Below are 144,179 nucleotides of genomic sequence, written 5' to 3'. Positions count from 1 at the left end.
GACTGCTGTCCAGAAGGCCACTATTGACATCCTCAAGCAAGAGGGTAAGACACAGAAAGAAATTTCTGAACAAATAGGCTGTTCCCAGAGTGCTGTATCAAGGCACCTCAGTGGGAAGTCTGTGGGAAGGAAAAAGTGTGGCAGAAAACGCTGCACAACGAGAAGAGGTGACCGGACCCTGAGGAAGATTGTGGAGAAGGGCCGATTCCAGACCTTGGGGGACCTGCGGAAGCAGTGGACTGAGTCTGGAGTAGAAACATCCAGAGCCACCGTGCACAGGCGTGTGCAGGAAATGGGCTACAGGTGCCGCATTCCCCAGGTCAAGCCACTTTTGAACCAGAAACAGCGGCAGAAGCGCCTGACCTGGGCTACAGAGAAGCAGCACTGGACTGTTGCTCAGTGGTCCAAAGTACTTTTTTCGGATGAAAGCAAATTCTGCATGTCATTCGGAAATCAAGGTGCCAGAGTCTGGAGGTAGACTGGGGAGAAGGAAATGCCAAAATGCCAGAAGTCCAGTGTCAAGTACCCACAGTCAGTGATGGTCTGGGGTGCCGTGTCAGCTGCTGGTGTTGGTCCATTGTGTTTTATCAAGGGCAGGGTCAATGCAGCTAGCTATCAGGAGATTTTGGAGCACTTCATGCTTCCATCTGCTGAAAAGCTTTATGGAGATGAAGATTTCATTTTTCAGCACGACCTGGCACCTGCTCACAGTGCCAAAACCACTGGTAAATGGTTTACTGACCATGGTATCACTGTGCTCAATTGGCCTGCCAACTCTCCTGACCTGAACCCCATAGAGAATCTGTGGGATATTGTGAAGAGAACGTTGAGAGACTCAAGACCCAACACTCTGGATGAGCTAAAGGCCGCTATCGAAGCATCCTGGGCCTCCATAAGACCTCAGCAGTGCCACAGGCTGATTGCCTCCATGCCACGCCGCATTGAAGCAGTCATTTCTGCCAAAGGATTCTCGACCACGTATTGAGTGCATAACTGTACATGATTATTTGAAGGTTGACGTTTTTTGTATTAAAAACACTTTTCTTTTATTGGTCGGATGAAATATGCTAATTTTGTGAGATAGGAATTTTGGGTTTTCATGAGCTGTATGCCAAAATCATCTGTATTAAGACAATAAAAGACCTGAAATATTTCAGTTAGTGTGCAATGAATCTAAAATATATGAATGTTAAATTTTCATCATTACATTATGGAAAATAATGAACTTTATCACAATATGCTAATATTTTGAGAAGGACCTGTATTAGAGATTTGACTCAAGAAGACTTACTAATTCTCTGACTGTTGGATGTTGTGTAAGAAAACCGTAGAAAGTCTAAAACTAATTTGTGCTCTCTGTGAATTCCATAACTTAATTGCTGTTTCTTGTTACTTATTCTATTACATCATATTACTTATTACTGAAGTAAAGGACTTTACTAAATCATGGTTTTCACAATTATGAAGAAAACTCAATGTTTTTGCACTCAAACAAGTCACAAGTTCAAGAAATATGAATGTTATTTGAAACCTTTACATTTTTCGTGTTACTTAAAAATTACATCCAAATTCTTTTGATCACTGTTATGTTTTCTTTCAATGACAAAACATACTATACTAGATGAACATTAAGTTACTTGTTACAGTAATGTTTTATCATCAGGTTTACTCCCTGCAAACTGCGTTTAGATTATATTTGTATGTTGAACAGGCTAGAGCAACATCACCTCCCACCTGAGTTTATAGTCAAATTTTGTAGTCTGTGTGCAAAAACATTGCATGCTCCTTCCAACCCTGAAACCACAAATTAACTTAAATTATTTTATTTAAAGTGTTCTTTCTTGCTGTTATTTAATAGTAAACCAATTGAATTGTTACTTTAGATGCTTTCTAAAGCACAAAGGATCAAGCTTATGTCTCAACCCCAAGCAACTACAGTTATTAGTTACCACTCTTGAACACAGAAAAGCGACTAGTAGAGGTTATTACTCAAAAAATCATGACATATTTCAGATATTTTTAGAATAATTGTCTTAAATTATGTATGTTCCAATGTTTTGTGTCTGATCTGGCTTTCAGTCAACACTGTCAGTTTGGAAAATGGATGTGGACGACCCTGTTGTGGTGAAGAAAGTTTCCTGTGTTACATAACTATTGACAAGAAAGACGATTGTCAACCACAAGTGCAACAAATGTGCAAATAGCTTACATTTACAGCACACATCGATAAATATTAAAGGAGAAAAGGTTTTATCCATAATAAACCAGTTGTTGCTTTGAAAGCAATGATGAATACGAATTTACTGTCCAGCCGGAGGTAAATATTAACATGTACAGGAAAGTATTTCACTTAAATATTTAAACACAGCTTGGGTTTTGCCTCTGAAATAATGTACATTTATGTTGTCAGTCCTTAATAATTGCACAATTACTTTACAAATGGTAACAAGCCAAATGTCATGTAATATGTTACATTTTGAGCAGCAAATTATTGAGTTAGTGTAATGAGTTTTCATCAGCTAAAAAATAAGAATTCGACATACCTTTTTTGGATTTAATCAGTTTTATTTATTTTATTATTCCTTCTGCCTTATAAAGCATTTTGCAAAGCACTGTAAAAGTTTAGACAGATTTCTTTTACAAGTTGTAATTTGTTTATCTAATTAATTAATACCTATGTTTGTGTTTAAATCATGGACACACACTTTTTTTAAAGATTTAGCTTAAAACAGGTTTTTGTATTGCTATTTATTGCTGTGGCTGCTACCCCACACAGTGACTTGTGGCCATTCAAATACCTTCACACGATATTCTGCACTCCTCAATTACTGCTGTTCTGTTTGTAACTGTGATGAAACTTTAATGAATTTTTAATCTAAACTAGTGGGTGCTTTTTTGAAAACCACAGTCTTTGACTTTGGTTATTTGTTTGTTTCGCATAGCAAAAGTGTCTATATAGATGTATGCGTATATATATTCGACATGTTATGCATTACGCTGCATTTTTATGTGGTTAATAGCAATTGTGCAGCAAGATGATCTCTAGATGGATGGATGGATGGATTATTGATTGTACATTCAATGCATTTACTCATTATTAATTGTAAAATCATCTCTTATCTGCTGAGTTTTTTGTAACTATTTGACTGTGGTTGCCAATGATCCACTGATGTAAACTACAAGCCATTTCATTTTGATGAAGATACTGTCTGATGTGTCACAACACATAAGTCACCAGAATATACAATGTCAGAACACATCAATTCTATGTTTTTGTTGCATCATTGTATTTTTTTTAAACTGTACTCTGTTAATTCCTCTTCATATAAAATATCCATTAGGTGAACGACAGCTCACTTTGTATACAGGTCCTTCTCAAAATATTAGTATATTGTGATAAAGTTCATTATTTTCCATAATGTCATGATGAAAATTTAACATTCATATATTTTAGATTCATTGCACACTAACTGAAATATTTCAGGTCTTTTATTGTCTTAATACGGATGATTTTGGCATACAGCTCATGAAAACCCAAAATTCCTATATCACAAAATTAGCATTTCATTAAAAGGGTCTCTAAACGAGCTCTGAACTTAATCATCTGAATCAACGAGTTAACTCTAAACACCTGCAAAAGATTCCTGAGGCCTTTAAAACTCCCAGCCTGGTTCATCACTCAAAACCCCAATCATGGGTAAGACTGCCGACCTGACTGCTGTCCAGAAGGCCACTATTGACACCCTCAAGCAAGAGGGTAAGACACAGAAAGAAATTTCTGAACAAATAGGCTGTTCCCAGAGTGCTGTATCAAGGCACCTCAGTGGGAAGTCTGTGGGAAGGAAAAAGTGTGGCAGAAAACGCTGCACAACGAGAAGAGGTGACCGGACCCTGAGGAAGATTGTGGAGAAGGGCCGATTCCAGACCTTGGGGGACCTGCGGAAGCAGTGGACTGAGTCTGGAGTAGAAACATCCAGAGCCACCGTGCACAGGCGTGTGCAGGAAATGGGCTACAGGTGCCGCATTCCCCAGGTCAAGCCACTTTTGAACCAGAAACAGTGGCAGAAGCGCCTGACCTGGGCTACAGAGAAGCAGCACTGGACTGTTGCTCAGTGGTCCAAAGTACTTTTTTCAGATGAAAGCAAATTCTGCATGTCATTGTGAAATCAAGGTGCCAGAGTCTGGAGGAAGACTGGGGAGAAGGAAATGTCAAAATGCCAGAAGTCCAGTGTCAAGTACCCACAGTCAGTGATGGTCTGGGGTGCCGTGTCAGCTGCTGGTGTTGGTCCACTGTGTTTTATCAAGGGCAGGGTCAATGCAGCTAGCTATCAGGAGATTTTGAAGCACTTCATGCTTCCATCTGCTGAAAAGCTTTATGGAGATGAAGATTTCATTTTTCAGCACGTCCTGGCACCTGCTCACAGTGCCAAAACCACTGGTAAATGGTTTACTGACCATGGTATCACTGTGCTCAATTGGCCTGCCAACTCTCCTGACCTGAACCCCATAGAGAATCTGTGGGATATTGTGAAGAGAACGTTGAGAGACTCAAGACCCAACACTCTGGATGAGCTAAAGGCCGCTATTGAAGCATCCTGGGCCTCCATAAGACCTCAGCAGTGCCACAGGCTGATTGCCTCCATGCCACGCCGCATTGAAGCAGTCATTTCTGCAAAAGGATTCCCGACCAAGTATTGAGTGCATAACTGTACATGATTATTTGAAGGTTGACGTTTTTTGTATTAAAAACACTTTTCTTTTATTGGTCGGATGAAATACGCTAATTTTGTGAGATAGGAATTTTGGGTTTTCATGAGCTGTATCATCCGTATTAAGACAATAAAAGACCTGAAATATTTCAGTTAGTGTGCAATGAATCTAAAATATATGAATGTTAAATTTTCATCATGACATTATGGAAAATAATTAACTTTATCACAATATGCTAATATTTTGAGAAGGACCTGTATGTTTGACATGTAATGCATTAAACTGGAAACATATTTGCAGGTTGCATGGTGCTGGCAGTTGTTTATAGCTTATTGTTGTTGTTCATTAGTTTGTTTTCACTGATGATGTGAACACAACCTCCTTGATTTTTTTTAACATAAAAAAAAGACGACATTGAAATTAGTATTAAAAATTAAATGGTTTCAGTTATTTTATGAAAATGAGACAAAATACATATATTTTACAAAAACTACACAAAAAATAAACCATTGATTTAAATTTGATTATACACCAGAGGGTAACCAGCCCAAAAAAGGTGAAGATTATTTTTTCTTTTTTTTTTTTTATAAACAAAACAGCGTTTATCTCAATAAGCAATCAACAAACATTTTTATAAACATTTCAAAATGGTATATTGGATTTTAATCTGCAGTATAAATATTTTTTGGAGAATGGTTTAATGGCAGGATTCATTATTTGAATTTTACACTTATATAATGTGTCCAACTTTATGGTTTTGTTTTGCAAATGTTATGTATTAGACAATTCTTTGCAGTTATATAAAAAAAACAAACAAAAAAAAACACATTCTTAAGTTTTCTATCATACCGTGTTTGATTTCCACTTTTAAGCAGGTAATTTCAACCATTACACAAATTATGGTTAGAAATGGTCTATCAATATGATTCTTAAACTTTTAGCCTAAAGCTGAAAAAGATTCTTTCACCACAAAATGCAACAAAATACAACCACAACTTTATCATTTTCTCCTGTTATATTAACTGACTGATTATGTTCCATTTCTCACAAACTCTATTTGTGGATAAGATTCTCATACAAAAACCTTTGCCTGTCCAGTTGGTCATTTTATAGACGTTATCAGTGTATTATTAATGTAGGGGTCATTGGTATAGTAATTGTTTTCTCTATCTGTCAGTTACTGGATGTTTTTGTCACAGAGAATATTAATATGGTAGTCATAGTACACTGTGGCAAAGCCCAAAGCAAAAACTTCCTTCACACTGGCTGTAATAATGCTATTAAACATAAACCTTAAGTTAGAATTTTTAACATATCTAAAAAATATTTTTCATATGTGAAACAAACATTAACAATAAAAAAAGGTAAAAAATGTCATGAATAAAGATCAATTCAAGTATTTTAAGCTGGAAGAAACAATAACGGTTTGGTTTTTTGATTTTCCTTAGATAGAAAAACGTTTTAGCAAATTTAAATAAATAACTGAATCTGGCTGCACTGTTCAATGGTTAGGATTAATTGGAATGTATGTACCTGACTTTTGTGAAGTGCCTTGAGACGACATGTGTTGTGAATTGGCGCTATATAAATAAACTGAATTGAACTGAATTGAATTGGCAGGAGGTTTGTGACACAGAGCTCATCACTGTGGCCGTTATTCGACACTGTGTCCCTGCACAAAAAACCCACTCTGTACACTGGCTGGAATACTCTGAATATTTAACTTTTGCCTTTTTGTTTAAAGCATTGTAACATTTCTTTTTTTATTGTTCGGATCAATATTTACATATATATCAAAAAGACCAACAAAACAAATGATGCAGTAAAATCAGTTAATATTATCTGTACTATACTATACTATCTTTATTATTGAATCCAAATAAACCAGTAGTATTTTGGTGAGTTCAACATAATTTACATTGCCAGTTGTGCTTGCCTAGTAGTTATCACATTGTGATTTAAAAAGACACACGTGATCAATTTGGGAGTCAAGAAGCACTTTTGCTTTGCAGGGAAAAGACTCTGGCATAAGTATTGCTATGATCTTTATGTGCCTGCATTGGTTTTCTCTTGGTACTCTTTCGTTAGCCCACAGGGTTGGTAGGGGGAGTGTAAGCATTTGGGGTTATTAGGGTTAAGGTTGATCTCGAGTTCCAGTGATGGAGTGGAAGCCAGCAGGAACCCAACTGATCTTCAGTATCATCACTGACATGGAGCACTGCTAATTAACAGATAAGTTTCCTAACAGGCATCTTGGTGTTTGGTTTGAAAGTGAGGTAAATTTTGAGCAGAACAGCATAAGGGAATCTGTCACCCAAGCTAATACAGGATAAGGCTGCTAGACTTCAAACCAGATTAACCAGATTTAAGAAGTGGGATCATATTACCACACTTTTAGCATAATTTCTCTGGATCTGACCATGTTTTAACACTAGAACTCCAAGGGCCGTCAATTTGAGGGTTTTGAAAGTTTGACATGCCATAACTCTGGCAACCGCCACTCTCGATCGCAGTGTGAGAAGGAGATTGTTGGCATCCTACAAATGGCTTCTAGAAGGATATTTTCTGCTCAAGAGGCATTAGAAATGTTTCAAAAATTAGATGATTGTGATTCTGGGGTCGAGAGGGATTCTGACAGCTCTGTGGCACATTATTTCAAGGTAGTAAAAGACTAGCCTATGTAACGATTTTATCATTTTAGGCTATAGTTTATGGATTAGTAAACTAATAATATATAAACTACAGCAACAGTGCCCCAATCAGCGCAGGTTCAGAGACAGGGAGGCGAGCCAGGTGCCCAGTGCCCAGCTATAAACCCAGCATTCCAGCTCACTGGCAGGAGAGAAACTACAAAACAAGGTAATAATAATGGAAAAAGAAATAAACAATAAGTTGTGTAATAAGTTGGGTCATAGTAGCCCAGTAACAACAATCTATTCTGCGCTTTACAGCGTTTTCATCACATGACGAGCGCACACCTGGGAAGGAGGAGAAAATAGGAAAGGATGGCACTGTGTGGACTGAGGTAGGGGAGGAAGAAAGTAGAGGGAGGTGTCAGAGCCAGAACGTGTTGACATTGCACCAGATCCAAGATGCCCAGACCACGTTCCTCTGCTTGGTGGATGCCAAAATGCTTTTCCACGTTCAGGGCTGCAGGGTGGCTGAGGCCCGCAGAGTTTTAGGAGATGATTCCTCCTCGGACATGAGTGTGGATGAGCTGAAGGCATTTTTAGCACTAGTTTATGTCCGCAAAGTGAAAGGGGTCGTAGCATGGAGCTGTCCAGCTTTTGGTCAGATTAGTAAAGCTTTTTTTTTAAATGTACCCACTACTCTGCATTACTTTTCAGTACTATTTATAAATAATAATAAAACTTAATAGGTTTTGATCAAATACTATTATTAATTCTTGTCAAAACCATAATTTTATAGCGTGCAAGAAAACCTTTAGCATGGCCCTGGTAATGCGATCATCACTACCATCGCATCCAGAATGCTCGCCGTCAAATTGACGGGCTTGGGAGTTCTAGAAGTGTTGGAATTCTGGGAGTACTAGTGTTTAAAACCATTTTAAGATTATATTATTATCATGACATCTAAACCTTTCGCTTGCCTTGGGCCTAGTTGTATGTCTGATTTTGTAACTTCACATGACCTCAAGACTTCCTTGAGACTGAAAACTATAAGGAGGTGAGAACACATGGTTGTGAGGGCCCACATAGGCTCTGGAATCAACTGGAATCATTATTTTAACTGGGGAACTTTTTGAAATTCTTTTTTTGAGTTGACTGGGTTTGTTTTATTTATATGTTGATGATGTGTTTTTTGAAAATATTGAATGCTGTTTTAAGTTCTTGTGGTCTGTGTTTTATGTTCCGCTGCTCTGTAGATAGGGTTAGGGGGTTCTTCCTGTGGGTTCTCTCCAGGTACTCCAGCTTCCTCCCACAGTCCAAAAATATGACTGTTAGGATTATTGGTTTTTCTAAATTGCATTTAGGTATGAGTGTGTGCGTGCATAGTTGTTTGTCTTGAATGTCTCTGTGTTGCCCTGCGATAGACTGGCGACCTGTGCAGGGTATACTCGCTTCTTGCCCAACGACCGCTGGAGATAAGCATCTGAACCCCCAAGGACAACCCGCAAGGACAAATGGGTATAGATGATGTTTGGATGGATGGATGATTGTAATAATCATTGCCCACACAAAACATTTACTTTTTATTAACAGTAAAATTATCTTGTCTCTTTAGCGAGCTGTTAATACCACTGATTCACGGTTGCCTCCTCAGTGGCAGAATGCTCAGTTATAAAAAATTATATCATGAAAAATGTATGTCTCAACACATATTTCAAAAGACAGTGTTTTGTTAAGCCTTAAGCGTTTTTATTCTTTAAATGTTCTTAATCCAGACCTTCAATAAACTCTGTTCACACATATTTTTAAAATATTTTCTGTTGAACATTGAACAATCAAACAGACGTTTCAGTTTTTGAATGCAGATGTTTTTGTATTGCCATTTGACATTGCTATGGCATGGCATCATAATAGATATGCAAAACTTGACTTTGCTTATGAAAAAATCAAGAAGAAATTACCAGGATCTGACATGGAGACTCTGAATACCTGAGGGTGAATCCATAAATTGAAATTACATAAATGATGGTGTGGATGTTAGAAAACTAAGATCAGGTGTTGGGAGGAAGAATAAGCTTGGTTTACAAAAGAAACTGACTGAAAACAATGCAAGGCAACAATAAATTAAACAAAATCAAAATGAACTGTTAAGAAAACTGAAAGACTGTGACATTACAAACAAAGCATGAAAAAGAAACATACTAATGGATGTTTCATATGATAATAATCAGCTTATCTTCTTTTTCAGCCGACGGAGGTTTTTGTCACAGCATGTGTCACTGTGGCTGCTATAGTATGCACTGCGGTTAAGCCCCTTACAAAAACCTCTCTCCACACACTCTGTTCTTTCTTATAATGGCCTTGTTGTTACTTTACATTCCATTACAACAAAAAGTTTTCTATTTCTATCTTTATTTTGATTAATATTATTTTTTGCAATGATTCTCAAAACAAAATACAAATTTAAATATACAGGTTCCACACCAATAGATTAATCACAGGCTTTTTGATTGGATTTTGTATGGCTGTTTCACACAGTGCAAAAACGTTGCCCACTTTTCACAGCATTTTATGTTCAGTATTATGCACTTAAATATCATTTTGTGGTATATTTTGTTCATTTTATAATGATTAAGTGCCAATGGAGTTTTTATTTTTTTTATGTTAAAATTTAATTAGTGACATTTAAACCTATTTAGGTTCTAGATTCTATTTTCTGACTATAAATTCACCTTTGGGACATATATTTTTACAATTTTACCAATGATATATAAACTTCAGGATTCAACTGCATGTTATTACAGTGTAACCAGCAGCTCAACATTACATAACATTACATGTAATTGGTTGTTATTATTTTTACTGTATATATATATATATTAAAGTGGAAAAACACACTACAGGCTGATCCAACTTTGATGTCATGTCCTTAAAACAAGTCAAAATGAGGCTCACTATTGTGTGTGGCCTCAGAGAATTTAAGTGCACCCTTTCATCAAACATTTTGACAGGTGGGCGGGACTTCCGGTGAGGGCAGGACTTCCGGTGGGGGCCATGTGGTTGCCATGTGGGCAGGGGGGTGTGTCCAAGGGGCGTAACAGTGGATGTTGATTGGTTGTCGTCATTAGGGGCGATACCTTAAATGAGTCAATTAAAACACAGGGGTGTGTTTAAGGGTGTTACGGGGAAGGCCTTAAATGAGCCAATTAAAACACACAGGGGTGTGTTTAAGGGTGTTATTAATAATCTGTATGTTTTTTCAGGCGTTAATACATCTAAAAAAAAAAAAAAAAAAAAAAAGACATGCATCCTTTTATATTTTTAAAGGTATAATCAACTTAATGTTGACCTATCACATGAAATCCTAATAAAGGAACTGTGTAACCTGACAGAATTGTAAGTTAATTTTGCTTTACAGCAGGACCTATTTGTTGAATATATGAGCCAGTCTAAATCCGTTCAAAATAGAAAAGACCTAAAAAAAAAGTAAATAAAAAAAAAAAATTGTGCTTCACTACATCGATGGAACGAGAAAAACCTTCAGCTTCTGCGTCAACATACTGGAAAAGCAGCTGAAATAGGTAAGACGAATATGAGATTAACAGAAAAAAAAAAGAACTTCAGTATACTGTTTCCAAGTTACAAATTGACTCTAGCAATGATGTGTTTGTTTTTGAATCATGAGAGACTCCATTTTAGGAAAAAAAAAAAGGAATGATAATTTTAGTTACCTGTAGCTTTTCTAAAAAACATTTTACTTTTTCATCTTAGAGTTACAGGGTTACAACTGTTAGGGGCGATGTCAGGAAGGGGCAGTTACGTCTGTTTCTTAGATAACATATCACCTTTGAACTCAAGAAGGGTTTTGTAAAGGAACTGTGTAACCTGACAGAATTGTAAGTTAATTTTGCTTTACAGCAGGACCTATTTGTTGAATATATGAGCCAGTCTAAATCCGTTCAAAATAGAAAAGACCTAAAAAAAAGTAAAAAAAAAAAAAAAATTGTGCTTCACTACATCGATGGAACGAGAAAAACCTTCAGCTTCTGCGTCAACATACTGGAAAAGCAGCTGAAATAGGTAAGACGAATATGAGATTAACAGAAAAAAAAAAGAACATCAGTATACTGTTTCCAAGTTACAAATTGACTCTAGCAATGATGTGTTTGTTTTTGAATCATGAGAGACTCCATTTTAGGAAAAAAAAAAAAGGAATGATAATTTTAGTTACCTGTAGCTTTTCTAAAAAACATTTTACTTTTTCATCTTAGAGTTACAGGGTTACAACTGTTAGGGGCGATGTCAGGAAGGGGCAGTTACGTCTGTTCATTAGATAACCATATCACCTTTGAACTCAAGAAGGGTTTTGGTCTTAAAAACATAGTCTTTGCAGTTGAGATAACACTGTCATGTTCTGGTATAAATACTGTGTGTAAATGTTGGGGCTCTGTTTCATTGGTTAACCTCAGTGTCAGGGTCTTCAAATGCTGAATGTCTTTGAACCATAACACTTGTTACATTGAAAAATACCAGTACTGACAAGAAAAAATGTCGGTAAATATTTCAGGAAACCCGGAAATTGTGGCTTCTTCTTCTGATAATTCACAAAAGCACAATGACATCTTAAAACGTAAGTAAGTAAGTAAGTATCATTAAATGCATGTGAATGTTCTCAAATTTTGTTTATATATATTGTTTATATATATATATATATATATATATATATATATATTTGTTTCTTTGTCATAGAACCCACCGCTGATGACCTTGATGATTTCATCTTGACACAATCAGATTATGGTAAGTAAATGTTAAATGCAATAAAATATATATATATATATATATATATATATTATAGTTAACCCTTGACAATGTTTCAATTTATAGATTTGATGAGATAGGTAAACCCGAATGATCAAGTTGGAGGGTTCAGCGGCTGGAATCGACAGTCAAAATTGAGAAGGCGAATTATTTCCAAACAAGAAAAACTCGCAACAACTGAACTTTCTTTTAACACAGAAATTACGACAGATTCTTTGAATACCCCCCCGTCAATTATCATCATTTCCCCTGAAGACACACCGGATAAGTTACCGGCACCACCAGAAAGTAAGTAAGTCCTAAGAACTATCTATTTTTTCTTTGAGAGTGAATGTATTTTAAACCTCAGATAAAAAACTGTTTACAGATTCGACTGAGAGCTCTGTGGAAGACATAGTTGTCGAGCAGGAGCAAGGTAAGGAAATAAAAATTAAATAAAAACAATATATATATATATATATATATATATATGTATTTTAAGCATAGTTCAATAAAATGTCATATAAACCTGTTTACAGATACATCCAAAGATGCCACATTGAATCCGCCCACCAGAAGGTCGCTTTTCAAAGATCAAGACAGCTTTCAGCAGAACGGCACCGTTTCAGTCCAACAAGAAGTGAAATCTGGAGGTTTTACCGCAAAGAATCGGAGTAAGATTAAAAAAAAAACTTGTGTATTTTAAAAACTATTTTCGTTTTATTTATGAACGCTGTGCTGCGCAGCGTAAGATAACTTTTATTGTCTTCTGTTTTTACAGAATATTTAACCCCGGCCAAAAGACAGCGACTCTTTGCGCTACAAAGCAGAGCAACGCTAGTGAGTGGTTTAATGAACGGTACGTTTTAATTCATACATACATACTGAATTAATTTGAATTCCCCTTTTTTTTTTTTTTTCAGCTTTAATGTGATTATTTCATTATTACATATTTTTATTTATTTATTTTTTGTTCATTCTCCATACAGAGGTAACGTTGATGGTAGGACAGATTGGATACAGAAACGGACAACACAGGAAGACAGTCTCTACAGCCTCACGGGATCTTCGTAATAAGGCCTCATCGTTAACGCTTCTGGCAGCATGTCAGATTCTGTTAAAGAAGCATTTTGGTGACATCAAGGTGATTTTAAACTGAACTGATCACTGTGTTTTGTTTTTTTGTTTTTTCTGTAGGTTAGTTTTATTTTTATTTTGTTTCTTATGTTCATAGAAAATGGATAACCGTATCAGACTTGCCCTGGATGAAATAAGAAATTTAGTTAATGAACTTAACGAAATTCCCGTTAATGCAGAAGAAAATAGCACACCGTCTCCACACAGCATTGAGCAAAATTATCATAATCCTTCTACGTCACACTCCGCAGATCGGCACGGGGGTCATTTTAATACGGATGTAGCAGTTAGTTCTGATCAAGTAATCAGACTTGCCCTGGATGAAATAAGAAATTTAGTTAATGAACTTAACGAAATCCCCGTTAATGCATCTCCTGCTAACAGTGAAAATTTAATAAATGAACATCAGCACGGTGACGTTTTAAACGTAATCAATCAGGCTCTTTCCGATTTGAACAGCGAACCGTCTCCACACAGCAGCATTGAGGAAAATGATTCACCTGACAGTCATCGGAATCTTTCTACGTCACACGCCGCAGATCAGCACGGGGGTCATTTCAATACGGACGTAGCAGTTAGTTCTGATCAAATAGAGCGAGATCCTCCAGCTGTGGTTGAACGTGAACATTTTAATAACCATGAAATAAGGAGACCTTTTACCATACCGCCGCCCTGTCCAAGTAACGTTCCAGATTTAGCAGCATTCTATACAGACATCATGCGTATTATCATTGAATTAGCCGACGCTGCGAGATCGTTAACCAGACGTAACGACGTTGTGCAGCTGGAATTAGTGGGTGAAAATCTCAATCGTCACATCACATTTACTGTTACAGATGATGGAAATATGATCCTGCCTGCTTTCGAAAACTTCCTCGACGATTTAGTACAATCGAATGCAAATATACCTGTAGATAATAACATGGAATTTGTTCTTCAGGTTGTTAATGACCCAGCAGGAGGTTCTAAGCGTAAAGCTGCAGGAACGTTAGACTGTGAACTGTTTAATAAGAAAATGCGTCATTTGTATATTATAAACAATACCGGTAATCAGTTATGTTTTGCAATCAGCCTCGCACACGTCTCTGATCCTGAGCTCACGGATCACCGTGCTGTAGAACTGGGGAGGAGATGGCAGCATCAGGCAGGCCTCGACGAGCAAACAGCAGTTACTTTTAGTGATATTGGTAAATTTGAAACCATTCTGAAGAGAAAAATTGTAGTGTTTCACAGAACCACGGGCTCTACTGCTCTGTGTAAATTTGAGACCAGTTTCCCCGATCGTTCAAACCCTCTGTTTTTGCTGTTATTTCAAGGTCATTACTATGGGATAAAAAATCTCAAAGGTTTTATGGGGTGCAGATATATTTGTAATTACTGTTACGCCAGCTATCAGAATGCCAATACACACCATTGTGAAGGTTATTGTCCAGTGTGTCGAACATATAAATGTATGCAAGAGATTAGCAATCCTGTAAGCTGTGCAGGCTGTCAAAGAATCTGTCGTAATTCTTCATGTTTCAGCAGACACAGGGAACCGCGCATCAGAAATAGTGCTGAAAGGCCTATGAGTGACTGTGAGTTGGTAAAACTGTGTAAAGTATGCAAACGGATATACGTTATTCCAATCAGTAAACCGAATAAACCACACGTGTGTAATGTAAAATGCAGTATTTGCGGTGAAAATGTACCCCCCAGCCTAGACATTACATGCGATGATCATAAGTGTTACATTCTGCCTTGCAGTGCAATTAATCAGCTTGATGATAAACTGATTTTTTATGATTTCGAATGCCTCGTCAATGAGAGCGGCGTGCATACCCCCTTTCTGGTCTGTGCTAAAACGTTGAAAGGTGATGAATGGTACGCTTATGGACTGAATTGCACCCAAACATTTATCCTGCATTTCAGGAGGCCAATGTACAAAGGTTACACCTTAATAGCGCACAATGCGCGGGGGTACGATGGTTACCTGATTCTCACAGCAATGCTGCAGTTAGGCATTAAACCACATATCGTCCTGGTAGGGAGTAAAGTTCTCTGTTTAACCGACCCTGATTACAGGTTAAAATACATTGATAGCCTGTCCTTCATGTGCATGAAGCTTAGTGCCATGCCGAAAGCGTTAGGCTTTACCGATCAAAGCAAGGGTTTTTTTCCCCACCTATTTTCCTCTGAACAACATCTCCAGTATGTAGGGGCTTTTCCTCCTCCATCCTGCTACGCTGTAGAACGCATGAGTCTTCAAGAACAACAGGTGTTTAGCAGCTGGTACAGAGAAGCGAGCAAAGAGGTCTTTGACTTTAAGAAAGAAGCAATTCGTTATTGTAAAAATGACGTTGAAATTCTTTTTCAAGGATGCTTAAAATTCAGAGACGAGTTCTTTAAGGAGACAAGTGTGGATCCGTTTAAAAGTATCACAATAGCATCAGCCTGCATGAAGGTTTTTGTAACCAATTTCCTTCCTCCTCAAACCTTAGCCATTCCATCACCTCTGGACTACAGACGTAGCAGTAAAACGTTCTCCAGCGCGTCCATTCAATGGCTCGGCTGGATTGCAGACAGCAGAGCCATATTTATCGAGCATGCATTAAATAGGGGTGAAAAGAAAATCGGGCCATATTCAGTGGATGGGTATGCAGAGATTAACGGTGTCAAAGTTGCGTTTGAATTTTATGGCTGTTTTTTCCACGGCTGTAAAAAGTGTTACATGCCTCATGACAAGTGTCCGTTGAGAGGGGTCGCATTTGAACAGTTTTACGCAGCCACTGTTGAGAGAAGCAAGGTGTTACAAACTGTGTACGGCCTTCGTCTCGAAGTCATATGGGAGCATGAGTGGATTGAAATGAAAAAATCAGACCCAGGGGTGATCAGCTTTCTTGAGAAAGTTAATGCACCCGAACCGCTATCCCCCCGGGATGCGCTGTATGGTGGACGCACCTGTCCTATGAAGTTGAGGTACACAGCGGAACCGGATGAAACTGTACACTATGTGGATTACACATCTCTGTACCCTTATGTAAACGCCAACTGCGTTTTTCCCCTCGGACACCCCACCATCATTTACAAAGATTTTGATGACCCCAGCAGCTACTTCGGTATAATCAAAGCTGTGGTCTACCCACCAAGTGACCTGTTGTTCCCTGTTTTACCTTACAGAACATCCCAAGGTAAACTTGTGTTCACTCTCTGCCGCTCATGCGCTGAATTAAATAACCAGTCAGGTCCCTGCATGCATAATGATCAAGAAAGAGCTTTGATGGGAGTGTGGGTGAGTGCAGATCTCTGTAAAGCTTTGGAGTGTAGTTATCGTCTTGCTAAAATCACAGAGGTGTGGCATTTTGAAAAGAGAAGTGATACAATCTTTAAAGGTTACATTCATTGCTTTTTAAAGGGTAAGCAGGAGGCTTCAGGCTATCCGTCTGAAGCAGTGGATCAGGAGAGTAAGTCAAAGTATATAAGCGAGTACAAACTGCATCAGGGCATCCAATTAGACCCTGAGAAAATCGAGATGAATCCTGGGGGAAATTTGCGCAAAGAAGTGATCTGTCTCAGACCACAGTCATCACTAACCCTGAAGACTTTTTCAGCTTCATGTTCTCGAGTAAATACAGGGTTAACTATTTTCATTTTTTCAACCCTGAAATGTGTGTAGTGCAGTGGAACTACAGCAAACGTGTCATATATCCACCAAGTAAGACAAATAATGTGTTTATTGCAGCATTCACCACCGCTTATGCACGTTTAAAACTTCTCAGCAGCATGGAGAAGTTACAGGACAGATTGATTTATATTGACACGGACAGTTTGATTTATGTGACAAAAAGTGGTGAAACTCCTCTGGAATTGGGGAATTATCTGGGTGATCTTACTGACGAGTTAGATGGTGACAGCATTTCGGAGTTTGCATCGACAGGACCCAAGAGTTATGCATACCAGACCAAAAACCGTAAAAATGTAATGATACGTGCTAAAGGCATCACTCAGACGCATGAATGCAGCGAGAGGGTCAATTTTGACAGCATCAAAGGGCTGGTCGAGGGCTACTTACAGGGGTCAAGTGAGGGTGTCATTGAAATCCCTCAGCACACGATCAGGAGGGATAAAAAGAGATTCCGTTTGACAAACGCGACATTTCTTAAAAGGTTTCGACTGGTGTATGATAAGAGACGTCCTTTTTCTGACGGGACAACTCTGCCTTTCGGTTATTAGAGTTGAAGAAGAAATAAAATAAAAAGTCACATGGATTTACAGGAGATTGATTTTGATCCTAGATTTAGAGCCCCTTTCTCATGTATGATAGTTGGACCCAGCGGCTGCGGGAAAACTTTCTTTGTAAAAAGTATTTTACAAAACTGTAATCATGTCATGGATATTGTTCCAGAAAATATTGTATGGATTTACACATCTTTTCAACCCATGTATGCTGAATTGCAGAAGATGAATAAAAATATTACCTTTGTGGAAGGATTGCCTCATTCTTTTGAAGATGAAAACCTGTTTCCTCCTGATCAGAATCATCTGATTATTCTAGACGATGTTATTGCTCAAGCCTCAGATGATGAAAACGTGATGAAGGTCTTTACCCAGTTTCGTCACCATCGTAATATGAGTGTTATGATGTTGACTCAGAATGTTTTTCATCAGGGGAAGTTCAGTCGCACTATTAGTTTGAACTGTAATTATATGGTGTTGTTTAAGAACCCGAGAGATAAGCTGCAGCTGAATATACTGGCCCGCCAAATGTTTCCATCTCAAAAGGGTCTCTTCTTGGAGAGTTTTGAAGACGCAACGAGAGAAGCTCATGGATATTTAATCATCGATTTTACGCCTACCTGCCCAGAACATTTCAGACTGAGAACGGGGATACTTCCTCAGCAGTGGCCTGCTGTGTACGTACCCAGAACAAAGTAAGTCATCATGTCAGCGCGTATAAAAAGGAATTTACCATTATTCAGAGCTTTGTACCAGGCCTGTCCACAGAAATGTAAAGATATTCTCGCACACTGCTCTCCCGACTTTATTCAGGCTCTGTGCGAGATTGCACTGAATATCCTAAAAGGTAACATTACCCTCTCAACACCGACAATTGAAGAAACAAAGAAATATCATCAGATTGTTGGGTGATAAAAGAACCGGGATAAAAACTAAACAGTTGGCTCTCAAAAAGCAACGAGTTGGTTTTATTCTGCCCATCTTAACGGCTCTTGCACCCTTGATCGGTGATCTAGTGGGTGGAATCATCAGGAGATAATGTCTCTCAGAACATCGCAGAAGATGTTTCTCATTTCCCCTCATCAATTCAAGCGTCTGACCCAGTCAGACACGTCCATCAGACAGATGGCGGAGGAGAATTTGGATGCTGAAATGAGAGCGATATTAAACGAGCCGGGTTTGACTTCTTATGAAAAAATCAAGAGATACGATGCTCTTCTCCAGAGGTATCTGACTTTACTTAAGCAAGGTGTCAAAGAAGAAAAACAGCGGGTCAGTTTAACGCTGCAGCATGACACAGAGGTTCCTGAACATGAGCGGTCCCAAGAAAAACAAGGCCCAGGGCAGGACGAGCCCCCTAAGGATCAGGTTCTTACGGAAGTACTGAAAAGCCTTCCTAAACACAATCGTAAAAATGCCGAGTACATTTTGAAGAAATTATCCGAAAGAAGTGAGAGTTGGACTTCGCGAGGTGAATTTGTATTTAACGGAAATATTATAAAGGGGTCCCACATGATTGATTTGTTGAAAAATCTCATGCTTCCGTTTAAAAAATCTGGAGCATCACAAACCCGAGGATGGTCTGATTTTCTACACTCCATGTCAGAAGTAAACATACCTATATCTTCAGTCATTAACCCTTATGCTCGTGAAGAATATAGACGTTTCAAAACAGAGGGTACATCGATTGAAAATGGGGGTACACCCCCCAGCGTTAAGCAGAGAAGAAAAAGAAGAAGAAGGCAGATAACTCATTCTCCCTACTGGTTGAGATCTGAGCTGGAAGATCCAAAAAATGCTGATGGGAGATCAAAAAGGTCTCTTCGTAAGACGACACTACCACCCCAATGGATTACATTTTCACCATAAACCGTTATAAGAAAAATGAAACATGTAGTCTATTTCTTTTATTCAATAAAATATTTATTGATTATATTTTTCAAGTCTAACTTCGTTCTCTACTTCACACACTAACATATGATATCATTACACAAATATTAAATCATAAGAAGAAAAAAAAAACAAACAATGAAAAAAAAAATAAGACATTTTAAATTCCATAACAATCCAGAAACATCTCCAAAGAGCATGTTCCGTGAGTATAAAATGTACAACTTTGATTAATGACACATTTCTGATATTTTTTCACAAAGTTAGATACCATTAAATCATTCTTAATCACATCTCCGGTGTATTTCGACAACACTTGCTGCATTGATAATCCGCACGCTCTATGACATAGATAAAAAATGCAATGGTGACCGCACACAGTGGACAGAGTGTTTTGAAGCTGATTATTATGATACAATATTTTTGAGGATCTGTCTTCTAAAAATGTTACGATGCTTGACGGGTAGAACTCGAAATCCGGAGAGAATCCATAAGAGTCAAAAAAGCTGGATTGACCATTCTCATCCAATGTCAGAGCTAGCCAGTGTTCCCCCGGCATGTGTGAAGGATGTGTATTCACGATAAAGTAGGCCGGCCCTGGGAATTTGTCAGCTAGCAGCGGCAGCTGGTCGCACGGCCACACACCGCAAAACAAATCTCCCAGCAGATGACGCATCAGGCTCTCAATTTTATGATTATTCATGCCTGATTAGATTAATAATAATCCACCAGCACACGCCTCTTTGAATCAATTTCTAAAATAGAATCATAACAAGCGTAGATGATCAGCGTGGTGGTATGAGGCAACGGGTTTCTGAAGCGCATTTCCAATCTTAAATTCCCACTGGAAACTGGAGATAGAGCATCTGTGTCCTCACCCGGGTTAAGATTAAATGTGAATAGAGAGTATCCTTGATTAAATTCCTGACGTGATATACTCAGTGGAAGATCTTTTAGATGTCGTCCTGTAGCCGTAAACAAGTTGTAATACTCTCTCACTGAATGACCTTGGTTAAAATTTGGCTGGAAGGCTTTAGCAGGAATTTGTCACAAAGCTAAATATTCCATATCAAAATGATTAAAGTCAAACGGATTGAGATTGCGTGTTCCTGTAAAAGCGTCATGATCCAGTAACGCAATCACCACATACTTGGGAAAGATGCCTAAGAAAAGATTCTCTTGGTTGCATACCCTTGAATTTTCAGGGATGGAATATGTTTTTACATTCACACGTGAAAGTGGATACAGAGCATTTGCTTTCATTAAAGCTGAAGCGTGCCCCAGTCGTACAGCTGGAGAGACAGTAACTTTTTTGATAAAAAGAGATGCTCCTAATATCCTGAGTTTGTAAGTGGAGTCTCTTGCAGCCATGAGACAAAAGGCATCGTTGGCTCTTGTAAGTTTAATTTTAAGGTCAACAGAGTTTAAAAGAAGTCTCTCGCAGAAAAATATGTCTGCATGCAGGGGGCCTAGGAGATGTACCTCCCTGGAATTTGCCGTAAAGCCTGCTCTGCTGTTAAGACCTTGGTTAGGGCCGTTAGTTGTAACAATAGAGTTCAGAGCACCTGCAGTGTCTTTATAAAAAAGACCGGAGCTAAACTGGGTTTTTAAAGAATCCTCAGAAAAGTTTAACAATGTCTCAATCATTGCTCTATATGGATGTGTAGCGCTGGATTGTGAAATCATTCGATCTCCGAGAGTGACGTCACACTGACTGAAGATGGTGTTTAACGGGTAGTTGATGAGCCCTACAGGTGCATCATCTGGCAGGTTTGTTCCATTCTCGTTAGTAATTTTCACTCTGAGATGCAACAGCGTATCGTTGAGATCCAGATACTTTTCTCCGTCTCCCGGAATGAAAAACTCGATCGGCCCTCCATCAGTGATTGCTGATAAAGGCTGGATCTCGGTGTAAATTTTATCTTCGATCGATAGCTGCGTCATCGGGGCAGAAAATAAGTCCAACTCTGCCAGCGTGCACTCTGATGATTTGTTATGTAAAAGAGCCATTATTTAAATATATCAAAACTTGCGGATGACTTCCTTCCTCTTCATTTGTCAGCTGCGACTGATCTCCTTTTTCGCGTTTGTCGTTGTTTTTTAACCGTCCTTAAACGATCACCAGGGGGTCTTGTTCTGGGTCTTTTGGATAAAACCATAATTCCTGAACCTTCTTGACCGTCGATGTGTGTAGAACCACTCATTTTACTCACGGCTCTACCGATGACATCCGAAGCGATATTTGATGCAGCCGTTTTAAGATGGGGTTTTGCAATTGCAAATCCTTTTTTAACCAGAGGGGATACGAAGCGGAATAATTTTGAAAATAATGATCCAATTCCGCGTCCGTACATGACCGGGGCCCCATAAAACCCTGGCAGATTACCGCCTGATTGACTTACATAGTAATTGACAAAGCGATTTGGATCACGTCTCAGACTTAGATGTGCCATGTTCTCTCTTGCCTGCTTGATGCAGTGTTGAATGACCAGCGTAATATGAATGATAACCAATCAATCTTAGAGGTTATATACATATCTCTGGAATAGTTTATACAAATAAAATTTATCTCAGGCTACGTTGTGATATCACCGGTCTGAAGTGTAGTCTTATGACGGTCTTTCCATAGACGAAATTTACAGGAACGTTTTGGTCCGATTTAATTTCTATATTGATATTTTCAATATGTCTTCTGGAGACTGGAAGGTAGTGGGCGGGGTTAAACGTCTGAGTAATCATATCACTGAATGTGCCTTGTACTTTGACGGTCCGCAGTAAAGGTGCAAAAGTGTCGCCTACTATTTGTGGGCTGACCACGTCGCTGTAACAGTATAGGTGATAGAAACCAGCCTTTATATCCGCCGGAAAAGGAGCCAGTTTTGGTTCAGAAACATGAATCCATTCCCCTGGTTTCACGCCCATCATATAAGCTAGAGTGCTGAAGAAGTGTATTTCATACGGACTATTTGCTTGAAATGCAAATCTCTTTTGAACTTTGCTGAATTTAATGCGTAAACCCGATTTCAATTTTTTGAAAAACATTTCCATCTCTGTCTCGAGTTGAACAACGCTGTTATAGTAGCCACTTCTGATCCTTTGCGTATTGATCTCCACATCACCAACCTTCCTCCATTCAAAGTAGGCATCATAATCCGGTAAATTATGCCATGTATGAGGGTATGAAATCTCGGCTAATGCAACCATCCATTGGCCTTCTAAATCAATATGTTGAGCTAAATTTACACGGAAACTTGAACTGGTATTATTTTTAAACACTTCCATGCTAGCATTAGATGGAAGAGTAACGTAAAAGCCATCATCCTCTACCTGACGGTTCATGATGCTGTGTCAACTGTGAGGTTTAGTGCAAACCTTTTTTATACGTTTCGAAGTTCATCAAACTTGATCCAACTGTTGAATTTCTCAGGCCAGTTTTTCCAGCTTACAAAAACCTGTTTGACTCCCTTGACCGTACGTCGTTTTAATATTTTTTCCACTTGATACATCTTGTCGTTAAATATTTTTACTTTTTGAAGTTCCTCAGCGTAAAAGGAACCCTCGATAGGTTCTCCATCCAAATCTTTGAGTTTGTATACAGGAGGAGAACGGGGTATCCGGTCATAGACTGTAAACACTTCATCCGTAAAACTCTGTTCGTATTTTTTGTCAAACACTCCACGGACCTTGGATATTCTGACAAGATCCCCTTGTTTAAACGTTGTCACTGAGTCCTTGCAATATCTGTTGGACTTGACATCATACAGATTCTGAAACACTTGAAAGGCATTTTCTGGGGTCACTTCCATAGGGCTCATTTTAATGCTGGAGTGGTAGGAATGGTTGTAGCTTCTAGCTAGGTTTTGCAGTACATCGACGTACCGCCGGGTATTGTTAGCTGTAAAATATCTCCACATCCTTGTTTTTAATGTGCGGTTAAATCTCTCGACCACTGAAGCTTTTGCTTCACTCGCTGTGGCAAAATGTTCAATACCGTGTTTCTCCATTAAAACTTTAAATTTCTTGTTAAAAAATTCTTTACCGGCATCAGTCTGAAGTTTTTTGGGGATCTGACTTTCTGTAAAAACTGATTCAAATGCCTTTACCACCTCAGCGGCTGTTTTCCTCTTCAAAACTCGTACATACGCCCTTTTTGAAAAGATGTCAATGACTGTTAATAAATAATTATAACCATCATTTTCCATGGCCAGAGCTTGCATGTCACAGAGATCAGCCTGGAACTGCCTCAATGGTCTGGTGACAAAAACTCTGTTTCTCGGGAACTTTATTCTTGCAGGTTTATGTAGAGTATAGGTATCTTCTCCTGATAAAAAATCTTTAACTTTTTCAACCGCAACCTTCTTTCCCGTTTCATCTTGCATAACCCTCCTCAGCCTATCTACACCCCCAAAACTTCCCGGATTTGAAGGGCTATAATATACTTTCTTCATCAGCCGTCTTCCTGCCATCTCTGCCTTATGCTCACTCTGCCGATTACTTGTTAAATAATGAGAAAAAACACACAGGAGGGTAGATTTATCCTTATTTTTTTTTTTATTTTATTTTTTTTATTTAATATAAACAAAAAAACAACCAGAAAACAAAATCAGATAAAATGCAGATGAATTCAAACACTACTAGCTTTTTAAACAACACTTTTGGGAAAGGTTACTATGTTCCTACTTTAATTGTATTTAATAGTAAAAAGAAAAAAGAAGAAAAATCATATAATGCAGATTAACTAAAGTACTGGAATACTAAAAAAAAAAAATGATACAACAACAAGTCATCAAACATGTGAGATCAGTTTGTCAGTCCATAGCACTCTGAAACAGAGTTAAGTTGTTTGAAATGTTTCTCATCGACCATGCGATCATAAACGTGCGCTATTGCACTGTGGATGCCTTGTACCGATTTCAGTTCATATAAAACCGTCTTGGCAATCGTCTTCACTCTGAAGTCATCCGCTTGTATGCTTCGAAGTACCAGAAGATTCTGAATAGCAGGAATGAGTTTGGGGGTTACGAGTCGTCGTACGATGCGTTGAAAGTTGACTTGGTAATAATCCTCCCCCAGTACCTCCAGGCAATGGTGTTGACGCTGGCTTGGGTGGTTCGTTATACATCCATAGCAGGTTTCTCTGAGATAGTTCAAAGAGGTTATGTTGAATAAATGAAGTATCGCTGTTTTCACCGTATTGATGAGGGTGGTTGAGAACCAACCGTCAATTTCGTCCTCCTGGTTACTCTCATCCTCTGCTGAAGGCTGAGGGTCCTCCATCGGTTCCAGGGTTTGTGTAGGGGCTTCGGTAGAGGGTGAGTAGCCGGTGGCTACCTCCTCCTCCACGACCACCTTCATGTCTTCAGGCAGGACATTCGCGTCTACAGACTCAGCCATGAATAGCGGTGATGGTGAGCAGAGGTCTGGAGAAAGCGGTAGATATTTCATGTTGTATCCTGTAGGTGATGCAGGACTGTAGTGGTTCTCTGAGAATGAGGATGTTGAGGTGGATGGTGAGAAGAGGTCAGGGGAAGGCGGATGATATGGTCCAATGTTGAAGCTTTCATCGTGCTCAGGAGAGAAGTGGATCTCTGCTCGGTGGTTGTAGAGATCCCTGTGTGGTGTCGGTCCACTCATTCTCATGATACGATTCTCAGTGTCTGTGAGCTTGCAGTTATCCCCCCGTATATATATCATAGGAAGGGGCGTGTCCTCAGAAGAGGGTTCGTTCTAAACGTAAAACAGGAAACGTCAGCGTTTTTTTCACTGACATGACATCGATCCAACTTCGTGACTTTTGGAAACGGTCGGAAAGACGATGTCCAATTTCACTCATCTTCTCTGCCCAAGCTTCAAACGGCAGAGCCAGCATTGTCTTGAATACGTCGCAGTCTTGATTGAAAGCCTCCAACACAAACAGATCTGAGGGACTCGTCCGGTTGTTCCTGCGTCTGCTTGCCCGAAAAGACCAGCGGCCATTTGCTGTGGTTTTTGACCCCCACACTGCGCTAAAGAGAGGTTCTCTCTCAGCTATTTCAACATCGGATGGTATATGAAACATTCTCGCCCGTTTTACAGGTCGAGGAGACAGTTCATTTTCTTCTTCTTCTTCTTCCTCCCTCTCCTGCCTTGAGACTGTTTCAGGGCTATCATTAAGGTACGGGATTGCAAGCTTTAACACAGCCCAGTCGCTGTGGGTGAGTGTACACAGAGCCAGTGATCCATTAAATACCTCATCTTGATCCAATTGATACAGGCAAAGCTCTCCTATTTCATACATGAAAATATAACCCCAGCTGCCAACCAGGCCATATGGCTCCAAAGACCATTCTTCCTGCAGAGTCTTGAACGGGGGTCTTTGTACCCTGCAGATGTAGTATGTTGATTTCTTAGGAGCATTCAATTCACGGGATGAATACTGGTAGACGGTCACTGGGGTTTCGCACAGAACTGACATACCTCTTGGCCGAACCGAGGTCTGATTTTCAACCATGGTTGTTGAAGTTGATTTTGGATCCTCATCATCGGTAGAGTATGTCACGACGGGAATTCCGATAGGTATCTCCGTTGAGGAAGTATATGATGCAGTTGCTTGTTCATCATCATCATCTTGGCACGCGTTGCGTTTCTCCTCCGCTTGACGATAAACTCTCTTAACTCTAGCCATTGTTGAACGGGTGTTCTTTTTTTCCAACGAATGCTGCATGTAAAGTGCAGAGTTTTATCTCTGTATTTAAAGTAAACACTAAGGCACGCCCTATTGTTTTCATTGGGTTATTCAAGGTTTAACGATGCTTACAAACACACCCCCTCTATTTTTAATTGGTGCTGATGCCAAACAGTTTCCGATAATACCATATTTGTCTTGTTCTATTTATAACAAACACACCCCTGTGTTTTAATTGACTCATTTAAGGTATTGCCCCTAATGACGACAACCAATCAGCATCCACTGTTACGCCCCCTTGGACACACCACCTGCTTGACCACGTGACCTCCTGCCCACATGGCGCCCATATGGCCCCCACCGGAAATCCCGCCCTCACCGGAAGTCCCACCCACCTGTCAAAAAGTTTGATGAAAGGGTGTACTTAAATTCTCTGGCCTCCATGTGCCTCTATGACCTCCCCACAACGCCTGGACATGCTCCTGATGAGACGGTGGATGGTCTCCTGAGGGATATCCTCCCAGACCTGGACTAAAGCATCCGCCAACTCCTGGACAGTCTGTGGTGCAACGTGACGTTGGTGGATGGAGCGAGACATGATGTCCCAGATGTGCTCAATCGGATTCAGGTCTGGGGAACGGGCGGGCCAGTCCATAACTTCAATGTCTTCATCTTGCAGGAACTGCTGACACACTCCAGCCACATCAGGTCTAGCATTGTCCTGCATTAGGAGCAACCCAGGGCCAACCGCACCAGCATATGGTCTCACAAGGAGTCTGAGGATCTCATCTCGGTACCTAATGGCAGTCAGGCTATCTCTGGCAAGGACATGGAGGGTGGTGCGGCCCTCCAAAGAAATGCCACCCCACACCATTACTGACCCACTGCCAAACCGGTCATGCTGAAGGATGTTGCAGGCAGCAGATCGCTCTCCACGGTGTCTCCAGACTCTGTCATGTCTGTCACATGTGCTCAGTGTGAACCTGCTTTCATCTGTGAAGAGCACAGGGCACCAGTGGTGAATTTGCCAATCCTGGTGTTATCTGGCAAATGCCAAGCGTCCTGCACGGTGTTGGGCTGTGAGCACAACCCCCATTTGTGGACGTCGGGCCCTCATACCATCCTCATGGAGTCGGTTTCTAACCGTTTGTGCAGACACATGCACATTTGTGGCCTGCTGGAAGTCATTTTGCAGGGCTCTGTCAGTGCTCCTCCTGTTCCTCCTTGCACAAAGGTGGAGGTAGCGGTCCTGCTGCTGGGTTGTTGCCCTCCTACGGCCTCCTCCACGTCTCCTGGTGTACTGGCCTGTCTCCTGGTAGAGCCTCCAGGCTCTGGACACTACACTGACAGACACAGCAAACCTTCTTGCCACAGCTCGCATTGATGTGCCATCCTGGATGAGCTGCACTACCTGAGCCACTTGTGTGGGTTGTAGAGTCCGTCTCATGCTACCACGAGTGTGAAAGCACCATCAACATTCAAAAGTGACCAAAACATCAGCCAGAAAGCAAAGGTACTGAGAAGTGGTCTGTGGTCCCCACCTGCAGAACCACTCCTTTATTGAGTGTCTTGCTAATCATCAAAGATTTCCCCCTGTTGTCTATTCCATTTGCACAACAACATGTGAAATTGATTGTCAATCAGTGTTGCTTCCTAAGTGGACAGTTTGATTTCACAGAAGTTTGATTTACTTGGAGTTATATTGTGTTGTTTAAGTGTTCCCTTTATTTTTTGAGCATTGTATATATATATATATATAGGCATTGCATCAAAGCTGTGAATGAACACATATGGAATTATGTAGCAAACAAAAACATTTAAAATTACTTTAATTATGTTTTATATTTTAGATTCCTTAAAGTAGCAGCCCTGTGCTGTAATGACTGAAATATTAACCTCTGGCTGTCTCTCAATGAATGTCTGGGAAGTTCTTTCAAGACTATTTGGAAAACCATTTCAGGTGACCACCTCATGAAGATCATCAACAGAATGCTAAGAGCGCAAAACAATAATCAAAGCAAAGAGTGGCTATTTTGAAGAATCTAAAGTATAAAAGTTATTTCACACTTTTTGTTTACTACATACTTCCATGTGTGTTCATTCACGGTTTTGTTGCTCTTGTTGGGAATCTACAATGTAAATAGTCATGAAAATAAAGAGACCCATTAAGTGAGAAAGTGTATCTAAAACTTTTGACTGGTAGTATATATATAAACAAACATCAAACCACGTCCAGTCAAACAAATGTCTACTTGACCAAGCTAAGAAAAATCAAATAACTTGAGCTACATGGGAACAAAGATAACGTTTTATTTTCTTGATCTGGAAACATGGAGACGGTTGGGTGATTTTATCATTTTTCTTTATAGGAGGGGTTTAAAATATTTCCTCTGTTTAGCTCTTGACCATTAGTGAATTAACATGTTATATTACAGCATCAATCATTTACATTCTGCTAATGTTCTAGTCCTTTAGTCCTTTACTGTTGTGTTTACACATTAAATTGAGTGACATCATGCAGCTTCACACAGTATTTGTGTTGTAATGTCCACAGAGGGACCTGCAGATGGCAGCACAAGCAAATATTTTATCTTTTAGTCCCTAACTCAACTTCACGCACAAAAACCACACAGATAATTATGAAAGGAGTTCAATGTTTTTGTACATAAAAATATAAATAATTGAACATTAAAACATAAACTGAACTCTTGGTTCACTTTGATTTGTTACAATCAAAGTGAACCAAGCAAAATGTGCATTTGTTTGGCATAACTTTCAACAGTCAGTTGTAATGACTGTTAAAATGTATGCCAAACAAACAAATGCACAAGAAAGGTAACCACCAATACTTATCATCCAAAACGTCACGGGCTGGGCAAAAAGAAGTGAAGTCATTTAGATGAGCCCCCATAGGACTGTAGTATCTGGTGTTATCAGTCTAACCTATAGCCAAAATTAACCAATCCTAATAAAAGAAAAACCTGAAAACATAACAACTGGTTCCAGTAAAAAAAAAAAAAACAACTTTAGGGAGATAAAGCAACAAAAAGGAAACTACATCGGGCCATCCTAGCAAACAACAGCTGCAAGAGAGAGTTCCTGACTCTGCTTGCATTTTTAAGTTTCTGATATCCACCCTGGTCCATCACCAGAGGAGGAAAAGCTAAAATGTACCTGAGACACAATCACCAACAGAGGGAGATAATGTGACATGTTTTAACATCCTGCCCTTTGGAAATTATTCTCTATTTGTCAATGAGTAAAAGGTCACCAAGCTTATACACAGCCTATACTCTACGTCATCAAGGCTGCAGGACAGGATATAAAGAAAGGGTATTTCTGTAAATTAGAGTTTAGCATTATTCAGGGAAACATTCACTGCTGACTATCTATGCAAATTTGGGCATTTGAGCTGCCTCCTTTATGACACATGCATACCAGCACCGGACTGTTTGACATGGTTTGGATGGTGTCTTGTTTGCACCTTCTGGTGTTTCTTAATGAATTTGTATCTGATTGTTAAAGTCTTATCAGAGGAAATTTGTCCACAGCATCAGAATTTTAAGATGTTCCGGACACCTTTTTTACATCGTTTGGACCCTGTGTTATTTCCTTTTTTGCTGTTTCAACAATTGTCTGGTTAACAGATGGTTTAATGGTTTATCATTTTGTACATGTGTAAAATCTGTGAAATAAAAACCTCACATGGCACCTTTAGAATGACCCCACAGATGAAACTATGGGATTCAAAAGCCTTAATTAACATGTTACATTATTCAAAGAATTAAACATTATTCCTCACTATTAGTCCCAAAATTTGAGATGAATTGTTACACTTGACAGTGAAGTCAGAGCCAGCCTAGGTATAAGCAAACTAAGCTGTTGCTTCAGACCTCCTTCAGGCCTGTGGCATGACGGAGCACTTGAATTCTTATCCAGATGGCGATGACTTTTATCGCCCCAGAAGGGAATTTTTATTTACAGTGGTAGTGAAACAAAAAAAAAAAAACATTAGTAGAAAAAAATTGCAAAACAATAGAAGTAGGTAGGTTAAAAGACATGTAAATGTAGACATTAAAGCAATAAGCAGGGTCAAATAAAGTGCAAACAGTTCAAATTGAAAATAAAGAACTTTACAAAATGATTGCCTTATTTGCTCATAGAATCCACACGCAACTGTACCTTTAGCATTTTTTCTAGGGAGGCTGCATCTCTATCCTGATGGAAAAAAGGAAAAATGGCTTAAAAAAAACAGTTATTGGGCCTAAAAAGGTATTAACAAAACTTTCTGAAGAACATGTCCTGTATGCTGTATGCATTGTGTATGCATTATGTATGTATGCATTATGTATGTATTTATTCATTACATGTCCGTTAAACATAATCATAAATTAATATATGTTATTTTATAGTTATAATTTATTATGCTTTAGTTTGACATCACTGTTGTAACTTTGCGTCACATATTTCCTCGGGTTTATTTGTGGTGGCATTATGTCACAGTAAACACTATTGGATCATTAGTTAATTTGGATTTTCCTTCTGTTAAAGGTAAATTTCTGGTAAATGATTTCTTTGTTAATATTTCTTTGTATATACATACCCATGTTTGTCACTTTGTTTAGATCCTGCATTTCGGACATGTGTATGGGAGGGGCCAGTCCAGGACTTACTGTTTGAAAAGTAACTTTGAGTTGCACTATATAACATTTTGAAATGACATTTTGCACACCATTTAGTTGTGTAGAAGGGGTTGTAAATTAAATTAATAATTATGTTCCTCTTTGTTTAGGCTGTATTGTTTGGTTTAACCCATTTTCTAGTGGTGCAGACTGATGAAGGTCAGATGCTCTTCTGTCCTGTATAAAACCAGTAAGATTTTGACAACTGGGAACTTCCACCAAAAAGAAGCTCAAAATTGCAATGTCTAAAGATAAAATTGATTCAGTAAGGGATGTGTAGAATAAAAACATCAGTGTTTTAAATGTTGAACGTTTTCAGCTAATTTCCCATAGCTCCCAAAGCTATATTTCCTTCATGCTCTAACCGTTTGTATTACAATTCATCCCGAACTTAATCATACCACATCCAAGAAGTTTGTTTCTGATAGTAAACGAGACAGGAAACCCTCAAAAGATCCCAAAACAATGTAGAGACAGTAAACGCAAAAAGAAGAAAAAGGAGCAAAAACATAAACAAATACAGAAAACAGAGTTGGTAATTATATATAAAAAAAACACATTTAAACTCAAACTGAGTTTTCATCAGTAGATCAAAAGGTTAAAACCCTGACCCGAAAACCAAACATAAAACTTAAAATATCAAAAAAGGACATGGTAGTGACCACCGTTCCTGCTGGTCACCTCAATTAGACATTCTTGCTGCAGACTTGATTGAAATGTTGTTTCCTATAGTAAAGATGACTTCATGGTGGACATCTACAGTCTGGAACTGAGATTTTTTTTTTTATATAGCCCCCTTGTCATTTCTCCCTAGACATTTTCAGTGGGATTAAGATCGGGGGAATATGGAGCCTGGTCATTATTTCCACCAAAGAACTCATTTGTGAAATGGAGCATTGCCCTGTTAAAATGCTCAGGCATCACTGCAGGGTCAAGAGCCCTGAGTAAAGAGGGATGCAGCATTGCCATGTAACCTGCCTCAGTTTGATGCCCCTGCAAAATCTTAAACTCTATTCCTGACTCCTCAGATCATGATAGCACCTCCTCCTCCATGGCATTTAAAAAACATCTCCATTGGGATGTTGTGGAAATGCCAGTAAAGTTGTAAACCATCAGGAATGTCATTATAACAATTTTGCCTCCTCAGGGATTTAAATTTTCTTCCACCTTTCAGTGTCATGTGTTTGGTGCTTCTGCAAAAGTCCTAACAGGCACATTTGTAGCGATGTGGCAGGAGCCTCTCGGATCCTCTGGCTCAGCACAGATGAATATTTTTTGGCTCTACCAAATTTACTTTAAAGAAATTTTAAAATGCCAAAATGAATTTGCTGCATTCGACATCAGTGGCGATGCAGTAGAACTTGCATTTTTTTCAGCTCAAAGATCCTGCCACGTTTAAAAACAGAAAGCTTTTTTTGGTTTGGGTATTAGGTGGTCATGCATTCAGCATAACAGAACATTACACCGAAGGCCAGATTTAGGCACATAATTTTGACTTTTTTAGGGAAATAGTATCAAACTTTTAATCAGCTGGAAAAACACTGTTCAAATTTTCAAATCGATTCAGTTTTATTTATATAGCGCCAATTCAAAACACATTTTTCAAAAAATATTATTTCTTTTGTTTATCTGCTGTTTCTTCTTTTGGCACTTTGAAGCTCAATTTACCACCAGATTACGCAATACTAGAGTGAAATACAAATGCTCGTAATTACTTTGTCATTATCATAATAATCTGCTATTGTTATTAGGCTAGTTAGTTAAAGAACAGAAAGGCAGTAAAGATTGCAACCAAAACTAAGTTTGCTTTATGTGCAATTGTGTGTGGATCACAAAAGATGTTTTTGGCGGTGGGTTAGTGATAGACTTTAGTGCATTTGTGTTGTTATTTTTGCTAACAGTATTTAAATAATTTCATGCCTGAAGACATTCTGATACTGACAGATGTGTACTTCTTCAAGGAAATGTATTTATAGTTCTAATGGTTTCTACAGAGTTTACACTTCAGCAGGTGTGGTCTCAGGGGTGCAAGGAGTCAGGAAGTAGCTTTTTAAAGAAAGTGTTTCAAGACCTCAGGGAACTAAAGAATGTTAAATGTATTTTGTATTATATTCAATATTACTGGATCCATGAATTGACACAGAAACAATAAAATATACTCAAAATAAATGTAATTATTGGCATTCCTTTTTTTATTAAATATTTATGTGGTTGTTATATTTTGCCCATTAAAACCCCAAAACTCCACAGTACAAGTACAGAAAGTTTTTTTTGTTTGTTTTGTGATGTTTATTATGATGATATTTTCTAATCTAATCACTGAATCACTAATCAAATAGTAAACTGAAACATTTCATGGAGAGAGAAAGCTTCAAGAAAAAAGAAACAGTCACTTTTGTAAAGATAATACAATTTTTAGGGAAAATTATTATCCAATGTAAAACTACATAAGTAAATAATACACATTTAAAGTTTTCATTTTTATGCACTGACAGTAAGAGAAAGTTTTATTGTCACGTTACTGCATAGAGCCCAATTTCTTCTCCTTTCTATACATTATTAGCACTGGTAAAATGAAGACACTACTATAGATCAGAAGGCGACGCAGTCTCGTGTTTGACCAGGACTTCAGTTAAGAGATTCATATTTTTTCTACTAAAATTTCTAAAATTGTTCAACAATATGTTTAATAAATACATTGTAGCAGGTGGGTTTCCCAAGAACTACACAATAACTAAGGAGCTATTAAATTCCAGTTTTATTTCTATGACCCTAACATTAAAGGCACTGTTTGTTGTGGCAACTTACTCTATATAACCTGACTGACATGGAATGAACATCGTCTCATCTTTTCTTCATATTGTCTACAGTTTTCTGTGAATGAAACCAATATAATAAAGACAGAGATGCCAGCAATGTTATTTACTGGGGTGTTTTTTAAGGTTAATAAACAACTACAATGCTCAATCTTTAGTTTTTTAAGGATTTTTACTTGAATGTTCAGAGCATGACCAACAGCACCAGGAGGGTCAAGCCAGACAGCGCTTATGTTCCAGAAGTACATTTTAAGTCTATCAGGCATTTTTCAGCAGATTTTGTACGGTCTTCTTTTTCCTTGTGGGGCAAGGAGTGATGATAAAATATATTTTTTTATTGATCTATATTCAAAAATTCTACCAGTGGGTTATCCTCAATAACTTGAAAGAATAATTTACTTTACATTTTCTTTTCAGAATTTTTAATTTACCGACTTTTTTTTTTTTTTTTTTTTGGCTCTTTGACAAAATGACAGACTCAATTAGTAGAACAGAAAAAAATGCAAATACACGACAGAAGACAGATGTTCTTTCCAGGAAGTTTAACTTTGGCAGTTTCAGCGAAGTTACAGCTAAGGTCCCAGAGGTACAGAAACACATTTAAATTTATGTCTGAAATTGATGTTTAGAAAACCTCAGAAACACCAACCTTTAACTGACAAAAGAGGTTCATAATAAGCAGAGATGCACTTATGAGAAAGAAAAAGCTATCTTTGCATTACAGCAACATCATCAATTAATACGCTTTAACAAAATACATTCTCTTTACAGGAAAAAATAGTGCAGAGAATGACTTCAAACATAATTTAATGGATAAGATTTATTTTAAAAATGGTTTATTTCACTACATCATTATTAATTAAAACTATTATTTTGTGAAAATACATAATTTTCAAATATTTAATACATTATAATAAGTACATAAAATACATCGAAGCTCTTGTAAATATTCTGCTGTTATTCATTTCTGCTGTGCCAGCCTGAACCTTTATTATTTCTTCATCTGGAAGTAAAAAGAGAACAAAAATATATTAATTATAGGCATTAGAAAAACAGTTCTGATAAAAGAGCGATGTGAATATTAAGCTACAAGCAACTTTGAATTTAACTCTTAAGTTTCTCCTGTTCTGTTATCTTTCCTTTCATGCCGTCATTAAAAAGGTTTTCATGAATGAAGTCAGAGAGATTATTCCTCAGGCAAGGTTGTGAATATGTGGCCATTCTATTCAGTATGAAATAAATGCAGAGAAAAGGCCTTGATGTTTACCTGAACCAGACTGAAAATCATGTTATAGGAGACAGAGAAGATGAAGAGGAAGATGAATGAGGAGGTTGTGGACCACAAGCTGTTGAAGTCATCTCCTTCATTGGCATTATCTATGCAACTTACTGCAATTGTCTCATTTAAGTCTGAGGAAAAAATGTAAGAAGAATAAATAAAAGTGCAGGTGATTAGATTTGTGTTTCTACATGTTAGATTTTTTTAAATCTCAGATTTATGTCATTTATGTTTCAGAAAACTTGTGAGTCAGAGTGATAAGAATTCCTTTTCATTTGTTTTCAGTTGTTTTCATTTATGCACACACAGAACAGGAGTCTCCATGCAACATTTATTTGAACCAGATAGCACATTCATTAAGCTCCTCACAATATGACAAGGACAAATCAACAAGATGACAAAAACAACAGGTTTATGGTGCAGCAACAATGACATCACAGAGTACAGGTTTTTACAACATAAAATTTACACAAAAACACCACAGCACATAAAATGTTAATTCACTTCTGGATGTTCACATTCACCTGACAATCTAGACACATCTCTGGGCATCATAGCTTCATCACTACCAGCAGGCCACACGTTGCAGCTGAAATGTGTTTTCTTTTCCCATTCATCCCTGGTGATGGTGTAAAAGCTTGAAACTAAGTAATCACTGTTGATCTTCTGTGCAGGCAAGGTGATACCATCAGTGAATGATCCACTCTTATTTCCAATTCTTTCTGACCAGGCGATGTAGTAATCTTGCAGCACTGAACTGGTGACCAGACACACCAGAGTGACCTTCTCATCTGGGTACCCTGAAGGAGCTAGAACTTGGATGTTGGGGTTTTTCACACCTGAAAGAGATTTGCAGTTTATTTGAGAAACGCATGTTTCAGATTAAAGTAGGAGATTTAAAATCATAATTTCTATGATGCACAACATATGAATTTTTTCTCATTAATAATTTTCAATAGATCATCCATTAAATTGAATGACATACCTCTGGTGACAGTCAGACTCTGAGTAACTGGTGTCATGTCGTGTGTTGTGGCAGAACAGCTCACTGTGTTGACTTTCTTCCATTCAGAGAGGGTTTGAGTTAGCGTGCTGGTTTTTTCTTGTGGTTGTTCTGTATCAGGAATGTTGGTGGTCACGTCTCGCCCATTAATGTTCCAAATGATTTTAATACTGGATAAAATGCTGCTATCCTGTCCAGTCACAACACATTTAAGCTCTGCTTGTTTATTGCTGAACATTGCTTTAGGACTGGGAGGGTTCAGTGTAACTGTAATATGTGCTAAATCAGAAAGGGGGGAAAAATAAAACATTTTTAGAACAAGTAAAGATAAAATTCTATACTATGTAATTACATATCAAGACTGTATTCCTAGTTTGATTTCTAATAAGCATTAACGACAGTGTACTGTACCTTTTGAAGCCTTTTTTATGTAAGTTTGTCCCTCGTGAGTCACCCCACAGGTGTAAACAGCCTTACTGTCCCAGTCTATTCGGTCGACTTTTAACATACTGACAGCCGAATAAACACTTCCACTTTTTTGGGGATCAAAACTACTGAAGCCAGTCACAGTGTTGCTGTTTTTTTTCCAACTGACTGACACTTGTTTGGGGGCAAAGTTTTCAATAGAACAGACCAAGACCTGTTTCTCTCCATGTGGCCCTGAGAGCAATGTTACATTAGGAGGAGAGGAGGCATCTAAACACAAAGAGAGAAAAAATTAGATTTACACATTTTATGTTTGCAGTTCCTCCTCTGTGAGAATATATACAATGAAGAAGAGAAAGAAAACATGTACTCAAATGAAAAATGACATACATTCCACTTGCACAGTCTTGCTTTTTTCAGAAAGAGTGAAAGAACAATTGTAAGACAAAACTCTTGATCTTGGCACACTGATCACACTGACTCCAGTAAATGTGTCGATGTTATTTTGAGAAAAAATATACTGGTCAGAATCCACTTTGGTGTTACTGGCACTGGTCCACTGGAATGTAGCACTTTTTGGAAAGAAGTCTTGGGCCAGACAGCCAAAAGTGATGTGATCCCCACTGCCAGAATTACATGGAGTTAGAGGGAACAGAACTGCAAGTTTAGGTGTCCCTATAAAATAACAGAAAGATTGAGATTTAACAGTTTTATATACAGAACTAAATATGCAATTTACAAAAACAAATCTTAAATGCTACAATGTAGATACAAACAATTATTCAGTCACTGCATTCAAGTATACATTTAGGGTCACATAATTTAGATCTCAAATAACACCACATAATATGTGCCTCTACTTATTACATTATGTCAAAGTGTTTGTTACCTTACAAATCTAGGTTTAGTATCATAATGAACATTTTAGCTCATTGTTTGATAATAATTCTCTTTGTTCTAAAATGTGTAAACAAACTGTTGAATAAATTTATAAAGAGGATCAATATTCTATTAATTTAAGAATTACCACATCACACATTACAAATTGCAAACACATTACAAACATCAATTAAACGTGGCAATGTTTTTTTTATATTTACAGAGGCTGAACTATGTAAGATCCTTTTTCAGCTGCTTGATTTATAATTTTGTCTGTACAATACCCGGGAAAACTGCAACAAAATGCAAACATAGATTTAGTTTTACACCCATTATTTTGTATATAAAACGCATGCAAATATTTTTAAAATTACTTCTTTTTTAGAGTTAGATTATTATACACAATCAACAGTATACTTTAAGTAACATTGTTCTACCATTGTTTTTTTTTTTTACATTTATGAACTTCTTGGTGACAATAGTGATGAGATCACTACTATATTGTGCAACATTTGTGTTATAGGTACATTTTTAGTAAAAGAAAGAATCACCACAACAGGAAGAATGCATTTGTTAGATAAATTGAGGGTAAACTGTGGCAGCAATTGTTTTCAGTAGCTTATCTGGTAATTTTGTCTTAGCAATATCCAGGAAGACTGTGACAAAATCCAAACATGCACCTTCTATGACTTGTTTTTCACCTTTGAATTTTTCAAATATAACAAAATTTGTATTGACAAAATTTTATACATTGTTTTCCAAATGACACAAGCTATTCCAAAGCAACAAACAATCTAAAATCTAAAACAAAATGTGTAACATTCTCCAAAATAGTTTACATTTTTGCTGTCTTTTTTTTTTCACTTTTAGGAAGGATAGATTGCATCAAATATTGCTTAGATCACATTAATAAACTTGTTCGCAAATTAAAGATGGCAAGTGTCTTCCACATCTTTAGAAATATCAAATTTCTTACAGCTTTAACACTAGATCTAAGTATTCAAAAGCACATTTTTAGGCTTCATTCTTCTGATTACCAAAAACATGAAATAACGTAATAATGTTATTTCACAAAATATCTAAACCCTTGAAAACTAATGTTGTATTGAAACCCCAGACAGAACATGTTCAGTGACTTTAATATCCATAAAACGTCTTCTAAATTATCACAGCATAGTTTTTGCAATTTTTAGAAATACTGCAGAAGTGTTGCTGGATGGCATAATTTACAAGTAATAATAATAATTCCAAATATGTAACAGATTATTATTCAGTGCATATAAATCCAATGCTCATTTGTTAATCAGGCCTCCAGTTTGTTTAAAACATTTAATCAAACAACAATCTGTAGTACTTTGTCACTTTGAAGTGTTGTTATTAGCAATGTTAAATGAACAGACATAGGCTTTCTGCTGATTTGTTCTGTCTGTATAGATTTTAGTAATGTAAACCGACAGAATTTCTCGATCAGTAAGAGTCCAAATTTCAGAAAAAGAGTTATATTAAAAAAAGCAATAGGGAACATTTGATTTAAATATGACTTACCTGAATGTACTGTGACTTCGGTCCCCTTTCCCCAGTAGTCGAAGTAGTCACAGTGCTACATCTCCACTGACTACTTGAACAAAAACCTCACGCACTAAGAAAACACTCAGCAAAACAAAGTAACATTTCCAAAAATATAAAAAGGCAATACCTGAGACATATTTATGTTATCTGAGGACTTGTTTTCCAGTAATTCCCAATTAATTCAGAGTTTACATGAAGCTGAACGTTTCAACCGTACAGTTCCTCTGACTGAAATATTAACTTAAACTAGCTTCAATATAAAATTTCGGGTGAGCTGTTAACTGATGAAAGCTAGACACCATAGAAATTGTGAATTTCAATGTGAGATGAATTAGACATTTTAATATGTCATGCATGAAGGCACTTTTTTCCATCAGGTTTTTGTGTGAGTGTATTTTACTGTGGCCCACCCACACTACAATAAACATTATAACAAAAACATCAAACACCAGAGTTCTGAAGCGTAAGAAGCATCTGTGTGCTTGAATATTTAAAAGACTGAAACAGATTAAAACCAAAATAATACTATTTAGTCCCATACACACACACACTGACACGGGAAGTCTAAACCACTCTGTAAACTTCTGCAAATACAACATGCTGCGTATGATGTCCAATACACCTGAATCAAATTGTTCAATTTCCTCATCAGCAGTTATTCAGCTCTGCAGAGGACCTGAGTTGGGCACCCCTCATCTAGGGGGTAACAAATAGGATCCAAATAGTAAATAAAGATATTCGCTGTAAACTCCAATGGTACAACTACAAGAACTACAAGACGATGAAGGAACAATTATATTTCTGTCTTCATGTCTGTGACTTTAAAATTGAAGCCACTGTTTGTTCTGGCAACTAACTAACCTGACTGACAGAGAATAAACATATTATCACCTTTTCTTTTTATTTGCGGATCTTTTCTCCACTCTCAGAATTACATGGAGTTAGTGGGAACAGAGTTGGAGAGGCTGGTGTCTGTAAAATAACAGAAAGGTTGAGGCTTAACAGTTTTATGTAAAAAGAAAGAAAGAAAGAAATATCAATTTTACAAAAACAAATCTTAAATGCTGCAACATAACAACAAACAATTATTCAATCACTGCACTCAGGTATATTTAGTGTCCTATAATTTAGATCTCATATGACATCACATTATATGTGTCTCTACTTGTTGGAAACAACTACTGCAAGGTTACTTTAAAACATTATGTCAAAGTGTTTGTTACCTTAGAAATATAGGTTATATATCATAATGAAGATTTTAGCCATTTGATTGACAATATTTGTCCTCGTAAAGTTTGTAAAGAAACAGTTGAAGAAATGAATGAAGATGATCAATAGTCTATTATTTTTAACACTACTACATTGCACATTGTGTATGATACTTTTTCAGCTGCTTGTTTTATAATTTTGTCTTTGCAATACACAGCAACACTACAACAAAATGCAAACATACACCCTCCATGGTTTTAGTTTTACACCCATGATTTTGTATATAAAACATATGCTAAATGTTTTAAATTACTTTTTTTAAAGAGTTAGACTATTATGCACAGTCAATAGTCTCAAAATAAAGTACTTTAAGTAACATCATTCTACGATTATTATTATTTTTGTTTTACATTTATTGACTTCGTGATGACAATAGTGATGAGATCACTACTATATTGTGCAACATACTTGTTATAGGTATATTTTCAGTTAAAGAAATAATCACTACAACAGGAAGAATGCATTTGTTAGATAAACTGAAGGTAAACTGTGGCAGCAATTATTTTCAGCAGCTTATCTGGTAATTTTGTCTTTGAAATATCCAGCAAGACTGTCACAAAATACAAGCATGCACCTTCTATGACTTGTTTTTCTCCTTTTTTATTTATTTGTTTGAATATAAAACAACAAAGTTTTCTACATTGTTTTCCGAATGAAATAAAGCTACTCCTAAGCAACAAACCGTCTAAAAATCCAAGATAGAATACATAGCATCCTCCACAGCTTGTTTTTTTTTTTTTTTTTCATTTGATATTTTTTTTACTATTTTTACAACTTATAAAGGCCTTACTGTCTGAGTAAGTGCTTAGAACACATTAGTTTTTCGCAAGGGAAAAATGTACACTATGGTTTATTGAAAACCACAAAATTAAATTGTTTAAGAGACATTTTTCTGATTTATTTCTGAACTATTAAACAGGCGTACTGTAATGTTGTGTCACAGAATACCTAAAGCTGTTAAACACTAATGATGATTTAAAACCTGAAATATTAAATAGTTGGGACGGGAGTTCCGAAAGAACGAGATCCCGGATACAAGCAGCTGAAATGAGCTTCCTCCGTAGGGTGGCCGGGCACTCCCTTAGAGATAGGGAGAGGAGCTCGGCCATCCGGGAGGGGCTCGGAGTAGAGCTGCTGCTCCTCCACATCGAGAGGAGCCAGTTGAGGTGGCTCGGGCATCTATACCGGATGCCTCCTGAAGCCTCCCTTGGAAAGGTGTTCCAGGCACGTCCCACTGGGAGGAGGCCCAGGGGACGGCCCAGGACATGCTGGAGGGACTATGTCTCTCAGCTGGCCCAGGAACGTCTTGGGCTCCCCCCGGAGGAGCTGGAGGAGGTGTCTGGGGAGAGGGACGTCTGGGTGTCTCTACTGAGTCTGCTGCCTTTGCGACCCGGTCCCAAAAAAGGCGGAAGATGATGAGTACGAATACGAGTACATTAAATAATATATGTATATTATATGAATAAATTACAATATACTGATCCTAATTTTACACGTTTTTCAGGTTTATTAAACAAAAATTAATAATTCTTTGGCTGAAGGTTTCACTTGCTTAAAGTTCTAGAAAACATATTCTACATCATCACAGCATTTTTTTTTAGATACAAAATAACTGCAGGAAAGCATCATTTAAGTAATAAAAACTAATATCATGTAAGAGACCACTATTCAATTCTAAAGAAATCCCTTGCTCATTTGTTGATCAGTCCCATAGTCATAACAAATCTTTCAAACAACAACCTTTATGAATTTATGCCACTTTAAAATCATGTTTTAAAGTTTTTCTGCTCTTTCATTAGGTTTTATTAAATTGTCAAAATAGCCTTACCATCAATATACTAAATAAAACAAATAATAATAAAATCAGGAATACATTTTTTTATTAAAATCTAAATAAACAGCCAAAGTAAATATTTTGTATAAAATGCGACTTACCTGAAGATACTGTGTCATTGGGGTACCACAACCCCAATAGTCAAAAAGCACCAGAGTGCTGCATCTTCACTCACAGTTTGAACAAAAACATAAAGCACTACAAAAACACCTAGTGACACTAAATAACTATAAATGTGTAGAAACCTTAAACGTTGCAGTAACTAGGACTCACACCATCTGAGTATATGTTGTCAACAAGTTAAAAGATCTATAAAGCAAGCAGTTTTAACATTACACTAATAAACTAATTGTGATAACTGATATCTAAACTTAAATCTATTCCATCATAAAATGTGTAATGTGTTATGTTACAAAAGGTGTAAACAGAGTAGTTATTTTATATTTAAATTTAAAATAACAAAAGAAAATTCCGTAGAGTATGAATTAAAGGTCTTGTTTACTTCAGGTTTTTGTATGAGTGTATTTTACTGTGGCCCCGTAACCATACACTACAATAAACCCTATGACAAAAACTTCATCACAAGGGTGCTGACGTGTAGCAATCATCTGTGTATGAATAATTGCAACGGATTAAAACACTAAATTGTAGTTATTTTGCAATAGGAACAGGTGTTTCTTTGATTTTTTTTTTATGAAGTCATTTTAAATACCTATTTTCCACCAAATAAAAAGCTTGTATTGCAATTTCAAAACATTTAAACCTATTTCATTTTTATGATGGTAATACGATTCCTCTCTAGTTTAATTTTCTTCCTTTATAAAATAATTATTCTAAAGATTGTACAGTCAATGACTGGCTTCATTGGACATTTAGCTGTAATTATATGGGAATCAATGCTTTTTACTAGTAGGATGGGGTTGGACTGTATGTAATGCCATTTAAAATTACTACATGATTGGATTGTAGTGTAATATAAATTTGACCTGTTTGAATTATGAAGTGACTTGACCGGATAGTTGTTTTTAATTTTCCCTATAGATACACTGAATAGAACTTAAATAACAGACTTAATTTGCATTTACTGTGGTGAAAAAAAGCACAGGAAACAAAACATTTGTAGTTCATTTTGAAAAGTATATTTTGAAATGTAAAATTCTTTTTTTCACACTTGGTGGCTCGGTGGCATGTACATGATGTCTGCAAAAACAAAACACCTTCAAGGAAATGTGTTTACCATTTCATTGGTCTCTGTGGAGTTTTACAGCTGCAACTATAGTTAGAGTGGTGTGTGAAAAAGAGAAAAGTGGCTGTCTGAAGACAGTGCTTAGAAATACCAAAGAAATCCAAGATTTAATAATCATCTATTCATGTTTTACTGAATTCAAGAGTTTTTTATCCTTTTATTATTATTCAAAAGAAAATTGAACAAATAGAATTTCTATAATCATTCATGATAATATATATTTACCTTTGTAGAGTAAATTTTACCAATGGTATTATTGAATAAACAAAGCAGCATAAAAACAGCAAACATGTTCATGAAGCTGCTAGATTAGCTGAATTGTTGCCAATATTGTTCGTGCACTTTCTATATCATCTCTGCAACGTAGTTACAAAACAGCTTTCTTTATCTACATGATGACACAAACTTTTCTACAAACACAGGAAGGTACAAAGTGAAAAGGGAGCAAAAAATCTGAAAAGCTCCAGGTTCTGACAAGGTTAAGGAAACAATTGGGGTTTGCATGTCTAGATCATAAAGAGATGTGGAAGTTTTTAATCCACAAGTTATGCACCGTAACATGTGGTGGAAGGATTCATGCATTTGATTGATTTATTTTAAGATTTTTTATTGTATTACATTTGTGTTGTATTAAACTTTACAAATATTATATGCTACCTACAGAATTATGCAATTTACTAATTTCTGATATTTTTCATTTGATTTGTAGAACATCATCACATCCACATTATGTTTTTCTAAAAAAATAAAAATCCTTCCTTTTTCATGCAGAGAAATGCCTGCTTGTTACACTTATTCTCCCAGTGCATCAGAAGTAACCCTTTGTGTGACTACAGACCTGGGCAAATTGTCTTCAGTGCACCAGGCCACACTGTGATGAAAACATAGTTTAATCATTTGAGATATTTTTTATTACCTTTTATTACCTAAAAATGGTTATCTGTTTACAGTAATCAGTGACAAAGACAGCATGATTTTCCTGGCAGTTTAGGCAATTTGTTTGTTTTGAGAACATATTCCAAAATTATCAGGCATACATCAGTGGAATAGAAGAAGAATTATACTTTGTGACTTTACAGTTGTTTTCTTGGTAAATCAGCAACCCAGCAGAACCCTTTCCCTGTTTCTTGTCTTTTGCCAAAATCAAGACCTGCTTATAAACTGTTGATATTTCACCCAATCAAGTGGTCACTGACAGTTGATGGTGGAATATTTAGGAATGAAGAAAATTTCACGGTTGGACTTGTTGCACAGGTGGCATTCTATCGTAGTACCACGCTGGAGTTCACTGAGTTTCTGACAGAAACTCAGTGAACTCCAGCGTTTCTGAAAGAAACTCATTCTTTCACAATTATTTGCAGATATAGTCTGCATGCCTAGGTGCATGATTCCACCTGTGGCCATAAAAGTGTTTGGAACACCTGATTTCAATTATTTGGATGGCTGAGCAAATACCTTTGGCAGTATACTGTGTACTCTATATGTCAAGTTTCTCTGCACCAAACTCACTTATCCATGTTTTATGAACCTCACTAAAAATGTGTAAAATTGTCTTAAGACCGATAAATTAATTTTAAACTCAGAGTCTCTTTGCAATGTAGTCAAACAGTTCTGCTTGCAGCTTTAATGTGTCTAAATCTGATATGATCCCATGGACTTGCTGTTTACTTTTATCTGAGGTCTGTATTCTGGTTTTTGTATTTGAAGTTATTTCTGTATGTTCTATGTTTATATCTGTTTTCTTAGTTTTTAGCTATATTTAGTTATAGTTTTAGTCATTTCAAGTTACTGTAATTATTCTAGTCTCATTAGTTCCTTAGCCACTTCATTCTGTTGATTGTCTCGCCCTGGTTCCCATGTATTAAGTTTCCTTGTGTCTGTCTGTAAGTTCCTCAGTTTATTCATCATTTACCACTGATCCACAATACATCACAAAAGCAGTATGTATGTTTTTTTGTTTTTTTTTCCAATTCATAAAGTTATAGTGTAAATCCTGATGTTAATGTTGTTATGCTACAAGTCATTTATTAACACAAATATCTTTGGGTTGTGAGGTAAAAGCATTTGTCATAACAGTATTACTGCTTTAAAATTCTTGAAATCTTTAACAAAACACTTCCTCAGGTCAAGCTCCATCAGTTAGTGTGCAGTTTCTGAAAATGTTGAACCAAACAGAGAACTGAACTTGCATAGTTTATTAAAATTCCATTTGAAGAAATGGTTTAACAACTCCGGGCAGTTTTGTTGACGGCCGGTTTGGTACCACATCAACTTTGCATTTTATTTCTCAACATATGTGGGTTTATTAATGCTATACTACTATAGATTTAGGGATGTTTCTTGGATTCGTTTTTATGTTGATAATTGTTCTTCTTAGGAATATAATTTTTGCTTTCTTCATTCTAATCTAATTTATTTAGGGTTATTTTCAGGGTCCAGTAAACCAAGGACAACAGATAAAAAGATACTTGAATTGCAACTATTTCTTAAGACAGACATATCTTTATTTACTTTGAATAATATTAGCTTAGCTACCAGTGAAAATGTAATCAACTTTATAATACCTTCTTATTTGACCTGTGCTTTATGTTTTTTCCACTTATACAGACAGTACATCAGCTAACATGATAACATGGTAAAGAGTTTGAGTTAAAGGTTTGAAAACATGTATTCTTTGGGCTACATGCATTAACAATACCAATAACTTACTGGTGTGAAAAGATGTTCAGCAGTAATTTCATTTGAAACATCCAATTCCATTGTTGTTCCCAGGTTTTTATATGGGTGTGTATCATTGTGGCCCCAACCCCCAGCCATCACGCTGAATAACTCTAGCACAAAAACATGACACTTTGTTACACTTGAGTGTACACTTGAGTTGTACACTTGTTGACAAATGTAAAAATGTTAAAAATGTAAAATATACCATCCACTTAATCCTGACAATTTTAAAAAGTCATATTGTTTCCAATAAGAATAATACAGATAATATAAAGCAGAGTTTCACATTATGAAAAGATAAACTAAAGGACATAAGTGATCTCAGCTATTAAATAAATAAATAAATAACATACTTTCCACTTGCACACTTTTTTCTTCATTTTGATGATCCACAGCACATTTAAATGACTTCCAAGAATCCCACTCAGATTTCGTTACTTTGACAGTACTGATTCTAATATATGTGTTGGTTTGTTCCACTGGTGGATATTGGTCTGAATTTATCAATGCTCCACTTGTGGCATCAGTCCACTTAATCTCCTTCATGTGTGGGTGGAAATTATTCACAAGACAGCCAACAGTTATTTCGCCTCCACTTACAGAATCACACTGAACCAAAGGAAACAAACTCGGAGTCTGTAAAATGTCTGTAAAAGAAGAAACGTTTTCACTTGACTGTTCACATTATGATAAATACAGATAATTTCTCATTGTTCCCTTATGCTCTGCTAAGCTTTTCAATGACAGAAAAAAACCTTTAGGAAAACTGAGTTTTTGATCCTGCTAAGTAAGACAACATGAAAATAATTAATAAATGAAGAATACAATAAAAAATATATTTTTACATGTGCCCTGACATCATTTTTAGCCAGTGGGTTAAACATGATTTAAGCAATAATTCTGCCCAGAAAATAAAAAACAAAAAAAAAACAAAATATATATATATATAATATATATATATATATATATATATATATATATATATATATATATCACAAATTTCTAGGTGGATATCTTTTTTTGTACCCAACATTTATTGGTCCTTCGAAGCCGGATTAATTCAATAACCTTATTTCTCTTTGCTTTAACAGTGACTCTGGGATCCGTGGGGAAAGCCTGACGTCGAGCGAAGCACCGCTGCACAGCCTCCATTAGCCGGAGTGGGTGAAAGTCTCGGTGTGTGTGAATTCACACCTGGCCAGTGGGTTATCGCCTTCCTCGGCGCGGGGTGACTCTCACAGGGTCCAAAGAGTCACCAAGAAGTCAACTCCGAGGTGAGACAGTTTTAAAATACAGTTCATAGGAAAAGTACTTAACAGTCGTTGGTAGTGCGTCGCCGGTAAGGACGCTGCATTCGGATGGTTTTATTCCACCGTGAAAGGAATAGTGACAAATTTGGTACAATCCCGCCGTGAAGGGGATTAAAGAAAACGACTGAGGATTATTCCCCTGCGAGGGAATAGAGTAAGCGCTATATAAATAAAAGAAGAAAAGTACTTAAAAGTCGTTGGTAGTGCGTCGCCGGTAAGGACGCTGCATTGGGATGGTTTTATTCCACCGTGAAAGGAATAGTGACAAATTAAGGTAGGGCCCCGCCAAGAAGGGGGCCAAATAAAACGACTAAGGGTTATTCCCCTGCGAGGGAATAGAATAAGCGCTATAAAAGTAAAAAGAACGGAGTAAATTGAGCTCATAAAATAACACCAAGTTAACTTAGAAAAATTACAAGGTACCTGAAACTAACTGTGTGACTGTGTTGTGTGTGTATGGAGGACTAAGCATTTTAATAGAATCATAGCAGGATTCTGCTAGTCTTGTGTTTTCTTTTGCCCAGATTAAAACTACGTACTGGTGACTTTGGAGATTAAGGTCGGATTTCATTCCAGAAAATTAACACCGCTGCGAATTAGTCGCAGTAGAAGGGCGTGTTAATGTCCTCTCCTTAAAGTCTCATGCCAGTGACCTTTTATCTGGGACATTTATACTACAATTAAACTAACATAAAACATAATGGGAAAGAAACAAAGTAAACTAATTGACTTAGAAGGGGAGGTAAAGTTTATGGAGAACTATGTAAAAGGAGCAGGTATGATCTGTCATAGATGGAATAAAAAATAAAAAAACATGGGTTTTTGGGCAAATTAGATTCAAAGGATGTCTTAAAATTACAAGGGGATCTAAAATTAGAAATAATGAAAACTAAAAAGAGAAAAATAACAAAGAACAATGGGGAAAGAACAGAGAAAAATCTCTGATTTAACAGAAATATGTACACGATGGCATAAAAATACGGATTTTCAGGTAACATAATTATCACTGAAATCCTAAAACTACACGGGGATCTTAAACTGGAGATTATGCATTCAAAAGATTCAAGAGACAATAAAAAACCTTGCCAGATTATAAATTCAAAGGGGACTTTTCAGTCCCTGAGTGCTCACAGTTGATAAACAGATTAAAACAAAAAGTTTAATTAAAAGAACAACAATAAGAGCAGCTTTTAACTGACATAGCCATAATACTGAGGCCTTAAGAAAAGCACAGGAAAAACTTTCAGCTTAACTGAAAACAAATAAAGGGGGGCGGACTGCCACCCATCCCAGGTTAGAATACCAAGGTAGCCCCAAATTATAAAGACTAAGAGATGGTTTTAGAGGACATGGTAAAAGAAGTTAAAATATCAGGTGACAATGTGGACAACATGGAAACTGTCCAACTGGACAACCCAGTGAACAATGACTAGAGAAGGGAGAACAGAATGTTGTTAAAGAAGTAATCTGAGAGTAAAATATTTTGTAGGCAAGCATTAGTGAGAAACAGGTGCTTTAAAAATCATTCTATGGTGTTATACTACCAACAATATCATGATAAAATGCAAAAGATTCATTTTACAGGGAAATAATTCCATATTTGGCTCAGATTGTTTGCATTCTTGATTTTTCCTCTTTGAGAGAAGTTAAATTTCAGCTCTGTGAAACGACCTTGACAAAGAGATGCAGCTGCCTGAAAACAAAGATAAAACTCCTGCAAACAGCAGAAGCCTGTCTCTGCTGAAAGGTCTGAAAAAAATTGTAACTCTACCCTGCATGTGTCAAACTCAAGATCCGCGGGCCAAAACCGGACCTCAGAGGTTTAGTGATTCTCTAGAAGTAGAGCCTTTTAATATGGTGATTGTGTGCTTGAATGTTATTTTGTCAATCAATAAGCAGTTTTGTCTACATTCTGCCACAATCTGCCTTTTGAAAATGTTTTGAATCTTGCTCTTTATGTATAAAAAAAAAAAAGAAAAGAAAAATTGGCTAAAGTCTGCAGACACAAAATGAACCTGGATTGAAGCTCTAACTAAGTTTATTTAATCTGAGATCCTCTCCAAATGCAACAGTATATGTCAGTCTACATGAGATACTAACAACTTCACCTACTGATATAATATAAAGATCTGAGTGAATATGTGAAACAAACAATGATGAAAGTTTTTCAACAGGTGATGCTCATCCAGAAGGAAGACAGTGTTCCTAGGAAATGCAGCTCATTCATTAACAATCAGTTTTTCTCCTATAGGTGGAAGTTTTGCTGACTAATCATAGGCTGGATCTATGAAACATTATGAGCACAGACCAAATGACCAAGGTTCTGACTGACTTATGAACCTCACTGACCTGACAATGATAACATGACACCCAACAGATAACACCTTTAAGGTGGACCCACTAAGACCACCTTATTGATTCTTGGTGAATAAAAAAAAAAAAGAATTGAAGTGTTCAAAACAGACCTAGTGGAAACAAAAGGGGTTATGAGGAAACAATGTGCATTTTAAGAATAATAGAAGTCAAATTATGTTCAAATTTTTGCAAAGAAAATTACTGACAGAGAAATAAGTAAGTAGTGTGTGAATGTGTGTGAATGGGAATGACTGATTTCATTGTAATGCATCTTTGAGGGACCTTAAAAGCGCTAATAAAGGTCTGATGTTCTGATGATCTTTGCCAAATTTATATCTTAATAAGGTTTCCAGAATCTTTTTCGAAAAATCATATAAAGATAGCAAAGGTTCTACCTGTATTGAAAATACTGGTAACCATAAGAAAGTTCATAGATCTGTCTTCAATTTTTCATAATTCTTTTACAAACAGGTTATTTAAACTTTCATGTGGCCAAATGTCTGTATTTGACTTTCTGTTTTTGTGAAATAAATGTCTTTCATGTTATGTAAAAAATTAGAATCCTCAACAGTACCATAATAATATTAGGTCAGTTCTCTATGGTAAAACAAAAAGATTTTAACAGATGTTTAGACTTTTTCCAGTCAGGTTCAAAATGATTGAATTAGACTCAAACTTAACATAAGATGAAATGAACCTTAACAGAATTACTGAACTGGACTGAAATAGAGAAAACGTGAGTTAATTGAAACAAACTTTAGTTACTTGAACTAAATACAAAGCTGTCTGAAACTGTATGGTGTATCTATAAAACTGGGTAAGATAAACTAAGATTATAAGATATAATAGGCCCTTCATTTTTTGTGTTCATCAGTGAGTGAGTTTTTATTTTTATTTTTAATAAGAACTAAACCAAGCATTATTTAAAATAATAGCAACTACCAAAAATAGTGATCTCATTTTTAAATGTAATAAGGACATATAAAATATAATAAAAAAGAATAATAAGATTTTGGAAAAACAGAGGCTTTAAACCTCTGCAGGAACAGCACTGACACTGTCGAAAGTGGATCCTAATACAGGAATCTGGAAGCTCACTCTAGGATGGACAGTAAAAGTCTATCCAAGGACACATTTAGATGAGGCAGAGGGACAAATACAGGGCTTAGCTGAGAGCAAAGAGAGCAACATGCATCCTGCCCTAGCTGCTGTCCCACCTGAACTGTGGTCCCAATCATCAACTGATGTAGGACTTATAAAGGGGTTCCCACCATACAAGGTTAAACTAATATCTGAAAAAAGGCTATCAGTCCACCAATACCCCTTAAAGCCAGAAGCTGAAGAAGGTACTAAGCCAGTAATACAAGATATGTTGAAGTCAGGAATATTAAGAGAAGCACCTGACGCTACATGCAAGGCATATCACACTGACATTGCTATTATTATCACAGCCAAACATAACTCTAAAAAGATGTGCCCTTTAAATCCAAGTACTCTAATACCTACTGCAGAAGATGGAAAACCACATTCTTATAAAGCAAAAGTTGAAGAAGACACCAAACCCAGACAAGACATTTCTCAAACCCTTATACCAGATCCATGTGTTGTGTTTGTAGATGGCTCAGTATCTAAAGATGAATATGGAAAGAATAGAGTTGGTTATGCAGTAACAACCATCGACAGAATAATAGAAGCTAAATCTCTACCCAATACATGCTCAGCCCAAACAGCAGAATTATATGCTGTAGTAAGAGCATGTGAATTACAAGAGGGACAAATACTTACTATATACACAGACAGCCAATACGTTTTCGGATCAGTACATCACCATGCTAAGATTTGGCAAAATAGAGGTTTTAAAACATAATCAGGGACAGAACTAACTCATTTCAACCTATTAAAGAGAAAATGTCAGATCTGCTATTTATAGACACAGATGTGCTGAAAGACGCCCAACGGTCAGCACCCAAGACAGAAATAAAGGCCTGGCTAAAGAGAGGAGCACAGAAAAAAGATGACATCTATCAGATAGAAGATAAACCAATCCTCCCAAAAAATGTATACAACACAGCGGCTACAGTGACACATTGGGAAGACCCACGTGTCAAGGGGGGAATATGTCACATCTGGTAAAGCATTAATGCTACACTATAAATGTTTCTGCTATTCAAAGAATTTTTGCAGATCATGCATAATTTGTTGCAAACACGGGGGACAAATTATTGCCTAGTTGTAATAGATGAACCTAGTGACACATTTTTTCCCCACATATGGTATCCCACAGATTATAAGGTCAGATAATGGAACTCATTTTGTAAATAAATTAATCGAACTAAGTTCTACAGCATTAGGGTTTCAGCTAAAGATTAAGGAAAACAATGGAAGAAACAGGGAGGCCATGGCCCGAATGCCTATCCCTGGTTAAATTATGGATGAGAATAACTCCAAATCAAACTGGTCTTACTCCATTTGCCACCTACTGTACATCATTGTATAACTCCACCCACTATATTCTGAGCCTGAGATCACGTGACACCAAGTTGCTGATGTGAATTTGTATTCTCAAAGAAATAGTACATGGCGGACCGTTTTCTCTGCCCTCTGACATGAATGAAATAGAGAAAGCACAACAGGAAACTTCATTAGCTGAGTGGATGAATAAAATGTTGCAGACAGAAGAAGAACAAATGTCCAGTGGTCTGCCGATAATCTCTGCTCCTATCCCACAGAACGACCTGAGGCCTGGAGACCTGGTCCTGATTAAGACACTCCACCGGAAGGATTGGAGCACTCCTTGGTGGAAAGGGCCGTTTCAAGTGCTCCTGACAACGCCCACAGCTCTGAAAATAGCAGAGAGGCCTTCCTGGACCCATAAAAGCCACTGTAAGCCAGTTTTGCCGTTACAGGAGCCAAACCAACCGACGGGGTAAGCAGAAGGAAGTCCGGGTTCAAAGGAGTTGGAGGACCCATATGGCCCAGCGTCTCAAACCGGTGAAGAAAACAGCTGATCTGCGCCCAATTATAAAATGGCTCTCTGTAACATGTGGACAGGACTGATAAGCCTGAGCTTAATTCTGGTAGCAGGACTCTTTCTCTATCTAAAGCAGGATCCACAGGAGGTGATACCGAACCAGAAGAGATGGACATCAGATGGGACCCATCTCAGACCACTGACGGAAGGACATGACACACACCCATTTCTGCAAAATTACTGGTATCGTTATGTGTATGACACAGCTAAAACTCAAAATTAAACTGATTGTTATGTGTGTTCTATAATGCCCGTGCATTCCCAAGGCCCCACCATATATGTCAAAGCTATGAACCTCACCGAGTCAAGTTGCACCATATCAATGGGCCTGATAGGATATACAAATAAAAAGTTATTTCTTATGCCAGACCAATCTTTCAGTAACCAGAGATTAAATTATAGTTGTGACCCAGAAAACTGCACTTGCGACAGAAAACAATGGCAACCTCTCAACATTACAGGGAAATCAGAACCATTCAAAGCATATGTAACAGACCCCGGAAACCATCGACACTGCATAAGACAAAATATTACAGGGAATCATACTAATTTTGTAGGGAATACTACGAAATGTAACTACTTCTACACTTACAGGAATAATCCCGGAAACGGCACATACTGGATAGAAGGGGTGGCATGGTTATGTGGTAATAACGCTTATAATGTACTTCCACCCAGTTGGTATGGTGTATGTGCCCCAGTTTTCACATCAGATCACACTGTGGTACTTAGTAAGCAGACTATAGTTATACCACATAGGAGATCAAAAAGGGAAATAGATGTTAAACCACATGACCCCATTTGGGGAACAAATGTCCCAGATGAATTTAAACTTTGGTCTAAAGATGATAAAACATTATTATCTCTCTTACCCTGATTAGGTGTGGACAAATTAATGCTGCGCGTGGAAACTTTAAGTTATCGATTTGGATTGTTTCTAAATAACTCCATAATAGTAGAAGAGGGTCAAAACACAGAAATGAGCGCTATGCGAGCCATGATAATTCAGAACTGCATGGCTTTGGATATTCTAACAGCATCAACGTGTTTGTGTTCTATTGAATAACACCTGTTGCACATATATCCCAGATAATATACACTCTGCAAACATAACGGGAGCATTAAACAACCTACGGAATCTGCAAAATGTCATGACACATGACCACCCAGATCCTAACTCTTCTTGGTTAGATTGGATGCTCACAGGGGGATGGATAAATCTGTTTAAGGTTCTCTTAGTTGCAGTAATAGCATGCATGGGCCTTCTGTGTCTCCTGTCAATATGTATTATCCCATGTTGCAAATGCATGGTACAAAGAATAGTAACTCAGTCACAGTGGCATATGCAACACTGAACCAGGTGGAAATGCACAAAAATGAAGGGGACGATTATGATGACATGTTGTAAATAAATCACATCGAAAGCCTGAGTGTACTCATACATTGTATTTCATAAAATGACCTTACAGCAGAAAATCGAAAGAAGTTGTTGCTTAAGTGAAATGAGAAAAAGTGCAATGATGACATAAACAGGGCAGATTTTTAAATTCTTTTATTTTTATGTTTTCAAATATTATTCTTTTATTTTTATGTTTTCAAATATTATTCTTTTATTTTTATGATTTCAAGTATTATTCTTTTATTTTTATGATTTCAAGTATTATTCCTTTATTTTTATGATTTCAAGTATTAATCAATATGTGTGTGCATTATTATTATTATGTTCATAACCAGTGTGTTATTATTATGTTCATAACCAGTGTGGGAAATAAAAGGTATAATCTGTGTTTGTGGCCTGCAGAATTGTTGTTGCACAAACTTGGCCTTGAGTGTGGTGAAGCAGAAAAATACTGAAGAACTGTAGGGGTGGGAGAATGATGTGAGAAGATTAACGGGCCAAGTACTCCCTTCTCATATCAGCAGAAAAGCACAGTGCAGGTGCAGGAAAAGTAAGCAGGATAATAACTTTCTAAATATGGTAGGCCGGAAAAGTTGGTACGTAACCATATGTGTGAAAAAACTGTAATCAGGGCGCTGCCCATTTTCTTGTGTGTTTTAATAAAAACAAAGAGCCCACCTAGATGCTCCGAAGTCGTCTCGGTGTGTGTTGTGATCACATGACAGAGAGCTTCCCCTGGGCCAGGTACTTGAATAACATACAGCTGTCTCCGTGTGATTTATTCTAATGTCTTGTGAATTCTTTCAGCTTATGGTGAATAAACGAACACGCTGAAGACCCCTTGGGGGGTTGCTTCAACAATACCTAGGCCACAATCTTAGCGCAGGGAGACGCACAATTGTAGAAGAAAGAAAGACTACAATATTACAAGTTCCAGAACCAGTAACAAAAAAGCAAATGATGTCCTTCCTTGGACTAACTAATTATTGTAGAAACTGGGTGCCAAATTATGCAGAAATAGTAGCTCCATTAAACAAACTAATGTATGAGGAAGAGCTGAAAATGACGTCTGAACTGAAATAGAGTGTAGAAGCTGAAGAAGCAAAAACTAGAAGTGATTTGCAGGATCACGAAATACAGGTCCTTCTCAAAATATTAGCATATTGTGATAAAGTTAATTATTTTCCATAATGTCATGATGAAAATTTAACATTCATCTATTTTAGATTCATTGCACACTAACTGAAATATTTCAGGTTTTTTATTGTCTTAATATGGATGATTGTGGCATACAGCTCATGAAAACCCAAAATTTCTATCTCACAAAATTAGCATATCATGAAAAGGGTCTCTAAACGAGCTATGAACCTAATCATCTGAATCAACGAGTTAACTCTAAACACCTGCAAAAGATTCCTGAGGCCTTTAAAACTCCCAGCCTGGTTCATCACTCAAAACCCCAATTATGGGTAAGACTGCCGACCTGACTGCTGTCCAGAAGGCAAATATTGACACCCTCAAGCAAGAGGGTAAGACACAGAAAGAAATTTCTGAACGAATAGGCTGTTCCCAGAGTGCTGTATCAAGGCACCTCAGTGGGAAGTCTGTGGGAAGGAAAAAGTGTGGCAGAAAACGCTGCACAATGAGAAGAGGTGACCGGACCCTGAGGAAGATTGTGGAGAAGGGCCGATTCCAGACCTTGGGGGACCTGTGGAAGCAGTGAACTGAGTCTGGAGTAGAAACATCCAGAGCCACCGTGCACAGGCGTGTACAGGAAATGGGCTACAGGTGCCGCATTCCCCAGGTCAAGCCACTTTTGAACCAGAAACAGCGGCAGAAGCGCCTGACCTGGGCTACAGAGAAGCAGCACTGGACTGTTGCTCAGTGGTCCAAAGTACTTTTTTCGGATGAAAGCAAATTCTGCATGTCATTCGGAAATCAAGGTGCCAGAGTCTGGAGGAAGACTGGGGAGAAGGAAATGCCAAAATGCCAGAAGTCCAGTGTCAAGTACCCACAGTCAGTGATGGTCTGGGGTGCCGTGTCAGCTGCTGGTGTTGGTCCACTGTGTTTTATCAAGGGCAGGGTCAATGCAGCTAGCTATCAGGAGATTTTGGAGCACTTCATGCTTCCATCTGCTGAAAAGCTTTATGGAGATGAAGATTTCATTTTTCAGCACGACCTGGCACCTGCTCACAGTGCCAAAACCACTGGTAAATGGTTTACTGACCATGGTATCACTGTGCTCAATTGGCCTGCCAACTCTCCTGACCTGAACCCCATAGAGAATCTGTGGGATATTGTGAAGAGAACGTTGAGAGACTCAAGACCCAACACTCTGGATGAGCTAAAGGCTGCTATCGAAGCATCCTGGGCCTCCATAAGACCTCAGCAGTGCCACAGGCTGATTGCCTCCATGCCACGCTGCATTGAAGCAGTCATTTCTGCCAAAGGATTCCCGACCAAGTATTGAGTGCATAACTGTACATGATTATTTGAAGGTTGATGTTTTTTGTATTAAAAACACTTTTCTTTTATTGGTCGGATGAAATATGCTAATTTTGTGAGATAGGAATTTTGGGTTTTCATGAGCTGTATGCAACAATCATCCGTATTAAGACAATAAAAGACCTGAAATATTTCAGTTAGTGTGCAATGAATCTAAAATATATGACTGTTAAATTTTCATCATGACATTATGGAAAATAATGAACTTTATCACAATATGCTAATTTTTTGAGAAGGACCTGTAGATGAATTTTCTAAATGGATAGAACTATTTCCAACTAAACATTACAAGCACCTCAGGGCTAACACCCTATGGAACGTTATTTGGAAGACCATACAGATTACCACAGTTAAAAAATAAGTGCAAGTTAGATGAAGAAGCTAACCTAGCTGATTATATGAGGAGTATGTTAGAAAAGCAACATAAACAAAATCAAACTAATGAGGAATGTTTTATTTCCCAGCAGGAAAACCAACTAGTGGAAACAGGAGACTGGGTGTTAACAAGGAGTGTAAAGAAGAAACATTGGTATTTCACCTAAGTGGGAGGACCCATATTAGGTATTATTAACCACTGCCACGGCAGTAAAATAGCTGAGAGATCAACCTGGATACACCTTATACATTGTAAAAAGGTCATTTTGGTTGAAAGCTCCGCCAGGGGAAGTGATTTACAGACTGATAATAGGGTGGACCCAGACATTTAGAGGCTGGAGAGACCCGAAATTCAGTGAAGAAAATTAAGACACTGGAACCACTTAGAGTCAAAATTTCAGCCAAAATGACTCTTAGATGGATGAACAATGCTTTCCGTTGCTGGGAATTTATATTTTTTCTCATATTGATTTTCTTATTTTTCTGGTACTTCTGGGAACCAGTCAAGATGAATTAGAATATGAGTCATATGAAACAAGTAGCGCTAAATCAAGGAAGGCAAGATAACCTAACTATGTGCACTAAAAAACTTCTTATACTTATGGTATTCAAGTGTGCGTGAAATCTAAAGCCATAGCTGTGGTGCTGATCCCACTCATTAGCTTGACCAAACGAGGAAGGAAAGGGCAGGATTATAGAAGTTATAAATGGTACTTAACTAATGACAGAAGAGACACCTCATGGTCCACGATGGTAGCTGATGAAGGAAACAATAGGACACCAGAATGGGGCACCACTGCTTATGCTAGTCATCAAAAGAAGTTGTTTAAGCTCCATAAAGCTGATAATGCAATCCAGGTAATAAAGCGAAGAGAGTAAAAAATAAACTTAACCAGATGACTAGTTCCAGGTTATTACTGGAGTATCAGGAACAAATAATAACTGGTTATTGATGGTAGAGCAAGCAGCTAACATGACTAAAAGAGATTGTGTTGTGTGTTTGGGTCCCAGGCTTTTGTTACAAATAATTCCAGCTTTGATACCACAACTCTGTGTGATGGAAGTAATGAATCAAACTAATCCTAATGAAATGTGTCAGCACTGGGATTCTGTTTTTCCTGTAATTACAGCAGATAAGGATAAACCAGTATTCCATAAACGGGTCACCACTGGAAACTACACATGTATAAATATGACAGAGAGAGGCAATAAATTGGGAAATCTCACTGCAGTACGGTGTACTACAAGTGTAAAAGTAAATGAGTATTTTAAACCAGTCTCTAGAGGAGACATTTGGTGGTGGTGTGGTGACAACAGGTTGGTTGATCGATTACCTTCAAATGTAACAGAACTCTGTGCTCTAGTCACTTTATTGTTACCCGTTTCAGTATATCCTATGTTAGTAGATGAAGTAACAGATGGACTATCTAGTGTTAACCACACGATTGGCGTGATAGAAAGTGCAGAGCAGTAGCTTGGCAGACTGATGGAGACTCTACATTTATAGATGCTATAGATGAAGATAAATTAACTGATCAGGTAGCTGCAAGATTTGAATCAAGTATCTGTTAGTGGTGTACAATGAACAAAAACGTAGACAGGATCAACTATATTCACTACAGTGTTCAAAAACTAGGAAATTGGACACAAAGCGGGTTTGAAACTGTCCATGACCAATTGGCTTCAATTTCCCTGATGGCATTCCAGAATAGAATTGCTTTGGACATGTTGTTAGCTGAAAAAGGAGGAGTTTGTGCTATTTTTGGAGAAAAATGTTGCACATTCATACCTAACAACACTGGTGCTGACTGATGGTTGCCTCACTAAAGCCATAGGAGGTTTGAGATCTCTAAATGGCAAAATGAAGGAGCATTCTGGAGTAGACACCTCGATGTGGGACTCCTGGCTGGATGTGTTTGGGAAGTATAACATTTTAGTATCATCAGTAATAATTTCCTTTGCAGTGTTTGCTGCAATTTTTGACATTGTGTGGATGTTGTTGTATTCCCTGCCTTTGTTCTTGTTAGGGTTTTTAATATTTTTATATTGTTTATCACTTGTGTCTGCTCTAAGTGCTTTCTTCCCCCACATGCCATAGACAAAGAGATAAGAGAGAAGGGTGAGTTATGCTATTATCAGCAACATCTAGGGACTGGCACCAATCCTCACACCTTTCTCTCTGCTTAAAATCAAGACACATGAACCCTAACCTTTCACACACACACACACACACACACACACACACACACACACACACACACACACACACACACACCCACCTTGAATGTTGTTTGAACTGTGTGTGACCAAGCATGTATAAATAAAGAGGGAGGAGTGTTAATACTTCGTAGTTTGTATTGCACAGCTACCCTTGGCTCAAGTATAACTGACTCTGTGTCGTTCCTTACCTCTGAGTTGACTAAATAATAACTATCATTGATTTGGTCCTTCGGAGCCGGATATTATAAGAACTAAATTGATTTTATCTTTCTTTGCAGTGACTGGCGGATCTCCGGGAACAGCCTGACGTCGAGTTAAGCGCTGCCGCACAGCCGCATCTAGGCCTGGTGGCTGAAAGTCCCGGTGTGTGACATTCACATCTGGCCGGTGGGTTATCGTCTTGCTCAGTGCCAGGTGATTTTGGAGGTCCGACAGAGTCACCTAGAAGTCAACTCCGAGGTGAGACAGTTTTAAAATACAGTACATGAGATAAGAGTGAGCGCTATATAAATAAAAGAAGAAAAGTACTTAAAAGTCGTTTGGTAGTGTGTCGCCGGTTAAGGACACTGCATTGGGAAGGTTTTATTTCGCCGCAAAGAAATAGTGATAAATTTGGGTAGTTATCTCGCCGTAAAGAGATTAAAAATGACTAGGCGCCGTAAAGTGAACTGGATAATTTGGTTGGTAACATTCCGCCGGAAGGGAATGAATTTAAGTGTTGAATAATAAAGAGAGCTCATAAACTAAGCTAGGTCGACCATACATATTGCTGAAGGGACATAAATATGTTAAAATACTAACGGTGTGAGTGCTGTTTTGTGTGCTTGGAAGACTAAGCATTTTGGAAGAATCTTAGTAGGATTCTGCTGGTCTTGTGTTTTCTTTTGCCCAGAATAGAAAGACGTATTGGTGATTCTTGGAGATAAAGTTTGGGTTTAATCCCAGAAAATTAACACCGCTGCAAATTAGTCGCAGTAGAAGGGTGTGTTAATGTCCTTTCCTTGAATCTCATGCCAGTGAATTTCTATTTGGGACATTTATAGTATTGTGAACTAAAATTAAACATCATGGGGAAGAAACAAAGTAAACTAATTAACTTGGAAGGAAATGTAAAATTTATGGAGAATTATGTAAAAGGAGCAGGTATGATCTGTCATAGATGGAATAAAAAACATGGTTTCTTGGGTAAACTAAATGTTAACGATATCTTAAAATTGCAAAGGGATTTAAAATTAGAAATAATGAATACCAAGAAACCAACTAAAAAGGAACAGAGAAAGGTCGAGTATAAATTCTCAGACAAATGGCTGGAACAAAGTAAGTTAAGAAACATTCAGAGGCAAGATAAGAAGGAGAAGCAGAAGGAGAAGCTGACAGCTGCAGTCTTGGTGCGCCCACATGAGGAAACAGTGATCACGAACAGAAATTTCATCCATCTGAAATAAATTTAGAGGGAGACACATTCCCTCTAGTTGAGGTAGCAAATCCAAACGTAGGTGACGCACGCTAATCACCGACAGCCGCCAACTATTCTAGCATATAGACCATGGACACAGGAAGACAGAACTGCTGCTTTAAAAGGTATCCCATCGATACAAGAAGGCGTAGAAGAATTTCTAGAAGCTATTACAGAACTCAGAGGAAGCTTCCATCTTAATGGCAGAGAGATGCTCCAGTGTTTTACCCAGCTGTTTGGCCACCGCTGGTGCAGAGTAGCAGGAGGTTTCACTGGATGCGATGATAATGGTGACATATAACACAAAATTCACTAGATTTAAGGGACGCCTTACGCTTACTCTTTGACAGAATTCGAAGAGTTTATATACAGACAGCAGATTATGGTAAAATCTCACAATGCAAACAGAAGGAGGAAGAGGACCCACAAGATTTTTTGGATAGGATGAGACGTGTTTTTAGAGCAAACTCTGCTATACCATATGATGAAGCAGAGGCAGGAGCCTATCAGCAACAGTTGAAGAGAGCCTTTTTGCAAGGCCTTAAAATTGAACTCAGACGGTATATAGATTAACACCGGGTTTATCAAAATACAGAAACTGTTACACAAGCTTTGGAATACGCGCAGCACGCTCATAAAACACAGCGAGATAGGAAGACAGATACGTTTGGAATGCAAGACAGTTTAATGGCTTTGCATCGCTCAGAGGCAAGCAGACAAAGAGGACGGAGGGGATTTAGAGGTCACAGAGGAGGAAGACGAGGAGGAGGGCCACGACACACCTACACACAGAGCAATGCGTGTCTGAGGTGTGGAAAAATAGGCCATTATGCTAGAGAATGTAGGACAATTTTAAAAAGCCCTGGCACAAGAGATGACAATTGCTGGATCTGCAATGAGCCAGGACATTTTGCGAGAGAATGTAATGAAAAGCGGGTGTATTACCCCAATTCTACCCAGAATTGACAATTACAGCCACAGCCCCCACCTCCTCCCCCACTAGCAGAGAGAAACAGTAGTGAAATGGAGGAAGTTGACATACAAGCAGCATTGGAACTCATAGCATTGAATGGGACGCAGGATTTGCCATATAAAAACATAATAATAAATGGCAAAGCATATAGCTGTTTGTGTGATACAGGGGCATGTAGAACTGTGCTAACTAAACCTCCACCCGGAGTAAAATATTCTAACATCGCAGTGCATGTTAGATCAGCAGCTGGCACATCAGAGCTACATTACCTAAGTGCACCAGTAACAATAATAGAACCTGAGACAAAACTTACTTGTCAGGCTCCTGTTCTGATAAGTCAAAAATGCCCAGTAAACCTGTTGGGAAGAGATGTTATGCAAACGTTGCATATAAATATAGTATCAACAAAAACAGGTATGAAAGCTGTAGTGGAAGAAGGGGCCCTAGTCCTGAATGAACTCTCACAGCCACATTATTACTGGTCCCTCGATCTAGGCCCCACACCAACAGCTCGATAACTACTGAGGAGAAGCAGAGAAAAACAAAGCTCCCAAGAGGCACAGTACATGCTAGATACTGAGCTCCATGTAACCATGAGATATAAAAATACTGCAGGGCCAGATCATCAGTATGATACTGTTTTTCACAGAGAAAATAATCAGACTATTACCATACAGCATCTGTATGTTGACCCCAAAACAGGGAAATCCTCCGCCTCAATCATACTGTCAGGAAAACAGCTCCAACAGTTTAAAGGCAGTACACCTCATCTGTCATTAACTAAACCTGTGGGGGGTCAGTGGAAAGAATTAGAAAACTTTATACAGTGTGCTGAAAGAGGGAGATATGAGGCATTAACAAGCTCTGACTGGAAAGTAGATCCTAACACAGGAATCTGGAAACTCACTCTAGGGTGGATAGTCAAAGTTCATCCAAAGACACATTTGGATGAGGCAAAATGACAGATACAGGGCCTAGCTGAAAGCAAAGAGAGCAACAGGCACCCTGCCTTAGCTGCTGTCCCACCTGAACTGTGGTCCCAATCATCGACTGATGTAGGACTTATAAAGGGGTTTCCACCATATAAGGTTAAATTAATATCTGAAGAACGGCCAGTAGTTCGCCAGTATCCCTTGAAACCAGAAGCTGCAGAGGGTATTAAGCCAGTAATACAGGACATGTTGAAGTCAGGAATATTAAGGGAAGCACCTGATGCTACATGCAACACACCTATCTTTCCAGTGCAGAAAGCCAGCACAGGAAAGTGGAGGATGGTTCAGGATCTTAGACCCATAAATAAAATAGTGTGACATGCGATTCCGGACATCCCAAATCCACATACATTACTGCATTCATTAACTCCAGATAAAAAATATTTCTCAGTGGTAGATCTTAGCAATGCTTTCTTTACAGTACCACTGCATGAAGAGTCACAGCATTTATTTGGTTTTCAGTTTAAAGGGAAAAAATACACTTACACCAGACTACCACAAGGCTTCAGTGAAAGCCCACATGTATATACACAAGCCTTAAGATATGAGCACCTGTGAGGTGTCTGAACATAGTCAAGTCCTGTTGTATGTAGATGATATTCTTATAGCTTCAGACACTCAACAACACTGTGAGGAAGCTACCATAACAGTTTTGAAACATCTCTACCAGACGGGGCACAAAGCCTCTAGGGATAAACTGCAGTTTTGCAAGGAGAACGTGATTTATTTGGGACATATGTTATCACAACATGGTCGTTCCCTCCTAAGTAGTAGAAAAACAGCCATACAGGAAGCCCCAAAACTGCGAACTAAACAACAAATGATGTCCTTTTTGGGACTGTGTAATTTTTGCAGAGAATGGCTACCGGACTATGCAGCCATTGTACAAACCTTGCAATCTATGATCTATGGCAAACACATGACATTAAAAGACAAAATCACATGGACTAAGGAAGGAGAAGTAGCATTCACAGAGCTAAAAAATAGCTAAAAAATCTGCTTCAAACAACAGTCACCTTAGCTATATTATAGCCAGCCTTTCACACTCTGTGTAGATGCATGTAAGGGTTATATGAAAGCTGTATTAACCCAACCATTTGGCTCCAAAAACAGGCCTTTAGCATTTTATTCTAAAAAATTGGATTCGGTGGCATCTGGATTTCCAAATTGTCTGCAGAGCTGCATCGCAGCAGCAGAAGCTGTGAAACAGACAGCTGAAATTGTGCTGTGCCACCCGCTCACACTGAAAGTTCCTCATTCAGTGTCACTTGTATTGCTACAAACTTCACTTCCTTTCTTGACTCATGCAAGGCATATTACGTTGACCTTATTGTTACTCTCACAACCAAATATAACTCTGCAAAGATGTGGTCCACTGAACCCTAGCACGCTAATTCCAACAGCAGAAGATGGGAAACCACATTCCTGCAAAACAAAGGTTGAGGAAGATACAAAACCTAGGTAAGATATCTCTCAGACACCTCTGGAAAACTCACAAATAATCTTTGTAGATGGATCAGCATCAAAAGATGAATATGGAAAAAACAGAGTTGCTTATGCAGTAACCACTGAAACTAAAATTATAGAATCACAGGCCCTGCCCCATACATGCTCAGCACAGACTGCAGAGCTGTATGCTGTTATCAGAGCGTGTGAATTATATGAAGGAAAAATCCTAACCATTTATACAGACCATTTTGCTAAAATATGGGAAAATAGAGGGTTTAAAACATCAGCTGGAACAGAATTGACACATTTTAATCTGTTAAAACGACTGCTGTTAGCTATCCAGCTACCTGCAAAGATAGCACTTTGTAAATGTAAAGCGCGTCAATCTGATGAAACCTTGGAAACGAAGGGGAACACCTTTGCTGATATTCCTGCTAAAATAGCTTCGAGGCTTCCCCTCACTTTGAAAATGTCAGATCTCTTATTTATAGATACAGATGTGCTGAAAGATTCACAACAATCTGCACCAGCTACAGAAGTTAAATCTTGGCTGAATAGAGGGGCCATAAAGAAAGATGACATTTATCATTTGGGAAATAAGCCAATATTACCAAAGAATTTATACAAGACGGCAGCCCATGCGACACACGGGGTTTCCCAATGTGTCGAGAGGGGGAATGATACACTTAGTAAATCTACATTTCCATACCATCAATTTTTCTGACTATGCAAAACACTTTTGTAGATCATGTATTATTTGCTGCAAACATAATCCACAGGGGAACATGAGACACAAAAGAGGCCAGTTCCCAGCAGCAATTCATCCCTTTCACACGATACACATGGATTTCATAGAGTTATCATGGTCAGGGGGAAAGAAATATTGTTTAGTGGTTATAGATGCATTTTCAAAGTGGGTTGAGATGTACCCTGCAAAACACTGTGATGCGCTCACAGTGGCGAAGAGTTTAGTGACACATTTCTTCCCTACATATGGTATCCCACAAATCATAAGATCAGATAATGGGACTCATTTTGTAAATAATGTAATAGAACTGTGCTCTAAAGCATTAGGGTTTCAGTTAAAAAACCATTGTTCTTACCACCCACAATCTGCTGGGCTGGTTGAACGAACAAATGGAACAATAAAAAATAGATTAAGGAAAACAATGGAAGAAACAGGGAGGCCATGGCCTGAATGTCTATCTCTGGTTAAATTATGGATGAGAATAACTCCAAATCAAACTGGTCTTACTCCATTTGAAATAGTACATGGCAGACCTTTTCCATGGCCATCAGAAATGGATGACATAGGAAAAGCACAGCAGGAAACATCATTAGCTGAATGAATGAATAATATGTTACAAACAAAAGAAGTACAGTTGTCCAGTAGTCTGCCAGTAAATTCTGCTCCGATATCACAGAACAACTTGAGGCCTGGGAACCTGGTCCTGATTAAGACACTTCACAGAAAGGACTGGAGCACGCCCTGCTGGAGAGGGCCATACCGTGTTCTCCTGACCACACCGACAGCTCTGAAAATTGCAGAGAGACCATCCTGGATCCACAAGAGCCACTGTAAGCTAATATCACTGTTACAGGAGCCAAACCAACTGACGGGGTAACAGGGGAAAGACCGGGTACAAAGGGGTTGGAACCATATGGTCCAACATCTCAAACGAAGGAGGGCGAAGAAAACAACTGACCTGTGCCCAATTTAGCATGGCTTTTTGTAACGTGTGGACAGGACTGATAAGCCTGAGCTTAATCTTGGTAGCAGGACTCTTTTTCTGTTTAAGGCAGGATCCACAGGATGCAACATCACACGAGAAGAGATGGACACCGGACGGCTCTCATCTCAGACCCCTAAAGGAAGGAGGAGGTCACCCTAGTTCTGCAAAACTACTGGTATTGTTATGTGTATGACACAGCTAAAACTCAAAATAAAACTGATTGTTATGTGTGTTCCATAATGCCCGTGCATTCCCAAGGCCCGACCATATATGTCAAAGCTATGAACCTCACCGGGACAAGTTGCGCCATATCAATGGGCCTGATAGGATATACAAATAAAAAGTTCTTTCTTATGCCAAACCAATCTTTCAGTAACCAGATATTAAATCATAGTTGTGACCCAGAAAACTGTACTTGCGACACAAAACAATGGCAACCTCTCAACATTACAGGGCAATCAGAACCATTCAAAGCACATGTATCAGACCCCAGAAACCATCGACACTGCATAAGACAAAAAATTACACGGAATCATACTCATTTTGTAGGGAATACTACGCAGATGACGTGGTCCTGCTGGCCCCCTCTAGCCAAGACCTACAGCATGCGCTGTGGCGGTTCGCAGCCGAGTGTGAAGCGGCTGGGATGAGGATCAGCTCCTCCAAGTCCGAGGCCATGGTACTTGACCGGAAAAGAGTGGCTTGTCCTCTTCAGGTTGGAGGGGAGTTCCTGCCTCAAGTGGAGGAGTTTAAGTATCTTGGGGTCTTGTTCACGAGTGAGGGAAGAATGGAGCGGGAGACCGACAGACGGATCGGTGCGGCTGCCACAGTAATGGGGGCGCTGTGCCGGTCCGTTGTGGTGAAGAGAGAGCTGAGCCGAAAAGCAAAGCTCTCAATTTACTGGTCAGTCTACGTTCCTACCCTCACTTATGGCCATGAACTTTGGGTCATGACCGAAAGAACGAGATTCCGGATACAAGCGGCTGAAATGAGCTTCCTCCGTAGGGTGGCTGGGCACTCCCTTAGAGATAGGGTGAGGAGCTCGGCCATCCGGGAGGGGCTCGGAGTAGAGCCGCTGCTCCTCCACATCGAGAGGAGCCAGTTGAGGTGGCTCGGGCATCTATACCGGATGCCTCCTGGACGCCTTCCTTGGGAGGTGTTCCAGGCACGTCCCACCGGGAGGAGGCCCAGGGGACGGCCCAGGACACGCTGGAGGGACTATGTCTCTCGGCTGGCCTGGGAATGCCTTGGGCTCCCCCTGGAGGAACTGGAGGAGGTGTCTGGAGAGAGGGACGTCTGGGCGTCTCTGTTGAGTCTGCTGCCCCCGCCACCCGGTCCCGGATGAAGCGGAAGACGACGAGTACGAGTACGAGTACGAGTACTACGAGATGTAACTACTTCTATACTAACCGGAATAATCCCGGAAATGGCACATACTGGATAGAAGGGGTGGCATGGTTATGTGGTAATAATGCGTATTATGTACTTCCACCCAGCTGGTATGGTGTATGTGCCCCAGTTTTCACATTTGATCACACTATAATACTCAGTAAGGTAACGATGATACCCACCTTCTCCAAAAGGCTAAAGAGAGACATAGAAATGAAACCACACGACCCTATCTGGGGAACTAATGTCCCGGATGAATTTAAGCTTTGGCCAAAAGATGAGAAAGTGACACTATCTCTCTTTCCTTGGCTAGGTGTGGGGAAACTAATGCTGTGTGTGGAAACTTTAAGCTACCGATTAGGGCTGTTTTTGAATAACTCCATAATAGTAGAAGAGGGCCAAAACACAGAAATGAGCGCTATGCGAGCTATGATAATTCAGAATCGCATGGCTTTGGATATTCTAACAGCATCAACAGGGGGCATTTGTGTTTTGTTGAACAACACCTGTTGCACATATATCCCAGATAATATAATTTTTTCTCAAATATGACAGAGGCGTTGAATAACCTGCGTAACCTGCAAAATGTCATGACACACGACCGCCCGATTCCCATCTCCTCTTGGCTAGACTGGATGCTCCGAGGGGGGTGGATGGATTGGGTTAAGGTTTTCTTATTTGCCATAGCAGCATTCCTGATCATCCTGTGCACCTTGTCAATATGTATTATCCCAGGTTGCAAATGCATGGTAAAAAGGATAATAACTCAATCAGTCACAGTTGCGTATGCAGCATTGATTCAAGTTGACACATCTCTGAACCCAAAAACAGATGACTATGATGACATGTTGTAAATGAATATATCTTCAATGCCTGAGTGTATTCATAATTGTACTTCATAAAATGACCTTATAGCAGAAAATCGAAAGAAGTTGCTGTTAAGTGAAATGAGAAAAAGTGCAATGATGATATGAACAAGGCTTGTTTTAATTATTTTACTTTTATTATATTTTGTTTTCTTTGTTTTATTATAGTGTTTTACTCTGCCATGATTGGTGGTCGCCTGGCGGAGGGACCGTGTGAGTGTTTCCCACAATTAAATCTGCTTTCTGTCCTGTGGGTTTGTGCTCACACAGAGTGTTTTCTTTTACATGTATTTTACTCATGACTTATTTGTGATAAAAAGGGGGGGACTGTTAGGGTTTTTAATATTTTTATATTGTTTATCACTGCTCTAAGTGCTTTCTTCCCCCACATGCCATAGACAAAGAGATAAGAGAGAAGGGTGAGTTATGCTATTATCAGCAACATCTAGGGACTGGCACCAATCCTCACTCCTTTCTCTCTGCTTAAAATCAAGACACATGAACCCTAACCTTTCACACACACACACACACACACACACACACACACACACCTTGAATGTTGTTTGAACTGTGTGTGACCAAGCATGTATAAATAAAGAGGGAGGAGTGTTAATACTTCGTAGTTTGTATTGCACAGCTACCCTTGGCCCAAGTATAACTGACTCTGTGTCTTCCATACCTCTGAGTTGACTAAATAATACCTATCAGTTCTCTTCTTAACCGTCTCATCACCACAGCTATTTCTCCTATGGAAGACAGAGTTATCCAACTCTATCCGTTATTTAAACAGCAGGATGATGAAGATGATGAGGATGCGACTGACCACTTTTCTGGCCTGTACCCAGATCCATCTCTATATGAATCTGTGATTTAAATGTCAGTAAGTACCTCTGAGTATAATTGTCTTTGGACTCATGAAAATAATCTTACAGTTAAAAAAAATCAGAAAGAAGTGGCTGTTAAGTGATATGAGAATATGGGCCCCCACCTGTTTTATGCGCAGAGGACTTTGAGTGAAAGAGTTATTACTGCATTTTCTATATTTATCTGTTTTCTTAGTGTTTAGTTAAACTTTTAATCATTTCAAATTACTGTATTCAGTCTAGTCTTATTAGTTCCTTAGCCTTTCTCCCCACTCAGGTGCCATTCATGCTGTTAATTGTACTCACCTGGCTTCCATGTCACAATTACACCTACACTATACAGTGTTTAAGATCCCTGGTTTCTTTGTTTCATTGCTTGATTTTGTTGTTGTTCTCTTCCTGGTGGTCATCATCCACAATACATTACAAAAGAAGTATGTATGTTTTTTTTTTTGCTCCAAGTTATAAAGTTTTATTTTAAATCCAGATGTTAATGTATCTGCTTGTTTTGCTACAAGTCCTTTAATAACAGAAATATGTGAGGTAAATGTATTACAGGGTATTATTACTAATTTAAACTCATTTAAAACTTTAATAAAACACACTCCTCAGGTCAAGCTCCTTCGGTTAGTGTGCAATTTCTGAAAAGGTTGAACCAGATGGAGAACTGAACTCCTATAGTTTAATATGGAAGCAAATCGTTACCATATTTCAAATGCAAAAGCATTTTCAGAAATGCTTTTTCATTTTAAGAATGTGGCTGCATTATTTGACCCATAAATAAAATTAGTAATCAATCATCCTATTTGCATTTGCATTTTCTTCTTCACGACTGCACATTTTATGCCATAAACAAAAAGAAAAAAATCAGACAATGCTTTTTTGTTTTCGTGGTCTGTCCGCAAAGTACTGCCCAGAACTCGAAAACGAAAAAGCATTCCGAGCGGCGCGCGCAGCAGAGTGACGTCAGCAGCCGCTCTTCCTCGGCTCCCTGCTGACCGAGCTACCCATCTTGTTCGGTAGGGGGCGCTGTGCACGTCTGCATTGCATTACATTGCAAACGTGCCGAGAAATTGATTGAATTGCAGCAGGGCCGAGCTCAATTTGTGACAGTGGCAGGCAGAACTGGTAGTTTCGGTGGCAGGCTGTGGCAGTTCCGGTGGCAGCGTTATGGCCTGGGACATCCAGCGTGTTTTTAAGCATTTATTTATAATTTTCTGTGAGTGACAATTCAGAATAGCCGCTCGTGCTCTATAATAAACCGGCTGTTTGTGCAATAAATCTTCGTCATCCTTTCAACACGTCACACATACACATAGTGCTATTTATTTTCCATGTCAAGTAAATACAATCACCTTATGTTATGGGTCTAAAGCTGTTCATTAAATAATAATCAATAATGAAATCCTTATTTAAAGGTAACAGGCTACAACAACAATGACATCCCATTTGCCAATAATCAGCATCAGCTTCCATAAAAACAGCGGCAACCGCATTGGCAAATTTTATGGCCGGTCTTTTGCAACCCTGCCGCAGGCTGTGGCAGTTCCGGTGGCAGCTTCGGTGGCAGGCTGTGGCGGCCACCGGAACTACAGTTCTGCCTGCCACTGCCACAAATTGAGCTCGGCCCTGCTGCAATTCAATCAATTTCTCGGCACGTTTTCAATGTAATGCAATGCAGACGTACACAGCGCCCCCTAGCGAACAAGATGGGTAGCTCGGTCAGCAGGGAGCTGAGGAAGAGCGGCTGCTGACGTCACTCTGCTGCGCCTGCCGCTCGGAATGCTTTTTCGTTTTCGAGTTCTGGGCAGTACTTTGCGGGCAGACCACGAAAACGAAAAAGCAATGTCTGCTTTGTTTTCTTTTTGATTATGGCATAAAATGTGCAGTCATGAAGAAGAAAATGCAAATAGGATGAATGATTACTAATTTTATTTATGGGTCAAATAATGCAGCCACATTTTTTAAATGAAAAAAGCGTTTCTGGAAATGCGTTTTCATTTTAAAATTTTACATTTCAAATTGAATTTTGGTATCTATTTGCTGGGGTACATTTTGAAAAATAAATCTCAAATGTCTTTTTCTTTTTCATTTTAATTAAGTGAAAGAATGAGCAGTCTTGAAGAAGAAACTTAAAATGCAAATAGGATTATTGATTACTAATTTCATTTATGAGTCAAACATTGCAGCCACATTCTTAAAATGAAAAAACATTTCTGAAAATGCTTTTTCATTTGAAATATGGTAATGATTTGCTTCCATAGTTTAATAGATTAACAACTCTAAGCAGTTTTGTTGATGGCCGGTTTGGTACCACATTAACTTTGTATTTTATTTCTAAACCTATGTGGGTTTATTAATATTATATTACTATAGTTTTAGGGATGCTTCTTTTATTAGTTTTTATGTTGATAATTGTCCTTAGGATATGAATATTTGCTTTGTTTATTATGATCTAATTTATTTATTTATCTTACTCTGTTCTTAGGGTCCACTAATCCAACAACAGATGAAAAGATTCTTGAATTATAGCTATGTCTTAAGACAGACCAAAGAGGCCTAAGTAGTAGTGTTTTTTGATTTTAATTACTCAAATAAAGCTTAATGAGGCTCGGATTTGCACTTTACATTTTTTGACAACAACAATTCATCCTGGAAAGACTCACAAAGGAGGGAAACAACGAGATTATGATTAGCAGGTTTATTAATATAAAATATCTGTTTGGTGCTCGGACCCTGGAGGAAGACGTATGCTCTGAGGATGATGAGAGCTAGTAAGAGCATTTTAGGATTAGGATTAGGTATGTCTTCCCCCCGGGGAATCCGATCCTGGTGGTGGAGTGGCCTGAAGAAGTTTGAAGGAATTGAGGAGCCAGATGGAGGAGAAAGTTGAGTAGGAGGGTCGAAGCTTAACAACGAGCAGTGTCAACGAGCCGAGTCGAAGGTCTTTAAATATAATGTCTTGGGAATTGATTGGACGAGGAGAAGAGTGGATCTGTCTCTGATTGGAACGCTATGGCGGATTCATCAGGTGGAGCGGAGGTGATGAAGGTGAGTCTTCCATGTTGAATTTTTATTAAAACTCCATAACTATGACATGGGTCTTTTGGAGTTCATTAAATCACTAGATCAGATTTTAATTATTATCTTAACCAGTGACAAAATAAAATAAAAGTTTTAAACGTCAGACAGCGTAGTAAAACACAAGCAATATCATAGAGAGCATCATTAAAACGTGTGATGGCCTCAGAGGTTGGTTAAGAGAATATTGGGGGGCAAACAGCACCATGAAGTCCAAGGAACACACTAGACAGGTCAGGGATAAGGTTGTGGAGAAGTTTAAAGCAGGCTTAGGCTATAAAAAGATTTTTCCAAGCTTTGAACATCTCACAGAGCACTGTTCAATCCATCATCTGGAAATGGAAAGATTATGGCATGACTATAAACCTTCCAAGACAAGGCCGTCCACCTAAACTTGCTGGAATTGTTGGAAGATTTGTACATAAATTGTCATTGTTTAGTTTAAGAAGGTTCCCTATCCTTCTGATTTATCATTAAAATACATTTTCATTTATTTAGTTTGGTGAACTTTGATAGAAGTGGTTTGAATACTTTTCACATTTATCTTGAGTGTTTTATGAACTATTAACAGAATTGTTATTTTGTCTTAGAGTTGCATTTGGGTTATTGCTATGCAGACTGAGCAGGAACTTATGTGCGTGCGGGGGTGTTCTGGGAAGAGGACTGTTTGCACCCAGCCAATCTTCGCGTCCTTGAGTGCAAGATGTGGACATGTGTGCTGTACCAGTATCTGGATAGAACCAGTTTTAATCAGTTGAACTTGTATTTGTGAATCTGTGCGTAATCACAACCACGATGCTGTCACATGAGTGTTTTTTTTCCTTTCTTCAATAAAAGGCTGTGCACAGCGGGCAGCCCCTCTGAGAAAGCAGAAAGTCACTGATTAGCGGCGGACTATCTCTCCATGGCCAGCCAAAGATAACTTTGACTTGCTTGTGTCTTCATTGCATACCTTCTCTGAGTTTATCAGCGTGTCTAACTCTGACTCCGAACAAGGAGAACACTGATATGAGATGCAGCCAAGAGGCCCATGGTGACTCCGGACGAACTGCAGAGATCCACAGCTCAGGTGGAGGAATCTGTCCACAGAACAACTATTAGTCGTGCACTGCACAAATGTGGTCTTCATGGAGAAATGGTAAGAAGAAAATCATTGTTAAATCTTGGATGAAAACCTGTTGGAGTCTGCAAAAGACTTGAGACTGGGGCAGAGTTTCACCTTCCACATTGTTATAATACCACTGATAGCTGACGTGGGAATATTTAGGAACAAGGAAATTTCACGACTGGACTTGTTGCACAGGTGGGTTCCCACCATGCTGGAATTCGCTGAGCTCCTGAGAGGAACCTCGCAACCATGCGATGAGAATGCTAAAGGTTTTCTTGCACACTATAAAATTTATGTTTTGACAAGAAATAATAATAGTATTTGATCAAATCCTATTATGTTTTATTATTATTTAGAAATAGTACTGAAAAATAATACAGAGTAGTGGGTACATAAAAAAAAAAAAAAGCTTTACTAATCTGACCAAAAGCTGGACAGGTCCATTACGCCCCCTTTCACTTCACGGACATAAACTAGTGCTAAAAATGCCTTCAGCTCATCCACACTCATGTCCGAGGAGGAAACATCTCCTGAAACTCTGCAGGCCTCAGCGACACTGCAGCCCTTAACGTGGATAAGCATTTCGGCGTCCACCGAGCAGAGGACTGCGGTCTGGGCATCTTGGATCTGGCGCTCTGTCAACGCGTCCTGGCTCTGACGCCTCCCTCTACTTTCTTCCTCCGCTACCACTGTCCACACATTGCCATCCTTTCCTATCTCCTCCTCCATCCCAGGTGTGCGCTCGTCATGTGATGAAAACGCTGTAAAGCGCCAAATAGATTGTTGTTACTGGGCTGCTATGTCTTTGACCGAACTCATTGTTTATTTCTTTGTCCATTATCAGTACCTTGATTTGTAGTTTATTTCCTTCCAGGGAGCTGGAATGCTGAGTTTATAGCTGGGCACTGGGCACCAGGCTCCTCTCCTTGTCTCTGAACCTGCGCTGATTGTGGCACTGTTGCTATAGTTTATATATTATTAGTTTACTAATCTGTAAACTATAGCCTAAAATAATAAAATCGTTACATAGGCTATAGTCTTTTACTACGTTGAAACAATGCGCCACAACCTCCTGCTAATGGGACAACTCGTGTTTTTTTAGCCAGGGGAGGCTCACTCTCTGACCCGCTGTCACTGGAACTGAATACTGACCAAGATCGGTCATAATCCCTCTCGACCCCAGAATCATTTAATTCTAATTTAAATCTAATTTTTGAAGCATTTCCAATGCCTCTTGAGCAGAAAATATCCTTCTAGAAGCCATTTGTAGGATGCTTCTCAGGCTGCGTTCTAGAGTGGCGGTTGCTAGGCAACGCTCGTGCGTATACTCAGCCGTGGGAAAAAAAATATCAATGTAAATAATACGTGGCTGTGGTAGTTAGAGGTAGAAATGCTTAGATCTTTTATTTACTTTGTTGTTTTTTTTAAAGAGACGTAGGAATACAAAAGACACAGGTTTAGAAAAAGTCAGGATGCCAGGAAGATAAGAGTTTTAATAAACCAGAGTCATGGCATGTCAAACTTTCCAAACAGTCAAATTGACGGCCCTGGTAGGTTATTTTCAAAAGGTGCTTTTAATGACGAACCTCATTGAAAAACATATTCTAATTTATTAAATATGACTGTTTGTATGTCAAGTTCACGGTCCATGAATTTCTCCAACGTCAGCTGAAACTCCCAAGTGATGAGGTAAAAATCATCACTTTCCATCGTGTTCACCGGCTCAGAGGTAAGAAGTCCGATCACAACCGACTTCGGCCAATTGTAGCAAGATTCGAGCACTATAAGCAAAAATAGCTGGGGCAGAGAGATGCAGGGAACACACTTCAGCGTTAATGACCAGTTCCCAGAGGAGATCCTCGATCACAGGCGAGTTTTATTCCCAATCAGGAAAAAATATATCACTGAAGGCACCAGAGCTACAGTGGCTGTAGATAAACTTTATGTCAATGGTCAGTTGTTCAGGGACGGGGAGATCACTCTGTGGCTTTATTAGGAGCAACAGCAGGTTAATCTAAAACATGTAACACTGGTTAGATAAGAGGTTGATAACTGGCAAATGTAATCTAATGTAAAGCACAGCTCAGCATGTTGTTTACACTATTTGATGTGGGTTGGGCCAAGGCTGGGCTTTTGGGTATCTACTCATTGTTGTCTCCTCTCATCTACCTGTCACTCTTTTTTCTTTCTGTCACACACAAACATGCAAACTCAAACACAAACAAATATTTCTTAACATAGCCTTATATCTCTCACCCCCTCTTACCCCCAGCACCTTCTTAAATTTCTGTCTCTTTCTCTGCTATGTATCTGCTTCTGGACTTCATATCAGGCAACCCAAAGCACTAACTATGATTTCACTTGGGTCTATCCGTTTCTGTGGTGGCATGCACTGTGAATGTGGATGGAGTCGGTACCAGAGAGAAAAAGTAAAAAATTAATCACATTAAAACACTTCAGGCAGACGTAGTCTTATTACAAGGGATTCATAAATCTGCCACAACTGCAAATGATCTTAAATCACATGAGTTTCCTAATTTGTTTTTTGCCTGCTATAATTCTAGGCAAAGGGGAGTAGCAATCTTAATCCACAAAAATTTAAATTTTACAGTATTAGACACAGTCACAGATCCAGAGGGTAGATATATAATGATGGAAATATGTATACATAACCAAAAGATTGTATTGTCGGTATATATGCCCCAAATGCTGATTACCCTCCATTCTTCCATTCTTTTATTTTCTGCATCTAAACACTAGGATTGCTTACTTCTTCTTGGGGGGAATCTCAACTTTGGTCTAAATGAAGAATTAGACAGAATGACCACAACAGGGACTCAGTGCAGTTGGCAATCAATAAATATAGTTAAACAGTACATGAGTGATTACGGACTTTGCAATGCATGGCAATCTCTTCACCCTAATCACAGAGAATATACTTTCTTCTCACATGTACATCACTCTTAATCATGTCTGAATTATTTCTTAGTCAGCAGCTCGTTGTTGACTGACATTTCAGACACTGAGATACACCCTATAGCTGTCAGCGATAATACTCCTGTCTCCTTAACTCTAGTAAATAAGAAGGAAAACCCACAAAGCAAATACCGGAGGTTTAATGCATCACTGCTTAAGGATGAAGAATTTATCAAATATTTTAAAGAACAGTGGACTTCATATTTGGAGTTTAATGACCTCCTGGGGACATCAACTTCTGTTCTCTGGGAGGCAAGGAAAGCTGTGATGAGAGGTAAAATTATCTCATTTTCATCACATAAGAAAAAAAAATGAAAACAAACGTATTGAACAATTAGAAGAAACCATTAAACTGTTAGAAGCTTCTCAGGAATGCAGAGTAAACTACGTAAAGCCAAACTAGAATTAAATTAAATTATGGACAATAAAAACAAATTTTTAGTGCAAAGACTTCCATTAGAAAACTTTGAACATGGCAATTAATCAGGTAGCTTTTTAGCTAACCAGTTAAAAATAAATAAAGAAAAAACAACTATATTTGCTGTTAAAGACTTGACAGGGAATACAGTTTATGATCCTGAAAGAATAAACAGCATTTTCAGAGATTTCTACAAAGCTTTATACTCACCACATATAGACCCATCAGATTATGATATTGATCAATTTCTGGATAAAGTAACAATTCCTAAACTATCAGATAATCAAGCGATGGCCCTGGACGTACCACACCTCCGCTGTGAGCTCGGTGCTCGATGGTGTCTGCCCTATTGCTCCTGTGGGCGGGGGGTGGGACATCATCGTGCGGGGCCCTTGCCTTACTGTCACGGCACGCTGTGTGGTTGGGGTGTGATGCACCGGGGGTGCTTGGAGCGGGGCTGTGTGTTGGGGGTGGCCCAGTGGGGAGATTTCATGTCGGGTTCATTGGGGGTGGGGGGCTCATGGGGTTGGGATCAGGATTCATTGGGGATTGCGACTATTTTATTCTGTGGCGGCTCCAGTTGGCTTGCTTGGACCATGTAGATCCCTCTTTTTTACATGGCCCCCTCCCCAAAAGAGGATGGGGGTGACTGGGGACTGGGGTTGGGGGGGGGGGCCGGGGTCGCTCAGGTTCAGGCACGAGCCCGGGCTAGCCCAGACCAGATGCAGCTGCTGGTGCGCTCTGCCTGTCTCCACCCCCGGAGGAAAGGGGACCACATCCTGGGTCTGGGGGCTGGTTGTCCCTATGGGGTATCAGCACCTGGACCTGGGAGTATAGAGTATGTATGGGGAGTGTGAGTGAGTGTATGACGTTCATTGTTGTTTGTCTTTACGTTGGGTGATGTGTGATTGTGATTTTGTGTGCCTGTTTTTTGTATCAGGTTGGGTCTTAGGCTGCTCCCTCTCCTGGATCCGTTTAGGTCCCCATCGAATGTGGGGCCTATTCCCTCCCCGCCACACTACCTGCCGGTGGTTGGAATCTCTGACCGCCGGTGTACTTGTGGTTCTCGGTATCCGGGGCTGGGTGCTTTGTTGTGTGCTGGCTCACTCCTGGTGGCTGCTTGCTGGGGCCTGGGCCTCTGCGTGGGGAGTGATATGTCCCGGGGTCTCTGGGTCCATGGCTGGATCTGCTTGGGCGTAGACGGCTGCCGGCGGGGCCTGTGGGCTCATCGCTGCAGCTCCCTGGAGTTTCTGCACAGTGGCTACTGGGTGGTTCCCCTGGGATTCTCCCCTGCTCCTCTCTGGGGGGGTTACGGTAGTCCCAGCAATGGTTCTCGTGGGGTTCCTGTGCTCTGGGCGGCCTTTGGATGTCTGTGTCTCGGATCTCCTCCGTATCTGTCCCGGGTCCAGGGGGCAGGTCTGTGGCTCATCACACTCACTATTGCATATTTTTATGGAGAAACCTTGTATGCACATGCGCGCTCACACTCAGACCCACATCTGTTTAGATTCAGGTGTTAACGAATACACAAATGTTCTACATTGAGCTGCATTTACCACTAAATACATCTTGGATTCATAAGTACCGTGCACCTTTCGGTAAAAAGGCTGGTAATACGAACATTTCTGCAGGTGTAGAAGCAAGCAGGGTGTTATCTTGTATTCTCTTCATCCTTCTTTCCTCCATTCTATTCTCCTCCCCCCTTTCTTTTTGCCCCCCTTTCTCTCTTTTGTGCTTCTTTTTTTTCTTTCCATTTCTGTCTCCGTGTCCGTAACAATTGAAATAATCCCAAAGCAGTTTCTAATAAAGTTTATTCTTATGAATATCAAGCAGAGCTTTAAAACGTTAGCTGTAATGCTCCATTTGTGAAAGTAAATATGTTGGGGTTTTTCTCAGCACTCAGACAACAAGTCTGACTGCTTCTCTGCCGGACAGGACACGGTAAAAAAAAGAAAAGAAAAATCGTGTGAAATTGTCTTAAGACTGGTAACTGTCACGTTGTGGTTTACGGGTGGAACCCATCATGCAGATGGCAGGAAACAGCAGCGGTGAGTAAAGGCTTTAATAACTAAACTCACAGGTGGTAACAGAGGCAGGCATGAAAAGTGGCCATGCTTGGCATGAACAGATGACAACAGAGTGATCAGTGAGAATGATACTATGAGGACTAAACAGAACAGCAGAGTATATATGGGCAAGACTCAGGTGAAAACAGATAAGTGATTGACATGAAACAGGTGGACCAAATGAAGCTGATTACATGCTGTTGCAGCAGTGAACACAAAACATGGCTGGAACCGAAACCAGGAATACAAGGACATAATCAGACCTAAGAAACATAATGCAATATAAGGGGCTAGGACAGAACATAAACTTAAACGCACTCTAAAAAGAAAACAAGACTCATGATCAACTAAACTAAATAACTAAAGCAGAACCTGGAATATGATCAGAAAAATTATCCAAAACACAACTTGAAGAACATAAGAAAAGAACTCACAACCCAAACACCCTCAAATCACGACAAATACATTTTAAACTCATTGACTATTTTTGCAACATAGTCCAAGAGTTCTGTTTACAGCTTAATGCGTCTAAACCTGATATTATCCTATGGACTTTTATTTGAGGTCTGTATTCTGATTTTGCATTTGGAGTTCATTGTGTATTTTTTATATTTATCTGTGTTTTTTTTCTGTTAAGTTATACTTTTAGTTATTTCTGATTACTGTAATTAGTCTGTCAGTTCCTTATTCTTCCTCCCCACTCAGCTGCAATTCAGTCTGTTGATTGTACCAATCTGGTTTCCATGTCACAATCACACCTTCACGTACAGTGTTTAAGCTCCCTGGTTTCCTTCTTTCATTGCTTGATTTTGTTGTTGTTCTCACCCTGGTTCCCATATATTAGGTTTCTTCATTTCAGTCTGTAAGTTCCTCAGTTTCATATTCATTGTTTAGCACTGATGTCCTTTTTGCATTTGGGTCCCCATAATCCACAATACATTACAAAAGCAGTATTTGTGTTTTTTTTCTTTTTCTCCAAGGCATAACGTTGTAGTGTAAATCCTGATGTTAATGTATCAGGTTGTTATGCTACAAGTGATTCATTAACAGAACTATCTTTGAGTTGTGAGGTAAAAGTGTTTGTTACAGGGCAGTATTACTACTTTAAACTCATTGAAAACTTTAACAAAATTGGATTTCATAGTTTATGAAATCCCGTTTTGTTAAAGTTTTCATTTCAAGATGGTTTAACAACACTAGGAAAATTTTTTTTTTAATGGCCGGATTGGTTCCACATCAACTTTGTAGTTTATTTCTAAACATTTGTAGGTTTACTAATGTTATATTACTGTAGTTTTAGGGATGTTTCATTGGTTCTTAGGATTTGAATTTTTGCTTTTTTATTCTAATGTCTTTCTCAAATTTTTGTATTTATCTTCTTATGGTCCACTAATCCAGCAACAACAAATGAAAATATTTTTTTAATTATGTCTTAAGACAGACCTTATAGGCCTAAGTAGCTTTAATTGTCCCTTAAATTTAAACAAGACTTGTGTTGTTGTCTTTTGATCTAAAAAAATTAGGCACAAACTTTCAGGATCTTCATTTACTGTGAATGAAACTGGCTTGGCTTCCAGTTAATATCAACTTTAGCATTTTCTGATTAGGGTATCTCCTTTCAATGCATTATTTTTCTAATTCCTTCTTATTTGACCTGTGCAATATGTTTCGCTTTATTTCTTTATTGTCCCACTTGTACAGGCAGTACATTAGCTAACATGATAACACGGAATAAAAACAAGTTGAGTTAAAGGTTTTAAAACATCCAGAGTCTTTGGGGTACATGCATTAACAATACCGATTACTCAAGACCAATATGTCATATAATATGAGAAAGTTCTTATATTCTTTTCCAATGTAACAGTTTTGATGGAGTGTTAATGTTTTGCTGTATTAAAATTATTTTTAGTTCTCTTGTATATTTCATGTCCTCCTCGTATTAAGCTAAAAATCTATATGCAGATATTTTAAATAGATTTATTTATAATAATTTATAAACATAAAAACTGGAGAGCTTTACTGGTCCTATTTAAAACAGTAATTAGCCCCTTTTTTGTATGTTTTAAGTACTGATTATTGATTAAAATATGCATTCTGATATGCAGAGGTATTCCCAGAAATGATAACCAGGTGTGAATGGTGTGAGTGTGAAAGGCAGTTAATTTAAAACATCCAATTCTATTGTTCTTCACAGGTTTTTGTATGGGTGTGTTTCATTGTGGCCCCATCCACCCAGCGATCACCATGAATAACTCTAGCACAAAAACATAACACTCTGTTACACCAGAGAGAAAGCGGGACCTGCCACAATCAGGAGGTAGGTGGAGAAGAAACAACCAACAACTTCTTTTTATTCATTTTAATAAGAAATGTTAATACATTTTAAACAGAATTGTCAGAGTTTTTTAATTTGTTATGCATGTGCTAACCAACCAGCCAGCGTATTTTGCAGTGACGTTTGAGTTGAGTAATATTGTTATTACCTATCATATTAATATTAAAGGTCATATTTGAACTGTAAAATATTGTTTGTTTATATTTGTGCTTTTTTCTTTAAGAATTGTATGCCAGTAAATGACCAGGCAGGGCATGCTGTTTTTTGAAGCATGTTGGCTAAAAACTTCAATTAAAAACAGGAATTTTCTTCATGTTGAACATCAAACATAAATATTATGCTTCCTAAAGCTGTACTTACGTATGCAATTGTAAGCAGATTTTGGACATCCAAGAACAATTTGTTATCTCACACCACACCTTTTAAAACGAGACAAATATATTATATTTATTTAATAAACATAAAAAATAATGGTTTCAATTGCTGCTGCACTGTATCTGTATTTTTTTAGGATATTGTAAAAATATTGTATATGCAGTTCTAACAGTGAAATAATCAGATCCCTGTGCCATAAAAATGTACCTCTCCTTTTCAATGACAAATAATCGCTTCTAAAAAGTGTAAATATTTAAAAGAATCTTTGAGACAAATGGAGATGATGTTTGACAAGACAATTTAAACTGTTTGTGTATCGCCAACTGCAGAGTGACAATGCAAAGATCTGATGCCTCTTGGGTTGCTGTGGCTTTTTGAGCACAAAATAAATGACAGAGGCTTCTTTTTTCAAGCTGTTCATTTGCAAATACACTTGATCCCTGTTGCTGTCTCTGGAAATGTTGAAGGGATTCTTGATGGATGTGAAACAACTTCTAATGCCTCCACTGTGAGCAGAAATAAAGGTCAGGGTAGTTTCTGGGCTTTGTTAACAAGGCTGGTGGCAGTAGAGGCCAGTTCGTAGATCTTTAGTATTTTTTTTAATCACAACATCAGATTGAATTTATTTCCAACACCAGTGACAAAAGAAAAGTTTTATACATCAGACAGTGTTGTAAAACATCATTAAAATTGTTCTCCCTACTATCTTTCATTATTTGCAGTCATACAAGGACAAAACATATACAGTATATGTGTTCTCAGACTCCTGAAAAAGCTGATAAGATTGTTACAAGGTTTTATTACACAAAACTGCAGAATAAAAAAAATATATATATATATATATATATATATATATATATATATATATATATATATATATATATATATGTGTGTGTGTGTTTGGGATCGCTCACTTAGCATTTTGTAAATTAATAAAAATAAACAATCATCATTATATTTCTGATATACGTTATATAAATAGTTTGTATTCAAGGATACAAGGTTGATTACAACATAATTCTCCTCCTCCCATAATTTTTCATTTCTCTTCTTTTTGGGTGGAAATGTAGGCTTTGGCTGTTGGCCAACGATATTGTGGGCCAGCCGTAACCACAAAATATCAAGCACAGATAAAGCCACCAATAGGTGTCAGTATTGCCTTATAAAGGATTGTGTAAACTAAGTTAATCTCTGGAGATATATATATCTATTTATATATATATATATATATATATATATATATATATGTTGGTAGCACTGTTTTATATATATATATATATATATATATATATATATATATATATATCTATATATATAGAGATATATATATATAGATATATATATATATACCAGAACAACCAGTAAGACGTTTTGTAATCATCAATTTAAGTTAAAATTTTGTATGCATGTCAGTTTACTTGTTAAACTATATATTGGTTACATGGTTGCTTAAAACGGAGTGTAGATGACAGTGTATTTAAAATTTAACACCAATTACTTATTCACCTAATCTTTAATGTTAAAATCCAGGTGTGTGAACATAAAAAAAATGTCTTACACATATTGTCTTATCAAAATTATAGAGTCAGCTGTCAACAAATTACAGTATTACACATAAATCACAAGACTGATTATAAAAAATTATCTTTCGACATTATTTAATAGGTGTGTGGTGTATGTTATCGACTCCACTCAATTAGTTGAAACACCAGAGAAATTGCATACTTTAAATAAAGATAAGGAGTATCTTTCACCTTAACTTTTGTAATTTTGTTGGCTAATCTTTTAGACCAAAGCAGGAGGTCTTGAAATGTTTTTTTTGCACCAGTTGATATAGGATGTGCCATCTGTAAGGAGGTTTGTAGCGGTGCTTGTATTTTCTGCATGCTACAAAAAGCATATAGTAACAAGTGTTTTTCTAATATTTTATATACATAAATATTTGACCTTTTTATTGTGTTGAGGTAAAATAATTCCACCAAATATCATAATACAGCCTCAACACCACAGTCCGGATGTCGTGAGAAAGAACAGATGAAGAGTAGGAAATTAAGATTAACGCAAGTTTAATTTGGTAACTGATTAGTCCAATGATTTCCAATGCAAAAATTGAATACAAGAAGAATAATACAAAGACAGAAAGATTTACCAAAGGCCTTTGGGAGAGACTCAGATCAGCAAAGCGAGGCCGTATCATGAGTTCTCTGTCTTACAATAAATGTTAAAACCTCTTATACCTTTTGCTTTAAAGCTTACTGACTGACCCTCCCCTCCAAGAATTATTACGAAGTCTGTCTCGGCGCTGTAAATTAGCCAACCCCAATGTGAGCACTTTGTTATCTATACCATGCCCAACAGCCGACATTTATTGCTTTACTGCCCATACAGCCGGCATTTACTGCTTACACCTGTTGGCGAACATCCTGACCCGAGGTTGTCCCTTGCTCCAGCCTGAAGCCTGCTGTGACTCTGTGACTTCTCTCCCTAAGGCTCACACTTGTTAAATCTCAGTTTTATGGTTATACATGCAAACTGAACTAATAGCATGAAAGTACATGATTTTAATTCTCAACAATTGGAACCATCGCTGTGTTTGAATGTCAATCAATGTTGGCCTCTCTTTATAGTATTCAGGTTAGACACTCCGATGAGTGTGTGTAGCTTGGTCCTTAAGATTGCTAAGATTCCTCTTCAAGTGTAGAAAAGAGGTAGGGATTGTACCTCTAGGACTAACAAAAATTATGTATGAAGCTCAGGTGACAAGGAGCAACCTGGTGACAGATCAATAATGGATCAATAATATATATATATACATCTTGCTTAACTGTCCAATCACCCTGTCATCCATGCTGTAGCTTTAAAGGTAAAAAAAAAAAAATGTGCACGGACTGCTAATAGAAAGGATAATTCCCCTTTGTGCCTTTTTATCTGAGCTACTGAATTCAGTGTTGCAACAGGGAAGTGCAGAAAATTAATTGAACTTTTTAAGGCAATGTTTTACTTTTTTGTATTTCCTATAGAGTAAGATTCTTCTTCTCTAGAGTAACATTTATCGGTTCTCTAAGAACATAAAATTCTTGCAACTGGACTAAAAACCTTGCACAAATTCACGAATTAATAGGATTATTTCTTTAGTGACACACAGCATACTTACGTTTAAGGCTGATTTTAAAGATAGCAGACAGCTTTATAGGCATTTGTTTGGACTGTGGGTGGAAACTCATGAATGAGAACATAGAACCTCCACACAAAATAACCCCAGACTCAAGCCAACAGTATATCTACTATCAGGTTTGGCCACAGTTTGTTTTCTTTTTTTTTTGTGAAGGAGCTCAAACCTTAGATAAATAAAAGAATTACAGAGATTAGTTTTTCCTTATTAATCTAGAAAACATAATCTAGAAAGGTATTTTTGCATTATGTGATTAAATATAGGTTCTCACATTGATATCTTTAAAATTAATTAAACTACTTCATTGCTGTGCCGTTCTATATGGGCTAGGTGCTAACTGGAAAGAGGAAGGGAATGTACAGGTCCTTCTCAAAATATTAGTATATTGTGATAAAGTTCATTATTTTCCATAATGTCATGATGAAAATTTAACATTCATATATTTTAGATTCATTGCACACTAACTGAAATATTTCAGGTCTTTTATTGTCTTAATACGGATGATTTTGGCATACAGCTCATGAAAACCCAAAATTCCTATCTCACAAAATTAGCATATTTCATCCGACCAATAAAAGAAAAGTGTTTTTAATACAAAAAACGTCAACCTTTAAATAATCATGTACAGTTATGCACTCAATACTTGGTCGGGAATCCTTTTGCAGAAATGACTGCTTCAATGCGGCGTGGCATGGAGGCAATCAGCCTGTGGCACTGCTGAGGTCTTATGGAGGCCCAGGATGCTTCAATAGCGGCCTTTAGCTCATCCAGAGTGTTGGGTCTTGAGTCTCTCAACGTTCTCTTCACAATATCCCACAGATTCTCTATGGGGTTCAGGTCAGGAGAGTTGGCAGGCCAATTGAGCACAGTGATACCATGGTCAGTAAACCATTTACCAGTGGTTTTGGCACTGTGAGCAGGTGCCAGGTCGTGCTGAAAAATGAAATCTTCATCTCCATAAAGCTTTTCAGCAGATGGAAGCATGAAGTGCTCCAAAATCTCCTGATAGCTAGCTGCATTGACCCTGCCCTTGATAAAACACAGTGGACCAACACCAGCAGCTGACACGGCACCCCAGACCATCACTGACTGTGGGTACTTGACACTGGACTTCTGGCATTTTGGCATTTCCTTCTCCCCAGTCTTCCTCCAGATTCTGGCACCTTGATTTCCGAATGACATGCAGAATTTGCTTTCATCCGAAAAAAGTACTTTGGACCACTGAGCAACAGTCCAGTGCTGCTTCTCTGTAGCCCAGGTCTGGGGAATGCGGCACCTGTAGCCCATTTCCTGCACACGCCTGTGCACGGTGGCTCTGGATGTTTCTACTCCAGACTCAGTCCACTGCTTCCGCAGGTCCCCCAAGGTCTGGAATCGGCCCTTCTCCACAATCTTCCTCAGGGTCCGGTCACCTCTTCTCGTTGTGCAGCGTTTTCTGCCACACCTTTTCCTTCCCACAGACTTCCCACTGAGGTGCCTTGATACAGCACTCTGGGAACAGCCTATTCGTTCAGAAATTTCTTTCTGTGTCTTACCCTCTTGCTTGAGGGTGTCAATAGTGGCCTTCTGGACAGCAGTCAGGTCGGCAGTCTTACCCATGATTGGGGTTTTGAGTGATGAACCAGGCTGGGAGTTTTAAAGGCCTCAGGAATCTTTTGCAAGTGTTTAGAGTTAACTTGTTGATTCAGATGATTAGGTTCATAGCTCGTTTAGAGACCCTTTTAATGATATGCTAATTTTGTGAGATAGGAATTTTGGGTTTTCATGAACTGTATGCCAAAATCATCCGTATTAAGACAATAAAAGACCTGAAATATTTCAGTTAGTGTGCAATGAATCTAAAATATATGAATGTTAAATTTTCATCATGACATTATGGAAAATAATGAACTTTATCACAATATGCTAATATTTTGAGAAGGACCTGTATGTCATGATGGGTAGATCTAAGCCTCTTGTACAGGCAGCGAGTACAGACACAAAGAGAAATTTGAAAGGTTTATCGAAAATAGTGAATGAGTGGTTTACATGAGAGGTCCACCGCTTCACTGAAGAGGAGAGGTAAGTTGATATTATGTCAAGTAGTAAATGAGCGAAATACGTTTGAATATTAAAGATTAGACAGATTCTTACTGTTGGGTAGATGATGGAGTTCCAAGTGGAAGGGTACTTTAACCACAGAGACCACTCACCATATATATATATATATATATATATATCCTATTCAGGAGTCTGGTGGCATTCAGGTCCTGCAATGGAGCATCACATCAATAGTACAGGTATTTGAGGTTTTCTTTCACACACCTGATGCAACTGCTACCACGTGTAATTTGGAAGGGTGTGGTTTTATGAAGAGTTTTTTTCAGGGTGTTTTCAGACATTTTGAGAAAGCAGTAGTCTTCCAAATTATGATTTAGGGTCGAAATTGGGTATAATACCGCTGAGGTTAGTTTTATTTAACAATAAACAATAAAACATCATTGTATAATAACAAACATCTGCTCAGTGGGGGGTTGAATAATGTGAATGCATGTTTGCTAATTCATTCCAAACAAGACTTTTAGATAAATATTCTACCAATAATATGAATGAATATTCAACCATTTGTGGCGTTGTCAAATGTTAAGAAAGTTGGCTAACAAGAAGATATAAATTCTGACGTCCAGAACCTCGACAGTCTGTCTCAGACATATTTAAGGAACTACACTGAACAACTGTAACAGTAATACCGGAGAATTTTGTACAGCTACTTGGCTGCCTTCAGTCACTGTGAGTCTCGAGCACAGAAATAAACAGCAGAATCTTCTGTCTTCAGACTGTTCATCTGCAGAAACAGTTGCTCTCTGCTGTTGTCCCTGGAGACAATAAACCTGCCTTGGACTGACTGAGAGTAGTGTTTGCTACCACCATTAGCATCAGTAGCAATCCATTCCAATCCTTTTCCAGGAGCATGTCTGATCCAGGCCATCCACCAGCTGCTGAAGGAGATCCCAGAGGTTGTACAGGTCAGTTTGTGGGACTCTCCTGGTTTTTTAATCACTGGTCCAGATTGTGTCAAAGTCTGACTTTCAACACCTGTGAAATGTAAGGAAAAAATGTAAGGAAAAACAAAAGATTTCTGCAGCTGGCTAAAGGAACAAATTTAGCAATTATAATGAAAAATTCAAAAGATTGGTAAGTGACAAATTTTACCTGCCCAGCAGATAGTTAAAAGCATCACCCCTGCCCTGTAACCCATCATGTTGAAGTATGTGTTCATGTTGTGTTATGTCCTCTATGGACAGATAAGGGAACAAGACACCTGAATTTGCATTGACTCTTCCTCTCATTAAAGAAACAAAACGAGTGGGCGTTGGCTTCTGGTTCCGTGAAGCTGGAACGCCCTTAAAATATATAAAACTCAAACATTGAAGTTGTTTTTATTTTTTAGTTAAACGTTTTATTTCAAGCATTCCCAGAATCGTTCTAATCTCAAATATGTTAAAACTTATATACAATAATAGTTAAAGGCATGGTGCTTGTCTTGCTGAAGGGACTAGACTGTTGCATAGTAATCTGAAAAGGCATAATAATAAGTTTGGAAGGCTTAAGATGTTTCAATATTTCCCATGCAATGTAAACACTGAATACATATTATATGCAAATTGCACTTAAGCATTCTCAGGTTAGATGATTTCAAGCTAGATAGACACGTTAGTGTATTTGATGTCAAATTTTATTGTCTGCTTGCGGAAATTGCTGCCCTCACTGCTACACATAGATCTTTGAATAATTTAGCATATAAAAGTTATATTTTAACTCCTGGTTAATGACTTAAGCACATGTCTTGCTTAAATTAAATTTTACAAAGTAATTATTGATCCATTGGATAAATTAGAATATTGTTGAAAATTTTATTTATTTCAGTAACTAAGCTCATGAGGTGGAACACAATATTTTAAATGCAAATTGATGTTTTCAAGCCTTTATTTCAGTTAATTATGATCATTTTATGCCTACAGTTAATGTAAATATGACATCTAAAATTAGAATATTACATCAGACCAATATAAAGGCAACTTTTTAAATGCAGAAATGTGGGCTTTTTGAAATGTATGTTTATAAATGCTTAACGGTTGTTATTTTCAAAAAATACCTTAATCTGACAAACAATCCTCACTGGAACACATATTCTAATTTATTGAATATGGCTGTATCTTTGTTAACATGTCATAAAGCAACACAACACATTTCTTCTATGTTAAAATATGTTGCTTCACATTCTGGAAATAGTTTTTGTGAATGTTATGTCTTCATTGATTAAACTTAACTGTAGATGTTAAGAGAGACTATGGAATCTGAAAAATGAAAAAAGTCAAATAAACACTTGCACATATATGTCTGTATAAAAGGTCTCTTAATAGTGGTGAATAGATTTCTAACTTGTGGTTATTTGTGATTGAACCCAACACTAACCGGGAACTTTAATCTGTACATGAAAATAAAAGCAGACTTTGCCTTCTACACATTCTTCTCTCACCCTTTCTTACAAGTAAGCATAGAGAAAGTCTTATTTCAATAATTTGTGTGTATGTAATTATTCTTGATTATTGTTTGTTTAGGGGGATTTGTTTTTCCTGGAAGACTTGCTTGATGTTGGTATGAGTTAAACTTAAACATTTTTAGTTAAAGTGAATTATTTTTCTGCAAAAAATGGTCATAATTACTAACCTATTGATAAAACATTGGGATATTTACACAGTTGACCTTTGTTGTATTTTAACATTTAATATTGCATACAACCAGAGTAATGGCTTTTTGATAGAATAGTATTTTTTTACAGTTTAGGGAGTTGATGCTGGACATGTGATAGTAAGGATGACATAATAAATGTGGTCAGTTATTTTTTTTAACTATCTGGTGCAGAGAAGGTAGTTTTTGTTTGAGTCTCCTGTTTGTGTATTTTACAGCACATCTCTTGCACAGTAATAAACTGCTGTGTCCTCAGTCTTCAGACTGTTTATTGGTAGATACAATTTACTGCTGAAGTCATCCCTGGAGATGCCACCTGACTGGTAGTAATATGTTAGATCACAGAGAGTGCCCATATTAGCAATCCACTCCAACCATTTTACTGGAGCCTGTCTGAACCGGATCATTGAATAAGTGCTGAATCTTTTTTTGTAGGATTCTCCAAGCCTTTTCACCAGTTGTTCAGATTCTGTCACAGTCTAATCGTTAATGCCTGAAATGAAATTTACAAGCGTATGAGTTCAGACACAAAAAGAGCTCAAACTCAGGTCATTTCAAGCAAACTGACATCAACAGAGGGAGAGATCTGAATTTATCAACAGGAATCTAACAGTGAATTCTGATGGAGTTAGTAACAGATTATTTCTGCATTGAAAACCATTCAAATGAATGAACTTTCCTCAACACAAGAACATGTTGCTGCTTTAGGATTTCTGCTATCAATTATTAGAATGCGATCATTGTCAGATTACTTTTATGGATGGGTGTTTTGTTTAGCTGATTTAACCAAAAGTCGACGAAGAATGATGTTGTTTGAAGAATAATTATTCTTCAAAAAAACACTTGGATGAATGTTTGGTATACTGGCCTTCGACTGACACAGAATTGCACCGCTGCCCCGAGCTTTAGTATAAACCCATTTCAGTGCTTTCCTTTCTGACCCAAGCCATCCAACTGCTGAAGAATGAGATTGCTTTTACCCACTGGTATTTTGAAATCTCAAAGTTCAAGGAATTGCTTTTTGCTTTTTCTATTTACGGTAGTTTGAACGCCTTATAAAGGATGTGTAATCTTTTGCTTTGGATTGATGTAATTCATTAACTGTTGGTTCTGGTTTCTGTCACTGTTCTTAAACATTTTCTGAATAATGTCTTTAAAAATTAAAGCAAATTTAACCATATAAATTATATAAAGGATCCGACTTAATAACTTAAATGTACACATTTAGATATTGTGCAGTACACAACGGCGGTTTATTATGTAATCTTTAGAAAGGGGAGTATTTTAAAATATTTTTTCTAAGTTTGTAGATTTTTTTTTTTGACTTGTTCTTTAAAATCCAGTCAAGAGAGAGGAGACTTGGTGACAAGTATTCAAAATGAAGCACAGGAAGTTAGAACACAGAAAAACTAATTAATTATATGTGTAGCAGAATGTTACAGTTCCAGCCGCAGAGTTTATGTACAGCTCTGAGGCTTTCTGTATCACTGTGATTCTTCGAGTACAATAATAAACTGCATAGTCTTCTGTAGTCAAATGGTGAAACAATTTTGGACGGATGTGGAATAATATTTATCTCTTCCACTGGGAGCAGAAATTAAGGCAACCCATTCAAGTCCTTTTCCTTCAGCCTGCCTGATCCAGCTGATAGCAGCAGAGCTATCATCTATTCCTGCATATGTACAGGTCAGTGTGTGGGATTCTCCATGTCGTTTCATCACTGGTTCTGATTCAGTCAGAGACTGGCTGAAAACACCTGAAAATAAAAACAGAGTGATGAGAAAAAATCTAAACAGAACAAAAGTACATTTAAGAAATCACCAGACATTGATAAAAACAAAAGAAGTGAAACACATTCAGTTAAAGTCATTCTTGAAATGTGTTGGGCAACTGTTCATTCACTTGGTGTCTATTGAGATAAATATAAATAGATAAGGCCTAAATTTGCATTGGCCCCTCCTCACACTGTTTGAATAGATGTAAGAAAAGAATACCAGGATAAGTATTTTTTCTAAAATGACTTTTTGAAAATATTTTTGAAAAATATAATTTTCTTACTAAGATGCAGTGGCATAATTGATAGGACTGTTGCTCTGCAGCAAGAACATGCTCATTTCAAATCCAGGCCAGGGTCTTACTTTGTAGTTTACCCATTTTTTTCTGATTGTCAGTGCATAGACTCTTTCACTATTTCAGCTGCTGTTTCCTTTAGTAGACACTTTTAAATGTGGCAGTTTTTATACAAAATTTTAAACCAATTACCTATTTCTGTATGACCTCAAGATAACTTAAAAATACAACAATAATACATCTACAATTATAAAATTATATACACATACATACAACTGAAAACAACGTTTTTCCACACTGTTAAAAAAACCTGTATGACATTAAATCAGACTGGAGCTTTCATGATTACCAAAACTATTCCTATTTGCAAAAGGCTAGAATGACAGAAACAAGGCCATTTATATTAGTTTTCTTTAAAGTTAGAAGTTTACATTGGGTAATGACTTTCTCTGGCTAGCTTCAGCCAGAGTCTGCCTTGGACTGACTGAGAGTAAAACTGTCCCAGTTTCAGTAGCGACCTGCTCCAGCCCTTTCCCAGGATCCTGTGTTACCCAGCCCATCCATTAGCTGCTAAATGTGAAACCAAAGCTTTTACAGTTGTGTTTGTGGGATTCCCCAGGTCTTTTAATCACTGATTCAGTCTGTGTCAGAGTCCGACCATTAGCACCTGCCCAACCAAGGAACATTCATATACAGGTTAATAAACTGCATAAAACACACCACATCAGTTATATTCTTTACCTTCACAGAAAATAAAAAAAGCAACAATGCTGCTATCAAGTCCATCATGTCTAACTCTGCAAACATTTCATGGTCAAATAAGTAGAGGTACAACAGATTAAAGTTTTGCATTGACTCCTCTCAAACGTAAACAAAGATGAGCTGACCTTAGTTTTCACCCATCTTATTGATAGTTTGCCAACTGATTTTCAGTTCAGTCCTTGCACCTAAACATTTTCTGGCAAACAGCTGAACAAAACATTTGCTAACCACTTTGAAAATACATTCAAATCTGAGATATTATAGCTACAAAAAAAAAAAAAAAATTATAGATTGTTCAAGACTTTTGTCAATTCTGCAAAAGATCAGCTATAGTATCTTAAGCTAACGCATTTATCTGAATCAGAATCAGAATTCTTTATTTGTCATTGCTCCACATGGGTGCAACAAAATTTCCAAAAACAGAACAAACAGTGCAGGCAAGTAGTGCAAATTAAAGAAAATAAATATTAAAAAGTTTAAAAAGTTATACAGTTATAAAAAGTTATAAAAAAGGACTGTGCAGGTGGAAAAAAAAAATATATATATATATATATACAAGAATATTTACAGGTTGTTCAAGTATTGCACATGAGGTAGCATATTGCACTTAGTGTTGAAGAAATTGCACGGAATGTATTTAATGTTAATGTCATTATTGATAGTAACAGTTGTTACAGTGTACATGAGGTGTTCAGCGCAAAAACACCTCTAGGAAAAAAGCTGTTTTTCAGTCTGTTTGTTTTTGTCCTTATTGCTCTGAAACGCCTCGTAGAGGGGAGCAGTTGAAAAACATGGTGACCGGGGTGTGAGGAGTCCCTGATGATGCTGCGGGCTCTCTTGAGGCAGCAGGTGGAGTAAATATCCTCCAGGGAGGGGAGAGGGCAGCCAGTAAGTCTCTGGGCGGTGTTGATGACCCGTTGGAGCTGCTTCCTCTCTGCTGCGGTGCAGCTGGAGAACCACAGCGAGATGCCGCAGCTCAGCACCGAATACCGCAGCTCAGCATCTATTCAGAAGGAAAACATGCTATTTATAATTCAAACTTCATACATTACTTCTCAATGAGCATCGAAGGGATGCGAAGAAAGTTCTGTCATGCAGGTCAGTAGACAATGTAATTATTATTTGTATTCGTTGTTTCTTCTGACTGGATTGACATACTCTGAAAGATCAGAGAAGCTTGTTCTTTCTCCCAGAGCGTCAAGGACCAACAAAATGTACTCTTTCTGTTCTTGCAGCTCTAGTTTGGGGGATTTGAATCTGATTCTTGACACATTCTAAGTAGAGCTTTTCTTTTATGTCATGTCCAACAAATTTGAAATGGGTGTGCTGCAGTGGAAGTGACCCATGAAGACATCTTAGAAGTTCCGCACTTGAGTTCTAGTGAAGTTTTAATGAAGCTGAACGATCAGCACTAGGCCCCCTCAGGGGTGTGTTCTCTCCCCACTCCTCTTCTCCCCGTACACAAATGACTGCACCTCAACGGACCCATCTGTGAAGTTTGCAGATGACATCACTGTTATTGGTCTGGTCCAGGACAGTAACGAGTATGCATACAGACAGGAGATGGATCGGCTGGTCCACTGGTGTGCTCAGAACCAGTTGGAACCTAACCTCTAAAGACAGTGGAGATGATAGTGGACCTCCCCTAAACTGCCTGCCCTCACCATCCTCAACAACATTGTATCTACTATGAATAACTTCTGGTTCCTGGGTAACCACCCTTTCTCGAGACCTGAGGTGGCGTGACCTCACACAAAAACATTGTACGGAAGAAGGCACAGCAAATACTGTACAGTGCCTTGCGAAAGTACTCGGCCCCCTTGAACTGGTCAACCTCTTGCCACATTTCAGGCTTCAAACCTAAAGATATAAAATTCAAATTTTTTTGTGAAGAATCAACAACAAATGGGACACAATCGTGAAGTGGAATGAAATTTATTGGATGTGTCAAACTTTTTTAACAAATAAAAAACTGAAAAGTGGGGCATTAATACTTTGTAGCGCCACCCTTTGCTGCAATTACAGCTGCAAGTCGCTTGGGGTTTGTCTCTATCAGTTTTGCACATCAAGAGACTGAAATTCTTGCCCATTCTTCCTTGCAAAACAGCTCAAGCTCAGTGAGGTTGGATGGAGAGCGTTCGTGAACAGCAGTCTTCAGCTCTTTCCACAGATTCTCGATTGGATTCAGGTCTGGACTTTGACTTGGCCATTCCAACACCTGGATACGTTTATTTGTGAACCATTTCATTGTAGATTTGGCTTTATGTTTTGGATCATTGTCTTGTTGGAAGATAAATCTCCGTCCCAGTCTCAGGTCTCTTGCAGACTCCAACAGGTTGTCTTCCAGAAGGGTCCTGTATTTGGCCCCATCCATCATCCCATCAATTTTGACCATCTTCCCTGTCCCTGCTGACGAAAAGCAGGCCCAAACCATGATGCGGCCACCACCATGTTTGACAGTGGGGATGGTGTGTTCAGGGTGATGAGCTGTGTTGCTTTTACGCCAAACATATCGTTTTGCATTGTGGCCAAACAGTTCGATTTTGGTTTCATCTGACCAGAGCATCTTCTTCCACATGTTTGGTGTGTCTCTCAGGTGTCTTGTGGCAAACTTCAAACTAGACCTTTTATGGATATCTTTGAGAAATGGCTTTCTTCTTGCCACTCTTCCATAAAGGCCAGATTTGTGCAGTGTACGACTGATTGTTGTCCTATGGACAGACTCTCCCACCTCAGCTGTAGATCTCTGCAGTTCATCCAGAGTGATCATGGGCCTCTTGGCTGCATCTCTGATCAGTCTTCTCCTTGTTCGAGATGAAAGTTTAGAGGGACGGCCGGGTCTTAGTAGATTTGCAGTGGTCTGATACTCCTTTAATATGATTGCTTGCACAGTGCTCCTTGGGATGTTTAAAGCTTGGGAATCTTTTTGTATCCAAATCCAACTTTAAACTTCTCCACAACAGTATCTCGGACCTGCCTGGTGTGTTCCTTGGTCTTCATGATGCTCTCTGCGCTTTGAACAGAACCCTGAAACTATCACAGAGCAGGTGCATTTATACGGAGACTTGATTACACACAGGTGGATTCTATTTATCATCATCAGTCATTTGGGACAACATTGGATCATTCAGAGATCCTCACTGAACTTCTGGAGTGAGTTTGCTGCACTAAAAGTAAAGGGGCGGAATAATATCGCACGCCCCACTTTTCAGTTTTTTATTTTTTAAAAACAGTTTGACACATCCAATAAATTTCATTCCACTTCACGATTGTGTCCCACTTGTTGTTGATTCTTCACAAACAATTTGAATTTTATATCTTTAGGTTTGATGCCTGAAATGTGGCAAGAGGTTGACCAGTTTATGGAATAACCTGCAGTTTCGGTCAGAAATATTATTGCTAATTCAAAATGTACCTACATTTACATGATAATCATGATTCTCTGTTTCAGATAAGTTGAATAATTTTCAGCACTGGTATTTAGCAGACAAAGTAGTTTTTGTATGACTCTCCTGTTAATGACACAGTAGTACACTGCTGTGTTGTCACTCTTCATGTTTTTTATCTGTAGATAGATTTGACTCCTTCTTCTCTGGAGATGCTAAATCTACCCTGATTTGGACTTACTGGTAGAAAAAAACAGAAAAACTAGGTTTGTCTATGTAAACCATCCACTCCAGTCCTTTCTGACTTTGACTATATAGTAGCTGCTGAGTTTGAATCCACTGGCTATTCAGGTCATTTGGTGGGATTTCCCTGGTCTTTTAACCACTGGCTCAGATTGTCAGAGTCTGACCGTCAACATCTGTCAAACCTGGAAAAAAACTTTGACAAGTTTAGTCATTGGACATTGGAAACATAAATCTACCTTTTTTGTTTTAGATCAAATCAGCAAACATTTTCATCTGTCCAACAGATCATTAGAAACAGTAGCCATTCACTGTAATCCATTATGTTAATTAGATTCATCGTCATCTAACTGCTCTCGAATAAGTGAAGGTAGAAGATATTTGATATTTGCATTGACTCCTCCTCAGTAGTAGGGTCAAAGTGGATAACTTTTATGATTCAAACATATCTGCTGTACTACTACAGCAGTCTGTGAAATGTATAGTATGTTCCACTACAATGCTGAGAAAACTCTGCCAAGCACTACATTGTGCTTGCATGTACATCTTTACCATGTGTGGGATTTAATTCAGCATTTTGCATAACTTTGAAGCATCAAGAAGCTTGATTGTCTGTCTTACTATAAGTTCAAGTCAAATTTAAGCAAGGGTTTTCTACTTTATATTTTCTTTCTTATCATACTTCAAGTAATTTATTGTAAAAGAAATAACATCTGTAACCGTTCTGATAATACAGAGCTCAGGATAGAGAAAACGTACTAGGTTACAAGTTCAAAACTGTTGACTGACCTGTTGTGTTTAAAAACATCAGATAAGATTAAAAAAAAGAGATTGTTACTGGATCTGTTACTGGATCTGGAAAATAAGTAAATTTTAAATTTAAGTACACATCAGCCAGCTTCTTTTTTTGATGCTATTAAAATGAACAACAAAACCTAGGGTTGTATGTATTTATGTAAGTTCTCTTTATTGAGTTATTTCTGTTTCATATGCAGTTTAACTGTAAGTTACAAAGCAACTTAATTCATTCGTGGTTCAAGATTAACTAAATCACTCTTCTAGGAGGAATAAATAGTGGCATTCAGTATTATCAGTAAACTAGCAAGTTTAAAACAACTGAATTTATCTCTAGTAATTAAAATGGGTTTACTGGGAAAAATGGTGAAAAAAGTCATAGTGTAAAATCTTCCTCATTTTATTAAGACAGCAATATTTGTTGAAAGCAAAACATAAATTATCTTCAAAGTCATATTAAGTGTTATTTTGATTCTGAAGTCAAAGGCTCAGTTTCACACTTCGTTTTTGTTTTTTTGTGGTTCATTTGTTTTGGACAAAAACAAGACATACATTCCCATTGGCAAATTAATACGGCAGGAGACCAAACATAGACCACCCTTTGATTTTGAAACAATTTCTGATATTATAATGCTTTATCAAGTCAAATAATTCCATTACACAAGTAACTAACTATTACTTTTTACAGAATTCTTGAGGAGAAAAGGCTGTTTTCTGTCTAACACTATAGCACTGCCACTGTAAATCTGCCCTGCAAAAAAAGAACATACATAAAAATCACAGAAGCATCATAATACAAACAGTTTGAAAGATATAACTTATTTGCGTGTTTCTTCTTATCAGAAAATGATACTGCTGTATACATTTAATGCTTTCATAAATACATATTTTTGGTTTCATTTCTTTTTGTCATAAGTGGGTGTATAAGACAGTTTATTTGTAGTGTGGGGGCTCCTCCTCTGGTGGTTTTAGGACCTTAGGGGTGTTTTGCTTTAGTTGACTAATGTTTTGTGTTATTGTGGTCTCTTGCACAGTAATACACGGCATTGTCGTCAGGCTGCATGTTCTGTCCATTAAGAGTCACTGTGTTCCTGAACGAGTCTAAATCAATGCTAAACTTATTTTTTAGTGAATCTTTATAGTATGTTGATGAGCCAACTCTGCATCCTATCCACTCCAGTCCTTTCCCTCCAGCCTGTCGGATCCACCTGGTCCAGTAGCTCGTAACAGAATAAGAGACCTGACAGGTGATGGTAAGACTCTGACCTGGCTGCACAGTCACAGAGTATGGCTGCGTCAGCTGTTCACAAATCACACCTTTTGGTTTAAAAAAAAGTATTTGTTAGTGATGGCAATAACAGAGATCCGTTGGTCAAATGCACAGTTACTCACATGATCCGGCTGCCAGCAGAAGCAGAAGTGCTACCAGAGACATGTTGTCCTTTGGAACTGACTCCACTCCTAGCTGACATAAAGTATGAATACCTGAGAGAAAGGAGGGGCTCAGTGAGTTTGCATAAAATCAAACAAGCCTTTAGGATCAGTGGTAGTTTAACCTAGGTGAGCTTCTGATAGTCCAGTGAGTGTTATAAAGCTGACTACTGTAAACCAGGAAAAATTTAAAGATTAAAAATCTATTTTCAAGAGTGCCCTGTACAACACACAAAACAATGCTATCAGGACATGACAGGTTTAATAAATTTAACAATTTATTAGAATGTTGTTCTAACAAATAGACACAACCACATTTGTTAAATTAGAACAAGTGTTCAGATGAGGCTTCTGATGAAGTGATATACACTCTTTAAAGCCATTTTAATTTGTTGAATATGATTGTGCTCATTGTTGGACAGTAACGATGAGCACTTAGCACTTCTGGGTCACGTTTTGCGGTAAGCCTCTGAGCCACATGCAAGAAACTCTAAGGAGACAATGATCAAAGTTTAAAAGATTTATTCTTATACAAAGCGAATGGTGATGTCGGGGTCCAGAGGATTCATTGAGTACTGGCAGAGGATTCACTATGAGAAAATGGGTCAGAGATGAGTTTAATGATATAACGAGAGAATGTGGAGAGATCTGTGAGTTTTTTATTACTGGTTTGAGGTTGATGATTTAAGCCTGGGAGGAGTGAACGGGTTCTGTGAGGTGTTCGTCCATGTGGTGAGGTGGGTCGTGTAAGGTAGTTGTCCGTGAGGTTATGCCTCGAGGAGGTTTGAACAGCAAATCCATGAAGCTTTACTGAGAAGCAGAACCAGGGGAGATGTTGGGAGGTAACCCTCGAGAAACACAAAGATTGGGAGGTTAGCACAAGCCAGGATCTCACAAGGAGATCAAACACTAAAAATATCACAGAGGGCTAGAGGTATCACATGGGTTGCCGCTTAGGTGTTGAATGACCGGCAGCCAGCACCTCTTAAGCTTCAGCTGATGAGCTTGATGAATAGCAGGTGTGCTCAGCCCCGCCCTCCAGGGAAACCTGCAGCTCAGTGGAGGTGAAAGACAACACAAACCCAACACTGAGATCCTTGACATTTTGCCCTTCAGTAATAAGGTCTTGGGTTAGAGTCCCAGCCTGGTGTCTCTGCTTGGAGTTTACACCTTAGGTTAATTGATTACACTCAATTACCATTTGTAATGAGTGTGTGCATGCATGGTTGTTTCTCCTGTGTGTCTCTGTGTTGCTCTGTGATGGACTGGTGACCTGTCCTGGGTGTGCCTCATCTCTAGCCCAGTTGACGTGCTATTGACCTTTTTCCACACTATTTCAGATAAGAATTGAGCAGAGAAAGAAGGGGAAAAGGCATGGAGCAAAGGGTTGGGAATCGAACCACAGACCACTGGATTGAGGACTGAAAGCCTTTGTAAAGGCACCCGGTTTGCCAATATGTCAGGCACTGCTGTTACTACTTTTAGAGTTTTCTTAAAGCTACCTATGTCTCTTTACAGGAACATAGAAAGAAAATATGTAATTTGCTTATTAAATTTCTTATTAGAACATTTACTGCTGTATACACACAAAAGTAAGTTTCATCACACCCACTGACCACACTGCTCAATCCAGTTAAAGCCGCTCTAGGCTGACACATACATTTTCTGATTCACTGAGGTTTGTGTTCGGTCTCATGTAACAAGGCCTAGAGTATATAATGATGTGTGTTCCTTTGTTCGGGGTTCCACCTAATTCATCCACAAGAGGAGAAGGAATGGGCCGAATGTATAAGGAATGTATTGAGTGTTGTCATATTTTTCTGCTTTTCTACATAAAATATTCCAAATTTAATTACAGAGTTTTATTACGTAATTTATAGTTTAAAGAGTAAATTTAATCTCTTTGCCTGTAAAAAAGAACTTGAGTAACCGAAACAGAACAATTACAATATCGGCTCTAATGTGTCCAAAAACTGAGAATTTTCGAAAGAATAAGACTATATGTAAAAAAAGCACTATGCATTATACTTCACTTTTATCAACAAAAAAGAAGTGTTGTGAGTTTTTGCACAGCTGCTAATAAAACCTGAGTCACTGTGTCTCTCGTGCACAATAATAAACAGCAGAATCTTCAGTCTTCAGACTGCTCATCTGCAGAATCAGCTGTTGTCTGCTGTCACCTCTAGAGATTGTAAATCGGCCTTGAACTGACTGAGAGTAGAATCTTCTTGGCCCACTGCCGCTATCATGCCATGCAATCCACTCCAGGGCTTTTCCAGGAGCCTGTCGGATCCAGGCCATGTAGTTACTTCTCAGAGTCAAACCAGAAGCTGTACAGGTCAGTTAATGGGATTCTCCAGGTTGTTTAACCACTGACTCAGACTCTGTTAGGGTTTGGGCACAAACACCTGTTGGAACAAGTAGGAGAAAATTATATTTTTATTTAGTTTTACTCCAAGTCAGATTCAACTCAGGAGGTAAACTTTCTCTCACCAGTCCAGCAGAGAAGTAAAAGCAACAGTATTGTTCGAAAGGCCATCATCTTAATGTGAGTCCACTGTTCTCTGTCATGCTTTGCAGTCAGATAAGTAGATATCCAGACCAAGTTTTGCATTGACTCCTCCTCACAATAAGGGAGAATACTTGTTTGCACAGGTTAAATGCAAAAGACACAGTCCCTTTCCTCAATGCATAGTGATTTTCAGCAACATTTGACGTTTAGAAAAAATGACTGATTAATGTGATTTCCCCTGAATTAAGATTGTTATAGGAATATTTGTTTTAGGATCCCAATTAGTTATTTGAAGCTGCATTTTATTTTTACAATAATTGGAAAAAAAAATAATTTCTTTAAAAATCTATTCTAACACAAAAACTTTATTTTATGATTATTTAGCCACTACACTCTGACCCTCATTGTTGATATTTACAAACAACATCTTTACAAGAAAAATCCAATTCAGTGATTGTATCAAGGTTACACCTTTACTGAATGAAAAATCAGAATCAGAAAAATCATTTGTGGTCTGAGGGATTCTCCTCTGGTAACTTTAAATTACAAGTTTGCAGCCATGAGCTTTTAACCAGATCCGCGTGACTGTGGGTTTTGCTGAAAGAGGGTTAGCTGATGCTGAACTGACCATCTACTGTGGTTCATTTACTGTAGTCTGCCAATATTTCTATGCCTAGTAACTGGACCAGTCGCTGGTTATGGAATAAGAGAATTAACAGCTGATAGTCAGATGCTTATTGGTTTTGATAGCTTTCAACATTCACACCCCAGGACAGGAATATCAGACTCCCAGGAATCTCACTTTGAACAGATAAAAAGGGTGAACAGACAACAGAGTTTACAGTAGCTGTAGTTTGTAATGGTGAAATTGTATTTGAAAAAAACTAATTATTCATTAAATAATTTCAAGTTATTTGATTGTAAAATTCTAAAAATGTATATATGTGATCTTGGAATACAATAAGTAAAAATGTTAAAATTTAAAAGTGAATACTGTTAAACAAACCGCATCAAAAAGTGGACTCTCAGTAAAAAAAAAAAAAAAAAAATGTTAGAGATGTTTTCCAGAGCCTAATTAGGTTTTGTGAGTTAATATCTAGATTTGGTTTAATGGCTGAGATTTTGGCTGAGTTTTTCACACTGAAATATTCATTTTGCATTGGCTCCTTCTCCTTAAAGAAAACTATACATTTTCAAACATAATTAAATAAACATAAATTAAATATAACCGCTTTACTTAAGAGAAGATGAATGAGGATAAATAAAGATTTGATGGAATTAATAATTAATTAATGTATGAGGTTTAGAGTTACTAAAGCACGTTTTTATTTGCTAAATCTGTTTCTGATATCTGATTTTATCAGTCTCAGGGATGCAAAGCAATGCAGTATGAAAAGCTGCAATTTCTCCTTAGATTGGCATATTTCATAGAACAACAGAATATGTGGACCTGATCTTCAAAAATTCCAAATACAGAGTGCTAAATTGGTTGTTCCAAAAAAAAAAAAAAGTTGCAAGTGCAATAGGTGGGCATGTTGTGTGTGGTCTACAAAGATTGCAAGCACAATGGATAATAGGTATAGGTTAAGGAGGTGCAGACCACCCTTTTTTAATGATGAAATTGTGTGTGCTACTGGCTGTTACTATGGAGTGTTGGAGAGCAGAGTGGCTGTAAAAGAAAGATGAAGTTCGAAGTCATGGAGTTGAAGGCAATAATAGTTATAAAAAGTGTAATAATAGTAATAATAATAATAAATTACACTTATACAAGTATATTCTCCTCGTCAACTTAAAATGGAAAAGTCAAAGTTTATTTTTTATTTTATTTTTTTTTCAAGATTCATCATTGAAATAAATTGTTATATACCACTTATATTAATGTCCACTCACAGTTTGCTCTTTTATCATCTTCTGTGTTAAATGTATTAAACAAATTATGAAATGTAACTGCAATGTAAGCCTATTAATGACCGCTGCAAGAACAGGAAGTCAAAAACCACAGCAGCAGCTGTTTTCTCAGAGGAATGCTTTTCTGTGCACATAGTTATATGCATTTCATGCTCTATTTGTGTTGCCTTACCACATCTTCCTGCCACCTGCGGGTCAGTGGGATTCATTTATGCTATTCAAATGATCACTTTTAGGCACACAACTGCACCTAAATCCCCATGTTTAAAGCAAATTGGATAGTTACAGAGGTTTGCCTTGTCAGGTGTTTTCATAGAGGTATCACAGATACATGATAGTGGTGAAGGTGATCTGATATTACTTTATTTTATTTTATTTATAACAATGACATATTTTGCTCACCAGTAATTAATCAATTATAGTCAAGAAGCACCTCTAAATCTTGTAAGTTCTAGTGTGTTTTTGGTATTCTTATTTTTTTTTCACAAACCTTTGCATACTGGCTTAATACTGGTTTAATAAATAGTACCATTCTAAAATCTGGGTCGTGTGATGTTGTACACTTAAGGGTGTATTTTAAAGGTGTTGAAATATGATGAAGACAGGAATATTTATATTCTGAACATCTACTGACAGAGGATGTACTTTTAAAAGTGTTACTGTAAATAATAAATAATAGAATTTCCAAACAATTTAGACATTAGTGATAAATAATGTTGTAAAAATGCTGTCCACCAATGGAAGCAGAAATTTGCAAAAGCAGCTGCTCTTTAATTTTTTTGAAGTTATAGGAATTTCTTCTTTAACTTGTCATGTCAGTGCTATACTGCCACCTGTAGGGTTTTTCAAAAATTACTGTAATTGCTGTCATGATATCTTAAGTTTTTGTGCACAGTGATTAGGGCTATTCAAACCTGATCAGGGTAAATTCTTAATGAATATTAGCCTTTCAATCAGTCATTTCGAAACAGAAATAGTACATAGGCTCCTGCTGAGTGAAAGTTGTTGTTATGTTCTTGGCTAAATTATTTTGTAAGCATAATTAGCAGGAGCAAGATAGCTTTATGCGTGACAAGAGGAGCTAAAATTTTTGATTCTCCATGCAAATAATAAAATTAGTCATCAGAGCTGAAGTACGTGCACATGCAGGGTATCTGCATCAACACACTGTTTGAGTGTGTAGCTCTATTATCAATTTCTTATTATTTCAGTTTTGAAATACCTTTAAAAAATATAAGAATTAAGGGTAAAAGACCTTGTTTCTCAAAGTTCTACATCTATTCCAAATAATAAAAAATAAAAAAACAAACAAAAAAAAAATCATCTCACTGAGATTAAATAGTTTAATTATTTCACTGAGTTAGTACGGCTCTGTCTGTGCATGATTGCACCCATGCAGTACAGAAGCATAGTGAAACAATCAAAGTCTGATTTGAAAACTCTGAAAATTGTTGAACCATTTTTGAATAACACAAGCCTAAATATTTATGAATTGAGTCAAACTCCAGGAATGTTCCATATTTGTGTGTGATAGGTATTATTTAGTCAACTCAGAGGTAAGGAAACGACACAGTCAGTTATACTTGCGGCAAGGGTAGGTCACACTCTGCAGTGCAAAACTACAAAGTGTTGGCACCCATCTCTCTTTATTTACACATGCTTGGTCACACACAGTTCAACAAACATTCAGGGTGGGTGTGTGTGTGTGTGTGTGTGTGTGTGGGGTCCGAAAGGTTAGGGTTCATTTGTCTTGATTATAAACAAACAGAGGAAGTGGGAAGTGGGCACCTGGTGTATAGCCCCCAGATGCTGCTAGTAAAATAATAAAATAATAAAATAATAAAAGCATAACTCATTCTTGTGACCATCTCCCTTCCTGCAACATGTAAGGAGGGAAAAGCACTTAGATGAGTAATAAACAATACAAAAAGTCATAAAAACCCTAACAGTGTGTGTGTGTGGAGGGTGGGTGGTGGGTGCTGCTATCTCCAGCAGAAGATGTAGTAGGTCACAGTCTATCTCTGACCACCTGTCTATGGCAAAGGTTTGTGTGTGTGAGACACGATGTACTCAATTTTGTTTTTGATTGTTCCTGATTATAAGAAAATTGTACTTTTAAATTGCTTTTTTTCAACTTTTATGTTTTGGTTTTGTTTGTTTTTTTATTACTCTGTTTTGTTTTTAACTTATATTCAGAGTCTGTTACTTCCAGACATCTGGAAAATAAAGGTACGATTAAATGATTTGGGATGTGACTGACTTGTGAGATACTTGATGATTTTGTGCAGCTGCTGAACCAACTTTTGTCACTGTGGTTCTCGAGCACAATAATAAATGGCAGAACCTTCAGTCCTCAGACTGTTCATTTGCAGATACACCTGTTGTTTGCCGTTGTCTCTGGAAATGGTGAACCGGCCTTGGGCTGACTGTGAGTAGTACTGGCTACTGCCACCACAGTCACCAGCAACCCAATCAAGATGTTTTCCAGGAGCCTGTCTGATCCAATGCATGCAGTAGCTGCTGAGTGAGAATCCAGAGCCTGTACAGGTCAGTCTGTGGGATTCTCCAGGTCTTTTACTCACTGATCCAGACTCTGTCAGAATCTGACTATCAACACCTGAAAACACAGTCAATAAGTTGAATCTCTGTTGGCAAATAAATTCTTCAAGACTAACTCATGTTCTATCAGCATTTTCTCACCTGTCATGCTGATAATTAAAAGGAGCAGCTCTAATCTATGTTCCATCCTGTTTATGCTGTTTGTTCTGTGGGAGCCTCTTCAAAGTCGCCTAAATATGGCAGAACATTTTGCAGTGACTCCTCCTGTAAAAAGGGAGGAACTGAGATATGTGGTAAACTCTCAGTTTAACTGGAATTTTAAAATAACATATTAACCACAATATTTAAATATATATATATATATATATATATATATACATGGAACAAAAGAGATAGTTAACATTTCATCGAAACTGAAATGGTGCCATGTCATTAGCCATTAAGGACTTTTTTATGTTTGCAAGTAGGAAGAAATGATGGCAATGTCAGAAAATGTATAATGATAATGTTTACCAAAAACTGTTTGAAATCTGTTTTTTCATTTTACTAAAACATCAAATTTAAAATATGGCTCTATAGTTTGTTCGTTCGTTCGTCATCTTCCGCTTATCCAGGACCGGGTCGCGGGGGCAGCAGACTCAGCAGAGACGCCCAGACGTCCCTCTCTCCAGACACCTCCTCCAGCTCCTCCAGGGGGAGCCCAAGGCGTTCCCAGGCCGAGAGACATAGTCCCTCCAGCGTGTCCTGGGCCGTCCCCTGGGCCTCCTCCCGGTGGGACGTGCCTGGAACACCTCCCGAGGAAGGCGTTCAGGAGGCATCCGGTATAGATGCCCGAGCCACCTCAACTGGCTCCTCTCAATGTGGAGGAGCAGCGGCTCTACTCCGAGCTCCTCCCGGATGGCCGAGCTCCTCACCCTATCTCTAAGGGAGTGCCCGGCCACCCTACGGAGGAAGCTCATTTCAGCCGCTTGTATCCGTGATCTCGTTCTTTCGGTCATGACCCAAAGTTCATGGCCATAGGTGAGGGTAGGAACGTAGACCGACCAGTAAATTGAGAGCTTTGCTTTTCGGCTCAGCTCTCTCTTCACCACAATGGACCGGCACAGCGCCCCCATTACTGTGGCAGCTGCACCGATCCGTCTGTCGATCTCCCGCTCCATTCTTCCCTCACTCGTGAACAAGACCCCGAGATACTTAAACTCCTCCACTTGAGGCAGGAACTCCCCTCCAACCTGAAGAGGACAAGCCACCCTTTTCCGGTCGAGTACCATGGCCTCGGACTTGGAGGAGCTGATCCTCATCCCAGCCGCTTCACACTCGGCTGCGAACCGCCACAGCGCATGCTGTAGGTCTTGGCTAGAGGGGGCCAGCAGGACCACGTCATCCGCAAAAAGAAGAGACGAAATCCACTGGTCCCCAAACCAGACCCCCTCCGGCCCTTGGCTGCGTCTAGAAATCCTGTCCATAAAAGTTATGAACAAAAGAGATAGTTAACATTTCATCGAAACTGAAATGGTGCCATGTCATTAGCCATTAAGGACTTTTTTATGTTTGCAAGTAGGAAGAAATGATGGCAATGTCAGAAAATGTATAATGATAATGTTTACCAAAAACTGTTTGAAATCTGTTTTTTCATTTTACTAAGACATCAAATTTAAAATATGGCTTTATAGTGTGTATATATACTTCTCAAATGAGATGGAAAAAATGTCATGATTAAATGTATGTATTTTAACAAAAACTGTTCATTTGCAGAAACATGTCATGTCCCAGCTGATGAAACTCACAGCTCTCTCACAACATGAGATCAAGGAAATGGAAAACTATTATGATGACATTTTACAAAACAGTGGCATTACATGCACATACACAATGTTTAATGAAAATTAAACAAAGCATGTCAGCAGAAACACCTCATGGGACTCCTGTACAGGAGTGGAGGCTAATGATTTGGTCTTGCAATCACAGAACCTGGATACTAAGTTGATAATGACCACACTGTGTATGTAAACGTATTTTAGAAAAAAATGTGTGGTCATTTGTTTAAAACAAATTGGCGCAAACAGAAAATTGGATCATGCAACAAAACAATCTCTTAAAGCTGTTCACCAAATAATCAGCAAAATTGCTAAAGAAAGAAACAACTCAAGATTTAGCAACAAGCCACACAAAGTCAAGTCCTCAACCACACTGAAATTCTGAGGCAGCAGTGTAAAAATAGTAATTTGAGCCAATATTTCTGTATGTTGAACTTAGAGACTGATATTTTTATTTATAAAAAGTAGCCTATTACTTCAAGCTGCTAATCTTTACTTAAGAAACCTTCACTTGATCAAGATGACTTGAAAAATTACAGACCTATATCCAATCTTCCATTCTTATCTTAAATTCTTGAGAAAATAGTTGCTAATCAAATGTGTGGGCATTTACACAGCAATGACCTGTTTGAAGAGTTTCAGTCAGACTTCAGAGCTCATCATAGCACTGAAACAGCTCTGCTGAAAGTCACTAATGAGATTCTTATGGCCTCAGATAAAGGACTTGCCTCTGTACTTGTCCTGTTAGATCTCAGTGCTGCATTTGATGCAGTCGACCATAATATTCTCTTAAAAAGGCTGGAATATGCTGTAGGGATCAGGAGAACAGCACTAGGCTGGTTTAAATCTTAGGGTGTATTCACACTTGCCACTTTTGGTCCGCTTTAAACGGACCAGAGTTCGATTACCCCCTTGGTGCAGGTGTGAATACACTCAAGCGAACCCTGGCCCAGACCAAACAACCGGACCGAGACCCACTTTTTGAGGTGGTATCGGTCCGCTTCCAAACGGACTCTGGTGCGGTTCACTTATGGTCTGAATACAAACCGGCTCCGATCCGAACCAACTACAAAAAGTGTACGTCCCTTTGGGCATAACAAGCCACTGTAGCCAGCAGAAAAGGTGTGTGTTGTAAGGTAATCACACCTGATAAGCTGTGTGTTGCTTAGCAACGCTACTGGCTTGTTGTGGGTCAAGGCACGTAGAGAACGTCGGCGTTCAGCACGCATTCTCCGACGGGGTTCCAACATTATAAATGGAACGTCTCAAAGTCTGTGTTTAATGAGCTGCTCTTCACCCTCAATAATATTGCAGCTGTAATAACGGCATAAATATGCAGAACAGAGGTGCTGCACGCAGCATGTCTACAGCTGTTTTCCTAAATTTTCGGGTCTGTGCTCTGTCCCGACCCCGTCATTTCTGTCCAATGGGAACAATGATCGTCACCCGCATGGGTTTGTTTACAAGTAATAGTTAACTTGCAAAAAGTACAATGTGAAAACAAACTGCACCAAATGAAAAAAATGAAGTTCGCTTTTGGTTCGGACCAAACAAGCGGACCAAAGGACTTTCCTGGTGTGAATACACCCGTATTTGTCTGACTGATTCCAGTTTGTTCATGTAAATGATAAATCATCTTTAAACTTCAGGGTTAATTGTGGAGTACCACTGGGTCCATGAGGCTGACACCTTGTCTACTTTTAAGGCTAGGCTTAAAACTTTCCTTTTTGATAAAGCTTTTAGTTAGAGTGGTTTAGGTTATCCTGAGCTATCTCTGTAGTTATGCCACTATATGCTTAGGCTGCTGGAGGACATAACAACCGCATTCACCCTCTTCGCTACATTCTCACACTACTCTCCAATTTTGCATTATTTGCTGTTATTTCAGTTCTTAACTTCTTGCTCTCTCTCTTTTCTCTTCCTAGAAGCTGCACCTGGCCTGACTCTGTGTCTACCTGTGACACCTTTCTGGAGAGGGGCATCATCCAAGCTTCTGCTGGCAACAACTTAATGCTCAGCCTCTACAGATGATCCACATAGCCCTGTCTTTCAGTGTTTAACCCTTTCTCTCTCCTAGACATGGCAATTGACTGAGCTTTTACTGTAACTAATTATATGTGCTCTCTTTCAGACTCTAACCTTGAAAACTGGCTGAGAGTTTATCTGTTCGTTCTTTCTACATGAAACGACTAAAGGAGCCACATCCATTAACATTTACTTTTCCTTCCCATAGAAAGTCCTCCTGGATCAGTGCTTCTGTGTTCTTTTTGTGTCTCTGCTCTGTTCTCTCAAACCCCCAGGCGGTCGTGGCAGATGGCCGCTCACACTGAGCCTGGTTCTGCTGGAGGTTTCTTCCTGTTAAAAGGGAGTTTTTCCTCTCCACTGTCGATACATGCATGCTCAGTATGAGGGATTGCTGCAAAGTCAAAGCCAGTGACTGTTCACTGTTTTTAAATCATGAGTCACTGTTTTATCACATACTTATTTCACTTTTTGACTTTGACCCTATTGTTCTGATGAATGACTTAGTGTTGTGTGTCGTTAATTCAACATTTGAAGTTGAATAACTTTATTTGATAACGAACAGTTAAATGTTGATCTTATCCTTATATTAATTGTGTTCCTTCTTTCCACCATGACTTTACGCATACATGGATATTTACAGCTATTTAACAACAGAAAAAATGTGTTTCTTTGTTTTTTTGTACAGCAGCTAAAGCATTTTCAGTCACTGTGCTGCTCGTGCACAGTAATAAACTGTAGAATCTTCAGGCATCAGGCTGTTCATCTGCAGATACACCTGCTGCTTGTTGTTGTCTCTGGTGATGGTAAAGCGGCCTTTAACTGAGGGAGAGTAGTATTGGGAGCTACCACTTGGGCTACTTATGTATGCAATCCACTCCAGTCCTTTCCCAGGAGTCTGTCTGATCCAGTTAATTTCATAGCTGCTGAATGTGAATCCGTAGCCTGTACATGTCAGCTTATGCGATTCTCCTGGTCTTTTGACCACTGGCTCAGATTTAGTCAATGTCTGACCATTGAGATCTGTCAAACAAAGCAAAACTTATGCATGCATTTCTTTTAGTGGCACAAATCTTAATTTGGCATCTAAAAATGAGTAAAAAGCCTTACCTGTTACCTGTTAGACGCATCCAATCATTAAGTCATTAAGAACTATCTTTAGCGTAAAGAAGAACAAGAATTACTGGAAGTGATGGTATGGCCCCCAAAGAGCCCTGATATAAACATCATGGAGTGTGTCAGGGATTACATGAAGAGACTGAAGGATGTGAGAAAGCCACCATCCACAGAAGATCTGTGGTTAGTTCTCCAAGATGTTTGGAACAACCTACTAGCGGAGTTCCTGCAAAAACTATGTGCAAGTGTACATAGAAAAACTGATCCTGTTTTGAAGACAAAGGGTGGTCACACCAAATATTGATTTGATTTAGATTTCTCTTTTGTTCATTCACTGCATTTTGTTGATTGATGAAAATAAATGATTAACACTTCCATTTTTGAAAGCATTCTTTGTTTACAGCATTTTTTCCCACCTGCCTAAAACCTTTGCACAGTACTGGATGTGAAAACAATTCTGTTGAAAAACCTAAAACCAAACCTCATGAATTTTAACACAAATGCTGTAACACAAAGATTAAAAATATAAAATTAAAAAGCACATGCAAAATTAAACAAAATTGATGCTAACATAATGAAAATATTGATGTATGTTGCCTACCTGTTGGGTTAGTGATTGTATAATTGACAATCCATAAACGTTTGGTGTGAAAATTCCCTTTGTATTTTTTTATGGTTGTGTTTTCATAGTCAACAGGCACTGTATCCAGCACTTGTACAGCTCATTTTGTGGTTCTCACCTGGCCTTTTTATCTGACCAACAACACCTCTCAGGGTTAAACATTTAGCACAAGCATCAAACTTAAATTTAAAATATTTCAAAAGTCACTGAAAATAAAGAAAATTGTCTTTACAAGCCAAACAGAAAGATGCAACCACCAGCCCCGACCTGCTGTCCATCATGTAAACTTTGATCACTGCTCTCTGTCCCCATCCGCAGTCATATAAGTGTTGAGGGAGATTGAATTTTTGTATTGACTCCTCCTAGAAAGATAGAGCAAAACAAATTATTGAAATCAGGAAAAACTGAATAATATGGCTGGTTATATATTTGCTAATTTAACTACTACTGAGAAATCACAATACATGAAAAATTCCAGATGTATGCGTCTTAACTCATGAAGAACTGACTGTGTGAAGAAGTGAAACAGCTGTCAAAGTTCTAACTTTAGCTCAGAGATCTGATCCACTCCAAGGCATTTTCTGAATCTCTATAAAATAAAGGTTTTACGTCTTGTTCCACGCATGTACACTCCTTTCAGTTTTAAAGTATAGCTTTGAGGAAAAGAGTTTTTCCTACTCCCAAACAATATAAGTGGGAATTTAGGACTTCTTGATTACTGAAGATGTTGGGCTTTGGTTTACATTTGTGTAAAAAATGTAAAATTAAAATCAATCCTAACCGAAGTGACTTTCTTAGTAAATATTCTTGGACATAAATGTTTTATTTAAAATGGGTTGCCTTATAAGGTCGTGTTACTGTTAAGAGAAAATAAATACCTCTTTAATGTTCATCACATTGGTCATTAAGTATAAACCTCCAGGTGCTGCTTTTCTAACAGTTAAAACAGTTTCACCGACTGCCCTCTAGTGTTCAAACATCGACAATTACAACACACGAAGTCACACCACAACTTCCAGTTTGACATTGTACTTTGCTGTAATGTCTAAGCTCAGTTGTTTGAATGACACAGAGCCTTTCATGAAAAACGTACTGGGGTTCAGTTTGCAGACAAAACAAACATAAAGAAGGTAATTACAGGTTTTCATCCAACCTTAGGACACAAATAAATAAGTTTGAATCACTGATTTTGAGTTCAGAACAGAACGGATTAGAACCACCTCTAGGGTTGTTCTAAGCCTTATAAATGGGGTTGGGACCATCAGTTGTGTTGTGCAGGAGGTGGATACAGTACACAGCTGATAGTCCTACTGAATAGACTGTTGGAATTTGTATTATGGCACGAAAAAAGCAGCTAAGTAAAGAAAGATGAGTGGCCATCATTACTTTAAGAAATGAAGGTCAGTCAGTCCGAACAATTGGGAGAACTTTGAAAGTGTCCCGGAGTGCAGTCGCAAAAACCATCAAGCGCTACAAAGAAACTGGCTCACATGAAGACCGCCCCAGGAAAGGAAGACCAAGAGTCACCTCTGCTGCGGACGATAAGTTCATCCGAGTCACCAGCCTCAGAAATCGCAGGTTAACAGCAGCTCAGATTAGAGAACAGGTCAATGCCACACAGAGTTCTAGCAGGAGACACATCTCTAGAACAACTGTTAAGAGGAGACTGTGTGAATCAGGCCTTCATGTTAAAATAGCTGCTAGGAAACCACTGCTGAGGACAGGTAACAAGCAGGAGAGACTTGTTTGGGCTAAAGAACACAAGGAATGGACATTAGACCAGTGGAAATCTGTGCTTTGGTCTGATGAGTCCAAGTTTGAGATCTTTGGTTCCAACCACCGTGTCTTTGTGCGGCGCAGAAGAGTTGAATGGATGGACTCTACATGCCTGGTTCCCACCGTGAAGCATGGAGGAGGAGGTGTGATGGTGTGGGGTTGCTTTGCTGGTGACACTGTTGGGGATTTATTCAAAATTGAAAGCATACTGAACCAGCATGGCTACCACAGCATCTTGCAGCGGCATGCTATTCCATCTGGTTTGCGTTTGGTTGGACCATCAATTATTTTTCAACAGGACAATGACCCCAAACACACCTCCAGGCTGTGTAAGGGCTATTTGACCAAGAAGAAGAGTGATGGAGGGCTGCGCCAGATGACCTGGCCTCCACAGTCACCGGACCTGAACCCAATCGAGATGGTTTGGGGTGAGCTGGACCGCAGAGTGAAGGCAAAAGGGCCAACAAGTGCTAAGCATCTCTGGGAACTCCTTCAAGACTGTTGGAAAACCATTTCAGGTGACGACCTCTTGAAGCTCATCAACAGAATGCCAAAAGTGTGCAGAGCAATAATCAAAGCAAAAGGTGGCTATTTTGAAGAACCTAGAATATAAGACATATTTTCAGTTGTTTCACACTTTTTTGTTCAGTATATAATTCCACATATGTTAATTCATAGTTTTAATGCCTTCAGTGTGAAGCTACAATATTAATAGTCATGAAAATAAAGAAAACTCTTTGAAACTTTTTGCTGTAAAAGAGCTTAAATGAAACTCACTGATGTTGTTCACTTAGATTTTAATCCAGGTTTGCAGGTTGGATCATCATGGAGAGCATTTTTATGAAACATAGTATATTGCTTCTAATTGGTAAGTTTAATGTATTTTAATATTCAACATGGTCACCATCCAGAATGAGCACCGCCGCACACATAGTGTGATCTCCATCAACACCAAATGCTGAAAGGTTCTGTTGCATTATATCCCTGTCACTTTATCACACTGTGACCAGGACTCAGGAGTGGCATCAATAACAAAGAAGTCAGACCTACTTTTTGATTTTCTTAGTCCAAAGGAGTGATATTTCATCATCAGAGGATGTTCATTATGTATATAAAAAATGAACTACAACATAGGGTGCATTGTTCCCATTGCTCTTCCTTGCAGTCCAGTCCACATCTCTGTCCTGTCCAGTGCACAGTATGTAATAGACTGTCATGCTGTAACCAGATATAACATAAGACATCTTTACCCTCTCTACAGGACTTTTCATTGTTGAGGAAGACTGTGAATACTCCTAGGAGAAAAAAAATCACCATCGTGATTTATCTATAATCACTTGGTGGACAATAACCCAAAAATTCAACAGGCTTAATTTTTCACTGTGTCAAGACAAAAAAACTAAACATCTTCAAATGATGAAAGTTCAATTCAATTCAATTCAGTTTTATTTATAGGTTATAATGTTTAGATCAGAACCGTACACAGTAAGACTATTACATTTGTCAATGTTACGAAGATACATCAGGAGTTTTTAAAGTCTGCTTTACAGATCATGAGATACTTCAATATACATCATTTAATAATTATCAAGTTCATCTGCTACCATTTCTTATTTGTTTTTGTATAACAATTGTGTAACTGTTTTTCTGACTTCTCTGTTTTGTTCCACCTCTCTCTGTAGTTTGTATCACTGTGTAACTCTTGCACAGTAATAAACAGCTGTGTCTTCAGGCTGCAGATTCTGTCCTGTTATTGTTATTATTCCAGCAGAAGTGTCTCTGTTGCAGCTGAACTTGTTCTTCAGAGCATTATTTGGGGCTATGCTCCCATCACTCCACATGGTTAAAATCCAATCAATTGTTTTTCCTTTATGCTGTCTGACCCAACCTGTTGCATAGCTGTTGTCAGTCAGAGAATAACCAGAGACCCGACAGGTGATGGTCAAAGACCGTCCAGACTGCACAATCTTGGAGGCTGGCTGGGTGAGATCGATGCAGAACACACCTGTGGAAACACAGATAAACATTAACACAATGATCTGTCTGAACGTTTATTGTTTCAAACAAACTATGAGTGAAAACTCCTCACAGGATATCAGCAGCAGGACCAGAGCTACAGAGAACATGGTTGATGCTGGAGCTGAACTGAGAGTACCTGCTTCCTCTCACTGACACAAGCTTCACTTCCTTTAAGAAGCATTTATTTGCATATGAGTAAATATTTACTTGTATGAATGATATTTAAAGTTTAAGACAGATTCTTGTATAATTAACTCATAAAGAGAGGTCTCTTTTGTGAATGTCTCGTAAAGTTGGGAATGTTGGGATTGAGATGAATCTTTCAATTTACATTTAAAACAAAATTTAACAGCTTCTTTTTCAAAATCTAAAACTTTATTTATTTCAGGTTACAACCAAAAGGAAGTTTCCTGGGTGCTATAATTTAAAAATGAGATCAAACTCAGACAATACTGCTCAAGTAGGAGGTGTTCAAGAAAAATATTCCTAATTTGGAACTTGAGAAATGCAATTTAGGGATGACATTTTCTTATTAATTTTTTTTTTGTATCTTCCTAGATATGACATGCAAGGTGTAAATAGTTAACAGAAAAAATGCAAAGGAAATACTGCTTCATAAAAGTGGTCTTTAAACATTAAATAGCACTTTATTATATTGTTTTATTCTTCTGATGCTTAAAATGACAATGAAAAGAAATGACCTGACTTCCCTCTGGTGTACTTCTGATAAACCCCCCCAAAGCTTCTTGAAATAATGAAACCACACAGATCTTTGTGTCCAAAAAACCCACTTGAGCTACTGGAGGTGAGTCAGTTCAGAATATTGTCTTGTAAAAGCTATTAATTGTTTGTAGAGTTCTACTATAATTGAGATTGTGTGATTATAGGATATGCAGCATACACTTTATAGTCTGTTATTTAAATTTTTTTTTGTATTTACAGTTTTGATTAATTTTCTTTTTTTGTGTGCTTTTTTGGCCGTGGTCATATATTACTATCAATTAAACCTGTGATTTACTTCCAGTCCAGATCTTTAAGTAACCTATCTTTACTAATAACAAGGCAGAGATAGATATCACATTTTTCTGCAAGCAGACATTTTGTGCAGGTCTGTGGAGTCACTAATACGCACACAGTAATAAACAGCTGTGGCTTTAGGCTGCAGATCCTGTCCTGTTAATGTTAGTGTCCCAGCAGATGTGTCTCTGTTGTGGCTGGACTTGTTATTTAAAGCGTTATGTTGCCAACAATTACCACCAACCCAGTGATAAAAAATCCAATCCTTCAACTCAGGTTAAAAGTCTGGGTGTGAACTTGAATCTTTTCATTCCCATATTAACATCACCCAATGCGCCCACTTCCACCTACGCAACATTAACCGCCTCCGCACTCTTGCCACCACCGCAATCCTGGTCCACAGTCTTGTCACATCTCACATGGACTACTGTAATTCTTTACTCTCTGGTCCCCCCCACAAATCACTCATAAACTCCAACATCACCCACCAGTCAGATTTCATCTGTACCTTAACAACTCCACTGGATCCCAATTAAATTAAACGCCTGGAATTCAAAATCTTGCTCTATACATTTAAGGTCATCTATCACCTCGCTCCTTCATATCTTTCTGACCTCCTCCACATTAACACTCCTTCTGGTCTCTTAGGTCAGCTTCCTCCATCAGCCTCTTTGTGCCTCCTGCTTGTCTGACCACTGGGATTCAAGGACTTTGGCTGATCTGACCCCTGCGTCTGGAATGCCCTCCCTCCTGACATCAGCAACACTGACTCTCTATCTTTTTTCAAACAAATCCAGATTGAAAACTTATCTATTCAAAAAGCAATTTTATTATATTAGCACCATGGTCTTATTATTTTCCACGATTTGTTTTATCAGATTTTTTTTTTTTACTCTTCTTTTGTTTTTTTACTATTGTAAGGCAACCTTGTGTGCCCTGAAAGGCACCATTAAATAAATGTATTATTATTATTAATGTTCCTTCCCGTTGTCTGATCCAACCTGTTCCATTGCTGCTATCAGTTAGAGAGCAGCCAGAGACCGGACAGGTAATGATCAAAGTCTGTCCAGGTTGCACAACGTTCGAGTCTGGCTGGATGAGATCAATACAAAACACACCTGTGGAGACACAAATCAACATTAACATAATCATTTATCATTTTTGTGTTTCTAAGTGATCATTAGTAAATGTTCCTCACTAGATCCAGCTGTCAGCAGCAGTAACAGAGCTGAGGAAAACATTGTCGATGCTAAAGCTGAAATCGTGGCAGCTCTTCTTAATGCCACACACCCAGCTCTCTGCCCCTTGAGTAATATTTTTTGCATGTTTTTTGCATATTTAGTTTTTATTCGAAACACCTGCATACTTTTGTGTTATCGGGAATGGTAAGGAAGGATTATATTTAAAAACAGGAAAGACACAGGAAATTATGATTACCGAATGAAGAAATATATATTTGTTTATTTTTTAGAGATTTTATTTTATATTTGCAGAAACGTTTATTTTTTATACAACACACAGAAGTTCTACTAAATCCGCCTTTATTTAAATTTCTTTTTAAGTCAATAGAAAACTTGTTTTCAAAGCATGACACACTTCATTGCCTTTCACATAGACCATTGTTTGTCAGTTTTTGTTAGAGCATTGTCGGCTCCTGTGTCACTGTGGTTCTCGAGCACAATAATAAACGGCTGAGTCTTCTGGTTTCAGACTCTTCACTGTCAGAGAAACTGTATTTTGTGAAGTATCTTTGGTGATAGAAAATTGGCCTTGTAAAGTTTGGGCAAATATCGTGCCAGTGCCGCCGTCAATGCGGCCAATCCATTCTAGTCCTTTTCCTGGTCTTTGACGAATCCAGTGCAGCCATGCAAGAGAGATTCCTTGTACTGTACAGGACAGGGTGGTTGATTGTCCTGCTCTCTGGACCACTGGCTCAGAGGAGGTGAGGGACTGACCCTGGGTGGCTGAAACAAACAGAGTTTTGAGATCTGCAGACATCAGAGAAGCCTTTTTCTTAATTGGAAACAGAGTTCACTCACCTGCAATAAGTGTTAAGAGGAAGACACTTCCTATGACTGCCATGGTTACAGCTGAGGTTGCAAATGCAAAAGCGGGTTTGGTGAATATATACAGTACAAGTAGAAACGGGTGGAGACTGTGGATTTACATATTTTCTTGTGAGTGTGTGGAGACAAACAGTATAAACAATAAATTCTAGATTTCAGTAAGAAAAAGTGTAGTTTTACCAAGGCAGAGGTAAATGTTAATAGCAAAGCAGTTGTTTTGAGAAAAACGTTTTACACATTTCTTCTGTAATTCAAAGCCTAAAATAATTTTGATGATGAATGTTTCTGAATTCGAGAGTGAAAACAACATTTATCAGTCACTCTAAATGTTTGTTGAATTCAAAGCCTTTTAGCAAACCTGAGTGAGAATGTCGTCTTTATAGCAACAGAGATCAGAAAGCTTGACACACATGTATCTTTATTTTATCTTTAAACAAACTGTAGCTACATCTTTACATGTTTAATTGCATATACATGTTAATTTAACTTTAACGTAACGTCCATTAGTGGTCTGTATCTTCCCTTTTTACCTGCATTAGGTCTGTCATTTTTTTCCAGCAGAATATTGAAATCACTCTAGATCTGTTAATTGGCAACATCTTCTAAATCTTGTTTAAAAAAACCACAAAACTAGGAACCATTACAATTATTGAGTTGGAACAGATTTGCTTAAAAAATCAGACTTTTTTTAACTGACCGATTAAGACTTTTGGGCTTGGAAACTTGTTTGAATATTCATATTTACTATAACTTTAATTAGAGAGTTGGTAAAGTTAATGTAGGTCACCCATCTCTTCATTCTGTAAGTTTATTACCAACTAGAACACATAAATTGCTGTCCCTTTTCCTTAAAATGTAAGTGTACAGTTGAGTTTTATGTGTTAAGGTTCCTTTTCAATTAGTTTTGATTATCATGGTCACCAGTTCATTGCAGGACAACACACAAACAACCATGCACACACTTGTAAGGGCAATTTAGACCTAACAGGCATGTAAGGTCTAAATTAACCTAACAGGCATATCTTTGGACTGTGGGAGGAAGCCAGAGTACCCGGTGAGAACCCACACATTCACGGGGAGAACATGCACGCTCCATGCAGAAAGACCCCCAGCTGGGAGTCAAACCCAGGACCTTTGTGCTGCAAGGCAACAGTGCTACCAACTGCACCACCGTGGAGCCTCTTTATTTCTTCTCTTTTTTTGTAAATTGATGAAGCCATTATGTGGACTTTCGAACCAGGATTAAATAGGTTACCATTGGATTCCAAACATTCTCTGAAGAAAATATTTTCTTTTTTTTCCAGATTTCTACTCTGATCTCATTTTCTCTCCAGATAGTCTGATTTTCTGTTTGTTAGCACTAGATGGCAGTACATCATTAAAACAACTATATTATATTCATTCCTAAACATTATACATAATGATAATCAGTTTTTCCTCCATTGCCCATCACAAATATTTATTTGTTATTTATTAACTTCACCCCACTGCCTCCGTGTTCACCTGCACTTGGGTCCTACAACAAACTAAACATGACAAGTGCAGCCTCCCTCTATTGCTCCAAGCCTCCTGAGATGCTTCCATTTACACAATAAACAGTTAAGCTCAAAATTATTCACAATAAACTTTTATTTTGTTATTTGAATTTACTCTTGTGTTTCTGGCTACCCCCAAAAATATAGCTTGATATTCTCTGTAAGTTTGTGATCTCAAAAACTACTTGAAGTTGTTTTTGAATGGTGACCTTTCTCTATGCATAAAGAAGAAAAACAATATTGCTTCTGGCGGTCTGCTGTGTTTGATTCTTTCTAACAAGGTGAAGAGTTGATATTATTGTTATTTTTTCCATGTAGGATGTGAATGTATCTCTAGCTCCCCTGCACAAGAAGACTCTTCTGATGACATTGAAGCATCACCTGATCAGGAAACTCAAAACAAGCAAAACAGATTAAAACCTTAGTGAAATAAAGATTTCCCTGGTAACGGCAGGGGGAATTGAGGCAGTGGGGGAAAAACTTGGGTAAAAAACTCAGAGCAGCTTCAGGAACACATCAAATAGGAAAGCCAAAGGAAGAGAATTATGTGCAGAATCAGTTTCCATTCAGTTTTATGGCAAGATTTACCTTCTGATTAACACTTGTAATGGGGTTGGGTCTGAGGGACCCTTTCTCAATTGACAATTTTGTCTATCCCAGAATCATTGACATTGGTTCATTTTCTGTATAGAGTATACTTCTAAAGGTTTTCAATAACTACACCCCTCTGCACCTGTATATTACATGCAGGTTATTTGAGTGGGATATAGTGAGTGTAAGCATACGTTTTGTGTTTCTGCTCCTGACGTTTTTGGACCAAGTCCCAAAATGTGAAAACAGAAAATTCAAACACCAACACCAACTTTTCTCACATGTCCAGACATTTTACAACCTGTCTTGTGAGAATCAGTATTTTTTTTCCCGTTTTGTAATCCAGCTGCAAATAGTGGTGTGACACAAAATGTATAGGTGTGCCACTGGTGTTCTATATCACAGCTGAGAGCTTTGAAATTGATTTATGAGGAGAAAAAGGATGCAAGCATTTAGGTTTATTAATTTATTTTTTTATATAGTCTGTAAGTGAATTTGAACAATTGGATGATTTTCAAGAGTAGTTAATTACACAATGAAGGCAAGCCAAAGGACCATCCTGTAAGCATTTAACTCCAGAATGAGCACAATAGCAGCTACAGGGGTTGGACAATGAAACGGAAACACCTGTCATTTTAGTGTGGGAGGTTTCAAGGCTAAATTGGACCAGCCTGGTAGCCAGTCTTCATTGATTGCACATTGCACCAGTAAGAGCAGAGTGTGAAGGTTCAATTAGCAGGGTAAGAGCACAGTTTTGCTCAAAATATTGAAATGCACACAACATTATGGGTGACATACCAGAGTTCAAAGGAGGACAAATTGTTGGTGCACGTCTTGCTGGTGCATCTGTGACCAAGACAGCAAGTCTTTGTGATGTATCAAGAGCCACGGTATCCAGGGTAATGTCAGCATACCACAAAGAAGGACAAACCACATCCAACAGGATTAACTGTGGACGCAAGAGGAAGCTGTCTGAAAGGGATGTTCGGGTGCTAACCCGGATTGTATCCAAAAAACATAAAACCACGGCTGCCCAGATCACGGCAGAATTAAATGTGCACCTCAACTTTCCTGTTTCCACCAGAACTGTCCATCGGGAGCTCCACAGGGTCAATATACACGGCCGGGCTGCTATAGCCAAACCTTTGGTCACTCATGCCAATGCCAAATGTCGGTTTTAATGGTGCAAGGAGCGCAAATCTTGGGCGGTGGACAATGTGAAACATGTATTGTTCTCTGATGAGTCCACCTTTACTGTTTTCCCACATCCGGGAGAGTTATGGTGTGGAGAAGCCCCAAAGAAGCGTACCACCCAGACTATTGCATGCCCAGAGTGAAGCATGGGGGTGGATCAGTGATGGTTTGGGCTGCCATATCATGGCATTCCCTTAGCCCAATACTTGTGCTAGATGGGCGCGTCACTGCCAAGGACTACCGAACCATTCTTGAGGACCATGTGGATCCAATGGTTCAAACATTGTATCCTGAAGGCGGTGCCTGTATCAGGATGACAATGCACCAATACACACAGCAAGACTGGTGAAAGATTGGTTTGATGAACTTGAAAGTGAAGTTGAACATCTCCCATGGCCTGCACAGTCACCAGATCTAAATATTATTGAGCCACTTTGGGGTGTTTTGGAGGAGCGAGTTAGAAAACGTTTTTCCTCCACCAGTATCACGTAGTGACCTGGCCACTATCCTGCAAGAAGAATGGCTTAAAATCCCTCTGACCACTCTGCAGGACTTGTATATGTCATTCCCAAGACGAATTGATGCATTTCTATTTGAATGAAAATGTAGCAAAGGCACTGACTCCATGATCTTAATTTTCATTTAAGATGACATATGGATAATTTCATTTTCTGGTCATTGTGGGTTTTTGTACAGGTCTACCAGTGACTTGTGTCACTGCGGAGGAGCTAACACGTACACAGTACTAAACACCAGTGTCCTCGGGCTTCATATTATCTTCTTTTACCTTTCCATCTGAAATAGCAATGAATATGTGAAACATTCTCCTCAGAACATAATTTAACTCTGAAAAACATCTTCCCCAAATAAAAAGAATCCACTTCATTAGTTTCCCTGTCCACTGTCTGGTCCAGCCTGCTCCATAGTTGCTATCATTTAAAGAATAACCGAGACCTGGCAGCTGATGGTCAAAGACTGTTCAGGCTGCAAAGGTTTGGTGTCTGACTGGATGAGTTAATATTTAACCTACTGAATGGGGTTATTAGTCTGAATCCACCAGAAGCTCCTCATAGGATCCAGTCATCAACAGCAGTATCTGTGCTACAGAGATCATGGTTAATGTCAAAACTAAACTAATGAAAGTTCTTCCTCTTACTGCCACACTCACTCTTCACTACCTTTAAGATAAAATGTGGATATTTTTTGCATATATTTTTATTCAGATTATCTACATTTTTAATTGTGATATGTAATTGGATTGTAAAGAACACTTGTTTAATGTTTACTATAAACGATAGAAAATATTCAATTCTACATCGCTGCTCTTTATTTTTAAACATGACAAAGTAGATTCTGACTACTGCAAAAATTAAATTAAGATTATTCTATTATATCGAGGTTTTTCTTTAAATGTGCATTAAAACAGATTTGTTAAAAGTCTGCCTGCATCTTTCTTAGTTACACTAAATTCCTTATTGTTCATGTTTATATCGTAAAAATGTTCTAAAGAATATTAGCATATTGTGATAAAGTTCATTATTTTCCATAATGTCATGATGAAAATTTAACATTCATATATTTTAGATTCATTGCACACTAACTGAAATATTTCAGGTCTTTTATTGTCTTAATACGGATGATTTTGGCATACAGCTCATGAAAACCCAAAATTCCTATCTCACAAAATTAGCATATCATTAAAAGGGTCTCTAAACGAGCTATGAACCTAATCATCTGAATCAACGAGTTAACTCTAAACACCTGCAAAAGATTCCTGAGGCCTTTAAAACTCCCAGCCTGGTTCATCACTCAAAACCCCAATCATGGGTAAGACTGCCGACCTGACTGCTGTCCAGAAGGCCACTATTGACACCCTCAAGCAAGAGGGTAAGACACAGAAAGAAATTTCTGAACGAATAGGCTGTTCCCAGAGTGCTGTATCAAGGCACCTCAGTGGGAAGTCTGTGGGAAGGAAAAAGTGTGGCAGAAAACGCTGCACAACGAGAAGAGGTGACCGGACCTTGAGGAAGATTATGGAGAAGGGCCGATTCCAGACCTTGGGGGACCTGCGGAAGCAGTGGACTGAGTCTGGAGTAGAAACATCCAGAGCCACCGTGCACAGGCGTGTGCAGGAAATGGGCTTCTGCCGCTGTTTTGAACCAGAAACAGCGGCAGAAGCGCCTGACCTGGGCTACAGAGAAGCAGCACTGGACTGTTGCTCAGTGGTCCAAAGTACTTTTTTCGGATGAAAGCAAATTCTGCATGTCATTCGGAAATCAAGGTGCCAGAGTCTGGAGGAAGACTGGGGAGAAGGAAATGCCAAAATGCCAGAAGTCCAGTGTCAAGTACCCACAGTCAGTGATGGTCTGGGCTGCCGTGTCAGCTGCTGGTGTTGGTCCACTGTGGTTTATCAAGGGCAGGGTCAATGCAGCTAGCTATCAGGAGATTTTGGAGCACTTCATGCTTCCATCTGCTGAAAAGCTTTATGGAGATGAAGATTTCATTTTTCAGCACGACCTGGCACCTGCTCACAGTGCCAAAACCACTGGTAAATGGTTTACTGACCATGGTATCACTGTGCTCAATTGGCCTGCCAACTCTCCTGACCTGAACCCCATAGAGAATCTGTGGGATATTGTGAAGAGAACGTTGAGAGACTCAAGACCCAACACTCTGGATGAGCTAAAGGCCGCTATTGAAGCATCCTGGGCCTCCATAAGACCTCAGCAGTGCCACAGGCTGACTGCCTCCATGCCACGCTGCATTGAAGCAGTCATTTCTGCCAAAGGATTCCCGACCAAGTATTGAGTGCATAACTGTACATGATTATTTGAAGGTTGACATTTTTTTGTATTAAAAACACTTTTCTTTTATTGGTCGGATGAAATATGCTAATTTTGTGAGATAGGAATTTTGGGTTTTCATGAGCTGTATGCCAAAATCATCCGTATTAAGACAATAAAAGACCTGAAATATTTCAGTTAGTGTGCAATGAATCTAAAATATATGAATGTTAAGTTTTCATCATGACATTATGGAAAATAATGAACTTTATCACAATATGCTAATATTTTGAGAAGGACCTGTATTGTGTGCATATGAAAATATGTGAGGATGTATTTAATGGTGAATCATCATAAGTATTGTGAAAACAACAACATAAAGGGGGTTAAAAAAATTTACAATTTCAGTAATGTATATACACTAAAAAAGTCTAAATACATCAATAATGAACATTAATCAAAACTTCCATAAGTGAATCAGTTAAAATAGATGTTTTCTCATATTAAAAAAACGTTTATTTCAATTTCATCCTAAAGGATACATTCTTCATATTCATGTTTTCTTTAATTTTTGGAGACATGGAGATAATGATAATGTGAATCATAAAGGACAATAAAACAACTTTGCAGAATATTTACAGTAAAAGCATGCACATGCCCATATAAGGAAACGTGAATAAGATGGACAGACATTAATTAAATGAGATTTGTAAAATTTACATTTGCTTTTAGATCACTCACATTCCAACATTTTGTTTCCTTTTTCTTATCTTTTTGTGGTCTTTACTTCAGTATAAAACCCTACACTATAACTAAAGGAAGATGTAGTTTCTTATCATCATGATTTTATTTTGTTTTTATTTTTATGCTGTGATGTGATGTTTTAAAAAAATAAACCCAATCAATGGCATTATGTTAGGAGATTCCGGATTCAGATTAAATACTTCAAATAACACGCCCAAGACAACAAGGACTGTGTTACAGCAGTAGGCAGACACCCTTATAAAGCACCAGGAAAATCTGCCAAAGGAGCCAGGTAAACAATGGAGTAAAAATGCAAGACAAATAATTTGAAATGATATCAACAGATGGTCAGATTAGAAATAAATACAATAATTTAAATGAAGCTTCAGGAAAATTAGCAACTGATCATCTAATGGCTAGTCAAATTACAGGTAACAAAAAACAGTAACATCACTCAAATAAACCAAAAACTGTCAAAGCTTTCAGTACAATAAAATCAAACCAGAGAAAATTAAAACCTAAAAATTAAAACCAAAGACCAAAATCAAACCATGGAAATGTGGGAAAAGAGTTATATTTGTAACTAAAAGAAAAAAAAAACAAAAGCACAAACATGAACACACTCAAGAGCAATTTAAAACCCTAACGTCAATACATATGGGGTTCCAAGGGAAGCAAAGACTTAATTCTGTGAGATAAAAGCATCAACCACTGATCAGACTCAGAGATGACATAAAATATTGTGTTTGTTTGTGAAAAACTTGTCCAGAGCAAGCAATGCAAGGCCACCTGTACTAACAAAGTGGTTTGTTTACCAGAGTAAGCTGCTGAGTGCCAAAGCTTTAGTGCTTATACATGATACATTTTTAGAATTAAAAAGACTGTATTGAGTAATTGTGCAGGCTTTTTAGTGTTTTGTAGCACTGTGGTATATCTCACACAGTAATAAACAGCTGTGTCCTCAGGCTGCAGATTCTGTCCTGTTATTGTCACTGTTCCTGCAGACATGTCTCTGCTGAAGCTGAATTTGTTCTGCAAAGCATCATTTTGATAAAGTGTGCCACCACTTGCCCACATGTAAAATATAAAGTCCATTGACTTTCCTTCACGCTGTCTGATCCAACCTGTTCCATAACCATCATACAGAGAGTAACCAGAGACCTGACAGGTGATGGTCAAAGACTGTCCAGGCTGCACAACTTTTGAATCTGGCTGGATGAGGTCAATGCAGAACACACCTGTGGGGACATATAAACATTAACACCATCGTATCTAACTTAACTTTCCTGGATTAGAGAAAAATTCCTCACCAGATGCAGCTGTCAGCAGCATCATCAAAGCTACAGAGCCCATGGCTGGAGTTGAAGCTGAACTGATGGAAGCACTGGCACGTTATTTGCTTATAAACAACATTTGTTTGCATGCTTATGACTATTCAGTGATATGTAAATAATATTATGATTGCAGAGGTTTATTCTTACAAGATTCTCCACTAAAGCATCATAGAAATATATTTAAATGCAAAAAGCGTTGGTAACTGCATTGGTTAAACCTTTCAAACTTTATGAAATCTTAATTGAAGGGCATTTTCTTTAATAAAACGTAACCTCTTGTGGTGTATTTACCAATATGATGGTTTTAATGTACATCCTATTAGCCTCATGTCGCACAAGGTTCCATTACGATAGGGTTAGGGGTTAGGGGTTTATTTATTAAGAACTGAACTGCATGTGGCTGACAGTTGATGTTGCAGGCCACTTCCTTTGTGTAAAGTAGTGGCTCTCTCATATGTTTTTGTTTAAAGAATCCTATTGAAGATCGTCTTTCATTTAATAAAAAGTATTTGTTTCTTTATTTAGCCATACTTCTATCTACATGTAATAAAATAAAACATGCCACATGCAATGCATAAGCAATTTCATAAACAAAGCTGTTGATTTTAGCATTATCGACTCATATTTTAACATTTTGTTGTAGTAGTCAGATGGCCAGGTTGAAAGTAAATGCTTGTTTAAATAACTCATAAATATATTTTTACTCCATATCAGACCCATTATTACTTAGTGTAGATCCTCTTGTTGCCCAGAAGCCAAACTTTTTTATTGTTTTAACTTTTAATTGATGTTTACTTGTTAAGTGTGAACAGAATGTGAGTCTCTTAGTTTTTCTGTCAGTTAAAATTCTTTATTTTCTACTTTTATATAGAAATAAGTGTGTCACTGAGTAAAATGGGAATCCCTGCTTTAAATGACTGGAAAATATAAATAAATGTAATTATAATAAAAGATACTTATGTTTTTTCTCCCATTTAAATATTCTCTAGAAAATAGTTGCAGATTAAATTATTGGACCGTTTCTTTATTGCTGGTGAGTAACATAGCTGCTTTAAATGCTGTTTGGTAGGAACGTCTCCTTCTTTGTGAGGTTACTTGCACTTACTGGATGTAGAACTTGTTGCAGGTCTGCTCCTGCTTCATGTTTTGGGTCTGATTATCTTAATAAGCTTAATTAAAATAAAGCACACTTGCATAATATGGCTAATGTAGATATTGCATATGCTGTGTAACCCTGTAAGTGTGTTGCAACTTCCTTTATTCCCATAATCTGAACTAAATAATTAGTGATGTTGAACACATCCAGTTGTCTCTCTGCTGCAGCTGCATATTCTGCTTGTGCTGTTCAGCTACAGATAAACATAATCTACATCTGTCCTGGACAGATGCACTGATGAAATTCTTGCTACATTTGTCCACATATAAAGACTCTGAAAGTCTTTTTTTTTTTACTGTGGCCAAAAAATAGCTTAAACTCCTATAGACCTTCATAGAGACAGGAAGCAATCTGGTCTGTAACTTCCAAATGGATTCTAGTTTTCCTTTTAAAAAAATTTTGCCACATATTTGACCTGCTCCAAAGGACTCCATTTTAGAAAACCAACAAGATTTGCATACAAAAAATCCTCTTAAAACCTTATATTATTAAAAGTTGGGAAATGAAATAGATTTGATGGTATAGGGTGAGGGGCACCAAAATGGCTAGTGCCGTCTCTGGCTGGACTGACAACAAAATACCTGAATCTGAATTTGACAGCTAGGTGTTTACAACACCAATAAAGGAACCAGTTTTTTAATTGCTTAATTATGTTACTGAGGGACGCCTGGAGCAGTGCTGTGTCTTCAGATATTTAGCTGTTCATTTGTTGGAAGAGTTTACTTGTGGAATCGTCTTTGGAAATGTTGAATCGACCCTGAGCAGACTGGGAGTGTAGGATAGGTGCACTAGCTGAACTAATCTAAGAAATCTCCAGGAGTTTTGATGACTGGGTCAGATTGTATCAACATCTGACCATCAACACCTAAAATAAATTATGTTCTGGAAAAATGATTGATGTAAAAACAAGAGTAGGGAATATCAGATCACAATAATTGCCTAAAGATCCCTGTGCAATCAGATAAATAGCTGTGAAAGGAGTTTGAATTTTGCATGGACTCCTCAAATAAGGAAGATTTCTCACATAAAATATAAAATATTGCTTTAATCAGTTAATGATAACTACACCCTTAAAATCAATCAATATTAAAATGGATAAAAAAATCCATTAATATTATAAAGATTTCTTAACATATTTTACTGCTAATCTTTCTTAAAGCAGGAGCCGATTTTAAATCATTTGTAGTCTCTCCTCTGGTTATTTAAATTTTACATTGCTATATGGAAATTATCACATTCAAATGCACATCAAACCGCTTACCTGAAAATCTTTGTTGCAAAGCAATTTGTTTTTATTTAGCATGTTAATAATACTAAAGTGTTGCCTAAGTAGGATTTGTGAAATAACTACTGATTTTGGGTAATGATTTGAGTTGTTGTTCAGTGTTTCTACTTTCTGTGTTACTGTGGATCTCGAGCACAATAATAAACAGCAGAATCCTCAGCTGTCAGACTGTTCATCTGCAGATACACCTGACTTCTGCTGTAGTGTCTGGAGATGGTGAACCGGTTTCTCACTGAGTCAGAGTAGTAGATGCTGACACTGCCACTGCTGATATAAGCAATCCACTCCAGTCCTTTTTCAGCTGCCTGTCTGATCCAAGCGTTAGCATAATCCCCACCAAACCCAGAATATGTGCAGGTCAGTCTGTGGGATTCTCCAGGCCTTTTAACCACTGGTTCAGACTCCGTCAGTGTTTGACCATCAGTACCTGCAGAAATTTTAACAGCTCATCAATACAATCAGATTATCTAAATCATACATTATCTCAGACATAATTTTATATTCTTACCAGCGAAAGTACAAAGAAAATGGAGAAACAAAACCACACACACAGGTCAGATCATTATAAAAGTCATTGGTCTTAGTTCAGTTACTTCAGTTTTATTGTCAAAAGTAGTCACTGAGGTTTGCTTCACACTTTAAAAAGTGACAGGTGTTAGCCCATTTGCATGGTCCCCTCCTCCTCATGCAGGAAAAACAGAACAACGCCCAATAATTCTTTGCATTAACAATATATCAGATTATGCTGTGATAAAAATTTGAGTGAAACATGGGATGCTGAGAGTCATGATTTATGTTTTGTGGTGAGGTTTGCCTCTTGTGATTCAGGACCAGATGTCTCTTTGGTGAAACAGTAGAACAACATTTACAAATAACCCTGTCTCTAAAAGTTCAGCATTTCAAGAGAGCCAGAAGTTTACTAAATAAGCAGTTGAATTTTTTTGCTGCAGAACAAGTATTGCACATTCTTAGATAACCCAATATTTCACCAGAAATGTTTAGATATAATTGAATTTATAAATTTGTGACTTTGTTCCCACCAATTGCTCGTTGTTGACTTATAATGGAATTGGACATATTTTAATAGTTTTTCTTAACATCTACAAGAAAGTAGGTTGCATCACTAATATATACTTCACAAACAAATGTCTGCTAAAATAATCCACAGTCATAAACACTTGTAATGTTAACTATACATGTGGTTAAAAATATATGCGGCAGGTATTTAAACACAAAGGCACCAACCTCAACACCAGCTGTTATCTTTGAGCTTTTATTTGAGTGTGCTCTTATTTCCATAAGTTTCATGGGTTACTAGCATTGTCTTACAACACTCTGCTGCCGCCTACAGATGATTATAAAAAGAAAAGTATGTGAAGCTTTCTGTAGTCTTTCAGGATGGGTTGAGGGGGAATTGTAGACCTAAACTAGGACTTCATCACAAACAGAGGGATGAGTGTTAAATGCAGTTTATTCTGTCAAGGCATAGTGTGTGTTTCCACTTAACTTTATTTGACGTTTACCCAACAACCGCTGCCCTGACTCCAAGTCAACATCTAATCGTAGATTTTCTTGTGAGTTAATCAATTTTTCCAAATATCAGGTAAAAAAAAAAGAGTCACGTTTATTTGCACAGTCATGGTGTTATAAATGTTATAAAGACCAGATGATGTATATATCAAACACTTAAAATATCCAATGAGATGTACTGTCTTTGACTTTTTGTTTTTACTGCCTCATTGTAATGTTTTTTTGTTTTTGCTTTGCCTGATTTATGGCCCGTTGTATTTTTATAATCATTTAGCTCAGAGGAAGTTCTAGCAAATGACAGGACAGAATTGTTTATTACTGTTGGTGGAGATCATTTGAAACATGAGGAAAACATACATTCATTTCTCACTATGCCGATACTGACATTTTTTTTTTTTATTATATGAGAACAGTTTTAAAACGACACAATTTTTGGGTTACATTGATGCATACTCAGTTTGATCCTGAGCAGAAATGTGTTTTTTCTTTCAGTTTTTTATATTTTTAATAAAAAAACATCAGTGTGTTCTAGAGGATTTGTAGTGGGTGTCTGAGAAACAAAACTAAATCAGGTTAGCTCAGTAAGTCAGAAGATTTGATCTGTTCTCCATCACTTTTAAGTTTCATATAAGTTGAATATTACATGCTTGTTTTTGGACTGTGGGCAATTCAATTATGCGCAGAGACAAATTTCCCACAGAGATGCCACTGTCAGCATTTGAACTGAGATTTAATCTGTTCTGTAAAGGAGGTAAACATTCAAAATAAAAATGCAAAAGCTTAAATGTGATAGTATTACAACTTCATCAGTATTCTTTCCAGATAAACCTATGGTGCCAAAAGGGAGTTCTAGTTTATTAAAGTGGATTAACACCACAGCGTTTTATTTCCTGTTAGTATGCATTAGAGGTAAACTATTTCACTCTGGAATGTTAAAATGAGAAACTGTATAGGTTCTTCTATTTTCCACATTAAAGGTGCTCATGTTGAGTTTTTAAAAAAAGGATAAGTTTGTGTTGTTCACCATTATAAATTTAAATATAGAAGACTGAGAAATATAAAGCAGATAAAATACTGTATAATAACTTATTTATTTACTGGAGTGCAGACAGAAAGTTATAATAAGAAAAGTGCTGTGGTTTTTGCACAGATCTGCAGTTAAATTCAGTCACTGTGTTTCTTCGAGCACAGTAATAAACAGCAGAATCTTCTGTCTTCAGACTGTTCATCTGCAAATACAGCTGCTCTTTACTGTTGTCTCTGGAGACGGTAAACCGCCCTTGGACTGACTGTGAGTAAAATTTTCTATCACTGTCATTTTCGATAATTGCAATCCATTCCAGTCCTTCCCCAGGAGGCTGTCTGATCCAGGCCATCCAGTAGCTGCTGAATGAGATTCCAGAGGTTGTACAGGTCAGTTTGTGGGAATTTCCTGGGCGTTTAACAACTGCTTCAGATTCTGTCAGAGTCTGACCATTAATGCCTGTCAAGAAGAGAAAAACAAACCAAAGCACAAAGACATTGTTAAATGAGAAGTTTACAGCTTAAAAATTCAGCTCCCAGTTTAAAAAAATAAAAAAATAAAACTAAAGCAGGCATTAGACTAACTTCAAGCTGATAACGTTTCCAGTGATATTCTTTACCTGTCCAACAGACAGCTACTGCCATCACTATCCCTATTCTACAGTCCATCCTGTTAAACTACACTGTGGGTCTCCACATTTCTCTGTCTTCTTCTCTTGTGTTAAATAGCAGTGAACATTTTGCATAAACTCCTCCTCACAAGGACAAGCCAGCACTCCAGACTATTGGTAGCTTTGGTGGTCAGCCATTTCATTTGGGTTAGGTCAAAGTTAAACACATTTTAATTTATTAGGATGATGCCATCTTTAAGTATGCAAACAAGTTATTGATGAGGACAGATGGATTATTTTAGTATTGTAATGCAGCAACATGACCGACCTTATTGATGAAGAAAGTTCTGAATCCTGACTTTTTTCAGATTATCTGTTGAGGTTTTTCATCTTAACTAAAATCATAGGTTTTTAATTTTGGTTTCTGCTTGTTACATGGGTTGTTACCCCCCTCTGACGATCTTCTTAAAATCTGCTACATTGTGTTTTCCAACATATTTAAAAGAATATGGCTGTTTTTTATTGCTGTAACTGTATAACCATGTCTCTTTTACTTATTTGGTTTTTAACTGAATGGTGGTTTAAGGGAACAATGTTTGCTAATTTCAGCAGATGATCAAATCTACCTTTGAAGTCATGCTTGTTCATTTCATGAGCAATCAGGATAATCAGGGCTCACATTCCTTCCATCCAGGACTTGTACTGGTCTAGGGTCAGGAAAAGGGCAGCTGGCATCTCTGCTGACCCTACACAGCCTGGACGCAAACTGTTTAGACTTTTACCTTCAGGTTGGTGCTACAGAGCGCAATTTGCAAAAACCAGCCACCACAGAGACAGTTTCTTCACCAAGGCTGTCTCTCTGATGAATACTTAACAGTCAGAGTTTCACAGTTTTTTTTCTTTCATGCTGTCTGAACCAACCTGTTCCAGCAATGCAATCAGTCAAAGAGTAACTAGAGGACCAACAGGTCCCTCCAGAGGCAAATCGTTTAATTCTGGCTGGACGAGGCCTATGCTGTACACATCTGTGGAAAACAAGAAGCAACATTAACACCATGATTTATCTGAACATTTACTGTTTCCCTGTGATTTCTGGGGAAAGTCCTTACAGGATGCAGCCGCCAGCAACAGCATCAGGGTTGCCCGGCAGATGGTTTTTTTTAGTCGTGGATGTAGAGACACACACTTCTCTCTGAATGTCCTTAAATGGCTTACTTTTTAATAAATTATAAATTTTTTAGATGTTTAAACCATTTTTTTTTCACTATGCTGTAATTTTTGTTTTTATACATAGTTCTAATGAGTTAATAATAAAAGTATGTACTGGTAATTTTTGTCAACCTGTTTAATTTAGACACAGTATACAAATTAAATCTGAATTTAAACTTGATGTGTGAATTGTTCATGTTTGTATACAGTAAATCTGAAATGACAAAATACATACTTACATATTTTAAGATTGAAGTTTTTTCTCAGAATTTCCGTTTTGACTGAAACCTAATAAAACAAATGTATGCTTTTCATGTTTTTATTTTAAACAAAGATACACCAGAGTTGTTTATTAATTGTGAAGAGCAGACTGATATTTAAGCCACAGTAATCTAGCTGACTGTAAATCAGGGACTCACCTCTCTCCTTGTTCTTACTCTGAATTCATTCAGCTGACAAAGAAGTGCAATGGAAAAAAAGCATTAATAAAAGTTATTAATCTGAAACTGTAAAGAATTACTTAAGGTCAAAGCCAAAATGGTTTGGGGGGACTGTTGATTTTCTGTTTGCATAAATTTAGTTGTTAAACATACCATAGAACAACTTTTTCGGGTGAAAAAAACAGATTTTATCCCTTTTGGAAATAATTGCTGGTGTCTGTTCAAAATGGCTGTCAATTTTCTTTCCAATCATTTACTGTTATAAAAATATAAGATAATAACATAGATAATAAGATAATATATGAAGATAATGATTGCTTAACAATATTGTGAGATTCTGCATGGATTGTTGGTGGAATTTCTGAACTATATTTTTTCCCATTCCCAAGTGTTGGTGTGATACATGACCTCAGTTTTTTTTCCCTTATGCTCTGATGGTTTTTGTATTTTATTATGATGACCTGTTTAATGGGTTTAGTATATTTTATCAAGAAACAAAAATGATATAAATACAGTATCCTCATAAAGCTCACCCTTAGGCTTTATGAAGATAACAAGGAAAAAGAAAGTGTTGTGGCTTTTTGTACTGCTCTTCCGTTGAATGCAGCCACTGTGAATCCCGAGCACAATAATAAACGGCTGAATCTTCTGTCTTCAGGCTGTTCATCTGCAGATACAGCTGCTGTCTGTTGTTGTCTCTAGAGATGGAAAACCAGGTTTTAACTGACTGAGAGTAGTAGATTTCATTGCTGTCAGATCTGATAATTGCAATCCACTCCATTCCTTTCCCAGTGGCCTGTCTGACCCAGGCCATCCAGTAGCCGCTGATTGTGAATCCAGAGGCTGTACAGGTTAGTTTGTGGGAACTTCCAGGAATTTTAACCACTGATTCAGATTCTGTCAGAGTCTGGGCATCAACACCTGCCAAGAAAAAGATATTATGTAAATCAGCCTATGCTTTGAGAACACAATTAAATTGTGTTGGAAAAAAAAAAAAAAGCAAAAATATTCACCTGCCCAGCAGATAATTAAAAGCAGCAGCCCTTTCCTGTGATTCATCATGGTGAAATGGGTGTTTAGTATTTTCTCTCTTCTGTGGTGCAATTTAAGAAGAAGCTGAACATGTTGGTTTGCATTGACTCCTCCTCATAGAATAGATTAGGCTGGACTGCAATAAAAACTGATAGAACTGCATCTTATGAAAAAATGCATAAAGTCCAATGGAGAAAACTGTGAACATGTGTTCTGTAGCGCATTGTACAGAGGACCCCAAATTTCAGCCGGACACAACAGATCAAAATCAAAAGGTTTATTGAAAGCTCAGGGTGACGTCTGGCAGGAAATCACCAGCGGCAAGCTCAGGACCTATGAGGGCAGACAGACGGGTTAGTTGCTGAGCAGAGAACTGAGAATAAAACTGATCTCAGAAATGAAGCACCTAACCTTCTCAGAATCCATAAGAGAATAAGGAAACTGATTTTTGGCTCCTCAGTGTAATTGTCTGGTGACAGCAGGTTAACGACACACAGGTTATCAGGTTTGCAAACCCAGTGAATAGGCAGAAGGTGGTAGTCAGAGGACAGAAACTGGGTCAAAGCTGGGAAGACTTGATTCAGGCAACAGAATCTGAAGGAGAGCCTTGAATCGGTGGTCAGGGCAGAGAAACATTATCATGCACAGGGCAAATTAAGGCAGGCGGATCCGAGGTTAGGCAGAGAGAGGTGGCCAGGAGGCAAAAGCAAGGTTGATGTCCAGAATTCAGAAGCCAGAGAGGTATTCGATGTGGGCAAGGCAGAGCAGAAAAATCTGTGGGGCAAAAAAGAGATTGTGATTAGGCAGGCTGGCAAGGAAGAAACGCTGGACATTTACTCACACAAGGCTTTCGATAATCTGGTGCTGTTTGTCTGCCAGTGTTTTGCTTATAAAGCCAGGTGGAGTGGGTGAGGGATTAGGGAGGTTGCTGGGGAAGAGCAGGTGAAAGCAATCATCAGCATGGCTTTAGCACAGAGATTAGCAGCAGGCAGACAGAGACGGTGCAGACAAACAATCCAGAATCATGACAGTACCCCCTCCTCAAGGTCTGGCTCCTGATGGGATTGTATGTGGGGCTTGACCTGGGACACATAGAACGTAGGGTGGATTTTCATGGGTAACTGGAGGCGGAGTGCCACCGAGTTCACCACCTTGCATATTGGGCAAGGTCCAAAAAAATTAGGTGCTAGCTTCTTGCTCTCCACTCACAGGGGAAAATCCTTGGTGGAGAGCCAAACCTTTGCCAACTTGGTATGCTGGTGCCGGAGTGCGTTGGCGATTAGCAGCCCTGGATTGCACCTCTGACATGGCAGACATAGTTCTTCTAGCTTTTTTCCAGACCGGTTGGCACCTCAAGGCAGCAGCATGAGCAGACGGGACCTTGGCCTCCCTTTCTTGGATGGTGAACACTGGTGACTGGAATCCATGGACAACTTAGAAAGGGGAAAGACCAGTGGTGCTTGACAGAAGAGAGTTGATAGCATGCTCCACCTTTGGAGTTGTTTACAGTCAGATGGAGTGGGCCACTCTAAAACTCTTGTGGTTTTAGCAGAGGCCATTGTGACTTGGTTAGATGAAATAACAAAGCCTAGAAAAGAGGTCGAAGAAGTGTGGAACTCACATTTCTCAGCCTTCACAAAAAGGTGGTTCTGTTGTGGACATGGAGATAGGCATTCCTGAGATCCAGTTTAGTGAAGTACTTGTCCCCCTGAATAAAGTCAAAAGCAGAGTTCATGAGAGGGAGTGGATAATGGTTCTTAACCGTTATGTTACTAAGACCTTTATAATCAATACATGGTCTGAAAGAGCGGTCCATTTTCACCACTAAAAAAACCAAAAAAACAGCTCCGGCACGGGAGGATGAAGGGCGGATTATGCCAGCCTTTAAGGAGTCCTCCATATAGTGCTTTCATGGTGAGGCTCTCAGGAACAGACAGAGAATATACAGGTTCTTCTCAAAATATTAGCATATTGTGATAAAGTTCATTATTTTCTATAATGTAATGATGAAAATTTAACATTCATATATTTTAGATTCATTGCACACTAACTGAAATATTTCAGGTCTTTTATTGTCTTAATACGGATGATTTTGGCATACAGCTCATGAAAACCCAAAATTCCTATCTCACAAAATTAGCATATTTCATCCGACCAATAAAAGAAAAGTGTTTTTAATACAAAAAACGTCAACCTTCACATAATCATGTACAGTTATGCACTCAATACTTGGTCAGGAATCCTTTGGCAGAAATGACTGCTTCAATGCGGCGTGGCATGGAGGCAATCAGCCTGTGGGACTGCTGAGGTCTTATGGAGGCCCAGGATGCTTCGATAGCGGCCTTTAGCTCATCCAGAGTGTTGGGTCTTGAGTCTCTCAACGTTCTCTTCACAATATCCCACAGATTCTCTATGGGGTTCAGGTCAGGAGAGTTGGCAGGCCAATTGAGCACAGTGATACCATGGTCAGTAAACCATTTACCAGTGGTTTTGGCACTGTGAGCAGGTGCCAGGTCGTGCTGAAAAATGAAATCTTCATCTCCATAAAGCTTTTCAGCAGATGGAAGCATGAAGTGCTCCAAAATCTCCTGATAGCTAGCTGCATTGACCCTGCCCTTGATAAAACACAGTGGACCAACACCAGCAGCTGACACGGCACCCCAGACCATCACTGACTGTGGGTACTTGACACTGGACTTCTGGCATTTTGGCATTTCCTTCTCCCCAGTCTTCCTCCAGACTCTGGCAGACTTGATTTCCGAATGACATGCAGAATTTGCTTTCATCCGAAAAAAGTACTTTGGACCACTGAGCAACAGTCCAGTGCTGCTTCTCTGTAGTCCAGGTCAGGCGCTTCTGCCGCTGTTTCTGGTTCAAAAGTGGCTTGACCTGGGGAATGCGGCACCTGTAGCCCATTTCCTGCACACGCCTGTGCACGGTGGCTCTGGATGTTTCTACTCCAGACTCAGTCCACTGCTTCCGCAGGTCCCCCAAGGTCTGGAATCGGCCCTTCTCCACAATCTTCCTCAGGGTCCGGTCACCTCTTCTCATTGTGCAGCGTTTTCTGCCACACTTTTTCCTTCCCACAGACTTCCCACTGAGGTGCCTTGATACAGCACTCTGGGAACAGCCTATTCGTTCAGAAATTTCTTTCTGTGTCTTACCCTCTTGCTTGAGGGTGTCAATAGTGGCCTTCTGGACAGCAGTCAGGTCGGCAGTCTTACCCATGATTGGGGTTTTGAGTGATGAACCAGGCTGGAAGTTTTAAAGGCCTCAGGAATCTTTTGCAGGTGTTTAGAGTTAACTCGTTGATTCAGATGATTAGGTTCATAGCTCGTTTAGAGACCCTTTTAATGATATGCTAATTTTGTGAGATAGGAATTTTGGGTTTTCATGAGCTGTATGCCAAAATCATCCGTATTAAGACAATAAAAGACCTGAAATATTTCAGTTAGTGTGCAATGAATCTAAAATATATGAATGTTAAATTTTCATTATGACATTATGGAAAATAATGAACTTTATCACAATATGCTAATATTTTGAGAAGGACCTGTAGGCACCCCATAGGGCCGGTGAGGGGGATCACTGAGGACCGAGACTTATTGAACACCTTCTTAAGGTCACGGTATTCAAAGGGGACCTCAGCCAGGTCTGGGTAGGTCTCTTCTATGGAGCTGATGAGATCAGGAGGAGAACAGTGGCTTTAGCACAAAGATGAGCAGCAGGCAGTCAAAGGCGGCGCAGACAAACAGTCCAGAATCATAACAGGTTCTTTGGTTTAAGAATCTATAATGTGTGCATTTTTATTTTCCTTTAAACATAAGACATTAGAGCTACAATTATATTCAATAAATTGGGATCCTTTAAATCCTTAAAATCCTTTAAAGGACACGTTCCTAAGTGTCCAAGTTCTAATTCAATATATTTGCTGCTCTTATAAAATGTTGTGGAAATTGGAGGAATAAATGTTTTATTTTCCCATCTAAAGGTTTTAATTCTACTGACCCACGAAACACATACTGAGGTAAGTCCTTTATTTGTGAATAGGTACCACCAGTGTTAAAGTGCATACAATAAAAAGCAATGTTAGTTGATGAGCTAATTGTAGTCAGCCTGGTCACTTAGAACAACAATGAGCAAATCTGTTTTTCAATGTAAAACTAGAACATAACTTGAGAGGGTCATTTCAAGATCCCAGTTCTAACCTTCAGTGGAAAATTGAATGCTGCAGTCCTTCATGACCTGAGTAGCTGAAGCTCTTCCACTGAGATACTCAATATTAAGTAGATGACTTTAACGTGGACTCTTAGTGAATCTAATATTGTTTTCTGTTGTTTGTTCCCTGGAAACATCCATGACTTGAATAAAGCTTTATTCAGTGTTGCCATATTTAAAGCACAAATTAATTTGACATTATTAATTTTATTGAACTACAAACGTTATGCACAAAAAGAGGCACTGTTTTTGCAATTGTCGTTTTAATGGATGAAAGTGTGTTTAGAGCAGGTCTCCTGTTACTGTCACTGTGACGTTCGAGCACAGTAGTACACTGCGGTGTCCTCGTCCTCAGTCTTCAGACTGTTCATCTGCAGATGCAGCTGTTAAATGGTAAATGGACTGAATTTTATATAGCGCCTTTCCAGTCATACAGACCGCTCAAAGCACTTTACACTACATTCACCCAATCGCACTCACTAACGCTCACACATTCATACACCGATACGCAGATCGGTAGGCAACTTGAGGTTAAGTGCACATCGACATACAGCAGGAGGAAGCTGGAATCGAACCCACAACCTTCCGATTGCTGTAACTCTCCTCCAATGAGCTCCGCGCCTCTCCATTCTCACTTTGGACGGATCAGCCAATCTCGCTTCGTCTCACAATGGACCGTCGAATCTACGTCCTAGCTCACAATGGACATCAGCCAATCAAGGCGAAGCACTACGAGCCAATCCACGTACGAGCTCACAATGGAGCTCAGCCAATCAAGGTGAACGGGCCTCTTTAGATTAACAAAATAACCTTAAAGTATTTTTGTTTGAAATTAAGTTGCAAGGATGGTTGAATAAATAGAATTCGTTGGTCCAGTGCCGTTAAAGACATATTCCACATCACTTCATTATTCTGTCACCTCTGCCCACAGCAAACAAACAACTTTACTGTAAGTACCAATATTTAATTGTTTTTGTTTTACGTTCGTGAAACGAAGTTGTTCTTGTGACCATGAAATACATTGTATTTCAGTTCAATTTACTCACATAACTAGTCGATTAGATGTTCTCATTTTACATTGAGGCAGATTTATTTAAAAAACGACATATCCAACACATGTAAAATGTACAAAGATAATTGTCCTCTTCTTGTGATTTAATATATAATCCTAACTGACACTGTAGAAAATTGTCACTAACATTACTTTGTATATTTTTTTGTATTAAGTGCACTATAAGTTAAGTGTGCTGTTATTATTATTGTTATTATTAACTGTTATTTAGTAGTGACACAAAATAATGCTTTGCTTTGGATTTTTTGAAAATTGCTGTCATATACATTTTTTGAGTTATTAGATATTTTACTTCTTTTGTTGAATGCAGTAAAATTGCGTTATCACATTTGATTCTTAAAAATCTGTTGATTTTATCTTCAGATGAGCTTCAAACCAAAAACCCTGGGAGATGAGGAGTGGATGGCAAGGCTTAGGGCATTTGCCAGCGATGGGGTTTGGCCGTCAAATGCAGGGAATAGACCTGCCCTGAGGCAGAAGAAGTGGCATGCTCTCTATCAGAAGGTAAGGCATACCCACTGTTTTACTCACCTGTATGTGTAGTGAGGCATATGAAGGTGAGGTCTCATACGAATTCACTGAAGCCCAACTTGGTTGCTCGGAAACCACCGGGCCCCTCTCTGCCCTCTTTGAGGACCCCTAGCCTGGCACGTTCCTCTGTGAGAACCTCTGGCCCCTCTCCATCCTCTGTGAGGACCCCTAGCCTGGCACCTTCCTCTGTGAGGACCTCTGGCCCCTCTCCATCCTCTGTGAGGACCCCTAGCCTGGCACCTTCCTCTGTGAGGACCTCTGGCCCCTCTCCATCCTCTGTGAGGACCCCTAGCCTGGCTTCTTCATCCACAACACCGACACACATCTGCCAGACAGTTTCACCTGTGAGTACAGCAATATGTATTAATAAAACCAGTTAAGTTTTTAGTCATCTTTAATGAAATATATGTATGCAGATTTCCACATCTTTTGTTGTTCTCTCCAGGAGGAGCCTGCAGCATGTGTGCAACAGTCAGATGCAGCTGGTGATGCAGGACCTGGCTGGTTGCCGAGTGAGATGAGGAAGACCATTCCTGTACAGGACCAGAGATGGATGGGAAATACCCTCTTTCATGCCGGCAAAGTGCGCCCAGATTTCAAGTTGTGGTATGAGCCTCCTGTACCAGCCCTCATCTACCACCAGGTACCAACACCCGATCGTTTTTTTACCCACCGGCTTCTGGTGTGGATGCCCTATCATCAGTGGAAAGTTAGGGTGTTCTGCCAAGCTTGTGGGAAGCATCTTACGGGGGCTGGTGTTCCACCACATGGTCCTGCTCTGGCTCCTGCTCTGGCTCCCACTAAAGCACCTCGAAAACTGACCCGCAAGGTTTTGCACAATACATGCAAAAAATGTGGGCAGTTTAGAATTGCTGAGACAGGACACAGCCAGTATAGAGGACATATTTACTGTCCCTCCAATGAAAGCATGACAAAGGAGCTTTGGCTATAACACATTAAAAAAGCAAAAATAAATGTGAATCTGTTTCCTCTTTGTCTTGTTTTAAATATGAAAACTTTTACAAACAGTTTTATTGTGTACAGTTACTCCTGTTTCCTGGTTCTCACTGTTTTAATTGTTGAATAATAAACATTTGGTTCTATAAAAAATATTCAGTTTCTTGTCTTTAACACAGAAAGTACTTTAGGAAAGACATCTTTCCAGAAAATACTATACTTTAAACTGCTAATTTGCAGCAAATAATGAATATAAAAGCTAGATATGATTAATGTTATTAAAGTACACTTGAATGTGTATAATGTGCTTTACTGAAATATGTCATTGAAAAAAATAAAATTAAGAACACTTTAGTTACTATGAACCTTAAAAAATTAAGGATTTTGACAAAGGAATGCTGTATTTTCAGTTAAGTTCAAAGCTAAACAGCTAAGTAGTTGCTGACATTTTTATTTGCACAAAATAATGCATTTAACAATGATTTTGGTTTTTAAATGGACACTTTAATTGTTATAAATATTTTCTATAAACAACATGCTCACACTAAATCCCCTCTTTTCTTCCCCCTTCTCTCCTTTCTCCCCCCCCCCCGGCAGACTATTGTTCCCCAGCTCTAGAGATAAACTCTTTAATCTTCTTACCCACAGAGGAGAAACACACTTTATCAGTCTTTGTCTGCCCTCTACAGGTTTAAAAGGGGCTTACAAATAAATGAGGACCAGAGACAAACTGTCTGCTAATCATACGTCTGGAGGTTCACTCTTTGCTCATATGCCAAACTTTACTTTGATAAACACTGAACTGTAAAGTGCCCCCTCTCTGTAAAAAGTTGAAATCTGCTTTGCTTTAGGGTGTTATATAGTAAAGCCAAATATTTCAGTTTTTTGGGCTTAGTTGGATCTTTTTGAATTATCACATCATAATTACAAACTTCATGCCTTAAAACATTCAATTATATTTGCACAATATGTTATTTTACCAAAGTAATCAAGTCTGACTCATAAATACAAATACACCGGAATGGTGTACGGGATTCTTTAAATGAAATGCTGAATCTATATTTGATAAAATGAGAGGGATGTATTTAAGAGGTGAAAGTGCCTTAACTTAAACAAATATTTATGCTCACATGTACCCTCAAACCATGAGATTTTTTTTTTACTATGCAGTCTGAATAATAATATTAATGTCCTGATGATTTATCTGAATGGATTGATGATATTCATAAGTATTGCTCCATTAATGTGACAAGTCCTTGTAATGATAACTGATAATCTGCAGAAACACCTCCTGTCTGCTGTTACCCTATGAAGGTGGAGAACCATCCTTATCCTGACTGAGAGAACAGGGTGCTAAGGTTCATGTAAACAATTCATTTTAGTCTTTTTTCAGCTCCCTGTCAGGTCAAACAATATAAGGAGAGATACTGAACCCTGAACATATACAGGTCAGTTTGTAGGATTCTACAGGCCTTTGAACAACTGGCTTTTACTCAGTGTTTGACCATCACTACCTTCACACCTAAAAACTGTTTATGGAAATATTCACAGTTCCTTTAGATCAGTATGTTTTAGGCATAACTCCATGCTCTTTTCTGTACAGTTAGACAGCAGAATGAGGAAGAAATACACGGGCCCAATCATTGTAAAAAAAATTTTTTTTTATCTTGGTACTCTGCAGCTTACTTCTCAGTGCATTCCAACACTTTACAAGACACTCGAGAAATCACATTTGCATTTTCTCCATTGTTTCATCACTTGTACTGGTAGGAATGAACGTCAAACTCAGACAAGCTAAAGCAAACAGAAAAGGTAAGTATGTGAGAGATGGAGATGAGTATCTTTTTGTTACACTGGCTGATGAATGTAAAAAAAAAAAACTTTAGAGAGGTACAGCAATGTCGAGGGTAAAGAAACAGCGAGCAGAGTGTATTCATTCTTGTGAAGCTGGAGATTTCTGATGGCCCAAGTGATGGATGAGATCCATATACAGAAACACACTGCAGATTTGCATCCAATACTATTACAAAAAACAATTTTGTAATGGTAACTTAATGCCTTTAAACATATTTATCATGAATGAAATCACTTGTGACACACAGCATTTACATAACACAAATTATAAAGTAAAACTCCTACATAACCAACAAATTGTGTCTGAAATTTTAGCAAATTTCCTTTACATTTAAAACTATTTATTAATAATAATAATAATAATAATAATAAACAATAACAATAATAAACATAAATATTGGGCTGTTCATCTGCAGATACACCTGTTCTCTGTTGTTGCCTGGTAAACTGGCCTTGGACTGTCTGGGATATTTATTATTTCTTTTTAGGATCCTTTTGAGGGATAGAAATTAAAAATTACCATAAGGCTTACAGAAGACAGTTAACAAGATATAAACTTTTATTAGAAAATAATTTAGCATTTTCAGGTAAAAAAAAACAGCATTTTTTCAGGCACTGAGGAGTTTATGTATGTTCAGGTCTGCTGATAGTTTGTGTCACGGTGTGTGGCTCTCTAGCACCGTAATATACAGCTGTGTCTTCAGGCTGCATATTCTGTCCATTTAGAGTCACTGTTTTACGTGATGGCTGTAAATCAATCCTAATGTTGAAGAAGACGGCATTTGATTGTCAGCAGGTCTTGAAATCACAAGTGTGGTGAGAGCTCCTCCTCTGCTGGCTTCATGATACATCTGCCCAGGCTTTGGGAGGTTTTTGTACAGCTGCACTGATGTTTTATATCAATGTGACTGACTTGCACAATAGTACACAGCTGTGTCTTCAAGCTGCATATTCGGTCCAGTTAGAGTCACTGTTTTACTGGATGGCTCCAAGTCGATCCTAAACTTGTTCTTCAGTGACTCTTTGTAGTGTGTGGCATATCCAATGTGTGCACTACAAACCCACTCCAGTCCTTTACCCACAGGCTGTCTGATCCAGTTTGTTCTGGTGTCGTCCAGAGAATAAGAGACCTGACAGTTGAGGGTCAGAAGGTCACCTGGCTGCAGCGTTAAGGAGGACAGCTGTGTCAGCTGATGACACTTCACATCTGTTGAAAGAGCAAACATTTCTTTGTAAATACTTTGTAGCTAAAAATTAATATCTGTTTGCTTTATGAAGCCCAGAGAGACTCACCTGCAGCTGCCAACAGCAGCAGCAGGAGAGTTAGAAGGCACATCCTGTAAGGTAAAACCCTAAATGAGCTCCACTGACTTTCTGAGGCACTTTTTATAGCTCAGTGATTGAGAAATTGACTCAGTTTGCATACAAGTCAGAAAGCAATGTCATTTTGAGAGATGAAATTCAGTCCCAGCAATATAATATTCTAAAATTTGTAAATGATATTTTAAAGAACTGTTTATTTTTATTTATTTATTGTATTGAATAAATTACAAATTCTGTTTTAAACCTTACAAGTTCCCAAATATTACACAGTATATAAAAACTTATTTGATTAATTCATTATATAAACAAATATTTCACTTTTTAATACAGAAACAATAATTTCATAATTCTTTTAAAAACAGTTTATCGTAAAATAAAATAGGAGATGCCAAACTGTGTTATTTTAAATAAAGAAATAAAAAAACCACAACTACAAAATAAAAAATAAGAAAATTCCTCATGGTTGGATCTTTTAATGAGACAATAATTGTGTGATATTTTGTACAGCTGTTTAATGAGCTTCATCCACTGAAGCTCTTCAAGCACAATAATAAAGAGCAACAGTGCGGTGACAGTGGCTCAGATGTTAGGGGTACGTGCAGGTCAGTGTGTGAGATTCTAAAGGCTTTTCAACAACTGGTTCTTACTCCTTGTTTGACCATCAGTACCTGCTAAATTAAAAATACTT

The 144,179-nt window shown here is 38.2% G+C and overlaps 1 protein-coding gene and 4 gene segments (V, D, J or C); 1 reads left to right on the top strand and 4 right to left on the bottom strand.

Annotated features, from left to right (window-relative positions):
* Positions 1 to 34,071: 34,071 nt before the first annotated feature.
* On the bottom strand, positions 34,072 to 97,639 carry LOC124864943. The segment is given in 8 exon segments: positions 34,072 to 34,547; positions 34,812 to 34,954; positions 35,348 to 35,662; positions 35,809 to 36,105; positions 36,238 to 36,522; positions 36,643 to 36,927; positions 92,580 to 92,783; positions 97,597 to 97,639. Coding segments are annotated over 8 exon segments (1,584 nt in total).
* Positions 97,640 to 113,655: 16,016 nt separating this feature from the next.
* On the bottom strand, positions 113,656 to 114,126 carry LOC124864419. The segment is given in 2 exon segments: positions 113,656 to 113,972; positions 114,057 to 114,126. Coding segments are annotated over 2 exon segments (354 nt in total).
* A 935-nt stretch (positions 114,127 to 115,061) lies between these two features.
* Positions 115,062 to 116,244, bottom strand: LOC124864942. The segment is given in 3 exon segments: positions 115,062 to 115,276; positions 115,981 to 116,121; positions 116,202 to 116,244. Coding segments are annotated over 3 exon segments (399 nt in total).
* A 585-nt stretch (positions 116,245 to 116,829) lies between these two features.
* LOC124864941 lies at positions 116,830 to 125,269 on the bottom strand. The segment is given in 3 exon segments: positions 116,830 to 116,967; positions 124,856 to 125,154; positions 125,227 to 125,269. Coding segments are annotated over 3 exon segments (480 nt in total).
* A 14,029-nt stretch (positions 125,270 to 139,298) lies between these two features.
* On the top strand, positions 139,299 to 140,314 carry LOC124864416 (vegetative cell wall protein gp1-like). 3 transcript variants are annotated; one of them, XM_047359207.1, is made up of 3 exons: positions 139,299 to 139,330; positions 139,461 to 139,701; positions 139,803 to 140,314. In XM_047359207.1, the coding sequence occupies exons 1-3, from the start codon at positions 139,314 to 139,316 to the stop codon at positions 140,307 to 140,309; spliced, it is 765 nt and encodes a 254-aa protein (XP_047215163.1). In that variant the 5' UTR covers positions 139,299 to 139,313; the 3' UTR covers positions 140,310 to 140,314. The 3 variants fall into 3 exon arrangements, with proteins under 3 accessions (XP_047215163.1, XP_047215162.1, XP_047215161.1); XM_047359206.1 differs by lacking the exon at positions 139,299 to 139,330 and having other exon boundaries at positions 139,342 to 139,701; positions 139,806 to 140,314; XM_047359205.1 differs by lacking the exon at positions 139,299 to 139,330 and having other exon boundaries at positions 139,342 to 139,701.
* Positions 140,315 to 144,179: the final 3,865 nt, after the last annotated feature.

This window comes from Girardinichthys multiradiatus, chromosome Y (assembly GCF_021462225.1).
Source record: "Girardinichthys multiradiatus isolate DD_20200921_A chromosome Y, DD_fGirMul_XY1, whole genome shotgun sequence".
NCBI classification, from domain to species: domain Eukaryota; kingdom Metazoa; phylum Chordata; class Actinopteri; order Cyprinodontiformes; family Goodeidae; genus Girardinichthys; species Girardinichthys multiradiatus.
Note: the sequence above shows the minus strand (reverse complement) of the source record. Positions and strands in the feature narration are given on the sequence as shown.

Bases quoted from the DNA above. Each gene is read 5' to 3' on its own strand.
- LOC124864416 (XM_047359205.1), top strand. From the start codon at position 139,378: ATGAAGGTGAGGTCTCATACGAATTCACTGAAGCCCAACTTGGTTGCT. The intron at 139,702-139,802 runs GTGAGTACAGCA...TGTTCTCTCCAG, and splicing joins TCTGCCAGACAGTTTCACCT to GAGGAGCCTGCAGCATGTGT.